Source organism: Rhinolophus sinicus, linkage group LG11, assembly GCF_036562045.2.
Source record: "Rhinolophus sinicus isolate RSC01 linkage group LG11, ASM3656204v1, whole genome shotgun sequence".
NCBI classification, from domain to species: Eukaryota; Metazoa; Chordata; class Mammalia; order Chiroptera; family Rhinolophidae; genus Rhinolophus; species Rhinolophus sinicus.
In genome coordinates, this window is record NC_133760.1 from 49,832,556 (window position 1) to 49,954,351 (window position 121,796).

The window sequence follows — 121,796 nt, forward strand, 5'->3', positions numbered from 1 at the left end:
TCACGACAGCGCCACTGGCCCCCCACTGTGAGCGGCATTTCACAGAAAGGGTTGGGCCAGGACACAGCTGGGAGGTCAGGGAGGGGTCCTGAGCTGGGCCTTGCAGCCTGGTTCCGAGGACTCAACACCCAGAGCTAGCAGGCCTTTGCCATATGAGTGTGTGTGTGCACGTGTGTGTGTGTGCGTATGTGTGTGCACATATGTGTGTGTGCATGTATGTATGTGCACGTGGGGTATCCTTGTTGTCAGCTGCTTTTCTGAGGCCTCTTTCCAACCCCCAGCCACTCTGGGGCCGGCCACACTCAGCTCCCTTTAGGTGGCTGTCTCTGGACGCTGGGAGTCAGCCAGACCAGGTATGTGGGCCACGGTGGGTCATGGGAGACCTCGTGTCCTGCCCAGGATGGACGTTTCCTGGGGCCCTCAGTGCTGCCCAACACATCCCTGAGAAGATGCGATGTGCACATATCAGACCAGCAAGACCTTCCCCGCCTGGGAGGCCATGAGCAAATGTAGCCCCTCCTGCCAGGGCAGGGAGTGCCCGGGATCAGGTCCCTGGCCTGTGGTGACACGAGACCCATCCTGGGCCCCCGGCTGAGGCTGGGGCGGGCGAGAGGCAGTCGGCCTCTGCAGAGCCTCCCCCGTGGCCCAAGTGCTGACTGTGTGGCTGTCCCTCAGGCCAGATGGCGCAGTGGCCTGTCTGGCTCCGACCACTGGATATGCTATGCTGAGGAGCGATACATGGAGACCCAAGGTGTCTGCGAGGAGAACATGGTTCTCTTTGTCCCCGTCCGGCCCAGCTCACCGCGTCTGGCTCCTCAGCAGATGGGCAAGAAGCGGTGGGCACAGCATCTGAACAGCCGGACAGAGGGAGGCACGGCGAGGCAGGAGGCCGGCAGTGGGGACAGCGCCATCATGTGACCTCGCCGACATCAGATGCGGCGCCAGTCCGTGGCCTAGCATGTCCTGTGTCTCCTCCTGGGAGCGGAAAGTGCGGCCACCCTGCTTTGTTTGAACAGGAGGAAGTGCGTAGGGCGGGACCCTCTGCCCAGCTACCCAGCCAGGGGTCCCAGGTGTGAGCGGAGCCCCTGCCTGGCCTCAGCTCACCCTCAGGAGCCGGTGTGGTGCGCTCACCTTCAGAAAAGGAGAAGTGCTGGCATGTTGTCCAAAGCCGCCCCTTCTCACCACAGCCCAGGCCTCGCCGGAGGGCAGCCAGAGGACCTAGGACACGAGCAGGTGCTCAGCGCCCTTCCTCACACAGGGCATCCTTATCGGCGTGGCCGGGGGCAGCCAGGGCCTCCATGGCTGCTGGGCGAGTGCTGCCGCCGCTGTGGACAGCTGCCTGCAGACCCCGTCCAGCCACAGAGGACAAGGGCTGCATTGCACCCACCTGAGGGACTGGCTCAGTGTGGGATGGGCTGAGTGGCCCACAGCCACGTCCTGTCGGAGGGCCGGCCAGTCCTTTATGTGGTCAAACATAGACCCACATAAGCCTGGGGCAGAGGCCGACAGAAGTACCAGGCCCAACCCCATACAAACAGTGACAGAGACACACAGACACACAAGGCTGGGAGCCCCATCAGCACAGGGCCCTGGGAGACAGGCAGGATGCTGAGAGGAAAAGAGGGCTTCCGGGGCAAGACAGCCCACCCGCCCCTTCCTTCCTCAGCCCCTTCCCCTCTACCCACTCCTTTTCATCTGCAGCCCCTCTTTCCCCACAGTTGGAGAACACAGGGCTTCTGCAAGCTGAAACGGGGCGGGGCGTTTTCACCTCCCGGGGACAGGCAGGTGGCTGGGGTGGGGCCGGTGCAGCTGTGAGGTTGATGAAGAGCCCGCCCAGGCCAGGCGTGCCTGGCTGGGGACAAGCCTGCATCGCGAGGCCACGGTGAGTGGGTTGGGGGTCAGTGGGCCAGGGCTCGGGGTGCTGCCGCCCAGGGAGGTGCTGTCCTGAGGGGAGATGACCTGAGAATCCAGGCCTCGCCCAGAGACGAGGACCAGGAAACATGGGATCCGGGTGGTGAGGGGCTGTGGCCCACCCCCGCACAGGTGGGGAGCAATGCGCCCTGGCTCAGTGCCCCTCCTGGCACTGTCTTTGAATCAAGAGCCCCTGTGTCAGGCCGCGGGCCGGTCCTGCGAGGCCCCTGCGAAGGCCCTCCCACAGCTCCGCGACCCTCCGCCTGGATGCAGCTCCTGTGCTAACTTGCGTCGGAGGAGGACTTGGGGGTCCCATCACTTATGCAGCCGTTTCTTGGGGGAAGTGTTGTTGGCCTGTGTCCAGCAGCAGGAAGGAGGCAGTTTGGGGTCCAAATGGGAGGGGTGCCAGGTTTCCCCTACATGTCCGCTCCGGGCCTGGCTCCTGTCCATAAAAGGACAGATTTACTGGTGAGTCCTGGTGTATCTACCACCACTTGGGACTGAGGGGGCAGGTGCGGGGCCAGGAGGGTCCCTTCTGTCCAGGTCGTGACACCGGAGTGGGGTCAGCAGAGGCAGGTCGGAGAGGGCTCCTAGGGTGGAACCAAGGGCACCCAGGCTCCTCGAGGGACAAGGCAGGGAGGCCTCAGGCCCCCTTCTCCCACTGTCCTGGGTGTTTCAACAACATACACACAGTAGCAGTGGTCGCCATACAACTGGAACTTCTGGAAGCCTGTAGCCGGGCGCGCACTCTGTGCCTCAGTGTCTCAGCACCTGGGCAGCTCTCGGGACCCTCAGAGTCTGCAGAGTGCTGGCCCCACAGGGAAGTAAGTGACCTCCGTGGTCACCCCCCCAGGAACCTCGCCAGCCACCAGAGGGCAGCCGTGGGGACATCCATGGGGGGAAAAGAGCCACAGGGTCACTGGAGACCACCTGGGGATGGGATGCAGGTCTGAGGAGGACAGGCAGCCCTGAAGGGGACCGACCCTGAGCTCCTGGCCTCAGCCCTTGAGTGTCCACCAGCCTCAAGCCGAGTCTCAAGCTCTTGGCCCATTTCACAGACAGGACACTGAGGCTTCCACACGGCCCTTAAGAGTCCCGGAGCATTTTCACACGTGTGTGTCTTTCAAATCCAGAGTGTCCCCACTCTACACTCCAGAGGACAGGGCTGGCTGCAGTGGTAGGCCCCTGCCCGGCCCAGCGACTTTGGTGTCCCGTGTGGGAAGCTGGCCAGGCTTCTGAGGTCATGACCAAATCCCTGTCTCTGAGCTAAATAAGGGGCTGTACATGCAGGGCAGCACCCCAGGACAGCAGGTGGCTCTCAGCAGAGAAATCTGCTGATGGAGCCACGACACGCCAGATCTCAGAGCCCCTGGGCCAGGGCGGCCCCCAGATAGGACATGGAGGGCACTGTCAGAATTTACCCAGAGGTGTATGGCACACTCAGATGCATCCAAGTCCAACGACCAAAGTTCATGTGGGGACACCCAGAACCCCCGGGGGTGGCTGGGCAGGGTGTGGGGTCTGCTCCCCACCCTGACGGGCTGTCCGTCCACACGCTGCGGGTCAGGTCTGGTCTGGACGCTGAGGACAGCAGGATTTGGACAAGGGGGGCTCCTGCAAGGCAGTAGACCAGACAGTGAGGAACCCAGGGAAGGAGGTGGGAGGCACGGGGTGTCTGCTGCCCCGCCAGACGTCCCTACAAAACACGCCAAAGGTAAAGGCCAGAATTCCAAGCCTGCACAGCAGAGCCTTATGCCACAGGGAGACTTCCCGGGGCCTCGCCCAGGAAGCCGGCCCTGCCAACTGACCTGAGCAACGCCAGCCCCATCCTGGTGGCCCGCATCAGGCCTGGCTGCCACATTGGGGCCGTTTCCTTCCTGCCTTTCCCTGCAAGCACAGAACTCACATGTGACAGTCTGGGGAACCCAGGGCCCCTCGTCCACAGAAAGAATGCAGATGCCACCTCCTGGCAACTGTGAGCTCCTCTGGAAGCCTCGCCGAGGGGGCCCGACACCTGGGGCTGGTGGACACTGCCCACCGTGGAGATGTCCTCATTAAGCTGGCCATCGGGTCCCTCCCTTAACCTCACTCAGTGTTTTCTCTCGGGGACTTTTTTTCCCCTACGGCCACACAGATGAGGCAGGTGCCCCTGCAACCTGCCTGGCCCCTTGTCCTGGATCCCATCAGGAGTCCTGGCCCCCAGGTGGGCGTGGGGCATGAGCACTTGAAGCAGACCAGCCCTAAACGAGGGCTCAGGGTGGGATGCCCAGGGGACACGCAGCCCCTCCTCTGGCCTGTGGGATCATGGCCCTGACTCAGCTGCTTCCTGGGTCTTGGCTCCACGCTCTGTTCCCAGCTCTGTTCCCAGCCGGCCCTGCCCAGGCAGAGGGTCAGGGAGCTGATTTGTTCCGGTCGCAGTGGGCGGCCCCCACAGCTCTGCCTGGATCTCCTCCTCCATTGCAGGCCGTCTCTCACTCCAGACCCCCCCGAGCTCTGAGGTGAGGACCATCACTGTGTCCCCACCCCCCCACGTCAGGCATCTGACCCCTCATGGCAGCATTCTGACTGGGACCTGCCCCCTGCTGAGAGACTGACTGGGCAGAGGCTGGGCCCCTGGCGGGCTCTGCGTCCCCGCAGTGACCCCACCCCAGCTGCTGGGACCCTGGGTGGGAACGGGACAGCCTGCTGCCCACCAGAGCCCACCAAGGTGTGCCCCTCACCCCAACTTCTGGAAGCACTTGGTGAGGCCAGCCCCCAGCTGGGCCAAGTCCCCACGCAGACCTTCCCTTGATTTCGAAAGTCCCTGTGGCTCTGCCAGCGGACATTCCGATCCATGACCGCTCATAGCTGGGAATGTGGGGAGAACAGCCCCCACCTCCATTGCATGCATGGACACCAGAGCCCCCAGCCCCTGGGCCAGGCTGGAAGCAACCTGTTCCTAGATTGGGAATGAGGGTGGTGGGCAGGGGGCAGGGCACTAGAAAAAAATACCTGGTTGGAACCCCTGCTGTCACGGGTGCGGTGGGGGCCCCAGCACATAGCCCCCTCCTCCCATCTCCTAACTCAGCTCTCGCACCTGATGCCAGCAGCTGGCCTCAGACAACCCCCATGTCGCTGCCTGGGGGACCCTGATTCCTTGTCCCCAGCACAGCTTGTCCAGTCCCGTGTGGCCCGGGCCCAGGAGGGCCGAGCAGACGCATGCCCACTGAGGCCTCATTTGCGTCTGCAAGAACTTGAGCCAGCTGACATGTGTGGGGCATTAGCCCCTATCCTGCCTCTGCTCTCTGACGGGGCACTGCGAGGGCCCCGGGGGACATTTTTTTAAGAGGTGGTTTTCTTTTGTGCAAGGGAAGCTGGAAAATTCAGGGGAGGGATAGAATTTGAGAAAAACAGGAACAAACCCTCAAGCATCGTGACATGAGAGCAGAGCAGCCCTGAGGCAGGTTTCGTGGCACTCAGCACCCCTTCCTGCTCGTGGTAAGTCTTGGGGGTCTGGACGGGCTGAGGGCCTGGCACTGTGACCATCCCAGCACTGGGGGGCCACTCAGCTAGTGGGCACCTGCTGTGAGCCTAAGGAGACCTCTGAGTTTGGACGGGGGCAGAGGGCCAGAGAGGGGAGGGCCCAGCAGGCTGGAGTCCTGGCACTCGGGTGATGGAGGGAGGGAGACGGAGCGAGGAGCACTGTTTCAGGCAGAGGGTACGCCGTTGGCTTCTGGGGTGGGGGAGGCAGTGACATAAGGCAGAGCCACCTACTCTCTGGCAGTCCCTGAGGGAGGGAACCCCGCTGTGCAAATGGGGCCACAAGGCAGGCAGCCGTTCTGGGGGGACTGGGGGATGGGGTACGACACCAGGAGGGACATGGAAAAGCCACCAGCCTGTGAGCTGCAAGTTCATCAGGGTCTGGGGCTCAGCTGGAAGAGCAGAAGATGGGGCTGGGTCACCTGAAGGCCCCCGTCTGCTGGGGCCTAGCAGGGCTGTTGGCAAGAACAGCGTTGCCAGGTTCCCAGGGGACGTTCCAGAAGCCAGAGCCAGGTGGCTGCACAGAGGTCACACCTGCCACCGCCTGTGGATAGAGAGCTCAGCGTCATATTGCCAGGAGCACAGGTGGAGTGAAAGGGGCTCGTGCGGCCACCTGCAGGAAATGCAGCTTACCACAGCCGAACCCAGGGCTGCCAGACTCCAAGGTACTTGCCCCTCCCGACTGCTCCCCTGAGAGTGACAGGTGGGTGCCCCACACAGTGACGTGACAGATGAGGAAACGGGCATTAGAAACAGCACCAAGATCGGATGTCGGGCTCATGTTGTCCTCTGACATCAGGCACCATCTGTCTGTCCAAGTTCGGCCCTTTGCTCATTCTCCACAGAGGCTGATGTGGGGGCTGCCACACACAGCAAGCCAGCCATGCCATCACTGCCAGACCCCAAACACTGAACCCAGGCAATAGAGGTCTCCAGGTGGTTGAGGACCAAAGGCCAAAGGTCCAGATAAATGAACAATGAAAGGTGAGTCAGGGGCCTGGCCAGGTGGCTCAGGTGGTTGGAGCACCGAGCTCCTAACACCGAGGTCACCGGTTCAGTTCCCACATGGGCCAGTGAGCTGTGCCCTCTACAGCTAAAATTGTGAATAACAGCTGGAGCTGGGCTGCAGTGAGCAGCCGGAGCTCCGTGTGAGCTGTGGTGGGCTACCGTGTGCTGCCATAAGCGGCCGGTGGCCAGCATGAGTGGCTGGCAGCCGGCGAGAGCTGCCGTGAGCCGCTGTGAGCGGCCAACCGACGAATGGCAACTTGACTGCCTCAGCTGGGGGAAGCACAAGGCTCATAACACCAGCACGGGCCAGGGAGCTGTGTCCTATACATCTAGACTGAGAAACAACGGTTTGAACGGGATGCGGGGCGAGTGAGGCGGAAGAAAGGGGAGAAAAAAAAGTGAGTTGGGGAGACGGGCTGTCCCATCACCAGAAGACAAAAAACGCCTAACTGACATCGTTTCTGTAAAAGAACTGGTGCCAAGGGCAGGGCAACACCAGAAACCACTCCTGAGACATGAAATACAGAATTCCCAAAAGGAAGCGTGAGGAGCAAGCACCAGAAGACAGGCTGAGGCCACCTCCTAACACATAGAACAAAAGCGGAAGGAAACGTTAGCAGGAGAGAGAAACACCGGCTGAACCTGGGCATCCAGCCTGAGGGGCAGCAGTGCCGGGCAGGACCCGGGAGGAGCTCAGGAACGCGGCCCTGGACAGAGAGAGGCACAGGGACCCTTGGCTGAGCCGGACGCCTGACAAACGCAGCCTGAAGCTGAGGCTCGTCCCTGAGAAGGTGCAGAACCCGTGGCTGATGTGGTGACACCTGTGTCACCAACAGAGAAGTGGGACTCAGAGCAAGTCTGGACTTGGCACCCACCACACAGATTCCAGACCACTGGGCCCTCCAGCGCCGAGGAGACCGGCCTGCAGCCCAGGCGTGAGCGTCTGGCCCTACTGCTGGTCAGCCAGAAGGGTCGAGCGAGGACATGCAGACACTCGCAGACTCAGAGGTTTAGTCCCCATGTGCCACTGCTGGGGACATGTGACGGCCAGAAGCCGAAGAGGAGGGAGACTTGGAGCTGGAAGTGACTGGGACCCACAGAGCAGAACACAGACTGGGAGACTGTGGATGGAAAGAAAAGGCAACAGAAAGGCAGGGTGAACAAACCCCTGGGGCCGGACGCTTCCCTGTGGTCTGCGAGGGACCCATTGTGAAGCAGGACCCCAGTGACTTCCGTTCCACAGACTGAGGCCGAGAGATGGGACCAGCCCACTGGGCACTCACCTGGCCACCCCACAGGGTACAAATCCGAGAGAAATAACGTGAGGCGAGCACACAGGGCTCCCAGCTGCACCTGGGCCCTGCTCCGACTGTGTCAGCCCACGGTCCCCAGCTGGATTCCTGTCACGTCTGAACAGGGTGCTCTGGGCCCCCACATGGTGTGGCTGAGTGGCCTTGAGCCCTCTCCAAGTAGCACCTAAGGACGCATGGTCATGACCCCAGCTTAGCTCCCAGAAATGCTGTCCTGTGAGCAACTTGTGAGAACCATCCAGCCACTGTGAATGTGCCGGTGAGACCATAGCCATGGGGTGCTGTGTTAGAGCTGGGTGCAAAAAGGCTCTCAGAGTACTAGCCCTTTATTTAAAAAGTTGTGTAATTTGTTCATCTGTGCAGTTTTACTTTTTTCAATTATTGCATTCAAGTACTACCTGCCGCGATGACTAAGGTTCCGGCAGCCCCACTTTGAAACTGGTACCTGAGGGCGGGGCTTTGCTCTCCCCACGCTTGTCCAGCCAGTGCTAGCTGACATTGCACAGGTGGAAAGACTGTGCCCGTATGCAGGCTGGGGGCTGAGTGGATGCAGCCCAAGCCTGTTAGGGCTAAGGGTGGTGGGCAGGGAAGCCGGGCATCTGGAACCCGGTGTCAGGCTCTCAGACCCCAGAGCCTGCCTGGCGTGTGGGGCCCAGCAGATAAGGACCCCGGCTCCATGGGAACGCTGGCACTCCAGGTTTCTGACCCAAGCCCCAAAGTCCAGCCTGCTCGGTCAGAAGCCTGTAGTGGGAACGTGGGTCCCAGTGAAGCCAGGAACCTGGCAGCAGACCCCCAGCATTGGGGAGGTGTGTGGAGCAGCTTCTGAACGACTTTCAGTTTTTGTTTGCAGACCTCAGGCAGATTCCATCCTGAGGGAGGCCACGCTGGCCACCTCTGAGCCTCATCCTTCCTCTGGACCCTGGCCCCTCCCCGTAGTTCACCGCCTCTTACTAGCCCTGCACCTGGCCCCTCCCCGGGGTCGACCGCCTCTTACTAGCCCTCCGCCTGGCCCAGACAGCAACGCCCAGCCCTGGACCTCGGACTTCCTCCTACCCACCCTCGCGGGGAATGTGCTGACGGCTGATAAATGGGCAGCTTCTGGCAGCAGTCTTCTGAGCAAAGGCCTCTGCGTTCCCTCTCCAGCCCAGCTCATCCTCTGGTGCACAGGTCAGCCAGGCCGGGAGCAGCGGCAGAAGCAGGCTCCTGGGGACTGTGTCATGTGGACCAGCTGGTGGCTCTTGCCCCTGGTGGCCGTCTGCACTGCAGACCGGTTCCGGGAAGAGGCCGAGAGAATTATGCGGAGCACACCTGTCATTGATGGGTAAGCGGCCACTCGAGGGGCAGGGCCTGGGGCAGGGCCTGGGCCGGGGCCGGGGCAGGGGGGATGTAGGAGCAAACGCACCTAATCTGAGGCAGGCGCTGGCCTGTCTCTGCCTGGACTCAATTTCTCCAACTGTAACACGGGCCGCGGTTCTTTGTAGGGTCTGTAGGGAATGCAGCAGGGAGGAGGCACATGCCAGGGCCCCCAGGGTGCTCCACAACCTGGCCCCACCCATACCCAGGGGCCAGACCCCAGCTCAGAGTGGTAGCTGGGGCTGAGGGAGGTTGGGGGCCTGGCCAGGGTCACACCTTCCAGCAGCCACAGCATTTGCACAGTGGAAGCTGCAGATGAGATGGCATCTGGCACAGGCCCCTGAGGCCCCTCTCGGCCCTCCTCCTAGAGACACTTTCCCATGTCCACCCCCCTGCATGCACCTGGGTGTGACCCATCAGGGGCATGGGCAGCTGGACCTCACTGCAATGCTTGGGGGTATCTCACACTTCAAGGCCCCAAACCATGCTCCTGCAGCTCCACTTCCAGCCAAGACCCAGGTGACACCTTGTCGCTCCTTCTCTGAGGTCTCAACCAACCTGGCAGTGCCTGTCCCCTTCATGTCCCAAAGCATCTGCACTGAATGCTGTTCCACCCTATACTGGGCACCTTGTGAACTGCTGACTCTCCCCTACTTCTGGCCAAGGTCTGGTCCCAGCCCTGACAGAGTGGATCTTGGAGACATAAACCCCACTCTTTCCTTCAGCTCAGGGGCCCCTGCCCGTGGCTCCCAGGCAGCTCACAGGGCCCTCCCTGCCGCCCACAGTCCTCGGTGCTGCAGGCAGGCCTCACCTCATACTGTCCACTCTTGGGCCTTCCAGGACCCCTGTGTGGAGCCTGTGTGCACCTCCCCAGGAATGGTGCTGGCACACGGTGCTCTCGGGGTTGGAGTACTAAGGAGAACTCTGCGCGTGCTGGTGCTCAGTCATCTCTATTGTATGCAGTCATCACTATTTTTGTTGGACAGAAAGCTCTTCGAGGAAAGCAGAAAAAACAGGGAGCTGCAGGGGCTGGGGGAGGACGAGGGCGGGGCAGGGCGCACCTGGACCCTCTGTCCCCTGTCGTCCTCTCTGCTTCTAAGGGCCCTTCATGGCCTCCGTACACATGCTTAGGGGGCTGGTAGTGGGAGGCAGGGCAGCTGCTCCTCATTCTGGGGGCTCAGGCATCTGGGCACCAAGGAGGGGTGAGTTCAGGTGTTGGGGCTGTCCAGAGGAGCACGTGAGCAGCAAGATGGCTCAAAGAGCCCAGGCAGTCAGAAATCCTCAGGGAGCTGGGATTGTCCAAACAGCGAGGAAGCTAAGACTAGGCTGACGGAATCCACACCAACAACGGATCAGTTAATATTGGTTACCATTTTAGGTAAGAGACCCAACTAAGTGGCTTCAGCAACAAAGACATCCAGAGCGCATCCTGGCACAGTGTTCATAGTGCCAGGAACTCTGTGGTCCCCGTTCCCACAGCCACCTCATGGTTTAAAGTGGCTGCACCAGCTCCAGCCATCACATTGGCATGCCACCTAGCAGGAATGAGGAAGGATATAGAAAGGGCAAAGGATGAGCAACAGCTATCTGTCAAAGACAGCCTTTGGAAGCTGCCACAGAGTGGACTTAGTTACATGGCCACACTCAGCTATAAAGGGGCAGGAAGTGTCTTTATTTCAAATGGCTACAAAAGGAGGGGGTGTTACCAAGGAGAAGGGGGAGAATGGGGAACAGCCAAGCAGCAGTGGCTCCCACAACAGCTGCTGTGTTTGTGCTCAGCACTTGCCAGCCCTCGGACACTCGCCTCTCCCCTTGAGTAGGCTGTCACCACCACTGAGGACATTCAGATAAGGAAGACCCGGCAGACTGCAGGACAGCAGCGTTGACCCCAGGGCTGAGGGGGCCTCTGTCCGCCACTTTTGGTTCCAGGAACGGAGGAAGGAAGAGCAAAGTACCCCTCCCTCCTGGAGGGGCCCTGGGTGGCAGCTGGAGGGTGGGGCTGGATTTTCTAGACAGGCTGGGGGTCCTCGGGCAAAGGCATCAAGTCCCTTCCAGGGGCCCTGCCCAGCCCTGCCCCAGGGACAGCGCCCACCCCTGTAGTGACACGGTGACCTTGTCTCCCTGGAGCTTACCCACTGGCTACCACTCAGGCAGCAAAGGTGTCCTAACCCCCAGACCAATCCCTGTCACGTCAATCACATCTCCCAATTCACACAACACCTTCTCCCTTCCCAGAAAGCAGGGATGGCTTCTGGGGTCTGAGATGCAGGTCAGAAAGACGGGGGTGGCATGGGGGGGTGTTGGCACCGGTAGTCCCCAGGCATTCCCAGGACAAACCCCCTCCAGGCCCAGGCCATCCACAGCCCCTTTATCATCAGATTAGGGACTGACCCAGAGTGCCTGCTGAGATGTCCCATCTGTGTGCATGTGCCTGTGTGTGTGCATGTGTGCGCATTGACTGGTTAAAGCTCAGATTCCAACTGGTGGGTCTACCTGGGCCTGAGACCATGCATTTCTCATCAACCTGGGCCTGTGCTGCTTCTACACACGCACAGGAAGTGGACAGAGGACAGAGGCCAGGGAGGGAGTCTGTGGGCCCAGGTCCACGTGGCCATCCTGACCTGCTCTGACCCTCCTCCTGGCTCCACCAGGCACAACGACCTGCCCTGGCAGCTGCTGACCAAGTTCAACAATCGGCTTCTGGATCAGAGGGCCAACCTGACCAGTCTGGCCCACACGGAAACCAGCATCCCCAAGCTGAAGGCTGGGTTTGTGGGGGGCCAGGTACAGTCTGCCAGCCCTGCACTCTCCTATGTCAGGGTCCATCCTTCTCCCCTGGCTCCTGGCTCAGGTGCAGCCCCTCCCTGGTCGCGGTGTACCCCATCCCCTCGGGGCCACAGGTCCTTGGAGACGACTCCAATAGCCCCAGGCTGTGGGGACGGCTTCCAAGATGGGAAGGCATGCAGGGGGCAGGGCAGGAGGCAGGGCCTGGGGCCCCAGGTCCTAGCTCCTATCCCCACGGCCCCAGTTCTGGTCTGCGTACACACCCTGCAACACCCAGAACAAAGATGCCGTGAGGAGGACGCTGGAGCAGATAGACGTCATCCATCGCATGTGCCAGATGTACCCTGAGACCTTCATGTGTGTCACTGACAGCCAAGGTGGGCCCCGCACCCCCCTGGCCCTGCCCCAGCAGATGAGCTAAGCGCCCCCTGGGCCCAGGTGCTCACTGCCCGGCTGGGCTCTGCTCACAGGCATCCGACAGGCCTTCCAGGAGGGGAAGGTGGCCAGTCTGGTGGGTGTGGAGGGCGGCCACTCCATCGACAGCAGCTTGGGCGTCCTGCGGGCGCTCTACCACCTGGGCATGCGGTACCTGACCCTCACACACAGCTGCAACACGCCCTGGTGAGTGACCTCAGGGAGGCCCAGGCCTGGCCAAGGCCCTGGTGGTGGTGGTGGGGGAGGTGAGGGGCTCAGGCAGCGCCCTGAGGGTCTGGCACCCTACTCTCCTGGTGAGTCCCCAGTGGGGGGATGACCACTCTCCCCCCCCACCCCCCGCCTGCTCTCCTCTCCCAGGGCCGACAACTGGCTGGTGGACACAGGGGATGATGTGGCCCAGAGCCAAGGCCTGTCGCCCTTTGGGCAGGTGAGTGGGGGGCGGGGCCAGGACCATGGTCACCCTCAGAGGACACAGTGTCTTAACTCCCAGGACCTGTTTCCTCACCTGCAAAATGGAGCTGGCAGGGGTGGCCCCACGGTGGGACCCACTGGCCATTAGCATGGCCCCAACTTTCTAGCCACTGCCCAGCAAGAGGCCCCCGCCCAAGTGCCCTGCCCCCATGCCTAGACCTCTGGGCGGGGGCTGCAGTGAACCCCGGAAGGCCTCGGGACACAAATGTGCACAAGGTAGCCCGCAGGGCCCAGGGTGCCAGCCGTCACGCTCCATGCCCCCGGGCTGGGCTCTCCTGGTCCCCTGAGCCCCGTGTCCCCTCAGAGTGTGGTGAGGGAGATGAACCGGCTGGGTGTCATCGTCGACTTGGCCCACGTGTCCCTGGCCACCATGAAGGCCGTTCTGCGGCTGTCCAAGGCCCCCGTCATCTTCAGCCACTCCTCGGCCTACGCGCTGTGCGCGCACCGGCGCAACGTGCCAGACGACGTGCTGCGGCTGGTGGTGAGTGGCCCGCTCCGCCCCGGGGCGGTCCTGACGCGCTCAGGTGCCCCGCCTCCCCGCCGTCCTAGGGCACCTGGCTCCTCCGGGGCCCACAGCTCCACCCTCCTCCCCGAGCAGAACCAGACAGGCAGCCTGGTGATGGTGAACTTCTACAATGACTATGTTTCCTGCGCACCAGAGGCCACCCTGTCCCAAGTAGCGGGTAGGTGGCCGTGAGCAGCCCAGCGGCTGAGGGTGGCAGGGACTCTCGCAGGACCCATACCTGTTGCCTCCCCCGCCAGACCACCTGGACCACATCAAGGCGGTGGCGGGAGCCGGAGCGGTGGGCTTTGGTGGGGACTTCGATGGTGTTTCAAGGTGAGGGCCCACGGAGACGGTGTTGCGGACGAGCTGGGAGAGCCAGGACCCCCGTGATGTATTATGAGGGCTGGAGGAGGGAAGTGCGTCCTGAGGACCTCCCCAGAATGTGTCGCTCAGAAGGCCACTCCACCGGGCCCCCAGTGCCTCAGGATGGGGGGGCGTGGGCAGATCAGTGGCCTTTGGGGAGGTGGGTAGCCCATGGGCCTCCAACCCGTGGGCTGCTGAGCCCCGTTCTCTGTGCCTATCTCAGGCTCCCCTCGGGGCTCGAGGACGTGTCCAAGTACCCAGACCTGGTCGCTGAGCTGCTCAGGAGGCAGTGGACAGAGGCGGAGGTCAGGGGCGCCCTGGCTGACAACCTGCTGAGGGTCTTTGAGGCCGTGGAGCAGGTGAGGGGGCTGCTGCGCTCACCTCCCCGTCCCCCCTCGCCCCCCTCGCAGGCAGGCAGCCCAACCTGTGTCTATCCCCAGGCGAGCAATCACGCACAAAGTCCTGAGGAGGAGCCCATCCCTCTGGACAAGCTGGAGGCTTCCTGCAGGACAAAGTACGGCTACTCAGAGGCCCCCCGCCTCCACCAGCAGCCGGGGGCCCTGCTGGCCTCCCTCGCTCCCCTCCTCCTCAGCCTGTGTCTTCTGTGACACGCTGGGGACCAAAACCCCTCGGGCTCCAGGAGCCTGGGGGAGACTGTGGCCATCAGAACAGCCAAGACTCCAGGAACACTGCCCCACCCTGCACAAGCGCTGGCCGATCCTGAGCAGGCACCTGGGCTCACCTGGACAGCATGCTGTGGGAGGTCAGCCACAGGCCCAGTGACCCTCAATAAAGACAGTGACCCCTTTGAGTCCTGAGGGTGTGTCATCAGCACCCTGGCCCTCGAGGGGGCTCCTGTGCATCCCAGCACAAATTGTGAGAACTGGCCCCCTGGCTGGACATCTGGACACAGGAATCCTGGGTCTGAGCAGGGCGGCGCTAGAAAGGGCTCCGGGTCTGAAACAGGGTTTGACATGGACATTGCGGGAGGGCCTTCAAAATCACGTGATCCAGGCTCCAGCACCATCCCATACGTGTACACGTGTGTACACAGACATGTACACCTACACACCCCATCCCGTGATACCTGTACACACCTGCGCACTCACACCTACACACATCCTCAGTGATGCACGCACATACCTGCACATGCCCACACACACAACTACACACCTACATCTTGTGATGCACACACACCCAGGTTTGGAGCAGGGAGGGCTCTGTGGGGCCCACTCCTGCAGTCTCCTCCCACATGAGCTCGCAGACCGGCAGGGCACGAGGGCTTCATGGAGCAGGCAGGCACAGCACCCCCTCTGGACATTCGGTGATGTGTCTTGAGACAAAAGGGCTAGTGGGTGAGACCCAGGGTGGGACTCAGCACATCACTGCACCCCCTTTCCACTTCCCCCAAGAATTCTGCCCCTGGACAGCGCAGGCTGCAGGCTTGGGCACTGGGGGTGGGTCGGCCTGACAGGGCAGGAAGTCCTCTGCCCAACTTCTCCATGCGGTATGAATCCCCATGGGGCACCTGTCTCATGGGAGGCAGGGGCCCACCTACAGGTGCCTGCGGGTCCCCCAGGCCCTGGGAGCCAGCAGGGGCCTGAGTAGGCTGGGAACCCTGCCTAGGCTGGGGCCGTCTCTGGTCCTGCGCCCCGTCCCCAGCAGGCACCCGTCCAGGTGGATCGAAAGTGACCAGAAGGGGCATATGGGGGCATCTGCTGATCACTTGGGCTTCAATACTAGTCCTGAGATAGTCTTAACCACATTAAAAGCACACCAGAGTGTGCCCAAGAATACACTTGGCTCCCAGAGTTCTGCTGTCCCACGTCAACTCTTCACATTCACTAGTTCTCTCATTCCCTCATGCCCTCCTCGAGGCAAAAACACACAGGCTTTTCCCGAAGATGGTCTGGGGGTCCTGGTAACCCAGGCCCAAAGCTGGAGCCCCACCGTGGCATGGAGCCCCATCTTGGGGTACACGCACATTCCCTAGGCAGACAGACTGCCCTCCCAGCCCATTTCCCCTGGAAGGACGCATATCAGCACCTTCCAAGACCAGTGTCCAAGCAGCCTGAGGGCCCTGGTGTGAGGGGCAGCAGAGGGCACACCGGAGCTGGAGCTGGTGGCTGGCCAGGTACGAGTGACGGGGGGCCAGGCTGAAACCTGCCATTGGCGCTCACTGGTGTTTCTCAGGGTGCACAGAGCATGTGCAGACCTGGATTCCGGTGCACACAAGAATAACTCACACCCACAAGTCCATGTCGATGTATATAATGGAATAATAAGTAGGGAGCAGAACTACAGACACAAAACCACCACCAATGTTACCAGAAGACTCGATGGCACGGAAGTCAAGGGCGTCACATGACATTTACATGTTTGTAATCTTCAAATTTCTCCCCTCAAAACACTCAATAGAGAGGAAATACAAGTTTTGGGGGAGCAGTCTGGACACCTGTCCCAGGTGAGCGACAAGATTGTGCCATGTGCTGAGACACTGAGCACACTATGCCACTTCTGTGGGATTCCCGTCAACAGCTGGGACCTCAATGTCACGTGAAAATGTTACACCAACCCTAATGGAGGGGCAGTCTGCAAAGGAACTGGCCAGCATACCCTGAGACCACCCACGTCATGGAGACAAACAGGAGGCACGTCCCAGATGGGGGAACGTGGGTGTGACAAGTTCGTAATGTTGGGTGGTTTCCTGCTTATACAGGGATGTATGGTCAAGCAGGAAGTAGATATAGAGGACGCTGGTCCACGTGAGTACAGAAACTATGTACTTAACTTTTATGAAATTTAAAATTATTCCAAGGTAAAAACTTAGAAAATTCAAATTCCGGGTCTGACTCCATCTGTCTGGGTGTGGCCTTACAGCAGCCCGCCTGCCCTCTTCAAGGGACCCCCAGCCTCCTGTGTGGGGAGCTGGATGGCCAGAGAGTCCCACGTGTGGCTTCCCCCACCCCAAAGCCACCAAAGCAAACCTGGAGAAATTTCTCAGGGATCAATCTGTTTACTTACGACAGCATTTTAGGAAAAGGGAAACACGCCTGGTGCCCTTTGATGAGCAGCAGCCTGCCCCCCCCCCCACCAGGGACCAGGACACCAACCCCCAGTATGTGGACGTCCCGCGGGTCCCAGCCAGGGAGTAAGGCCACACAGCGCCCCAACCCCACTCCCGCCAAGGCTGCCACCCCCCACAGCTCATCACACAGGACACCCCGGGCTCCCAAGTCCAGGAAGAACCAAACGCAGAAGTCCAGGGAAGGTGTCCAACGCTCTGTTCACAAGAACCGTCGCTGTGAGGACAGATGGGACAGCAGGAACCTGGGAAGGGCTGGTCGGGGTGGGCAGCAGTGCACGGAGTGGGCCTGGTCAGTACCTCCACACAGCTCCCACCAGCTCATGCCCAGGATGGGTCTTAGACCCAACACTCCCCACCTGCCGTCTGCTCCTATTTTGGCAAAAAAAACCACACAAAAAAACCCAACCCCAAACCCTCAAAACAAAAACCAAAACAGCTTCATGAAAACAAAGTAAACATCAGAAATTAGAAATAGAAACTGCAGCCTGTCCCTCAGCCGTCCCAGGTTGTCAGGATGCACCTGCTGCTCTCTCCCGGACGCACGGCCACTGCTGGCCCAGTCGAGGGCAGCTCTCCTGAGCTTCCGGCAGCCAACTTGGCTTCCAAGGCCAACGGTGTGAGCACACAAGGCAGGCAAGGCCAGTCCGGGGACGCCCCCCATAATTACAGTGCCAGGAGACAGTGACACAGGGAACCCAAGGACCGTGAGGCTGCCTGCTCTGTGGCTGGATGGGGCTTGGCAAAGACTGGGTTCCGAGAGGTCACACAGCACACACCCAGACACCCTCCGGAGGTGGCAGTGGAGCGAGGACATGGCCCCCCAGAGTGGGCACCCCCGTGGGGCTCAGCAAGCTGGCAGGAGTGCAGGTCCAGGTTGGAGGGACCAAGACTCTACCCCAGGACGTTCCGCAATGGCCACAGGGGGAGTATTTGCTGGGTGGCCCTGGAGGACGTCCTCTACACGTCCTGGGGCTGCATCTGTTCATGGGGTATGGAGACCCCTGCCCGCTGCTGTCTGGCACCAGGGGCCCCAAATCCCCCCTCACCCGGCTGACTGCCATCACATGGCGTCTAATGGCCAGTCTCGGGCAACTCCTGAGGGGACAGGGGAACAGAAGGGAGCTGCAGGTCCTCCAGCTGGTTGGCCCAGAGTTACAGAAATTACTCACAAAAGTCAGAAGTTTCTGCAAACTCACCCACCAAGACAGAGATGCACCACCCAGCCGAAGAGAACAGGACGGTTCCCAGGCTGGCAGGTGAGGGGTGAGCAGTGAGGGTGACGGCTGCTGCTGCAGAGTCAGCAGAAAGGCAAGACGCAGTGTGTATGTGGGGGGTCGGGCCTGCCCTCGCGGTGCTCCCCGCACTCCAGAGAGAGGTGGCATGCTGCGGTGGCCACTAGTTCCTCAGGGCAGCCAACCTGCAAACCACCACGAGCTCTGTGAGGCAGGGCGAGGGCTAGGCCAGGGTGCCCCTCTGACCCCTGCCAGCCACTCCTGTCTGCTCGCTCTCAGCTTCCAAGGTGATTCTGAGATGACACCCTAGCTGGCTGTGAACTGTCCATTCTTATTCCTCACATTAGGAAAAGCATGCTTCCCTTTCTAAAGTGAGCTGCAGGTGGATGGGGGGAGGGGAACCAGTGGTGCCAGAGTGACAGAGCCGCCCTCCGTAGGCCTCTGGAGTACGAGCTGTGGGTGGGCTGGGGGTTCTGAGTTGGGCGTGTCCTCGGAAGGATGGAGCCCCTGGATGTAAGCACCATGTCACACGCGCCCCTGGCCGCCCCCAGCGTCAGGGCATGGGGTGCCCACCTGCGGGACAGCTGGTCTTCCTGGCTGTGCACGGAGCTCTCGCCCAGCGCGGAGGCGCCCTCGGGCAGCTGGCTGAGCTGGTCCAGGACCTCTAGGCCATTCTCCTCGGCGATCTGTACGATGAGACTGTCCACCTGCTCCTGCGGCGTGCTCAGCGTGGTGGCCGAGCTCATGGAGTCCTCCATCACCTGGGGGCAGTTCTGGGCAGTCAGGCCCAGCCTCAAAGGGCCAGCAGCCCCTGCTGCGGCCACCCATCTGGACTCCCTTTCACGTGTGCTCCCTCTGCACACACCAGCTGCCCTCATGCCACTCGCCAAGCCTCGGGGTGCCAAGCGTTCCCGGCCCCCACACCTAGTGGTACTGCCATCCCAGCCCCACGCCCTCATCTGCTACAGCTGCATCCGGCCTGGACCACAAGAAGGACTCAGGGGCCCAGCTCAGAGGACACCTGGTGACGCTGGGGGGGACACGTGTGGGCCCACACGCCAGGCCCATGGCCACCTACCGACGTGTGCACATCCAGGCTCTGCGTCTGCTGCTCAAACCTGTCCACCACCGCGGACACCTTCTGCAGGTCCATGCTGCCCAGCGCCCTGTCCAGTGCCTTGGTCACCTGCGCCATGTTCTTGGTCACCTGATATAGGAGGAAGCAGGGAGGCAAGAGAACTGAGCAAGGAATGGCCCCCACCGGGGACAGGCCCGAGCTCTTAGAGGGCAGGGCTGGGACCGTCCCACCCTAGGCACGGAGCGCACAGCCAACAAGACCCCGGACCTGGCCGGGTGAGCAGCACTTAGGCCCCCTCTTGGCATGCCCCTGGGTAATGCCGTCAACTACAGGATGGGTAGAAGCTGCCGTGGGTCTTGGGCCCCACACCTGCTGTATGGAGCAAATCCCACCAGATCTGAGGGGTCTGGCATGACTGCCCCGCCCTGGCTCCACCTCTGCTGCAGCAGCCTGGCTGAGACTCACCCCCTTCATGGTCATGGCCGTCTGCACCTTGGAGGCCACCGCGTCCACCCGGGACGCCATGCGCAGCCAGCTCACGCCTTCATTCTTCTTGCGGATGGCATTCTCAGCGTACACGCGGGCACACTCCACATTCTTCTGCTGAAGGGCCTGGAATTTGGGGAGAGGCCAGCTGGGAGAGTGCTGCCCTGCTCAGAGGCCAGGGCGGCCCTTTCTGGGTGTCCGCCTGCGTGCCCCCTTCACAGCCCTCTGCAGGTATTGTCACTGGAAGCGACCGGGAGCTTCATGAAAACGCAGAAGGGCCCAGGGTGTGCAGGGCAGGGCCCGCAGGCCAGCCCACAGAGGGGCTTAGGCAGAGCCCTGGGAAACACGGCCACCATCCTGGCCTCACACAACCACCCACACCCTGGAGGTGACAACGCCGACTGCAAAGGGACCACAGCTACGGCTGAAGACGGGACTCAGACCCATGCTGGGCTGTCCAGCTGCCCTTCTGCCCCGGGTGCCATAGTTCGTGAGAGGTCACCAAATCCAACACCTGCCACTGAGAGCAGCAGACCCCTCCCTGGAGAGGCCCCGCCCGGGCACGGGGACCCGAGGAGCCTCCAGCTTCACAGGGAACACAGAGCTGAGGGTGACAGGGTCAGGGAGCTGCATCAGGAACGCTGCTTCCTACACAATCACAATTTGTGAAAAGGGCGGGGTCAGAACACAGGGAAGGAACTGAGCGTGGCCAATCAGAGGCGAGCACAGGCGGGGCAGGGTCCTGCTCCGGAAGCCTGGGGGCGGAGCCTGCGGGCCTTGGCGGCCCTGCAGATGGATCCCGCTGATGTACTCACCTTCTTCACCTTGGCCTGCTCCGCTTTCGAGTCCTTCTCCGCCTTCTTGGCCAGTTTCTCCAGCTGCTTCGCCGTGAACTGAACAGAGGCGGGAGCCCGAGTCAGACACGCACGAAGCCAAAACGCACATCCCACTACGTCCCTCCGACACACAGAGCCCCGGGCAGCTCCCACTGTCTATCCACAGTCCACTCCTGGGCCAGGTGCCCTGGGGCCCTCCAGCCAGCGGAAGCAGTGGCAGCAACCCTCTGGCATGACCTCGCATACCCCAGCCGCGTCCTGCCTCCACACTATCCACTAGCCCCTCCCTCCCGGAGAGCCCCACCCCAGCCCTGGTCACAGTGGCCCCTGCAGCCCCCCAGAATAGGCCTCACTTGACCAGGAAGCCAGCAGGAGAGAATGCTCAGGTGACCTGTCAATAAGCAAGCTCCCCAAGACCCAGTCTTCTGACTCCCGCCCTGCTGGGGGTATGGCCTCAGCCTGCAACACCCACCTGCCTGGGAGGATGGCCACCCCCCCCCCCACAACCCCCCCATGCCCACACACTGAGCACTGGCACTTTCTGTGATAGAGAAAGGCCTCGTTGTCTGTCTACCTCACATTCCTTCGTTCCTTAAGGGAAAAAGCAACATTTTTGTGCCCTGGGAATCCCGTCCTAACGACCTAACAGCGGAGTCCACAGCACAGGCTTGTGAACACAGTGCCGCAGTCTCAGACGCTCCCTGCCCTTCTCCTCCGGGTAAAGCCAGGCTGATGAGCATGTCAGCAGCTTGTGCCTGGCACTCCTGCCCAGTCCCTCAGAACCAAGCACAGATGGTTAACCATGAGGGCACGCGCTGGGTTAATTAGGAAGCACAGAACCACCCCAGACAGGAGGGACTCTCAAATGCCACAACACCCTCCTCCAGCAATTTCAAAGGACTCAAAGTCAGTTGTAAATGCCAATGGGACATCAGGAGGGCACCAAACACCTCAGTTGTGTTCCTTAAAGAGAACACAGCCGCTCTGTCATGGATGAACCCAAACGACCTGGTTCTGCTCAGCCCAAGACAAGGAAAGAATTACCATCTAGCCAACTGAGTAATTCCATCTGTCATCATTCTGCCTGAGCACTGTGCAGAGATCACCCAATTAATAATCTGTCCCTCTGAGTGCGACTTACACCATTGTAGCCATTTGCTGCGCAGGAGGACAGGGTTGGGGTGAAGGGTCATTCAGTACATACCTTCAACTGGAACAGGGTATCTGCAAAGACAGAAGATGGTTTGAGGACTTCAGGAATCACAAGCAGCACTTGTAACAAGCAGATGGGGTCACGATGACCTTTCTAGAAATGCACAGCGGCTCCAGAATACAGGCAGATGGCACTGACTGGGGCCTTAAAGAAGACGGACAGGCACACCGGGCCTGGGCAACTGCAGGGCCACCTGAACCTGCGATTCCTCATAGGTGACACCAGGGTGGCACTAGGTGACCAGGAAAATGAGGTCATGGATGCAGCATGTGGCCCACGATTAAAAGTCAAGATGGTGGTTTGTAATTAATGCAACTTTACAAAGGACCCTTGGAGTTCTCTCCCAACCTAACATAACAGGGCTCAGTACTTGACAGTCTATTGTTTTTATACTTTTCCTCAAAAGTAAATGGATAAACACAGCAGGGTGATGACTCTCATGTCTTCAGGGGCCACCATTACGAATGGCAGCTGCCATTCCTGAGCCATCGATCAGGCTGAGGTGCCTCGGGGGCTCGGGGGCACATGGAGGAGCGGAGACCTGAGTGTCTGGCTCCCCTGACATCTGCACTGGCTACTCACTCACCAAAGCTCAAGAGCCATCTTAAAACTATGTCAATGTACCCAATTTCTAAATCTGGAGGACTCATGGAAGGGTTTACCACAGGGGCTCAGAGGAGGCAATGAATCCAGGACAGGGGTGCTGTGTGTTCACAGGTGCAGACCACGGCTCCCCGCTGGCCCACTGGACTCAGACACGCTCTGTGTGTCTCCGTGGGTCAGTGCAGGCCTGCTCAAGGCCAGAGCCGCCTGGCTCAGGAAAACAGCTAGCGACACAGGTGGCAGGCAGATGCCGACAGCAGAGGGCACAGGGTGGCCTGGCTGGGGCCCAGCTAGCTCTGCAACCTGCTGTGACCTAAAGCACCTTTTCCCAGCCTCAGCTTTGTCATCTAGACCTGAGCGGTAGGAACAGGCTCTGAAGAGCAAAGATTTGTTGAGACAAAATCTAACCCCGGAGGAAAGCGACACCGGCAGAAGAAACTTCCCTTGAGAGTTGAGTAAGCTGTGGCGCAAAAACCAACATTTTGCGGGGAGGGAGGGTGCCGCTCATCTTCTCTCGGAGGCAATTTGTACAGAATTTCCTTCATGACGAAGACATGCTTGCGTGGCTTTTTATATTTCACGAAGTGATTTTCAAAACCTCTCCATCACATCAGCCCTTAAACACCCCAGCAAATGTGGGCAGCTTCCCTTCATCACTGACTCGTTTCTTTGGTGCCCTGAGCACGGAGCGGGCCAGCGGGCAGGGCTGGGGCGACAGGTGAGGGCAGGTGGCGAGCCTGCACCGGCTCCGCTCCACCGGTCCCCACCCGCACGGTGAGGGCGTCGCCGCCCGCCTGAGACCTGCTGTGCGGTCGGCCGGGCGCGGACCCACCGCCCTGGCTGGGGTTCTGGGGCAGTGGTGCAACTGCTTCCTTTTCCGGTGCGCTGTGACCTGACATCCCAGAGCCCCAAATGCCCACGTCTCTCGCAAGCACCGGAGATTGCTGGGGGGCGGGTCTGACGCTGAGCAGGGCCGGGGAGCCGGGGATCGGGGGCCGGGGTCGAGGCCTCGGGCGCCCGCCTGAGCCCCGCCCGCGCCCCGAAGGGTGGCAGCCTCTTACCGTCCATGGCCAGTCCCGAAGCGGCAGCCCTCGCAAAGGCGGACGGACGGGATCTTCGGGCGGCGTCGATCGCACCGACCAGCTCTGCGGGGCGGCAACTTCCGGGTCGCCCCCCCACTTCCGGCGGCCGCCCTTCTCGCGAGAGGACGGCGACCGGGCCCGCGAGCCGAGGCGTTGCCATGGCGACAGCGCGGGCGCCGCGAGGTGGCGGCCTCTGTGAGTCACTCGGGCTGCGCGCCCGCCGAGGGCCGGGTTCCGGGGTGTGCCGGCGGGGCGGCGGGCTCACCTATGGGCCTTAGCGGGAGCAAACACAAACCCCACAAAGGGAAAGGTAAAGGGCCGCCCGGGGCGCCCCGCGGGGTGCGCACCCGCGAGGGGCTCGGGGTGCTGGGCGTCCCGCCCCTGCAAATCCGTACGACGCGCGAGTCCTCTGTGATGACCGTGCCTCAGGAATCTTTCATCCATGGAAATATCCATGTTTAGGGAAATGGAGTGAATCCAGTCTTTCAAGCTCTCTTATTTCATTCTGGGCCAAAGCAGAAAACTACAGGACGCCCTAGATGTGGTCAATTATAGTTCTAATTAATTATTCGTATATTCCAGGTGAGGAGCAAAAGAAGGGGTGCACCTATTCAGTACCACAGCCTAAGGGAAGGTCGATGGACAGGCACTCCCGAGAGGCTGCGAGGCCTGCAGACGGCTCCTCTCCTAAGAAAGGGAAGGCCAAGCAGCAGTGGCTTCCAAGTGAAGCGCAAGGTAGGACACGCCCAGAAGGGGGCAACCCCAGCTTTCAGTTTCAGGGAGTTTGGGGCTGGGTAAGCCGGAGTTGAAGTGATGGGACACTTAGAGCAGGGGCATCCCTGACGGCTGAAGGGTGTTAGGACTTGTATATCGGAGGTAAAGACCCAGAATCCTAGGTGGAAAAGGTGAGTTCCCTAAGGGTTTAGGTGAGGTGCGTAATGACAGCTGCATAACGAATACGCTGTAGTCGAGAGGGCCCTAGCGGCGGGCAGACACAGGCACACCGCTGCTGTCCCGGACGGTGGACATCTTTTGACACCACTGTCGTCCCTTCCACATCCTGAGACGAGAACAGAAGCTTGGAAGAAAGGCTGCTCCAGTCTGGAGAACAGCCATGGGTGAGAAGGGGCAGGGGAGCTCTCTGCTGGGGCACAGGGATCAAGGAGGGAACGTAGGTGGAACAAAGGGGTGAAACAGTTGGCAAGTATATTCGCTTGCTAACAGCCGGGTGTGGCCAGAACTTTCCCTGGGGCCATAGAATATGAAGTCTTTTATCAGTTCTAGCATGTGGATTGTGGAAATGAGACTGTTAATGAAAACAAGGGAGGTGTGATGGGGTTTGTGCCTTGGAAAAACCTTTCTGTCTCCACAATAGAGGCTATTCGGGTTAGCCAGGAGACCTGTCTTAGGCCTGTTGCTATTAAGTAGGAACTAATGAGGCAGTGGCCTAGGAATTACAAAGGATCCAGGAGGTGGAAGCAGTGGGACCTGCCGATGAGATGAGATGTGATGTGGGGAAATGGGGGAGCCAGGAAGGTGCGTTTCGGTGCCCATGAGATTGTGTAGCTGGTGGGTCAGACAGGGAAAAGGCAGGAGAAATATTGGCCTGGTGGGGAGAGAGGAACTGGGCAAGGGCAGGTGTTGGGCTTGGGAGCAAGACCTGGACTTCAGATCCCAAGATATTTATTTTTAAATAAACTTTATTTATTTTTTTATTGCGGAATATTGGGGAACAGTGTGTTTCTCCAGGGCCCATCAGCTCCAAGTCATTGTCCTTCAATCTAGTGGTGGACGGTGCAGCTCAGCTCCAAGGCCAATCGCCGTTTTCAATCTTAGTTGCTGGGAGCGCAGCCCACCATCCCATGTGGGAATCGAACCTGCAACCTTGTTGTTGAGAGCCCGCATTCTAACCAACTAAGCCATCCGGCCACCCCTTCAGATCCCAATTTAGAACCCTCACTTGAGGAAGGAAGACTGCAGGAAGGGCCAGAGTCCTAGAGAGGAGGTTTGGAGAGTGCTACCTGTCTGTCAGGAGGCTTTTGGGTGCAAGTCACAGAAAAGCCAGCCAGACGTGGCTTTGCTGCCGAAGGGTTTGATGTCTCCCAAATAAAGGGGTATGTGCGCCCACACTTCACCACCCTCAGTATCCATGGTCCCCAGATTGCTGGACAGCTCCAGGGGTCACAGCAGCCAGGACGGTGCCAGGTCCCTGAGAGGTGTTTCTCCTTGCTCTGTATCAGCAAGGAGAGCCTTTCCCTGGCAGGCTCGCCTGCCCGCCCTCTCCAGGATGCATCAACCATGAATTCCTGGGCTGGGCCTCTGCCAGCAAGGGGAGGTGTGGGCAGGGGATGGCCTGCTGCAAAGGAGCCAACAGTGTCTGTCGCACCCTCATTTCAGAGGGGTGGAGAAAGGACGGGTATAGAGGGCAGAGAGCAAGAGCGAGGATGGAGTTTCAAGAAAGAAGGTGAAGAGTGCTTTCTCCATATAATGGAGCATCTCAGCAATAACAGGGACAAGCTACTGACACATGCAGCACCTTTGGAGGTGAAGGAACCTCCAAAGCTTGATACTGAGTGAAAGAAGTCACGTGTAAAGACCACATGTATTATATTCCATTTATATAAAATTTCCAGAAAAGGGAAATTTATATAGCGGGAAGCCTAGGCAAAGCGTGGGAACAGGGTCTGGCCACAGGGGGCATAGGAGGCCTTTGAGAGTGATGGAAATGTTAGAACTGGGTCAACGGTTTCCCACCTCTGAAAGTTCACTAAAAATCATTGAACTGGATGCTTTAAACAGGTGAATTTCATGGTGTGTAAATTATACCGCAATAAAGCCATTAAAAAAGAATGAAGGGGGACTCCTGGAGAGTGTTAAATGCTGCACAGAGGGGGTGACCCGGACAAGGTCACCTGTGAGCTCCATGGGATCCTGTGAGGAGCTGTCCTCCGGGGCCTCGGAGAGAACAGCGTCCGGAATCACAAGTGCAGACAGTCTGCCAGGAGGACATCTAAACCAGGACGCAGCACCTTGTCTTCTCTTACGTCTGTTTTCTGCGTCTAAGGAATTTCCCTGTCAGATTTGGAAAAGCTGGGTCTTTTGGAAGTCAGTTTCTTTACTTGACCTAATACCATAAAAGCTTTAGGGATATGGAGAGTTCCAACAAGTCAAGAATTCTGTGTGTAACTGGGGACAGAGCCAGGAGTGCAGTTTCCAGGCTCTCGCCCTCACGTGGAAAGGTGCTCATTCGGGTAGTAAATGGCCATCAACTGTGATTGGATGGCCATCGGCTGTGGCTAGTTGGCCGTTAGCTGTAACCAGTGAGCCACTGGCCACTAATATGTGGGGGCTAGCAAGAAGATGGTGGCTGGCAAGCGCGGATTGCAGTTAGCACGGCAGATTGCAGTTAGCAAGCGGTTGGTTGGCTGGCAGAGAAGCAGATGGCAGGTTGCAGGTCGTGTGGCTCCTGCTTCCTGTGTCTCTAACCCAGACGCTAGCGAGACTATAGTGGTATGACTCTCCTATCTATGGCTCCGTGGGTGTTCCTTTTTGGCCTCACCATATCCTAAGTTCTTATGCGGGGAGAGCTGAGACGTCGCCTGACACCACCCTGCATGACAGTGACACACGAATTAAAAGTAAGCTTTACTACCATGGGATAGGATTCAGAAAGTGACTGCTGGACTGGGCTGTGGGGAAGGCTGGCTCACTGGAAAGGGGCCTGTGGGAACTTTGTGGGGTGCTGGAAAGTTCTGCGCTGTGTCTGGGTGGTTACACAGGTGTATACAACTGTGGAAACTCGTCCAGCTGAGCACTGAAGACTGCATTTTATCTTGTGTGAATTATTGCTCAAAAAGAAAGCATATCCATGGGTCCTTGTCTCTCAGAGCTGCCCCCAGATTCTTTCAGTGTAAATGGGTGGGATAGATGGAGACGGTGCTTGAGGTTTGCTGCAAAGTCAAGGAGTCTGCGTGTGGCAGTCGGTGTTTCCCAAAGACAGCACAACACCTCCCTTTCCTCGTGTTGTCTGGTGTGTCCCTGACGCTCCTCCCACCTGGGGGGTTATCTGTGTTCCCTCCTTAAAATCTCTGCAGGCTTGACATCCTCTTGTAACCCATAGAATGTGGCGGAAGTGACTACTGATTCTGGGCCACAACAGGCCACGCAGTCCTGCCTTTCTCACTGGAGCTCTCATCTGTCCCCTGTGGAGGTCTCCTGGTCTCCTTCCAGCCTAAGGGCCAGCCTTCAGATGGTCCAGCCCCGGCTGGGCCACCACCCACCACGCAGACGCGGCGCCAGTCAGCAGCCCTGTGCGTGGCCAACATGCGTGCCTGTACATCAGCTCAGCTGAGCCTTCAGATGATGAGTTGCAGACGCCAGACTGTGTCACCTGGGAATCCACAGGTGACAACTGCCCAGTCGAACCTGTCCTGACTCCTGACCCATAAAGGTCTGAGGAAATAAAATGGTGGCTGCAGGCTGCTGAGGTTTGGGGCAGGATCAAGTAGTGAGCAGGGCAAGGCTCAGCTGGAGCAGAGATGAAGTCTGAATGTGAGTTTATAACTGGCAGCCGTGGGATGGCACATATTGCACTTTTCTGGCTCCTTCTGTATATGCTTAAATTTTCATATTACAAAATCCACAAACGGGCGGGCCCGGTGGCTCAGGCAGTTAAAGCTCCGTGCTCCTAACTCCAAAGTCTGCTGGTTCGATTCCCACATGGGCCAGTGGGCTCTCAACCACAAGGTTGTCAGTTCAACTCCTCAAGTCCCTGCAAGGGATGGTGGGCTCCGCCCCCTGCAACTAAGATTGAACATGGCACCTTGAGCTGAGCTGCCTCCTGGATGGCTCAGTTGGTTGGAGCGCGGGCTCTCAATCACAAGGTTGCCAGTTCGATTCCTCGACTCCCGCAAGGGATGGTGGCTGTGCCCCCTGCAACTAGCAACGGCAACGGGACCTGGAGCTGAGCTGCGCCCTCCACAACTAAGACTGAAAGGACAACAACTTGACTTGGAAGAACTTCCTGGAAGTACATACTGTTCCCCAATAAAGTCCTGTTCCCCTTCCCCAATAAAATCTTTAAAAAAAAATCCACAAACATACACACATTATAGAGATTAACATACCACAAATTTGCAATCAGCCAAATCCAAAATGCTGGATATCTACTGAAAAAAGGACCCCAATTTTTCTACAAATAAATAACATGGGGAAAAAAGAGGGTGTGTTATTGGGTTCCAGCTGCTATAACGAAGTACTGTAGGCTGGGGGCTTAACAAACATTTCTCATAATTCTGGAGGCTGGGCAGTCCCATGATGTGGGTGTCGCTGAGTCGCTTCCTATGAGGACCCCTCCCTGGCTTGCAGACAGCTAATTGCTGTGTCCTCACATGGCCAGAGAAAGAGGGCTCTGCCTCCCCTTTTATGAGGTACTAATCCATCGTGGGGGCTCTGCTGTCATGACTTCATTTAAACTTAACCTCCCAAAGGCCCCACCTCCAAGTCCAATCACATTGGGGTTAGGCCCTCAACATAGGAATTTGGGGGACACAGACATCCAGACCATGACGGAGGACTGTTATAAGGAGACTTGAGAGGCCTGTGAGCCAAGTGCAGTGTGTGGACCTGGACGAAGTCATTGGTGAGATAATCAAATTGGGTCTTTGATGGTGATAAAGAATGAATGATAATTTTCTTTGATGTGACAATGGCATTGTGCTTACACTTTAAAAGTCTTTCTCTGATTGTGATACAGACTCCATTATTTATGGGCAAAAATTGTATGTCTGGAATTTGCTTGAAAATACGCAGGAAAAACAACAGGAAGAACAACAAAACGACAAGATGTTGATTGAAGCTGCAGGATGCATATATGGGTGCTCACACAATTGTTTTTATGTGTGTCTGAATATTTCCCTAAGTTAGCTTTATGAAGGTAGGGAATGCTTAATTGCAAGACATTTTTGAAAACGAAGAGGAACTTGAGCATTTATTTATCAGCTATTAGAAATATGCTGAGTGAAGAAAGCCTCAGTTTCTTCCCTGTAAAACACCTTAAAAGGGGCCCTATTTGAGAAGCTTGCCGTGGGTTGTGGGTCATTACTGTCATTACTCTAGGGCTCAGAACACTGTCCCGTGTGGCTGGGTCCACGAGGTGTTCAGCAGGGCGCTGAACAGAGCTCGCTGCAAAGCAGCAGGAGCAGTGTGAGCCGTCTGGTAACAAGCATGTGACAGTGTGAGTATTCTGAGCACATGTGCGCCGATACCTCTAGTGCTTTAACAGAGGCCTGAGGGACATGCCTCAAACTTGTCACCTCCAGCGGGCAGGCCGTGAAGGAACTTGTGCTTTTGTAGTTTGGAACATTTGACAAACTCAGCATCTCACCCCGTGTGCATTCCTTTAATTAAGAAAATGCGGCCCACAGAGCAGTGTCGTCCCTACAGCAGCACTCCGGCCCCTGAGGGCACACAGCTCTGGCTCCCCGGCAGTTGTGTGGTGGAGCCTTTGGCTAGGCAGACCTGCCTTTGCGCTCCTCCCTGCCTGCTGCCTGAGCCTTCAGGCAGCTGTCGCCCCACGTGGCTGGCACAAGTGGCTCCTATCTTCTTCCCAGAAAGAGGCGTTTACTGTAAGTTTCGGACTGCTCGTGTATGGTTTGGACTGCTTTCAACCTCACCCATTTCTCTTTCCGGAACCACGAATCTAATCCTGCGCTGTGACCCAACACAGACGTCTGCTTTACAGCAGAGCTCCCACAGACTCACTCAATGCCTGAGTGTTTTCTTCCTTCTAGAGAAACCTGATGCAAAGGTAAAGGCAAGCAAGGAGAAGGTTGTTCCACAGATCGTCATCACCAGAGCCTCAAATGAGACTCTCAGTTCCATCAGAAGTGAGGAGCAGAGAACCATTCAGGAGTGGACTACATGGGGCCCCTACTCCCGACACAGGAACCCCAGTACGGTAGATGCCTATCATTTCCAGAACAATGAATAAACAGCCGCCCTGTCTTTGTTCACTGTGCTCTGAGCCTCAGTCATGAGGGCAGACGGGCACCCTGCCCTGTGGGAAGCTGCAGGTGCCCCTTCAGGAAATGAGGTTCCCCCCATGACCACCTTTGTCTCACCCCACCCCCGAGCTGCTGGCAGCTTGGCCGAGGGCAACAGTGACTCTTAGATGAATTTGAATAAATAAATTAGGATACCCCTGTTGGAAGTGGCTGGCTGTGCAGGGGAATGACAGACGGCAGGCAGCATCTTGCTGACTCTTGGGGGCCAGTTGCCTCTGGAGCATGCAGTGAGTCCTGAGCAGTTGTAGTGAATGAGATGTCCCCCACTCTTGGAACAAAAGTGGGGCTCTGAGGACTGTTTCAGGTGTCACGTTCCAGAACAGGGAAGTACACAGTCACTGCAGAGGCCCACAGGCTCCTCCTGGCCTGACCGTAATGTGATCCAAGGTATCAGAGTCCAAAAGGAGAATGGAGAGGGAGGACAGCTATGGCACTTACAACTGCAAGTGGCCTTGTCAGAGCTGTCCTGGGAAGAGGGGCGTTCCCATGTTTCTGGCTGTGAATGAATGCTCCCTATGGTGAGGTGCCATCCAGGGGAGCCCCCCAACTGTCCCACCCTCACCAGCAGCGCTCAGGTCAGGCTGCAGAGTGCCCTACCCTGTCTGGTCCCACACGGTTAGTCCGGAGACAGTGTGTTAGCTCCTTTAGTCCCAGCATGCTCAGCAGGCTTTACACACGGTCAATATCAGTGAGCAATATATTCTTTTAGTATTAAACAGTACAATTAGTTTCAGTATAACCCAGAAAGAACCATAAATCTCATATTTACATTGTTTACTAACGCTTTAGAAGCATCATTATGTGTATACATTTATTTATGCATTCTGACTGCCACAACTAAATATTAAAAAGAAAAATCAAGCCCATCCAAATGTGCATTTGATCCCATACGGTCAGCACACCCACCCTTCTCCACAAAATTTGTAGTAGCCATTACATTTCTATTATTTGACCTAGAAATTGGCCCCCTCCTACCCTTTTCCTGAACATCTCAATCTAAAAACCGTATTTACCATAGCACATAAGTTTAGCAATCAGCTTAGCTTATGAATGAATTGAAAAAGGCCAGAATGAACTGATGGTCGTCAGATGGGAGGGGTGTTGGAGGCAGGGTGAAAAAGGGGAAGGGATTAAGCACAAATTGTCAATTACAAAGTAGTCACAGGGATGTGAAGTACAGCACAGGGAATATAGTCAACAATATTGTTAAAACTGTGTATGGTGCCAGGTGGCTGCTAGGCTTAACTGGGGGATCACTTTGTAAGATGTATAAATGTCTAACTACCATGCTGTACACGTGACACTGACTCGCGTATAATACTGAACGGCAACTGGAATTGAAAAATAAAAAAAATTTAAAGGCTAGAATGAACTGAATATGATGAAATGAAAACAAGGTGTTTTGAGTCGTTAAATTATGATTAAGTTCATAATTATCAAATGTCCTTAACTCATGTTATCATTTCAGCATTTGTGGTCCCGTGCCTGCGCAGGAGGTCTGTCCTGGCACTCTCCTTAAAGCTGCGCCCTCCGAGAGGTCGCGCTCACTGCCCGAAGTTTTCTGCTCAGCACGCATAACTCACGCCCTTTTACTGACCTGTTTGCCTGCCTCCAGCGAGAAGGCAGAAGCCACGAGGGCAGAGCCTGAGGGGGCCGAGGGGGTGCTCAACGCGCATGTGTCAGGTGACCTCTCGTCCCACAGCACGTCCATCGCCACGGCGGGTCAGTTCTGTCTATCCACACACCTCTTGGCGGCCCTGTGCTCTCCATCCCCGTAGGCCCCGCCCAAGCCCCCTCTCTCGGTGGCTTCGGGTCGCCCTCCGGGGCTCCGAGAGAGCTTTAAAGCACAGCTCCCGCGGCCCCTCCTCCGGCTGCCGTTCCTCAGCGTCCATGCTGGTGAGATGCCGTGTTTCGGATAAAATACGGCTAGAACCTCGGTAGTCGCAGCGCATCGTACCAACTGAGGTCCTCGGCCGCTTCGGTTCCCTCGGTAACCGTTGCCGGAAAGAGAACGCCCCGGAAGTAGACAACGCGCCTGCGCCGAGAAATCCCGCCTGCGCCTGCGCCTGCGCCTGCGCACACTGGAAGCGGGCGCCGCGCTCGGCATGGGGGAACCGGAACCCGCTTCGGAGCAGATCCGTCTGAAGTGTATCCGTAAGGAAGGCTTCTTCACGGTGCCTCCGGAACACAGGGTGCGACGGGGGTCGCGTGGGTAGTTCCGCACCACACTGGGGTCCTCATTGTCGCGCGGAAGCGCCGAGGTTTCCTGCACGGGCGGGAACGACTGTCCTGGAGTTCCTAGCGCCTGGAGCGGTCGCCGGGGCGAGGGCGGTGTGTGGACCTCGGGGCATGTCGCGCTCGCCTGAAGGGACGGGCCGGCTTTCACGCTGCCGGCCCCCTTGGGAAGAGCAGGTTCCGGCCCCAACCCGGGCGTTTCCTAGTTTTGCGCACGGGACGGGCTTTGCAGGCTGACCCCGGAGCACCGTGTGTCGGAGGAGCATTTACGCGTGGGAAGCCTTGGAGGCGTGGTCTCCCGCTGGGCTCCGAACGGGTCGGGCGAGCCCCACCTGCGACCCGGCAGCTTCCGTTTATGCCTTGCTCTGTCCGGGCCTCTGCCTGTGTTGCTGGCTGGCATTGGGTCCTCTCAGAGACCCGCTGCCGCAGGCACCATTACTGCGCCCTTTGCAGAGATGAGGAAGGTGAAACTTACGGCCGTGGAGTGGTTTTACCAAAGTAGACAGCTCGTGGAGGCGCAGGTTTGAACCCTGGAGGCTTGATTGTGTTTTAACTACTTGATGGTGCTCTGAAAAGCCCGGTGACGTCTCCAGGAGGGATCACTGGCCGACTGGCTGAGTGAGTGCCAGGAGCCACACTGGCCATGGCACATCACTCAGAGTCGCAGCCGGTGACTCGCACCCGGTGCTTGCTGCGTTGGAGCCCGGCGCTCAAAGGGGAGTTAAGACACTCCCACATGAGGACAGAGCAAACTGCACAATAGTAGGTCCTTAAAGACAAAAGCTGTCAGCATTTCAGAGAAAGAATTGTTTTCATCTGGGGGCCAGGAAGAACTTGTGGCATTTCTGCTGGACCAGGAAATGGGACTAGGAATTGGACATGCAGAAAGTAGAGGCGTGGCAGGCCAGATTTAGGGAGCAGCAGGACCAACGTCATGGAGAAGACACTGTGAGAGGGGGAAGTAGGTGAGAAAGGGAGGTTAAGATGAGATCATGGAAGGGCTTCAGTCCAGGCCCGATGATTCTGTCTTGGTTTCCCAGGTGTTGGGAAGAAATGAGATGGAAGGCAAGGGTTGGTAATAAAACAGAGGCAGAGAGGCCAGAGGGACTGTTAGAATTCAAACGTTGCTGCATGTGCTTCTTAGACCCAAGGAGAACTGCTCATTCAGTCTTCAAATGCACCACATTATGAAGGTATATTGGGGTACAAGCTCTGCTAGGATGGAGACCCGAAATACAGTGCCAGAAGTACAGGACTATTTCTGTCTCCCCTGATATCCCAGAGAGAGGCAGCTATTTTCCATAAGGTACGCCAGGTTCTCAGATTATGTCTTGTTGCTCCACCTGTACCTTATCCAAATCTCAGCCTGCTTCAGGTGGGCAGCAACCAGCTCCCTTTGATCAAGAAGTCACACCGGTGCCTTCCACTCACGTCCCATTGGCCAGAATTTAGTCACATAATCATACCTAGAGGCGAGAGGGAGGCTAGAAAGTATGGCCACCAGCTGTGTGGCTGCCTGCCACTAGGCAGTGTTTCATAATGCAAAGTAACGTCTGGATGTTGGGGACAGTTAGTCTCTGCCAAAGAAACATTTCCACTGTGTTTGGTAGATACTTTATGAAGATCTTCAAGCCTTTTCCACCTCCGGAGCATAAGAGACCAGTGCTGCTTAGTTGACTTTCTGTCATGGTGGAAATGTTCTGTTTTCTGAGTCATCCATATGGTCACCATGAGCCACATGGGGCCTTGCGTTTTTAGATAGCACACATCTGGACCATGAGATTGAAAGGGTGTGGCGAGGCCATCTTTTGATACCACATTCAAAGTGTCCAGCCGAGTGTCATCATCCCCTTTACTCATCTGAAAAGCCCAAGTGTACGGTTACCTTTGGTGAGCAAGGCATGAGTGGGCTCCTGGTTCAAAAGAAGTGAAATATCCCCCTGCAGTCCATCAGCTGCCAAATGTCCACACTGCCAGAACCTTTCTCTTTCAGCTGGGACGGTGCCGGAGCGTGAAGGAGTTTGAGAAGCTGAACCGCATCGGGGAGGGCACCTATGGCATCGTGTGTGAGTGGCCGAACAGGGAGGCCTGGTTCCTTGGAATGTCCCGTAGCAGCTCTGTCAGGGCTGGAAGGAGGCCACTTGCCCTGCTCCCACCAGGGCAAAAGCTTGTACGAGTGAATGCTTGCTCGGGTAACTGAGCATCAGGTGGCTGACAAGTACCGTGACCCAAAAGCAGCCAGAGCTGCAGCTGCAGCAGGGGTGGTGTCAGCCTGCCCCTCCTGCCGAGTATGTGGGAGCTGCAGAAATCAGCATGAAGCATTGGGGAGCCATCTTTGCATAAAATCAGGGTCTGTTTTACTAGATAAAGTGCCTTATAAAAGGTCCCTGTCAGGACACACAGCAGTGGTCGGCATATTGTACTGTAAGATGGAAACTTACGGGTGCTGTTACCACTGGTCCCCCTCTCCCTGGCTCAGATGGCAGCTCCCCTGGAGCACTTGTCTCGTGGGCCAGGGTGTTGGCTTGCAGAGAGTGAGGAACAAGGGGCATGTGGTTGTCAGAGAAGAAAGGGAACCTCCAGATTTCAGGAAGAGGCCCCGTGTGGCACACGGATGTGCAAGTGGGGAGTGGGTTGCCATCCATCACAGGTGAGTCTCCATTCCAGACCGAGCCCGGGACACCCAGACAGATGAGATTGTTGCCCTGAAGAAAGTGCGGATGGACAAGGAGAAGGATGGTGAGCAGGGCCGGCGCAGCTGAGCTCGGAGTGGGGGTTGCCTGAGGAGCCGCCTCAGAACCGCGTGCGCACCACCCTGCCCTCGACAGCATCCGCGTGGTGGTTACAGGGCTGGTCTCCTCGGCTCCCCACCTCACTCCAGGCCGCAGCTCCCCTGAGCTTGGGACGTTCTCCATCTGCCTCCCTCCCGGGTGCTGACAGCCCTGTCTTCTCTCAGGGCCTTCCCCACCAAGGCCTGGCCGGCAGCCCCCATGTGCTCCACACATCCCCTGTGCACCGTCCTGCAGCACCTCCCTGGCTGCCTCTGCGGTCAGAGCTCTGCCATGCTCACTGGGGGCCTGTCGTACACAGTGTCAGTACAGAGAGCTGCCTTGCATTGGATGCAGGAAAGGCTAAAGGGGCTTGTTGGGATGGCCTCGATATTCCCTGAGGTAGCAGGCAGAGCCCTGACAGTGGCAGGGGTGGGGGACACAGAGCTGACATGGGCCTGGGTGGGGGGGTCTCACTGAGGTGGGGGGCTGCATGGGTCCCTGTGTTCAGGGGTGGGGGCTCCCTGAGACTGTCAGGGGTCCCATCAGCAGGGGTGGGCTTGCTGAGGCCACGTCCGGTTGCAGGGGTCCCTGTCAGCAGCCTTCGTGAGATCACGCTGCTCCTGCGCCTTCGCCATCCAAATATCGTGGAGCTGAAGGAGGTGGTCGTGGGGAACCACCTGGAGAGGTAAGCCATGTGCCCTGGGGCCTGCTGAGCCCACGCTGCCCAACCCCGACCTGGGAGGAGCTGAGAGATGATGTGTGTCTTCTTCCCGTTTTTTCTTCTAGCATCTTCCTGGTGATGGGTTACTGTGAGCAAGACCTGGCCAGCCTTCTGGAGAATATGCCAGCACCCTTCTCTGAGGCTCAGGTGTGAGGCTGGGGCCTGGGGGCCTTCACGGGTCCTTGTGCAGCACACTTGCGCTGGACAGCTGGCCCTGACTGTCCGGCCTCTGCACAGGTCAAGTGCATTGTGCTCCAGGTGCTCCGCGGCCTCCAGTACCTACACCAGAACTTCATCATCCACAGGTGGGTGGGGTCTCGAGGCATTTGTGTCGGTTCATGACATGGGGGCAGGGTGACCGCCAGTACTGACCTCTGGTTCCCCGTATCCAGGGGAGGAGCAGAAGCAGACAGCCTCAGTGCAAGTGGAGGTCCTCTGACTGCTCCTTGGGGAAGGTCCAGGACCAAATAATAGGTGCTCTCCCCTCTGGGGAGCTGGTGATGTGAGTGTAGTCAAGGCTCCGAGAAGTCCTGCAGTGGAGAGCCTGCCTGGAGTCTTGTGACACGTGCCAGGCAAGGCTGGGACTTGGGGGGTGGAGTGGGGGGCCAGAGTAGGACTCTGCAGGCAGCGGCCCCCTGTGCCCAGTGGCAGCTTGCACGAAGCCAGGCAAGGCTAGAAGTTAGAGCCGGGCTTGGGGCCTGGCTCTGCTGCTTCTTCAGTCCCTGAGAGCTCTGGGGTCTCAGCTGCTTAGTGCCTTACACGACCTGCCCTCCTCGTCTGTAAGAAGTTCAAATAGATGTGTGGGAAAGCGTTCTGAGTGTCACTGGTGGTGCTAACCTGGCTGCCCCTGGGGCTCACTTCCTGGGGCCACTCATGTTCTTTCCATCCCAGGGACCTAAAGGTGTCCAACCTGCTCATGACTGATAAGGGCTGCGTGAAGACAGGTGGGTGTGGGAGCTGGCTCAGGTGGGGGTCTCCGTGCGCAGCACCTTGCAGGGGTGGGGGTACAGAGCTGTCCTTATAAGCCCCTGGAGGCTAAGAGCTGTTCCCACACGGTGGCTCGTTAGCCCTCACAGGGTGACACGCTCTCCCTCTCTTTCTCTGCCTTTGTCACAGCGGATTTCGGCCTGGCCCGAGCCTATGGCATCCCGGTGAAGCCAATGACCCCCAAGGTGGTCACACTGTGGTGAGTCCCTCAGGACCAGGTGTACCTGGTGGAGGGTGTTTGGGGTGTCACACTGAAGCCGCAAAAAGGTTTTGGGGGTCTTGAAGGGCTCTGCACACTAGTAGAGGCTGGTATAGGACGGCTTCCCAACAGCAGGGCTGTCATGGGAAAGGACCACAGCAAGGATGGTGGCACGGGACCTGCCTCGAGCAGATGGCTGCCCACCCTGCCCTATCCTTAGCCTGGCTCTGAGCTGGCTCTGGGAGGGGAGGTCACTGCACTGACAAGGGCAGGGGCGGTGGTTCTCAGAGCTTTCTGTGTAATTCCTCACTGCGTTTTTCAAACACAGAGCTCAGTTGAAATTAGGGTAGGACGTTCAAGGCATGCTTTCCGCCATGTCACTCAGCCCCATCTATAAAATGGGCTGACAGGAGACCCGTGCCGAGGACACTGTTGTCTGCCAAGCATGGGACACCGCCACACCCAGGAGCTAGCCATGCAGCGAAGGCAGCTGTCACTGGCTATGCTGCCTGTGTTGGTCTGAGCTGTCGTCCAGGCCATCTCGGACTCCCAGGAAGGCTGGTGGCCGGTGGGTAGGCTGGCGCACATCTGCTGTGCCCTGTGGAGGCCCAGGCTGGAGGAGAGGAAGTGCCTGACATGAGGTAGGGGGCTTCTCTTGACAGGTACCGAGCTCCCGAACTGCTGCTGGGGACCACCACGCAGACCACCAGCATTGACATGTGGTGAGGGAAGCTCCGGGGCTTCGGGAAGGGCAGATCACATGGGAGCTGGCAGGGGCAGGAGTGGGGCTGGGATGAGCTCCCAGGTGGGCCTAAGCCTGGGACCCCAAAGGAGTGTGAGAACGTAGCTACAGCCCTCACAGGCCCCTAGCACTGAGGGCCCTGGGAGGCAGGCCTGCCCCCCTGGTCACCCGGTCATGTGGCCAGTCCATTGTGGCCTCTGACCCCAGCACATGGGAGAACGGGGCTGTACACGCCCTCAAGTAGTATCGCAGAAGTGGTGCTCACCAGGTGTGTGGTGACAGGGCAGGTACAGAGGTGAGCGCCTGCCGTCCTCTGCAGGGCTGCGGGCTGCGTCCTGGCTGAGCTTCTGGCCCACAAGCCCCTCCTGCCTGGCACTTCTGAGATTCACCAGGTGGACCTGATAGTGCAGCTGCTGGGGACGCCCAGTGAGAACATCTGGCCGGTGCGTGCCCAGCACAGCCCCCCCCCCCGCCCCCCTGTCCCCGCCCCCGCCCCCCCCTCCGTTCCGTGGCAGGCCCTGGCTTCAGCTCCCCTCCCCTCCCTCGGCTCCTGCAGGGCTTCTCCAAGCTGCCGCTGGTCAGCCAGTACAGCCTGCGGAGACAGCCATACAACAACCTGAAGCACAGGTTCCCGTGGCTGTCGGAGGCCGGCCTGCGCCTGCTCAACCTCCTCTTCATGTACGACCCGAAGAAAAGGTGCCTGCCTGCGTGCGCAGGCCCCCAACCCGCCCTCAGAGGGCCGTGCTCCCCCAGGACGGGCCTCCCCAGACACATGCGTGTCCTCTGCCCACTCGGTCACGGAGCCCATGCTGAGGTTCCCATCAGTTTCCAGGCCCCAGAACCCTACTTTGCACCCCCCGTGTGTCATTGGGAAATCGGAACCGGGCTGCTGCGTGGGACCCTGGACCATGCTAACTGTGGGCCTCCTCTCTAGGGCGACAGCCGGGGACTGTCTGGAGAGCTCCTACTTCAAAGAGAAGCCCCTGCGTGAGTCCCCCAGGCCCCTTGGGCCCCGCTCTGCACAGCTCTTGGCGAGTGGCCTTTTGGTCCAGGGTGGGGATATAAGGACAAGCCCCCTTCACTCCTGAGGTGACGTGAACTCAGCGTAGGCCCGTCCAGGCTGGCTGTGGGCCCTGGACAGGCAGGAGCTGGCACTCCAGCCACACCCTATCCACGGTCATGGGAGGGGAGCAGAGGGAGGCGCAGGGGTGGCCCCAGGGGCTCCGCCCACTGCTGACAGCCCCTCCCCGCAGCCTGCGAGCCGGAGCTCATGCCCACCTTCCCCCACCACCGCAACAAGCGGGCCGCCCCGGCCACGGCCGAAAGCCAGAGCAAGCGCTGCAGGCCCTGACGGCTGCGTGGACTGACCGCTCTGCTCTCTGCCACGGTGGCCCACCGCTGCGCTGGAATAGCAGGTGTGCACCCTGAAGGCCTGGAGGCTGGACACCTGGGCTGTGGTGGCGCCATCTGGTGGCCGTGCTGCGTAGACGCTCGGGAGGCACTACTGGGCCCGAGTCGGTGTTGCTGGCTTGGGAGGTGCAGGGCTCTAGTGGCTGCGTGTGTCTTCTTAGTCACCAAGGCCTTTCTGGGGCAGGGAGAGGGCAAGGCTGGCAGGACTCAGTGGGAAGGAGGGCTGGAGTGGCGGGTACAGGCAGCCCGATCGGGCTGCGGGCTGAGCCCTGTCCTCACCCCACACTGAGGCCCCAAGCTGGGTGGGCGCATGGCTGGGGCCAACAGGACCTCAGAGATAAAAGGCTTTCCTGACAGATGCGGCGAGTTCCGAGTTCTTTAATGTGCTTTGAGGTCTGTCTTGTGACACATGTGCTGGGAAGGATGGAGGTGGGATGGACAGACTGGGGCAGGGCGCCCGGTGAGAACAGCACAGGAGAGGGCACCTGCCTCAAGGGCCCAAGCAGACACGTCCACCTGTCCAGTATGAGCCAGTGGTCCCTGGGACCCGACCCCCCAGGGAGGAGGGGCTGCACCTGCCTGCCGTGGTCTTGGGGGTGGTGGTTTGGGAGTTCGGCCAGTTTTTCCCATTGGACCTGGCGTGGGCAGGCTGTGATGGGCAGCCTTCGAGAACAGCCCCCTGCCCTCTAAAGCTGGCACATCGGGAAGGGCAGGGAGGTTGCGGGGGTGGGGGCCCAGAGTGCAGTGACACTCGGCTGCCCAGGCGCCCTCTCCTGCTGGTTTGCCTTCAGATCATCCCTCTGTCCAGGGGGCCAGTCTCAGCCATACGCCTTCATGGCTGGCCTGTGACAGCTCAGCCATGCACCTGGCAGAGCCCAGGGGCTCAGTGTCACCTCCAGGTCCCCCTGGACATGGGGGCAGACAGTGTGTCCCCAAGCACAACCTGCAGGGAGCAGCTCAGGAGCTACAGGCAGACGCTGGGTGCCACAAGGGGTGGGGAAAGGGCAGGAGGCTGAGGGTCCTTCATGGGGACAGGCTCAGGTGCCTTGACACGGACACAGGCTGGACCCCTCCACCCAGCACATTCTGGCGTGGTTCTGGGTGCCAAGGGTGGGGCTTTGCACAGAAGGCGAGACCTTGTGTGGGGCCTGGCCGCCGCCTCTGTGGCCATTGCCCCAGGAGGGACGAGGCCCAGAGAAGCACCACGGAAATGGACAAATCCCTAGCTGGGGGCCTGGCTTGGCCTAGGGTCGGGCCCCTGGGCCGTCATAGAGCAGGGTGTCCACCTGTGCCCGCCGCAGCCATAGGCGCTGCTGGGTGTCTCCAAGGAGTGCACGCAGCACGTGGCCCAGACGGCAGGTACGCAAGGTGGTACAGTGGGTGGCATGCAGCTGGCGGCAAGTGTCACAGCTGAGGGTGGGCAGGGCCCCAGGGACCAGGCAGCTGTGCGCCTGGTAACCAAGGGGTTCAGGGGGTGGGCCGTGCGCGTGCTGGGGGCTGGCCCGCCCAGGGCTCCCGGGGGTCTTGGGAGCAGCCAGGTCCCCAGGCTGACTCAGCAGCTCTCGGTGCAGCGAGAGGAAGGAGAAGGCCTCAGGCTCCAGCTCCTCCTCCAGGGCCGTGTAGGGCGGGCTGCTGGCCTGTGACACCGCAGCATCCCCCAGGGGCTCCCAGGCCTCGGCCCCCGCACCCCACAGTTTCGCGCTCTGCTCCCACGGCAGAGGCCGGCAGGCCAGCTCCGAGGGGGGTGAGCCTGGGCCTGGACACGGCTCTCCGTACGAGCTGGACTCCTCTGGGCCCTCGTCCTCCTGCAGGCCCCGGTACAGGTCCAGCTGGGCCCGGAACAGAGCCGGGGGGCCCCGGGGCGGCAGGGCCAGCCGCTGCTGCAGCCAAGCCACACAGGAGGCCACGTCCACGCTGCCTCGCCTGGCCTGCAGCAGCTCCTCAGCCGGAAGCACACTGGTGCCCAGCTGGGCTAGCACCTCACCCAGGATGTCACACTCCAGCCGCAGGGCGAAGCAGCCCAGGGCCACCTGCAGTAGCTGGCCGGCGGGGGGCGGGGCAGTCATCATGAGGCGGTGGTTGTCCCTGGGCACGTAGCCCATCTTCTGGAAGCTCTGGATGAGGAGGTCCTCTGACAGCGCACCTTTCAGCACGTGCACGTAGCCCCCGGAGAAGGTCTGCAAGGGAGGGGCCCGCTCAGAGGCTGCCGGCTTCCGAGGCCTGAGCGGGCCAAGCTCCACTCCAGCCCGGGCCACCCCCTCACTGTAGATGGCAGTGTGGTGCCAACTAAGCAGACTGTCCCAGGCTGTGCTGACGCTGCCTCCAGAGGAGCTTCTGAAAAACACAGATGCTCAGGGCCAGCCCCAGAGAGTCATCGACTGAGACTGCCCATCATCACCGTTTAAAAACGACATTCATGTGGCTGAAACAAGAGCCCTACACTGAGGGAGGTCACTGCCTCTGGGCCCCTCCATCTGCGCGCAGCCCTGGGGTTTGCGACTGTGATTCACTTCTCAGGTACCGGCTGACTGTTTTGTTACGCATGCGCACACAGGTGCGTATCTGCTCTGACCAGGTAGCCTCCTAAACGTGCTGAGCTGAGCTCTGCGTTCTCAGTTAACTCTGGAGGGCTTTCCCTGCCAGCAGGGGCTCAGCCATTCACTCTTTCCAGGTGGGTAGCATTCCACCATGTGGACAAAACAGCTGCATTCTGGAGGCTCTCCTGTGCACCTGGGCTGAGAGCCCTGGAATAACAGATGGGTAAGTGCTTTCTAGACTGCGAAGTTATGTGAGGAACTAGAAGAGTGATCAGAATGATGATGGTGTGTCTCTCCCAGCTCTGAAATTCAATTAGCCTGGGAACCTGTGAGCGTTCCTCTGCTTAGGATAGCCCCCAAACCCGCAGCACTGCTGTGTGCCAGCATTGTACTCTGGGCTTTGCCTCCCCCCACAACAGACCTTAAACTGGACTGTTGTTGTGTCCATTTGGCAAAGGAGGAAATGGGTTCAGAAAGCCACACAGCCAGGTGGTAGAACCAGACCCCATGCAGGTCAGCCCAGCACCACGCCTAGGAGCGCCCAAGGGCAGTCCTGTGTTCTGCTTCCAGCCCCACAGCCCTTGCCCTCTTGTCTCTCTGGATGAGTGAAAGCCCTAGATGCTCGGACCCGCAGGTGTCCTCCAGGAGCAGTGGGCTCCAGAGCTCCCCTCCCCAGAGGCTACTGCTGTCATGGCAACTGGTGGAGGCAGCTCGCCCACGTGCTCAGTGACATCATCTTCCCCCTCTTCCAAATTAGCTCAGAGGCTAGGCGGCCTGCCCCTTCTGCTGCCCCCCTCACTTACCGAGAGGAGTCGGGCAGCCCTGGGCACAACCTCTGTACCTGGGCCGAGAGGTGGACTAGGTTCGTGCCCACCCTGGCCCCCAACCTCTGTCTGCTTCATAGGGGTACACCCACCTGGCATCCTCTGTAAGTGGGATGGGAACTTCAAGTCCCTCCCGAGCGCCTGTCCTGTGATTTTTACAGCCACTGGGGCCTCAAGGCCATTTCGGGGAGCACAGTGATGAAAGCTTTAAGGGGCAGGAGGCAGGCACCGGGGAGGGACTGGCCTCCACCCAACCCATGTTCTCCGCCCCAAACTGCCCCAACACAGCCCTGAGACCCACCAGGCTAAGGACACCTGATCCCCCATTCCCCGACGCCTGGGCAGGGGGACCCCGCGGCCCGCGCCTTACCTTGATGGTGGTGAACTCCTTCCTCCAGGGCAACAGGTACAGGTGCACGGCGGCCAGCTCCAGCAGCTCGAAGGCTCGGGCTAAGCCGCGCAGCGCGGGGGCCAGGTCGGCACGGCCCCACAGGCCGTCGGTGAGCAGCGCCAGCGCGTCGTCCTGCAGCGCCCCGTGCAGGGCGAAGTCTTCCACCAGGATCTGCCAGAGCACCGCGCGCAGCGATGGGTCCCCGCACACGCCCGCGCGACCGCGCCGCAACTCGCGCTCCAGGCACTGGCGGTAGTCCTCCGACAGAGAGCTGCTGCCCATCCTGGCGGGGGTGGGGGTAGGACTTTAGGAACCAGGACCCCTCCCCGCTAGCTGTGCGCCCCCGGGTCCCCCACTCAGCATCCACAGGTCCAGCCTGGCAACCCTGTCCTTGCCAGCTGAGCGCCCCCACCCCGTATCTACAGCAACCCTCTTTCCTAGAGACCCGCCCCTCCAGCTGAGGACCCCATCCCGAACAGAGACCCCTTCGCCTTCCAAATCGTTCTGTGAGCCCCACGGGCGACCCCACTACCTGTCTGTCCCCAGCGGTCCCTACGCGCCCAACTCTACTCCAGCCTCTTCCCCAGCAGGGCGCTTCCGCCGTGTGCGGGCTGCGCCCGTCGGCCTCGGCAGTGACGCTCGGGGCGGGTCTTGCATCAGGCACCGCCCTCTCGGCTAACGCGAGCCAGCCCGAAGGCGTGGCGGCGCAAGTCCCCGCGGGGCGGGGCCTGGTGACGGCCAGGGAGGATGCCAGCGGTCCCGCCTCGCCGAGCACCTGCGTGATGCACCTGTGAGGTCACCTGTCCCAGCGTCGCCCGTCTCCTCTCGGCGCCGGTGCAGTTCACGGCCAATACCCCGGCCAAGTGTGCGGATACATAGCGGGCGCTCGGTGAATGGTTGTGTCCCAGCAGCCCCTCCCACCGAGGCGGGCACCTGGTGGGTCCGCCGGGCTGGGAGCCGGGACGCGGGGCGGGGACACCTCCTGGTGGGGCGGGGCCCTTCACGTTACCTAACGGGGCTCGCCCGATTCAGGGTGGGGCGGGGCCATCTCCAGGTAGGGCGGGGCCAGCACTCAAGGTGGGCACAAGGATTGCGTGTGGTCGTGGATTAAAATGAACACCTCAGTGTTGGCCGGCCGACCTCGAGGTCTGTTCCTTCGGGCTCCGCTTCCCGGACTCCTGCCGCTCTCCGTCGCCGGTCCCCGAGCGTCATCAGGGCGGGTCTTTGAGGTGGGATGAGGCACCTTCCTGCCGACTGCACAGGATTGTGCGTTGACATGCACCCTCTGTACGCGTTCTTGTTGCGTGTGCAGGATCGTGAGTGTGCGTTTTCCACTCTGTGGATGGTGTTGTGCTCCGTACCTCAGATCTTCTTCACTCCTGCACTCAGTAGTGTGACATCCATTCCGTGTCTCTGTGTGACCCGCTCCTGTTGTGTGCTGCCCCAGTGGTCATGGCCCTTCCTCAGTGTGACGCTTGAACCTGGGCAGATCTTTACACCTGTCTCCACCCATAGGATGGAAGTGACATTGAGTAGCTTCTCAGGGTAAGGGAAAAACTCCTTGTTATCTCGAGATGATGCTGTCTTGGAAACCAGCCAACATACTGTCAGGAAGGCAGCAACTACGTGGGGAGGCCTTGCACTCAGCTGAGCAAACGTCCCCAGAATTCACGTCCACCTGGAACCTGGGAATGTTAACTTATTTGGAAATAGGGTCTCTGCAGATGTGATCAAGTGAGCATGAAGTCATACTGGATTAGGGTGGCCCCAAATCCAATGTGACCGGTGTCCTTACAAGAGGGGAGTTCAGACACAGATGCACAGGGGAGAAGGCATATGATGACTGACACAGCTACGAGCCAGGATTGCAGGAGCCGTGAGAAGCTGGACCAGGCACAGGATTCTGTTCCAGCATTTCCAGGGGCACGACTCTATCAGCACCTTGGTCTCTGACTTCTGGCCTCTAAAGACATTTCTGCTGTTTTAAGCCTCCTGGTTGGTGGTACTTTGTGACAACTGCCACAGGAAGCTGAGGCAGGCCTCACATAATCCACCCGATAGCCCTGAGGTCCTGGCTGACAAGCACCCACTGCAAACATGTGGACAAATGTCCAGATGATCCCAAGCCCTGGACATAGGGTCACCCCACTCTGGAAGCTGATGTGGGGTGGGGGGGTGCAGAGACAAGCTGTCCCCACTGGGCCCTGCCCAAACCGAAGATTCACGGGCAAAGTGAGTAACTGTTGTGTGCTCAAGCCAGTGAGTTTGGGTGGCTTGTCACTCAGTTGTGGACAGCGGGGATGGTCTCATTTGCCACCTCCTCTCCACTCTCCTCCACTCCATCTGTATACATGTCCTCCTATGACCTGGGGCTACAGCCAGGAGCAGAGCTGGGTCAGAGGGTCAGTCGGTACTTAGCTTGGCCCAGGTCTGCAGTCCACCGTGTATGAAGTTCTAGCTTGTTATTGAGTTTCTTGGTTTTTTATGACCTCTTACGCTGATTTGTTTTTTTTATTTCGTCCTTTGTTGATAGCCTGTTCATAGCCTTTCCTATTTTTCTAATTGGGCCTCCTGATTTTTTTCTTGTTGACTTGCAGGCTTTCCAATGTGAAGAATCAATTATTCATCCTTGTTTCATGCAGGAGCCACAGGCTCAGCCCCAGGTCGCACTCAAGCAGCGGCCTGAGCACAAGCGCATCTGATGACAATGCATTGGGCAGGGTGCCAAGGAGATGGCCCCACAGGTGTGGCCCCTGGCACAAAGCCAACAGGCGGGCCCATTACCAGGCTTGGCTCCAGGCACACCTTCATCCTCCACCCATCCTTGCACCATCAATGTCAAGGCCTAGAGAAGGGGCATTGCCCCCACCCCGCCCACAGCTCCATGGCTGCCTGTGATTCAGGTCCAGTTTGGGGGACTCAGAATTCCACATTCACAAGAGTACAAGCAGAATACCAGTAGACTGAGGGCAGGGCCGTGGGCCTTCCTCTGGAGGGGGGGGGGGGAGACGGGTGCTCAACTCTGACCCTGCAGAGCGCCCTGTCCCAGGGGGTGCAGCCCCAGGGCTACCACACTCCTGAGCAGAGGATCTGGGGGGCAGGCCTGGTGTGGTGGACCTCAGTGATCTCTGGGAGTCTGGCTCTTCCTGGTCAGTAGACATGGTGGCTGTGCTGCTTAGGCCTCCGCCCCGCCAGGGAGAGGGGAGCCAGCAGCTATGTGGAAGGAGACATCAGTGATCTCTTTATTCTCAGCCAGGTCAGTGGCTGCCGGGGGCATGGAGAGTCAGAGCAGACAATGGGCTGCTGGCACACACTGACCCTCAGGTTCACAGCAACCCAGAAGGGGCTGTCCAATGCCCTCTGCCAAGGGTGGGAGTAAGGCTCAGAGCCCCCAGACATGGCAGATGCCCAGGTACACCTGGGCCTCCAGGGGAGAGTGGCCTGGTCAGTGCTCGATAAACAAGAAGCACAGCCTCAAACCACCTGGGCTGACAGAAACTGGCTCAGGGACTTCTGCCTGTCACAGGGGAACAAGGGAGCGGCACCAGCCCTGCCCTCAGCCAGGCCCATGGCCCCTCTCTGCCCTGGGGACAGGAAAGGGCAGGGCCTGGTGTTAGGGACTGATCCAGCTTAGGCCCATCCAGTCAACAACAGAGTGGCCTCTTCCAGCCCCTGGGAGCAGACGCTGGGGCGGGAGCTGCCGCGCCCCCAGTGCGACTCCTGGTACAGTCCACAGGGTACAGTCCACAGGGTCCCGTCCTCCACTACTTGCCCAGGGCCCCCCGGGGCAGCAGTTCCACGTAGCTCAAGGCGCTCTGCAGTGATGTCAGGCAGTAGCCCTCCTCTCCAATCAGATACCTGTGGGGGGCAGTGCCTGTCACCTGGCGGGGATGTGAGTAGGCCCCTGGCATTCTGGAAGGGGCATCCACCCTCAGTGGGCAGGACCCAGATGCTGAGGTCCCAAGGGGGCTGTCAGGGAGGCTGGGTGGGGGACAGCCTACTCTCCAGGCAGACGCTGCTCAGGGCTTGGTCCTCCAGCTCAGGCAGAGTGCTGACAAGGGGGCTGCAAGGGGCTGGGAGAGGGGGCCGTGGGCCACATGCACACCGGTCCCCCGGGGCCCTACCCCTCGTGGATGAATTCCTCCAGGGCAGCGCACTCTGACACCAGCTGGGGAAGCCTGCTTCTCAGCACCACGAAAGACAGGATGGGTAGCAGGTCATCAGCGCCGCTGGTGGACAGAGGCACACTGGCTGGTCAGCTCCAGGGGCCAGCGGGGCTGCTCAAGCCCCAAACCGCGGAGCCCCCAGCTCAGCCCCTGGAGTGGTCTGGGGCTTGCTGGCTGCTCTCCCTGAACAGACCACCTAGGAGCAGCCAGGCCATCCCTGAATGGGGCCTCTGTGCTACTGGACCCAGGAAGGCCCCATGGTGGAGGGGCGGGGGCAGCTGCAACCTCACAAACCTGCCCCATCCTGGGGGACAGACTGATGGAGGGGATGACCCATGACCGGGGCAGCCTGCTCACTCCTGAGATCGGCTGTCACTCAGCTCAGCACAGCAGGCACCCCAGACCCTCTGCAAGAGGCATCTAAGTGAGCTCATGGGAGTGAGTGAGTGAACTCCAACCCAAAGGCCCCATGGCCGTGGTCTCCGGGAAGAGCAAGGAGGCAAAGATTACAGCTTGAGTCTAACCGGGGGGGCCTCACACAGCATGAGCTCCTGCTCATGGCCTGGTCCCCATGTGCCCGCCAGGTACCGCACACCTGCAGGCACACAGACCCAAAGGAAGGAGCTAGTGAATGGCTGCGACTGGACTGGGAAACACCTTCAGTTCCAGAGCGCTTGCTGGGAAGCTAAATGATAAACTGGTGAAGGGGCTGCTGGGAGCCAGGCTGGACCGCACTCTGCCCAAGCCTGCAGCTGAGGCCCAGCACCCTGGCCCTGGGGAGTGGCATCTCTCACCTTCTTGGGTGGAGCTCCTCCCTGCCGACCTCACACTCAGCTCTGAGTCCTACCTGCAGACCCCTGGGCGTGGGTGTGAGCCACAGCCCACCCACCAGGCTGCAATGACAGGTGCCTTCAAGATGACCTTTGGTCCTTGGGATAAGGTGGCAGGAGGCAGAGCCCCTGCAGGTACTGAGGGAAGCCAGCCCCTGGTGGGCACCTGTACCCTCAACACAGGGAGATCCAGGTGAAACTGAGGCAGAACTGAGGATCAAGCATCAGAGCCCCCGGCTGCAGCATCCTGGTGGAAAAGAGCCCCGCCCCACCTCGGGAGGGTGGAGCAAGGACAATGCAGGAACCCCAGGGCTGGGGGCTCAGTGCAGGGAATAGGCTTGTCACTGGGCTGGGGTGGCTTCCCAGGTGTACAACTGAGGGACCAAGCATGGAATTCTGGGGTGAGCAAGCCTCAATTTCATCAGATTAGCCAGGGGGTCCCTGACCCCTGAGACCCAGAGAAGTGGAAACGGGCTGTACTCTCCTGGATGATGAACTGCTGGGGGCTAAGAAAACCGGTCCCAGCGTCCGGGGCAGGCAGGACGGTTCTCTCTCCCCCCAGGCCTGTGAGCAGCCCTCACGCACCCAGCGCCCACCCTAGGCTATGCCCTCTCAGTACTCACATGGCAGCAGCGCCTGGCTGTGGTCCAGCCTCAAGCGCAGGCTCCTGGGCCCGGTAGTAACCCTCAGCACAGGCACAGATGACCCGCAGGGCACGCACTGTAGCACAGAGCAAGGAGTGGGGTGGGGGCGGGACGTTGGTCCCAGGCCTCCCGGCTACAGCCCCACCCCCGTCAGTGGACCATCCCTTCCAAGGCCATCGCTCTCCCCTGCATCACTTATGTCCTATGGGACACCCCCCCCCCATTTGACAGGAGGAGAACCTGCAGCTGAGAGACAAGGAATGTAGTCCCAGGCCACCCTCTGAGACAGGATCCTGTCCTGACATCCCCTTTCTCTCCTTGCAAACTCCGCCCCTCACCGATGCACTCCAGCTTCTTCTGGGGGCAGCTCTCCAGCACCAGCAGCCCCAGCTCCTGGGCTGCGGCACAGTAGGGGTAGGTGCTGGTCCCCGCGGCCTCAGGGTCCTGGGGCAGCAGCTTGGTGGGGATGCCGATGGCGGCCGGGGGTGCGTTCCTGTAGAGCTCCATGCTCCTGCTCAGGGCAGCCTCGCGGGACCGGTGCACACTCCTGGGCAGAGAGGCCAGGCTCAGGGGACCCAGGCAGGACTGCCCCGAATCATGGGAGGGCGGGTGTGGCAAATGGCTTCAGAGTAGAGCACCCGCTGGCTGGGAGCAGTCACAGGTATACCCCGGGGATGGACCCTGGCCAGGGATGCGAGTGGGGAACGCCCTGAGGGGACTGGAGCACCTGTAGAGGGTCAGCAGCAGGGGCCACAGTGGGGAGAAGAAGGGCTCCTCGATGCAGGCCAGGCAGCGGTCCTTGGAGACGGCCGTGTTCAGGCCTTCGAAGGCCAGGAGCGTCACCGAGAGCAGCCTGTCTGCCGGGGGCAGAGCCGGCACAATGGCACTGTGGGGCCGCTGGCAGCCCCTGGAGCTCACCCCCAGCCAGCCTGCGGTGCCCAGACAGGCCTCACCCAGGGCCACAGCTAGCGCCCTGGGCAGTGCGGAGGGGTTCTGCCTGGCCCTCCTTCCACTCCCCTTTTCACCCCGTGCCCCCTGTCCGTGTGGCCTAGGGTCCCAGCAAGGAGTCTGGACCCTTACTCCTGGGCGCTCACAGGGTCACACACAGCTCCTGAGGGGCCAAGGAGACAGGCCTGAGAAGGAGAGCACAGAATGGGCTCTTTCTGAAAAGGGTTTGTACCCCAAACTGTGGGAACCCCGAGAAACTTTGGACAAGAAATCTCAGGCTCAGAGAGATGGGGGCCCAACCTGAGGAGGAGACGGACCTGCCACAGGGCTCTGGGGCCCAAGGTGAGAATGAAGGTCCTGGACTACTGTCAAGCCTCCCTCGCTGGTTCTTAGAAAATCCTTGGAAGGGATCTGGAAGTCACCTGCCATCCTGGGCTCCAACCCTTAGGGAACCCACACACTGTTCTCAAAATGGAAAAAGCTGGAGGATGAGCCAGCGTCACCACCAGGCTGCACACATCTGACAGTCCTTAGAAGGATGGTGAGTCCGACCAATGACACAGCCAGGACCACGTGGCCCCCAGAGGCTCTGAACAGAAGACTGCACAGACCAGACTGCGTGTCTGGTGCAGCCCAGTGAGGAGGCAGCGAGGGATGGAGGGAGACCCACCGCAGCTGCTCCCGCAGGCCGGAGGCCGAAGCGGGGAGTCTGGGTGCGAGCCTGTCTGCTATGCAGGGGGTTTGGCCATTGGATGTGGACGCGGAGGGGAGGGCTCTGCGGGTCAGGGCTGGCTGGCTGCCATGCAGAGAGCCTCCTCCCTGGGCCCACCCGCCCACCTGTACTGCGGGAGCGCGGCCTGCCCTCACCGATGGCGTTGTGTATGTCCTCCACGGTGCTCCTCAGCTGCTCCAGCAACGGCTCGTCCTTCAGCCCTGGGGTCTGAGGCTCAGGCCGCCCCCCAGGGCCGAGGCCCCACCTCTCAGAAGTAGCCAAGAACTGCTCCAAGTCTTCAAAGGAGCTATCCTTGCCCGCCAGGGGTGAGGGAGGCCCCTTAGGGCTGCCGTCCGCCCCTCTGTCTGGGGCGCCTGGGTGGAGCTGGGGTGTGGGGGGACTGGCAGGGGGCCCGTCCGCGGGCCCCTGGGCCGGGCTGGGCTCCGGGGGGCACAGCATGCAGTAGAGGCTCTGCGACGGCCGCAGCCGCCGGCTTCCAGGTGCCAGCAGCCCGTCAGCGTCCGGGGGCAGGGAGCAGCAGCCGGGGGCCGAGGCGGCCGCAGCGCCCCTGCTCACGACGGGGTATAGGGCCCGGTACACCGCACACTGGAGCTTCTTTAGGAGCTGCGAGATGGGGTGGTCCGGCACACTGCGAGCAGAAGAGAGGCACGTGCGTGGGGCCGCCCGGCGGGCTGCAGGGGCTGCAGCTGGCCCGGGGTCTGAGGAAGAAGACCCCCACCTCACATCCACCCGTCCAGAGAAGCGTCTCATGTATTCTTTCCTCGCGAGCGAACGTTGCAAAGAGAGTCTGACCCACCCCTCCCAGAAGGCAGAGGAAGGCCAGTGAAAGACCCTCAGTGTGAAGGGGGCGGGGCCCTGGGGCAGCCAGGCCTCCTCATTCACCTCTTCCCATTCTAGTCCTTTCAGCCAGCAACGGGGGGGGGGGGGGGGGCGGGGGTTGCTGAGGACCCTGGTACCTGAGCAGGTGGGACACCAGGCTGGTCACCAGCGACAGGTCCCCAGGGCTCCTCTTGAGCTTGGCCTTCCAGTGCTTCGGCCAGTCCTGCAGGACAGGAGACCTTGGAGGAGAGCGAGGCAGGACCTCCACGGTGGGATGCCCCATCCCCGCCCTGCCCCTCGCACACCGCCGCCAAGGCTGCACCCCAGCAAACCCCGCCTGTTAATAGACTCCCTGGGATGTAGGGAAGACCCAATGCCCGCAGGCCTGCAGGCCCCCGCCCCTCCCGCTGGGAACCACACGTGACCCTAGCCCCGCCCCTGGGAGCTGCAGCACGTAGCCCCGGCCCCTGCACCCGCGCCCGCGGGACTCACGTGGTCTTGCTCGTACTCCAGGATGGCAGCGTAGAGCGCTCGCTGCTCCCGCTCCTCCGGGGTCAGGGCGACCTGACTGCAGAACCTCCTGGGGAGGAAGGACGGGACTGGGGGACTCAGACTATGCCGGCGGGAGCGGGTGCCCCACCCATCCTCAACTGCCCTGAGACCGAGACCGACGGGAGGAGACGCACCTGTTGGCGGCTTCCTGGAGCCGCAGCCGGCGCTCCTCCATCTTCCTGTGCAGCTGGGGCGGTAGAGTTAAGGCCGTGTCTGGTTGGGCCCCCTTCCCCATCCCCGGCCGTCCCAGCGCGCCATGCCAGACACAGGGGGTTTGGCCATTGGATGTAGACGCGGCAGGGGCGCTGCCTCGGCCCCCCAGGAGGTACTGTCCAGACGGGAGGGTTGGAGGAGGCAGGAAGGCCGGAGGACAGGCACCCACTCAGTGAGGGAAGGCAAGTCCTAGGTCCGTGCAAAGGGTGGCCTTGAGGAGCCGGCCTGTGCAAAGGCCCGGAGCGCGAGAAGAAGACAGCTGTGCAGGAACCATCCCCTGTGGACATGCCTTACCCGAAGTGGAAGAATTCTGTCCCCACTCCCCGACCCCGTCACCTTTACTCCCTCCCTTCTCTCTCAGCTCAAGGTCACATTCTGAACTTCCCCTCAGGACAAGAATGGATGGGCAGAAAGGATACTGTCTCCTCCCGAGCTTTAGCGATCACCAGGTTCTCCATCATCTGCCGCTGAAGGGACAGAGTCTAGGAAGGGGAGGAGGGAATAAGGCCTGCTTCCTTCCCCCACCAACACAGAGCCTCCCGGGGGCCGCTCACCAGCGATGTCTTCTGCGTGGCCTGGCTGGGGTCCAGGCGGGCCATCCGGGCCTCATACGTGGCTTTCAGCTTCTGATTCTGTAGGGAGGCCTCCTCCAAGGGTGTCAGCTCCCTGGAAATGGTTACAAGCTGCTGTCCAGGCCCCAGGAACCCATGCTCTGGTGACCTGGGGACCCTTCCTGACCTGGCCCTGAGAACAGAGGTGAGGAGGCTGGGATGGGGTCAGGCAGGAACTGTAAAGGAGGGAGGAGGTCTGGGCTGGACTGGAGGCCACTGCCCTGCTGAAAGGTGAGTTTACTGTTGCCAGGACTCCTGACTTCAAGGGAAGCTGGACATCAGACCTTTACGCAAATCACTCGTGTTTGCCAACAACTTGAAACTTTATAAAGACACCATCTGAGCCAGACAGATTAGTTTGCAACCCACAAAAGGGAGAACCATGTCCACTGGATAACAGCTACCCACACCCGCCCACCACCAAAGTTCTGGGTCCCACCTATCCTCCTGCTCTCATGGAAGGGAGAAGGAAGGTTTGTCCTGGGGTGGAAGTCGTGTGCGCGGCCCGGCCCTGAAGCTGCACATGCAGAAAGGAGATGCCTGGAACCTCCTGAGTAGCAGTGGTCCATGAGGCCAGGCAGCAGCGTGGACAGGAGCTGGGCCTCCTAGTTTATCCCACTTGGGATGCTTGCGTCTGTGTCTTCATGTCTTTCATCAGTTCTAGAAAATTACTATTATGACTTCAAAAAATGTGCCTGCCTTGTTTTCTTTCTTTTTCTAGAACTCCAATAACCTTATGTCAGACATTCCATCTCCCTTTCAAATTTTCTGTCTTTTTTTCTTCCTGTGAGTCATTTTGGATATCTTTTGAATTCTTATCCAATTCACTAATTCTCTCTTCAGCTATATCTTCTCTGCTGTTATAAACTTGTCAACTCATTTTGTGCACTTGTATGGATTTTTACTGGAGCATATACAGTTGACTGTTGAACAACACGGGTTTGAATTGCACAGGTCCACTCATACATGGGTTTTACTTAAAATTAAAAATTTACTTAAGAGCTCATATAAATGGACTCATACAGTTCAAATCTGTGTTGCTTAAGGGTCAACTGTATTTTCGATCTGCAGAGGACCAACTTAAGTTATACTTGGATTTTTGACTGCATGGGTGGTCGGCACTCCTAACCAACCCCTCTGTTGTTCAAGGGCCAATTGTAATTTGTTGTTATTGTCTCCAGTTAGTTTTTAAAAATAATTTTGGTATTTTTAATTTTATTTCTACTTGGTTCTTTATTTGCTAGGTCAGATTTTTCAGTTTCTAGTTTCCTGCAGGTATTTTCAAACTTCTTTTTTTATTTCTCTAAATATGGAGAGCATGGTTATTTCATAATGTGTGGCTGTTAACTGTTTTTGAAGACTCTGTAGGTATTTTTCTGCTGGCATTCCTTCATTGTTTATTTTTGTGCTTGGTTATCTTTGTGTGCCACTTATTTTATGAAAGTTGAAAGTGCTTTTCTCCAAAGCCAATTTGCATTTGTTTCTGCCAGGCACATGGGTATTTCCACTCTTGGACCCATTTTAACTAAATTCACTGTTGCCTGGCCTCCAAACCCAGACTCTTTCCACCTTCCATTTTGCCCCGTCTTACTTCTTAGAGCTTTGCGACTCGACCACCTGAAGCCTCTGGAAGATCTCAGGTGGCAGAAACGGGAGGAGCTTCCCCCCTTCATCTGAGTACACCCGACGGTGTCGACTGGTAGGCAAGGACACAGGAGCAGCCACAGGTATGGCTGGCTTCAGGCATGCTTTCCCTGCAAGACAGAGCGCCAGGAGTCAGCACAGGGACCCACATTCCACAGAGGAGGCACAGACTTGGGGATATGCCCCAGGAAAACCTGCTGGAGACCCACCAAGCTTGGCAGCTGTCGACTGGGCCCTCTCCAGACACTGCTCTGCCAGCTTCAGCATCTTCAAGGTGTCTGGGGGCATGGTCTCCCCATCTTCTGGGGAGTAAGGAATAGAAGGCTGGTCACCATCACCTCAATCACTAATCAGATTCTTGCTGAGATAAAAACAGGGGCAAATTTGCCCCTCCTAATCTCTGACCCCCGGGCAAGCCCACCTTCTCCTCATCTCTGACCACCTGCCCTGGGTTAGCTTGTCTCCCTGCTCATCTCTGACCTTGGGTGACCCCACCCCTTCTCATCTCTGACCCCCAGGGAACCCATCCCCTCTCTGACCCCTAAGCAAGCCCACCCCCTCTTCATTTCTGACTGCCTGCCCTGGGTTTGCCTCCTGACGCTGTGTGCGCTCTGAGAGCTTGGCCAGCCCAGCATCTGACTGACTGTCCCGTTGTCTTGGCTGGACCATCAGAGCCCTCTCTCTACCCAACTGGGTCTTTTCTCCTCCCTGAGGGCTTCACTTGCCCCTATTGCCTCTCCTCCAGGTGGGCCTTGCAATCAACATGGGCCACCTCACAGAGACAGCTTCGTCCCGCATCTCCCTGCCTCTGGCTGTGCTCAGCCCCGCCTCCTGGCGTTCTGTATCCGTCCTCATGAGATTGCTCCTATCAGCAGACACGTGCTGTAGGAGCTGCCACCTGAGGCCCTCCTGCCCCTTACCCTCTCCAGCCTGCCTGCCCTTTCTCACATGTTGTACCCACTCTCACCTCAGAGCTTCTGTACGTCCCTGTGTGGGGAATGCTCAGCTAACTCCTACCTGGGCTGGGATCCGACTTCTGGTCTCTGGTCATGCCCCACCCTATCTCCTTCCCTTTACAGCACCTGCTCCTTTCTGCTCCCACATCACAGCACAATAGGTCATGTTAACTGAGTGCCCACCCATACGATACAGGACACCCCCAGACCTGGGACCCACCAAGGGCTCAGGTGTCCAAAATTTGCCCAGTACAGGAGTAGCGGTGAGGCTGAGAGCTGTACCTTTGGTGATTTCCACTTCTTCCAGCAACACCTGAGAGATGTAGTGGATACTCCTCAGGTATTCTGTATATGCCTCCTGTGCCCAGGGAAGAGAAATGGCAGGGCTCAGGCCAGGAGAGGCAAAGGATTCACTCACGCCTGCCTGGTGCCCTCCAGGCAGACACAGGAGCAGTGGTGTCTGCTTATCTCTGAGACACTTGACAGTTAGCTTGAGGTGGACACAGATTAGTGAGTCTAATCAGTGAGATTTTGCCTGGGGCACAGTGTCCCTCTTCTCCAGACTTGAAGGCGAAGCTGCCCAGCTGGTACCCATCCCACCATCCACTGCCCTTTTTCCCAGCACAGGAAGGAACTGATTGTCATTCCGGGGCCAGGGAAGCAACTTAGACAGTTGTTGTTATTTTTCATTATGTAACAAGTTTCCTTCCTGTGCAACTCAGAGGCCATTCAGTCATTGGCTTTGAAAACTTTCCTGGGGGTGGGGGAGTTGATGAAAGAGCGATGTTGCATATCTTAGAACCACTTTCCTGCTGAGCCCCTGGAAATCCCTTCCCTGAACCGCAGAATAAGCACTGCTTGGACACGCAGCGGTCCAGGGCACCAGAATATTGCATTCCCAGGCTGTGAGCGTTCTGTCCAGGGCACCCTGACAACTCAAGGCGTTGGGGACCACAGCATGGTGTTTTGTTTTTTCTTTTGTTGCATCCTCGTTCTCAAATTACTCATCGTTAAGTCTACACCTCAGAGATAAGGTTAAAACGGATCCGGGAATAATATCTGGCTCGTGGGGGCACTTGCCTCCCTAGAAAACCGACTTGAGAAAAGCAGGGGATTCAGGACCGGGATGCTTTTCCTAGGCTCACGCGGCCTCCTCCTCTCCTTGGGCAGCCCTGGGTGGCTCAGCCGGCTTTTCCACCTGGTTGCCACCCTTTTCCTCAACACCCATTCGGGGCAACAAGGTACACCCTCCCCCGCCTGCATTTCCTTCCCAACAAGCTCCAAGGCGACTGGGAAGGCACAGCACGAACAAGCCGCGCTTAACCTTTTCTGGAATCCCTCCCCTGTGCGAATCTGATTAAATCTAGTGTCTGCCCAGAAAAACGCACATACACATCGAATGGTCTGCCAGATATAATTTGCAATCTGCTTCACAGTCCTATTGTATCGCCTTTACAAATAAGACCTCGGCTCCAGTTCCCGATTCGCTGAACAGACGGGCAGACTGAGAGAGGGCTGGGAGCTGTCCAAGGTCACAAGCCGACTCCCGAGCCCAGCGCCCCGGAGCCGCCGGAGGGGTCCTGGCCGGCGCCCACCCCGCGGCCCCGCCCTCGCCCACGCCCACCAGGCTGGCCTAGGTCGGGGGCCATCCCCGCCTCGCCTCGCCTCACCCGGGGCTGGTTGCCGGTGTCCAGCTCGATGGCCCCGTTGGCTAGCTTCATGGCGCACTGCAGCGGCTTCACCGCGCCGTCCCCGGCCGCAGCGGCCATGGCGTCCGGCGGGGGGGCGGTGGTGGCGGCTAAGGGGCAGGGCGGGCGGCCTGAAGACCGGAACAAAGACTGCGCGGGAGCAGGCGCCGGCGGAGCAGCGGACCGCAGGAACAGACGGAACAGGCACGCGTACACTTCCGGCTGCCCCGCCCACGCCGCGCGTTCTGCTCCAGAGGCTGAAGGGGCGGAGGTGTCAAATAACCTCTTCACGCAGTTGCTACGAAACGACGCCCTCACTCCACGTCTGCGACACACCAGCTGTGCGGATCTCGCCGCGCCCCTCCTCGCTCAGCCTCTCGTTCTCGTCACTCCGCCCCCGCCACCCCGCTTTACGCCCTTATCGCCACGCCCCTCCTTCCTTTCCCCGCTCCTGTCCCTCTTCACTAAGTCCCGCCCCTTCTCGTCACTCCTCACCCTTCCGTCGCCCCGCCCCTTCACTCCGCCCCTCGCCTTTCTTACCCGGCCCCTCCCCTTCTTGCTCTGCTCCGCTCCGCTTCCCGGGAGCCGAGCGGAGCCGAACGGCGGAGTCGGGCGGAAACGAGCGAGCACAGTGCAGCCGAGCAGACGACAGCTCCGGACAGGGCAGGACCGAGCTGGGCCAAGCAGCCGGGCCCAACGAGCCGAGCGCAGCCGAGCGAGACCGAGCAAGGCCGATCAGAGCCGAACGAGCGGGGCCGAGCCGAGCCGGGTGGGAGCAAGGCCGAGCGGGGCGGAGCGCTGGGGCCGCCGCCATGAAACGCGACCGGCTCGGGCGCTTCCTGTCGCCTGTGGCGGCGGGGCAGCGCGGGGGCTCGGGCGCCGGCGGCTTTGGCGGCGGCCGGGCCCGGGGCCGCCCCGTCCGCAGTGGGCCCAGCATGGATGAGGCGGCGGCCTTGGTGGCGGCGCGGCTGGGTTGGGGAGCGGCGCGGGCCTGCGGGGACGCGGGCGAGGACGGCGCCAACGAGGCAGGTGGGTCCGGCCGGCCCCCAGTGACCACGTCCCCCTAAGTGACCACGTCCCCAGGGCCTCTCTCCCTCGGCGACCTTGGGCCACTAGGAAGGCAAGCGAGGCCTCCCTAGTGTCCGTCACCCGCGCGGGGTGATGTTTCGCAAGACAGCTGACCCTGCGCCTCTGAGCACGTTAAGTAATTAGTGCTCAAGTTTTGCAGTCGGACAGCCTGAATGTTAACCCAGGTTTTGCACTGTGCTCTGCAGCCTTGAGATAATTGCTTAACCTCCCTGAGCCTCAGCCGCCCGTTGGTTAAAACAGGAGGGTTAAGAATGAGAGTGCCTGGTCCCCGCCTGGCAGCGGGTATGAGCCGGATCCTGCACTCCGCCTCCCCGAGTGCTTTGGCCCCTCAGCTCCACCCAGCTCTCCTGTAATCCTCCTGAGGGCGCAGAGGGGCGCTGTCATCAGTACGTCTGGCAGCCGAGAGACCCAGAGAGGTGGAGAGCGTGGACACTGCCCCTTCACTTCTGGTCTCAGGAGCTCCGTGCAAGGGAATGAAGTTTCCACTGTGCTTCCAAACTTACATCGTTGTGGAGGCATTTATTCAAACAATTTTTAGAGTTTTTTTGAAAAAGCTTTACTGAGCTATAATTGATATGTTTGTTTCAGGCATACAACATAATGATTCAATCAATATTCACCACAGTAAGCCTAGTTAACCACACATATTAATAGTCACCACACACATTAATAGTTACAGAATGTTTTGCCTGTAATGAAAACTTTAAAGATTTACTCTCAGAAACTTTTAAAAATTATTATTAGTGTCAGGTGTACAAAACAACATAATGATTATACATTTACACTCCTCACAAAGTGATAACCCCAAGAAGTCTGCTACCCCTCTGACATGGTACACAGCTATCACAATACCATGGACTGTATTCCCTGTGCTGTACTTTACATTCTGTGACTGTATTTTTTATAGTTGACAGTCAATATTTTATATTAATTTCAGGTGTACAGCACAGTGGTTAGGCATTTATATAATGTAAGTGATCCAGTAAGTCCAGTACCCACCTGACACCATGCATCCTTTTTACATTGTTCACTATAGTCCCCAAACTGTGTTTCACATCCCTGTGACTGTTCCGTAACTACCAATGTGTACTTCTTAATTCCTTCACCTTTCTCACCCAGCTCCCTAATCCCCCTCCCATCTGGCAACTATCAGTTTGTTCTCTGTGTCTATGAGTCTATTTCTGTTTTGTTTGTTTATTGGGTTCTTTAGATTCCACATACAAGTGAGATCTTATGGTATTTATCTATCTCAAATTGACTTATTTCATTTAGCATAATATCCTCTAGGTACATCCACCTTGTTGCAAATGGTAAGATTTCATTCTTCTTTTATGGCACAGTAATATTCCATTGTATAAATGTACCACACTTTCTTTATCCATTGTCTATTGAGGGGCATTTTAGTTGTTTCCGTATCTTGGCTATTATGAATAGTGCTGCAGTAAACAGGGGTACATATATTTTTTTAAATTGGTGTTTTGGGTTTCTTTGGGTAGATACCCAGGAGGGAATTGCTGGATGATAATAAGGTAGTTCTAGTTTTAATTTTTTGAGGAACCTCCATACTGTTTTCCATAGGGGCTGCACCAATTTGCAATCCCACCAACAGTGCACGAGGGTTTCCTTTTCTCCACACCCTCGCCAACACTTGTGGTTTGTTGATTTATTAATGATGGCCATTCTGACAGGAATGAGGTGGTATCCCATTGTGGTTTTTATTTGCTTTTCTCTGGTGTTTAGTGACATTGAGCATCTTTTCATATATCTATTGGCCATCTGTATATCACCTTTGGAGAAATGTCTGTTCAGATCCTTTGTCCATTTTTTAAGTGTGAATTGTTTGTTTTTTTGGTGTTGAGTTGTATGAGTTTTTTTGGGATAGTAACCCCTTACCAGATGTATCATTGGTAAATATCTTCTCCCATTCAGTAGGATGTCTTTTTGTTTTGTTGATAGTTTCCTTTGCTGTGAAAAAACTTTTTAGTTGGATGTATTCCCATTTGTTTCTTTTTTCTTTTGTTTCCCTTGCCTGAGTGGATATATCAGTAAATGTAATGTCTGCAAATTTACTTCCTATATTTTCTTCTATGGGTTTTATGATTTCAGGTCTTACATTTAAGTCTTTAATCCATTTTGTTTATTCGTATATATGGCATAAAAAGGTGGTCCAGTTTCATTTTTCTTTGTATGTATCTGTCCAGTTTTCTGAACACCATTTATTGAATAGACTGTCTTTACCCCAGTGTAAATTTTTGCTTCCTTTGTCATAGATTAAATGACCACATAGGCATGGATTTATTTTGGGGCTCTCTATTCTATTCCATTGATGTATGTATCTGTTTTTATGCCAATACGATGCTATTTTGATTACTATGGCCTTATAATGTAATTTGATATCTAGTAGTGTGATACCTCCCACTTTGTTTTTCTTTCTCAGGATTGCCGTGGCTATTTGGAGTCTTTTATGGTTCCACATAAATTTTAGGGTTATTTGTTCTAATTCTGGGAAAAATGCCACTGGCATTTTGATAGGGATTGCATTGAATCCATAGATTACTTAGGGCAGTATGGACATTTTAACTATATTAACTCTTCCTTTTCATGAACATAGTATATGTTTCCATTTATTTGTATCTTCTTCAATTTCTCTTTTCAATGTCTTATAATTTTATGAGTACATGTCTTTTACTTACTTGATTAAATTTATTTCTAAATATATTTTGATACAATTATAAATAAGATTGTTTTTTTAATTTCTCTTTCTGACCGTTTGTTATTGGTGTATAAAAATGCAACCAATTTCTGAATATTAATTTTGTATCTTGCTACTTTACTAAATTCATTTTTCAGCTATAACAGATTTTTGTGTGGAATCTTTGAGGTTCTGTATATAGATTATCATGTCATCTGCAAATAATGACAATTTTACTTTTTTCTTTCCCATTTGGATACCTTTTATTTCTTTTCTTGTCTGATTGCTGTGGCGAGGACTTCCAGTACTATGTTGAATAGAAGTGGTGAAAGTGGATCTCCTCCTCTTGTTTCTGATCTGAGAGGAAAGTTTTTATCTTTTCACCACTGAGTATGATGTTAGCTGAGGGTTTGTCATATATGGCCTTTATTATGTTGAGGTATGTTCCCTCTGTTCCCACTTTGTTGAGAGTTTTTATCATGAATGGATGTTGAACTTTGTCAAATACATTTTCTGTATCTAGTGAGATGATGGAATGATTTTTACCCATTTTGTTAATGTGGGAAATCACACTCATTGATTTGCATATGTTTAGCCATCGTTGCATCCCTAGAATAACTCCTACTGGAGCTCAGTAGTATGCGTTGTTGAATTTGGTTTGCTAATGTTTTATTGAGGATTTTTGCATTTACGTTCATCAGGATATGGCCTGTAATTCTCTTTTCTTATAGTGTCCTTGTCTGGTTTTGGTCTCAGGATAACGATGGCCTTGTTGTGGAGGCGTTTAGAAGTCTTTAAACACCACCTCACACCCCCCGCCCCCACTGGCCACCTCTTCCAAAGGCTGTGTGTCCAGCAGGGAGACCAGAGCCAGAACCCCGCCTTTGGCTGGGACCCAGGCTTGTGTTGGGGGCATGTGGGGAGGCTGGTGGAGCGTGGGCCTTACTTCCCCTGGGCCACCACCCGCCTCCTGGAAGCCTGTGCAGCAATCAGCATCGCAGGCTGACCTCATATCTCCTGTGCTGCCCAGGAGCAGGCCGGGCTCTTGCCATGGGGCATTGTCGCCTGTGCCACGGGAAGTTCTCCTCACGGAGTCTGCGTAGCATCTCTGGCAGGGCACCTGGGGGGCGCTCAGACAGACCGCCGCCAGGGGCGCCAGGGGAGCGTGTCTTCGCCCGCGACTTCCAGCGCCTGTTGGGGGTGGTCATCCACCAGGACCCAGCTCTGTCTCAATTTGTGTGTAAGAACTGCCACGCTCAGTTCTACCAGTGCCACGGCCTCCTCAGGTCCTTCTTGCAGAGAGTCAACGTCTCCCCGTCGGGCCAGCAGAAGCCTGGCACAAGGTGGGCTCTCCCTCCTTCATTCATTTGGGAGGTATTCAGGGGCCGTTCTAGGCACAGAGATGAGGGCCGGCAATGGCTGAGTGTACAGAGCCGGCCACTGGGAGAAAGGGGTCACCCACATGTGTGGACAGCCAGCCTTGCTTGCTGCCTGGCCCAGCTCATGGCCACGCTGACCCTTTGCAGGGTTGGTGCCCAGCCCTCAACAGGGGCCGAGGACCGAACGTGTCTGGGTGAGTTTGCCCCCGCCGGGTGTTATATGTGGTGCGTGGGCGGGCTTGCTGGGGGCTGACCCGCCACGGGATTGACGTCTGCCTTTCCTCAGTGGACCTGATCCCTTCCAGCCCTCAAGGCCTGCGTGGCCTGGTGGGGTGGGTGCACGGACATGCAGCCAGCTGCGGGGCCCTACCCAGCCTGCAGAGGACGCTGTCCTCCGAGTACTGCGGTGTCATCCAGGCCGTGTGGGGCTGTGACCAAGGCCACAACTACACCGTGGACACTGACTCCAGCTGTGGAGCTCTGTTGCTGGACAGCGCATTGGCGGCCAAGTGGACGTGGGACAAGGAGATGGTCCCACGGCTGACCCAGCACCGGGACTGCGACCCCACTGGGGCTGCCCCGCAGAACTCCCAGGGCAGAGCAGCCACCGCCCGGGCTGAGACCCAGACGCTGCCCAGCACAGACGCGGCCCAGCCTCCTGCGGATGGCAGCCCTGTGGGGCCTGTGCCGGGCCCCCTGCCTCAGCCAAGCCTCCCCCCGAGTGGGGCCCCAGGTAGGAGCTCCCCTGGACCGGAGGACCGGGCTCCTTGGCCCGAGCCAGGTGGCAGGAAGTGGATGTCTGCACTGTTGGGGCGGTAGCGGCGGTGTCGTGTGCAGAGGCTGGGGGCGATGACGGGGGCGGCTCGGTGCCGCCTCCCGGGCAGGCTGAGAACCCTGCGCCACAGTTTCGGTAACGGCACGCCCCTCTGCTGTCGGGCCCAGGGGACCGAGGGAGAGAAGAATGGGGCCCTTGTTGTGGGGCGTGGGGGGTGAGGACAGCTGGTGCCTCTGAGGCTGTTTCGGGTCATTCCCTGGGACACCCCAGTAGGACCAGTGTGGCCGAGGGGGAACAGAGGGCCCTTGTTTGGGGCCGGGTCCCACAGCGCTGTGGGTGGGGTGCAGCTGTTCACCACGTCGGGTTCGGAGGACCCGGCACCCGCCTGCTCTGCCAGCCCCCCATGCACCTGCCTGGGCGCTGGGCGGCTCGGGGGCGCTTTCAGAACACGCAGCTCCCAGGACGGCCCGGGAGGTAGCGGCACCCCTAACGCCAGGAGGGCGGGGCCTGTTGGAGGGCTCTGAGCTGCGCCCGGCTTTTTAAACTGCATGCAGTGCTTTGAGGACGCTGCCTTTCTTAGATGTCCAGAAACAATCCTGAGGGCTGAGCCGTCCCACCCTGAAACGGCTGGACAGAGCCTCTGGGGAAGGGCCTGGCTGGCTTTTGTCGACTGCCAGCTGGGGCTTCCAGTGCCCAGCGATGCGGGTGCCTGCGCTGGACTTTGGGGCGGCCCAGTGGGCGGGGCTGCGCTGGGCGGGGTCCTTGCAGGGGGGGTGTGAAGTTTGAGGCTGGGGACCCCAGCCGCCCCCATAAGGAAGGCTGTGTGGTCACAGGCCATGCCTCCTTGCCGGGGCCCCTGCCTGCACGCTGTTCTGGTGACAGCCACCTTCTTTGTTTCTTAGGGCAGTTGGGGGAGAAGCAGGTGCCATCTTCAACCTCGGATGATCGGGTAAAAGACGAGTTCAGTGACCTTTCTGAGGGGTGAGAGAAGAGTGGGTTTAAACAGCCTAAAATTTCTCCTTGGAATACCAAATGCTGCCATCCCAGGGGCTCGCCGCCTGTGTCCTGGCCTGGGGTGCCTCCAGGCTTCTCGGTCCCAACTGGGCCCCCTGGGTCCCAGAGGGTGCCCCGCCCTGGCGCAGCTACAGGGGAGCTCCTGGGACGGTCTCCTCCTTCAAGGCTTCAGTTGTGTGCTGACCCCACGTGTGCCTAGAGTATAGGAAGGCTGCCTCTGGCCCTTTTTCCTGACATGAGTGGGACTTGAGGCTGTCTGCTGCTGGGCCACCTGCTGCGTCTGACCCAGGAACCACTCACACCCTTCTAGCCGACCCCCATAAGCTATGGCTGGAATGCAGTTGCGTCTCCCCTCCCCCCACCCCAATCCATGCAAGGACATGGTTTTTAGTGCAGCTCTCATGGGGTGCCAATTACTGTGTGCATGTGCAGACACACCCCTGGGACCAGGAGTGGTCATGGGCTGCCCTGCAGGCCACCAGCCAGCTTCGAGCCTTTCTCTGGATGGGTGGTGGCCTGCAGGAGAAGGCCATGGCGTGCCAGCCTGGCTGCTGCCCAGCCTGGTGAACAGCAGTTCATACTTCAGTGTGAAGGGTACAGAGCTCTTTCTGGCCTTTATGACCTTTGAAATGGCTGACAGCTCAACAGGCACCCAGTTACGGGGTGGGATGACATCTGAACCTCTGCTTACTCTGCCCACCTCCTGGGAGGGTCTTCACACTCAGCCTGGGGCCCCCACACAGGCTCCTTCAGAGTTTGGGGTCCCGGTGTGAGGAGTGTGTGGTTTACGGGGGATGTCAGCTTGTTGGACTTCAGTGACCCTGGCTTGTCCTTTCTGCTAGGAGACGGGATCAGACATTTGGGGGTTTCAGGTTTCTTAACGACCTTTTCAGGAGAACTAAAAGGTGGACTCTGGGGATCGTATGGTGTCTTCAGACAGGAAGTCGCATTGGATCTGCCACTCACCCCAGGACTCGGCTAAAGTGTTCTCTTCTTCCCTAGAGACCTCGTGAGTGAAGACGACAGTGACAAGAAGCAGAATACCCAGTCCTCAGACGAGTCCTTTGAGCCTTACCCGGAAAAGAAGTAAGGGGGACAGTCTTGCTGCACATGCACAGGGTTGGGGGAGGTGTCCCTCGGGGAACCTGGCCTGCACTGGACCCCACTCAGCACATGCTTTTTGCGTCATCCTGCCAAGCCTGGTGCCGAGCGGCTTCTGAGTGCGCGGAAGCCTTTCTCACATCAGCTCTGGGACCTGGCCTCAGTGTCACTCCGTGAGGTTGGCAGACAGCCCTGTGAGGATGGCAGGAGCCCTGTGGGCACGACCCAGCCTCACTCTGGGAGCTCCTTGCCTTCCTCGTGCCCATCCTGTACCCCAGCCCGGTGTCTACCGTGTCAGCCTGACATCCTGTAGGAACCCCCACCCTGCCTTCTGCCTGCTCTGTGTGCCGAGGTCTTTGGGGATTTGGAGACCCAGCCCTGCAGTTGCTCTTAGCTCTCTGTCTCTGCCACCGGTTTCTATGCCACTTCCTTGTTGAGTCACTTCTATGGCCGTGTCTGAACCTTCCCTTTTCAGGGATTTGTTTTGTCTCCAGTTAGAACACAGGGTCCTGGCAAGTGGATTCTGACTTGTGTCACTTTCCTCCCAAGCCTGTGCCCAGGTACCCAAAGCCTTGCAATAATCAGTCCAGACCTAACCTGGGCACCATCCTGGAGCACCATGCCATCAGGCAAGAGAATATAAAGCAAAGCCTGAGTAGCAGACATGACTCGCTTTTTCCTTTAAGTTCTGACACGGGTCACGGAGAGATGGGAGATCAGACTCAGGATGCTGGCACGGCCCTCCCATGTCTGCAGGGACCCCAGCCCCACACCCTCCAAGGACTCACCTGAGAAACCCAGGGCTCCCTCAAGCGTGTGGCCTCGTGTGGGAAGCAGACAGCAAATCATTGGTCCCAGTGCAGCTGACGGGGTGCCTGTGCCACACAGGAGAGGGCACAGACCAGCGAGGAGGGGACCTGTGGCCAGGTCTCAAAGAACGGTGGTAAAGAGACAGGAGAGGAGAGGCCTGTACACTCATCAAAAAGGTTCTTTAGATACACTCTTCAAGGAGGAAGACAATTGTTGATAATCCCTTTCTTAAACTGGGTTAGGTACAGATAACAGAGTCCACCACGTTTAAGTGCACAGCTCAGAGACATCAGGCACATTCACACTTGTGCACCCCCCACCACTTTCCAAACCTCCTCAGCCCAGACGCAAACTACTGTTAAGCGGTGACGTCCCCGTCCCCTGCCCCCATGCCCTGACAACCTCCAGTCTGAGGACCCACTTTCGGGACCTCATAGAAGTGGACTTGTGCAGTATCTGTCCTTTGGTGCTGGCTTCTTTTACTCAGCCTGGTTTCCCATCATCCGTGCTGTAATGTGTCAGAACTTGACACTTCCTGTGGCGAAGAATATTCTGTCGTGTGGACAGAGCACGTGTTGTGGATCCATTCATGTCGTTCTGGGTTGTGTCCACCTTTTGGTTTTTGTGCCTAATGCTCCGAATGCTGCTGCACGAGTATCTGTTTGAGTCCCTGCTTTCAACTCTTTGGGTCTGTACCGAGCAGTAGGGCAACTGGGTCACACGGTAAGTCTGTGTTGGACTGAGGAACTGCGCACTTGCCCACAGCAGCCGCACTGTCCTGTTCCCACCAGCAGTGCACAGGCTTCCGGTTTCTCCATGTCCTCCCCACACTGTCACTGTCTGTGTTTTCTGTCACCCAGTGGGGTGAGGCGGTCTCATCGAGGTTGATTTGCATTTCTCTAAGGACTGGTGATGCTGAGCACCTTCTCACGTGCTCACATCTTCTTTGGAGAAATGTCTTCTAGTCCTTTGCCTGTTTTTTAATTCGGTTGTTTGTCTTTTCACTATTGGTCATAGGATACATTTTCTCCTATTCAGTGGGTTATCACTCTCTTCACAGTGGCTTTTGGTGCACAGAATTTTTAATTTTGAAGTCCAATTTACTTATATTTTACTTTTTTTTCCATAATTAAGAAACCATTGTCAGATCCAAGATCATAAAGATTTACCCCTGTGTTTTCTTCTAAGAGTTTTGCAGTTTTAGCTCCTACATTTAGGCCTTTGATCTATTTGCATTAACTTTTGTATGTGGTGTATGTTCGGGGTCCAATGTCACTCTTCTGTCCCAGCACCTTTTGTTGGACTGTGCTTTGTCCACTGAATGGTCTTCACCCGTGTCAAAAGTCACTTGATTGTACTCGGGAGGGTTTATTTATTTCTGTTCTCTCAGTTCTGTTCAGCTGGTCTGCACGCTTGTCTATGCTAGCGTCACACCGTTTTGATGACTGTAGCTTTGTAGTCAATTTTGGAAGCAGGACGTGTGAGGCCTCCAGCATTGCTTTTCGAAATTGATCAGCATCCCTTGAAATTCCACTTGAAATTCAGGATTTTTTTTTCTATTTCTGCAAAAAACACCATTGGGATTTCGATAGGGAATGACTGTCGATTGCTTTGGGGAAAGCATTGCCAAATTAACAACATGAAGTCTTCCAATCCATGAACGCGGTGTGTCTTTCTGTTTATTTAAGTCTTTAATTTCTTTCATCAGTGTTTTGCAGTTTTCAGTGTACAAGTCTTTCATCTCTTTGGTTAAGTTTATTCCTAAGTATTTTATTCTATTTGATGCTATTGCCAATGAATTGTTTTCTTAATTTCCTTTTTGGATTGTTCATTGTTAGCATATAGAAATAGAACTGGTTTGTGTGTGTTGATTTTGTACCCTGTAACTTTGCTGAATTTGTTTATTTTGTGTATGGATTCTTTAGGGTTTTCTACATATAAGATCATGTCATCTGTGAAGAGAGGTAATTTTCCTTCCTTTCTAATTGAGATGGCTTTTTTTCCTTGACTAGTTTTTCTGGCTGGGATACCTAGTACTATTTTGAATAGCAGTGATGCAAATGGGCATCTTTGTCTTGTTCCTGATCTCAAAGGGAAGCTTTCAGTCTCTAACCGTTGAAGATGAGGTCAGCTGTGGGCTTGTCCTAGGTGGCCCTAGATGCTCCCTTCTGTTCCTGAGATTTCCTTAAATGTCTGGGTCCAAAAAGGAAAAAAAATGTGTGCATGTCTCTTTAAATCCCCACTAGACACTACAGGGGGAAGTTGCTTCATCTGGGCTGGTCCCTACAATGCACAGCCCCACACTGCTGGAGGGCACGGTCTCCACTGCCCGCCCTGGCCCCCACAGCAGGGCTGAGGCAGGGGGTTGGCGGCGCTCCGAGACAGCACCTCTCCCCTCAGGGCTTCACTGGGAGCTGAGTCTCCCACTGGGGTCCGAGCTCCCCTACTGCTGAGTCTGATCTTTTCTAGCTCAGTGGTGGTTTTGGGGGGAGGGACTGACCCCTCAAGCTTCCCTCCTCTCCCGTTTCTTAGGTAGCTCCAAACAGTGTTAGGTTATGATGTCTGGAACGGGGAGTGAGATTTCCAGCCTGAACCCCTCCTCACGCAGTTGCTGTGGTCCTCGTCCCTGCACTGGGCCCACCCGAGAGTCGTCCTGGCTGAGGTCCATATCAGGCCCCGTTAGCATGGAGGCAGAAGGGGAGCCGCGGAAGCTTGGGAAAAACCCTGCCTCATACTCGAGGGGAGAGCGAGAAGAAAATGAGTACAGTGGATGGAGGTCAGAAAGGTGCCTGCATCTGATTTCCTTTTTTTTTTCTTTCAGGGTCTCTGGTAAGAAGAGTGAAGGCAAAGAGGCCAAGAAGTCTGAAGAACCAAAACTGCGGAAGAAGCCAGGACCGAAGCCCGGCTGGAAGGCCAAGCTGCGCTGCGAGAGGTGAGGCGGGGGGCGGGGCTCACTGCTGAGGCGGCGGCTCCACGCATGTGCTCTGTTGCAGGGAGGAGCTGCCCACCATCTACAAGTGTCCCCACCAGGGCTGCACGGCGGTGTACCGAGGGGCCGATGGCATGAAGGTGAGGCCGCTGAGCAGCTTGGCGGTCTTCGTGGGGAGGACGTTCCTTCTAGGGTGCTGAGCAGGGCCCAGGGGCAGCCGCAGGTGCCATCAGGCTGAGCTGGGCGAACAGGGTCACTGTCCTCCACAGAAGCACATAAAGGAGCACCACGAGGAGGTCCGCGAGAGGCCCTGTCCCCACCCGGGCTGCAACAAGGTGTTCATGGTCGACCGCTACCTGCAGCGCCATGTGAAGCTCATCCACACAGGTGTGTGCCGCCCCGACCGGGCAGGCCTCCGGGCTGCATCCTGGTGCCTCCTGCATCCCCGCTGTAGTGTGGCCCGTCAGCTCAACTGGTCAGAGTGTGGAGTGGCCTCAGATATATCCCATTGCTTTTCTGGGAGTTTATCGTGCTGGGATTTCATCATTGCTTTATGTAAATGACATGCCTTTTGGCTTAGAGAAGTAACATGTGCATTGTTGGAATGGTGACAGTAAGAAAGCACGAAAGTACACTGCCACCATCAGCACTTGAGGGGGACTTCTCTGCACACACGTTTCAAGCCCGGGCTCAGAGATTCATCACAAGTTCATGATTTCCCTCGTTTTAATGGCATGATCCACACGTGTCAGGAAACAGCACCACACACACGCCTGCCGTGCAGCCGCCCTCCCTAATCAACTCCCTCTTCAAAAGGCACATGTGGGGCGGCCGGATGGCTCAGTTGGTTGGAGCACAAGCTCCTAACAGGGTAGCCAGTTTGATTCCCACATGGGCCAGTGAGCTGTGCCCTCCACAACTAGACTGAAGACAATGAGCTGCCGCTGAGCTGCCGGAGGAGCGGCGGGATGGCTCAGTTGGTTAGAGCAGGAGCTCTCAACCAGGTTGCAGGTTCAATTCCCGCACGGGGTGGTGGGCTGCGCCCCCTGCAACTAAGATTGAAATTGGAAACTGGACTGGGAGCTGAGCTGCACCCTCCACAACTAGATTGAAGGACAACGACTTGGAGCTGATGGGCCCTGGAGAAACACACTGTTCCCCACTTAAAAAAAACACAACAAAAAATGGCACATCTGTTAATACTATATTTATTCTCTAACAACAGTTTTGCTCATTTTTGATCTGTGTAAAAGCAATTACTTTTTTCATTCAGATTTGTCCACTTTATTGCTGGGTCACATTTACTTGTTGGTTTCACAGTGAAACCATCTTCCTGTGCCTTGCTCTGAGCATTCTTGTCTGTGTTGTGTCTCCTGACACAGTAATTCTCTTTGGTGGGGCCTTCAGACTGGGTCTCAGTGCAGAGACCAGTGCTCACAAACACTAGATGTTTCCAAAACACAACAGCTGCCAGGCAGCAAGCTCTCGGCGGGGCTGCATCTGCTCAAGGGGCAGCCGATCAGGGGTGGTTCCGTGTTCACAGGGGGGGACGTGCGGGAAGCTGCCCATGGGCACGGAATCGCTGGTTGAGTTTGACCAGTGAATTTTTGTAAGAAACTGGTTTGCAAAGGAGATCCCACATGGTGGGTCCTACATGCGGGTGACTTCTCCAGTGGCAGTAGTTGTGGTCACTGGTCTGAGAGAACTTACTGAATGGGCGTCCTGGGACAGAGATGGTCTTCTGGCTTCTGTGTGAAGGCCCAGCCAGGCAGCACCGTCAGTCCAGGCGGCGGGCTCGGACTTGTCCTTCACTGAATACCGTTAAGTAGTGAGGTCCCTGCTTGGGCAGGGAGCAGGCCGCCGCGCTGCTGGGAGGGTGGGTGTTTTCGGGGTGCTCATCCCGTGTCCTCTTCCCTCAGAGGTGCGGAACTACATCTGTGATGAGTGTGGACAGACCTTCAAGCAGCGGAAGCACCTTCTTGTACACCAGATGCGCCACTCAGGGGCGAAGCCGCTGCAGTAAGTGCACCCGGGGCTCCTGGCGTCATGCTAGGGCCGTGCCCTCACTCACCTGCCCATGTCCCCCAGGTGTGAGGTCTGTGGGTTCCAGTGCCGGCAGCGGGCGTCCCTCAAGTACCATATGACCAAACACAAGGCCGAGACCGAGCTGGACTTCGCATGTGACCAGTGTGGCCGGCGGTTCGAGAAGGCTCACAACCGCAATGTGCACATGTCCATGGTCCACCCGCTGACGCAGGCGCAGGACAAGATGCTGCCGCCGCTGCCCAGGCCCGCAGATGGGCGGGTGGTGAAGCCGGAGCCCACCTGACCCCGCTGGGTGCCCACATGGGGAGGGCTCGCCCTTCCGCCTCCATCTGGGACCAGAGTTTATTTTCCAAAAAACTGCGTGGCTTGGGCCCAGGCGCCATTTTAAATGACTGATCCTCTTTCCCACTAAAGCAGTCAGGATTTGTAGCCCATCTTCGTGCAGCAAGGGCGGCAGGAGTGCGCCTAATAAATTATTCAGAGGAGCGGGCTGTGCACTGCGCAGGCGCCGAGTCACAGGAGGCTGGTCTCCTGGGAGAGGCCAGTCAGGCATAGCCTGCTGCCCGCAGGAGTGCGGCTCTCAATTCTGGGTCACGGTCCCCATGAGTGGCCAGCAGCTGCAAGGGAACATGGTGCTCAGCACCGACCCTGCCACCATCGGCGAGGGCAAGGCAAGGCGGCCCTGGCAGCTGCAATGCCCAGTGCTAGACGCAGGCATCCTCATTTTACCTAAGACGTGGGACCTCTGCATTTAAAGAGCGATTCGGGTTTAAAAGGGAGAGGTGAGCGTCTGGGACTTACCTCTGCCATGTTGGAGAAGCTCTTTCTCGGGCACCGAGGTATCGACTGCAGCAGAAAAAGACGGGCTTTTGTTACCAGGCCCACAGGGTCATCCTAGAGGGGACAAGCAGAGCACGGTCGGGGGGGGGGGCGCATGTGTGTGGAGGGGGGCTATCACTGGCCTCAGGCCCCAGACAGCTTGCCGACTGGCTGAAGGAGGCCCACCCCTGGCACCTGCCTGGCCCTGGAGCTCCTGGCTCCTGTCGGCCAGCATTGATAGCGCACTCGTGTCCCCAGCCACGAAGAGGCGCAGCAGCTGCAGGTACAGGTCCACAGCGACATGCAGGAAGGCGTCCTCCCGGATGAGGGCATCTCCATCGAAGTAGGGGAGGAGTCTGCAGGCAGAGCCCTCCCACAGGTAAGTGCAGGCAGCACAGGCAGGTATAGGCCACCTGCCCCCCTGGAGACCAATGCAGCCTGGGGCCCTTACCTGTAGAAGGCCACCGGCAGCAGGCTGATGTGCTGGTCGGGGACCAGGCGGAGGAGGACGCATCCTAGGCCAGCATCTGTAACCCAAGGAGCTCAGTGTCTTCAGGGGACCTTGTGTGCCTCAGTGCCAGGAGGGAGACCCACCAGTGACGGTGCTACAGCACCGGAGGTCCACCATGTTCTTTTGTTGTTTAAACAAGCTCACACTGCATTTGTCCTGACCAAAATGGGGTTCATATGCTTTGCCAGGAGATAACCCTTGGAAAGTTGCTTCTGAAGCAGATGGCTGGTAACCAGGATAGACTCGGGCCACCCATGTGCTGTCAAGTCTCCATGGACTTACCCGTCTCTGTTAACTGGAAGAGCTGCAGCCAGGATGCTGTCCTCTTCTGCAGGCAGCCCAGGACCTTGGCACAAAGGTCTAAGGCCTGCGTGGCATCCACAGCCTGTGGCTCACACGAGGGGGGAGAATGACTCAGACAGCAGGTGTCTGGGTTCAGAGCTGGGCACATGTCGGGCAGAGGGACGCCCCCCCCCCCCTTAACAGAATCATCACGGACAGTAGCCTTTCCTAAGTCTCAGTGGTGACGACTTATAGAAAGCGTCACCCTGGGGCCTCTAGATGGAGGGAGCTCAGGCAGGAGGTGGTGGCCAAGGACCCTTGGCGCCCAAGTTCAAAACAAAGGCCCATGGCCGAGGAGTTCCCACTTCGGTGAGCACAGGACTCCCCTGAGAAACCTTCAAAACAAAGGTTCCAGACACCCCTTGCCCTGCCCCAATCCTGACTGAAGTGGGGTGGCTGGGACCTGCAGTCCCAGACTGACTTACGTGTGGGGTCAGATGTGAAGACACGAGGCCCATCAAGGAAAAGAAAAACAGGAAAACCAATACCTGCAAATACCAACAGGGATCCTTACAACATGACATCACCTGTGCTCTGCAGTGGTCCCCGCCAAGCAGTTCTAAGTAAGGAATGCATACACTTGCCTATCAATGTTTATAGGTCTGGGGCAAAGTCTTTAAGCGGATCTCCTCAGAAAGACAAATTTCCCACCACTTTTAAACAGAATTTAATTAAGAATAAATTAGTACTAACTGGGTCATTTTATGCTTATATTTCAATAACATGGAAAAGTGACAGAAGTAAGGAACTGAGGTCTCCCTGGCGTGTGAGTGCCCCAGCCGCAGGGACAGCCACCTGTGCAATGATGTCTCAGCCCAGCCTCGCTCCCCGGCCTCCCTCCCAGAAGTGTTTGTAAAACCTTGGAGATAAGCCCACAGGCAGTACTGACTCGGGGCAGGGACACACCTCTCCAGGGCAGGGTGGGGAATCCGGAGGACCCTGTCTCCTCACCACACCCAGGCCTGGAGGCTTTGGAGCCACTCACATCCCTTCCAACAAAAACAACCTGAAAACAAACTTGGAAAGATTTGTAGGCTTCTTACTTTAAATTATAGTTACTAATTCCTTGGCCGGACAATTGATTTAGTTGTCAGGCAGACGCTTATCTGCTGAGCAGACAGGTGGACCCTCGTGTTTACAGAACCAGCAGCTTAGCTGGGGGAGAGGCTGGTGGGAGCACCGTGGGGCTGATTCTCCACCAACTTAGACAGACAACCCTCCTCTCTCGGAGAGGGGCTCTGTGCACCAAGCCTTGGGGGGCAGAGTCAAGCCTGGTCCCATGGCTCCCAGAAGGGACGGTTCAAGGTGTCCACCTGGAACTTTGAGCAGCCTTCTCTCCACCCGCTTCCCTCACACCTGCCCTGTCGCTCACACACACCTAACTGGGGGAGCATGTGAATCGAGGCTATGGGAACGGGGACACAGGTTCTGCTGGATAGCTGGCAGCCCTGCCCTGGGTTGTGGCGAGCGTAAAAATAGGCTAAATTAAAACATTTCAAACATGAAACATAAGGTATTCTTTTTTCCAGTAAACGTGAGAGTCAAAATCTTAGTAAACCTGTAAGCCCAGTTAAGTTTTACTTCCAGATAATCACACAACTGCCGACTTTCTGTCTGTCCTTGGCAAAGCTCAGCCTTTAGGTGAACCCTGAGGAATACCACTGCCCAGAACACTTGACAGTGAGCTTGCTAGAAAAGAGGAAAGCAGGAGACCCGCTCCTTGCCTCCTCCCTCAGGCTGCCCAGCTCCTCCAGGCCTCTGCTTTCAGTCCCGGCTCGTTGAATGGTGAAGTACAGCGCAGCAGCAGACACCCAGGCCAGGCCCGGTGCAGGGGACGTGACGTCAGGGGAAATGAAGCTGCGAGGCAGAGACACATCGTCACAGGAGCCTCAAAACCATGTCTCACCATGGAAAACCTAAGGTCCTTGTTCCCAGAACTGTCACAACATGGGCCCCGCCCACCTTCGGGCTGAGCGGCAGAAACAAGTCTGCAGAACCCAAGCCTGTGTCATGGGCTCGCCCTTGGCTTAGGGTCCAGCTTCCTGTCTCATTAGGCACTCTGTGCCATGGACACGAGGAAGCAGGGGGGCCTGACGGTGTCGTGAACACTGCGGCTGTCACCGAGTGCACGGCTTGGCCCCTCACGTACCTGTGGTCGCCCTCCTGTTAACTCAGCCCCTGCTGACTGCACTGTGATGCTCACAAAGGTTCTCTGGCTGGTTAAGAGTGACTGGAGATTACTAATGGAATGTATACAGTGAGACTTAAACATCCGCTGTCTTCGTAGAGCCAGGGGTGCTGTGTGGGACTTGCTGTTTTCTGCGATTTTGAGCACCCTGACCCTGCAGGGAGACACCAGTGAGCAGCAGGGGTGCAAACTCGAGTCACAAAGATGGAAGGAGGCTCCATGGGGACTAGAGGTCCCTTCCGATGACCTCGGAGCACAGCAGTCCCTTGGGGGGGGGTGACCCAGATTGCGGGCCCAGGCCCACACCCAGGGCCTGCTCTGCAAGTGAGAGGAGATGGGCAGGCAGGCAGGACATCTAGGCAGGGCTGAACTCGGTAACAGGGCCAGAATCAGTCTTTCCAGAACCTCCAGCAAGTTTTCACTCAGACAGGAGCCCTGAGAGCTCAGCTCTGTTTCCTGCCCTTCACATGGGTCTTGCAGTCCTGCACACAAAGCCCGTCTCGTGCACCCCAAGATGTCCGTGGAGATGACCCAGGGCATGTCCTCCCTCCGTGAGTCTGGCTGCCGACACTTACCTCCTGGCAAACTGCTGGGCCTCTCGCAGCATCTGCAGCCCTCGGGGAGACGGGCCCGGGAAGCTCCTCCAGCGACAGTGGAGCTCAGGCTCCAGGCGTGGCCACCACAACTCCCCGAGAGAAAGGTCATAAACAGGTCAGGGGCCAATGAAGATGGGCGCCCTTCGGGCCAGTGCCCAACCCCCCACAGCCAGCCCACACTCATCTAACGCTTCAGGACACCAAGGGCAGGCTCTCATGTACCTCGTTTAAGACTCAGAGCCGTTGCATGAGGCACTCCTGTCCCCATGTACAAAGGACATGCACTGCAGAGGGGGTCTTGCCTAAGGAGCCACCCTGTCTGGAGTCGGCCACTGCCCAGAGCTGGGCCAGGTTCCCCGACATCCTGCCGAGAGCTGGTGTTTTAAACACAGGGTAGCTCACTTGCTTCCAGTGAATTCCACCCAACTGAGCTACAGGTTCGGGGAGGCCCGAGTGTGCTGTGAGAAGGCGCCATACGGCCAACGCTCCAATATCCGGTCACACAAGGGCTGGCTGGCTAGGGCGCAGGGGCCGCCTCCCTGTTCTCAAGTCCTGAGACTGTAGTCAGGACCGCGGACAAGCGAGCACAAGTATACCCTTGGGAGAGCACAGGGACTGTGTCCACTTCTGCCGCTGCAGAGCCAGAGCGAGTGGCTGCCCAAACATCAACACACCGATGCAGCCTGCTCGTTTCCACGCTTACACGTCTCTGTGCTGCTGAGACGGGCATGGGGACGGAGGCAGGGGGCCTGTCACCCCACCTGCGTTCAGGCATGTCCTCTTTACCCCCACTGCTCCAGAAGCACAGCAACTAAAAGGAGGTTTTAGTGAGGGACAGAGGAGCCCGGCGGCCGCGCGGGCGGCTGGACCTACCAGAGCGGAGGTCAGAAGCAAGGGGCAGCGGGTCTGGCACGCGCTCAGGGCCAGGTCGGCCGCCAGGGAGGGGTCTGTGCTTCGCGAACAGGCACTGAAGAGCCCCTGCAGGAGGGATGAGCCGAGTTCAGCTGTTTGCATGTGGGCGGTGAAAACACCACTGGACACGCGGACCCAGCCCAGCTGGTGTGAGCTGCGATGTGTGAGGTGCAGAGGAAAAGAATTACCCGGAAGAAGTGGACGGTGATGTCGTGGGTCAGGGCGCCTCCGTGGAAGCACGAGTTTCTCTGCAAGACAGTTCAGGTCAGTGAGAAAGGGACCGACAAGGTGGGAGGGCAGGAACCATGTCTGCTCAGAGGGCTGAGCTGTGGGAGGAGACTCGCTGTGATGGCAGTCGCACTGCTCACCCACGGAGGTGGCCTTGGGCCCTCCCACCATGCCAGACCTTCCGCGCTCACCACCTCTGCACACTCCTGAGCACGGCCAGACCCTCGCCCACCTGCTGTGGCACTGGCACAGGGCTGCAGGGAGGCAGGGGCAGCCTGGTGGCGCTTCCCTGCTAGCCTTAGACTTCCTCAGCTGAACACTTCCACAGCACACCTGGGACCACCAAGGAAATAGCCTTTGGTATACATGTCAACAAAATCAGCTGCCATTTCCTCTGCTTTCCAAGTCCCCTTTCCAGGCTCTGCCTGACTGCTGCTCTGGAGGGGAAGCTGTCCCGTGTGTGAGCGTGTGCTTGTTCAGGTGCGTCGCCAACCCCGCCTGGTACAATCAGAGCCCCTGACGCTGAGTCCTTGCACAAGGACAGCACACAGGGTTGCCTGGGGGCACGGTGGTCATCACCACTGCACGGAGAGGGAGGGAGGGAAGTGCGTGGTATGCGAACAGTCGGCAACATTCATGGGTCCAAACTACGAAAATCCAGGGAAGTTCCTGGAGGAGCTGGGCTGGGGAGCAAGAAGCTGCCACTGGTCTCTGCACCCTCCTCGCCGGCCCGCACGGCCGTGGCTGAGGGAGGCTGTGCACGCTGCTTCTCTCACACTCGCGGACCACCCCCCACGCTTCCCATATGCCCACATAGCCAGGACCCGCACCAAGGCACTGAGTTCAATGTGACCAGACACGCTCAGGAATTTTCAAGGCCCAACCCTCAGTGACCAGATGGCTCCGCCCATGTACCGAGGCCCCACATCCCGCACCTACCAGCTCAGAATTGACCAAATGGAAAAACTCATTGCAGTCGGGGGCGATCGGCTGTTCCACCCGGGGGCTGCCGATGAGAACAGACGGAGGCAGGACGAGCAGGATCCTTGGAGAGAAGGCAGTGCATCCATGGTCTCAAGGACGAGACTCCGTCTGCAGCCCCCAGTGTCCCCACCTGGGGCTGTGTGCTGAGCACCTGGGCCCCACCACACACTCTGAATGTGTTACCCAAAACATGAGTTTAAGTTGCCTGAGGACCAATGGAAAGGGTGCCCCACAGTCTAATAGAGCAGTTCCCGGCACCCTGGGAAACATCGTGTCACACTATTATTTGTACGCACGGCTGCATGCTATCTTTGAACACATGGTTCTTATTTTGACATGAGTTCTTTTAAGCTACCTCTTTCAGCAGGCGGATCCCCAAGCCTGAGCAGGAAGGCTTTCTCCAACATGCTTTTCACACCCAGGCCCTGCTCTCTGTGCCAGCACAGGATGGGGAGCAGAGGGGCAGGTGGTGCTGTTACCGTTTGTACGTGAGTAGCTCCCGTTGTCTCTGGAGACGGGAGGCCAAGTCCCACCCGCTTGCCAGAGCCTTGAGCCGTCTGCAGAAGACCCCAAAAAGGAGGTGTCCTCCAGAGGGAGGGCGGCCGTGGGGCGCCGTTGGGCCCTGCTCCAGGTCGACTGCCATCTCCTGGAAAAAGGCAAGGACCAGCCGCTCACACACTTCTATCTCTGTCCCCAAATGTGAAGGCAGAGAGCCCTTGGGGCTTACTGTCAGCCCCAGCATGGACCCTGAGGTGGGCTTGGAAGAGAGTTCTCTGCCAGGGCTGGAAAGAGCAAGTGGGACAAGCCCCTGGATATCGCAAAAATACGAACAGTACAAAGAACACCTTTACCCAGGTTACCCTCCAGCTAGCATTTCAGCCCGCTTATCAGCTGCTCTTTCCGATATGTATGGTGTGTGCACGCATGTGCGGGTGAGTTACCTACAAGGCACGCACACAGCTGGAATCGATAAATGCCTGACACGTGTGCACAGTTCTCCTGGTCACCCTGCCTTCCACATCATGATAGGTGTGGAGGACAAGAGGTCAAGACGAAGGGCAGGGGACGCAGGTCTCTTTTTTGTGGCTTTAACACCTTTGCATGTTTCCCCAATGCCCTAAACCACACTCTCCATGGCTTCCCTTCCAGTCCCCACATTTGCCAAAGACAGGCAGCAGAAGTGCCACCAGGAAGCCTGCACTTCCGAAGGTGGGCCCCAGAGCTGACTCTCAGAGCCTAATCTTCTGCCCTCGAAAGGCTTGAGGAAAGCAGGCATGCTTCCCGGCCCAGTGACAACGTGGCAGCCTGTGCAGGTGCCAAACGACCTTGTGAAAAAGGGTCTCCTGGCCTCCAAACATGGCAGATTCTTGACCCGCTGCCAGGTGGAGGGTCATTTACATTACTTTTCAGAGCCCGACATCCAAATGGAACGGATAGTGGAGTGACCACCATCTTATTCCCAAAGTGGGTATTTTCTAATTCCCCTATTTTCAGATTTAAATGTCTCCAAGCCTAGAGATGATTCCAGCATTCCAGCTACTGACTTCTTATTTTTAGGTGCACTGGGCACATTCACTGAGCACACTGTCACACTGCATCTGGGCCACTGTGTGTGTGATGCGTGTTTTCATGCTGTTTAGTTGCCTTAGGAACCCATTACAGATACTCACAATAAATATTTAATAGAAGATGGCTTAATGCAGTGAACATAGTGAGTTTTGCATCTTCTAACTCACCTGCAATCTGGAAAAAATATCCCCATTTCCTATGCAGCCACCGAGAACCAAATCAGAATTCTCTGAGTGCTTGTAACTCCTTGAACTGAAATGAAAACACAGTGAAGGCCGCCTAAGCATGTCTTGACAGCACTGAGGTTCCCGTTTTTCCTCCTGCCTCCAGAGTGGTATGTGGTCTCAGAGCCAGGAGGGCCCTGGGGACTGTGTGAAACACACAGTAATCAACACACAAAACCTGTAACAAAATACTAGCATCCCAAATCCAGCAGCATATAAAAACAATTATGTACCATAACCTAGTGGGACTTACCCTGAGAATGCAAGGTTGGTTCAACATCCAAAAATCAATTAATGTGATATACACATCGATAGGATAAAAAACAAAAACCACGTAATATATCTCAACAGATGCCCATAAAGCATTAGACAAAATTCAATGCCCTTTCATGATTAAAAACACTCAACAAACTAGGAGTAGAAGGGAACTTCCTCAACCCGATAAAGGGCATCTGTGAAAAACCCACAGCTGACATCACACTTAATGATGAAACTCCTCCTAAGATCAGGAACAGACAAAGATGTCCCCTCTCGCCACTTCCATTCAACACTGCAGCAAAAGTGCCAGCCAGGACAACTCAGCCAGAAAAAAGAAAGAAAAGGCACCCAATGGACAGGAAACTTAAACCATCTCTATCCACAGATGACATGATCTTATAGGTAGAAAACCCTAAAGAATGCACAATAAAACACCACTAGAGCAAATAAATGAGTTCAGCGAAGTTGCAGGATAGGAAATCAAAACACAAAAGTGAGGTGTATTTCTATACCCTAGCAATGAATAATCCAAAAATGAAACCAGGACAATTAATTCCATTTAGAATGGTATAAAAAAGAATACTTAAGACAAAATTTAACCAAGGAGGTGCGAGACTTGTACTACAATACAATGCTGAAAAATATTAAAGACCTAAATAAAGGTAAAGACATCCCATGTTCATGGAGAGGAAGACTCAGTATTGTTAAGATGGCAACCCCACCCAAGATGATCTACAGAGACAGTGTAATCCCTTTCAGAGTCCTAGGTGATCTGCACACATTGACAAGCTGATCCTTAACTTCAGATGGAATTGCAAAGGACCCAGAATAGTCAAAACCACTTTGAAAAAGAACAAAGTTGGAAGACTCACATTTTCCAATTTGAAACTGAACTACAAAACTACAGCAATCAAAACAGTGTGGGACAGACAGGTAGGCCACCACAATAGAGTCTAGAAACATACCCTCGCACATATGATTCATTGATTTTCAACAAGGCTGAAGACGATTCAATGGGGAAAGAAGTCTCTCCAACAAAAGGTACCAGGACAGCTGGATATCCACACACAGAAGAGTGAGATGTTTAACCCCAAACGTACACCACACACAAAAGGTAACTCAAATGGATCAAAGGCCTAAATATAAGGTCTAAAAATAGATGAACTGGGATTCATGAAAATTTAAAACTTTTGGGCATCGAAGTGCTCCACTGAGGGAGTGAAAAGATGACTCAGAATGGGAGAAAATGTGTGCAACTCAAGTATGTGACAAGGATCTGGAATCTAGAATATATACAGAACTCCTACCACTCAAAAGAACCAATAACTCAATTTTAAAATGGGCAAAGGATCTGAATAGACATTTCTCCAAAGAAGACACATGAATGGTCAACAAGCAAATGACAAGATGCTTAATGTCATTAGCCATCAAGGCAAAGCACATCAAAATCACGATGAAATATACCACTGCACACCCACTAGGATACATACAACAAAGATCAGATAAGAGCAACAGTGTTAGTGATCACATGGAGAGACTGGAACATTCCCAGCCTGCTGGTGGGAGTGGAAAGGGTGTGGTTTCAGAAAACAACCTGGTAGCTCCTCAGAAAGTGAAATACTGCGTACATAGGACCCAGCAGTTCCATTCCTAGGCATACATCCAAGAAAAAGGAAAGTGCAGGACCACAGAAGGGCCTGCACACAAATGTGCACAGCAGAATTATTCACAAGAACCAAAAAGTGGAAACCCACATTCCATCAACCGATGAACGGATAAACAAACTGTGGTCTGTCCTTTCATGGGATACTGTTCAGTCATAAAAAGGAACCAAGTTCTGACACACACTACTACACGACGAACCTTGAAAACATTGAGTGAGCCAGATACCAAGGACATACTCTGTGATTCCAAATGCCTAATCCATAGACAGAAAATACTCGTCCCCAAGTGAACACTGGGTGACAACACACTGGCCAACGTCAGCGCTGTCCCAGCCACTAAGCGCCAGGAGGAACACCTTAGTGCCGCTGGTTGTTCTTAAATATAGTGGGAGCGAGCGCTGTGCCAACAGGATGCTTTGTTTCGAGCCTCGTGGAGGAGAGGGGCATGGGAAAAAAGAATGGCGTCTGTCCTGTGTGTGTCTTCAGTAACCATTTGCCTAGACAGTGTAACAGGACGTTTTCCCTATGACTGAAGTAATAGGACGTATCACCTTGACACAGCAATTGTGGGGATGAAGAGTCTAAAGCAGACTCCCCCGGCCGGAGCACATGCGCAGCACAGCCTCGCCGAGACAGAGCCCCTTGCCTGTGGTGGCCGGCAGTCCATGTCGGTGCTGCACGCCCCGGGGGTGACACTGCAATGCTCACCACTGGCGCTCACTGTTTGTTCCACTCTTCACACTTGTTGACCCTGAACTCCAGGTGACAAAGCAGAAAGACAAAACTCTCCACCCACAGAGAACACTGATTCAGGGATTCAGGGCGCTGGCCTTTACTCCCAATAGACTATACTTGCCAGCAAAGTGTGTGCAGCTGTGCTCTGTACGGCACCAATCGCACTGAGAAAGCTACGCATGTCCCTAGAGCCGCCAGCACTGATGGGGAGGTGCCCAGGTGCCAGAACTCCTCACCTGTGGCAGAAGTCCAGCAGTGCGTCAACAAGGCCAGTGAACGCCACTCCCAAGTCTCCGTCACAGCCACCGGTGGTGCGCGGCTTGGGGAGGAAATGCTCGTAGATGGCCCACTGTTGGAAGTCCCGCCTGCACAGCGAACACCAGGGTCTGTGCTGAGAGGGGCTGCCAGCCAGTGCTTGGCGGAGCGGGGCAGAGAAGGCAGCCCACAGCGAGGGCGCAGCATGGCAGGGGGACGGGTGGTCGTCAGGGGGCCTGGGGCTGCGGGAAGGCGCTCTACGACCGATCAAGAGGATCAAAGTCCCTTCAGGAGCCACCCAGCTGGGTGACAGCCACCAGTGCTCGCCTGCTGAGCTGGGGAACAGAAGCTGAGTGGTCCTCTCAGCTGCGTGTGAACTGCCCAGGTCCACCAGCAAAGGCGTCCCGATCAGGACAAACTAACTGAAACCACCGTCAATACTGCAGTCTATGAGGAAGTGAGCCATCTCCATACACGCACGAGTGGGTGAGGGGGCAGAGGTGTAAGGGGCTCATGCTTTCCGCCTGGAACCCATACAAAACGCATCTCGGTTACTCATCATTAAGGAAAGGAAGGAGATCCCAGAATAGGTCTAAACAAAACTTCCTGTGGGGACAGAGCCCCAGAAAGCAGTTTCCAGGCTCTTGGCCTCACATAGAAAGGTGTTGGCTCAGGTAGTAAGTGGCCATCAACTGTGATTGCATGGCCATCAGCTGTGGCTAGTTGGCCGTCAGCTGTAACCAGTGAGCCATTGGCCACTAATATAACTGCCGTGGCTATGCTAGAAAAAATGGGGGCTAGCGAGAAGATGGCGGCTGAGCTAGCAAGCGGCGCAGTGAGGGTTGTGGATCGTGTGGCTCCTGTTTCCTGTGTCTGCAACCCAGCCACCAGCGAGAATATAGTAATATGATTCCTCAACTTATGGCTCTGTGGGTGTTCCTTTTTGGCCTCACCATGTCCTGTGTTCTTATGTGGGGAGCGGGAGCTGAGACCCTGCCAGACGCCCCGCACGACAAATGGCGCAGCGAGCAGGGTCTCCCGCATAACACTTCCCCAGACAGGGAGCTCAGGGTGAGTTCAATGGTCATGGGCCCTCACACCAGAAAACTGTTCCTTCTATTCCCGCCGGAAAGAGAGAAGGTCGAGAAGGGAAAAAAAACCCCAGGACATGTGAGTGTGTGCACAAAGCACCCCAAAGCGGGTGTGGTGCAAACCGGAAAAGGAAACAAAACCCCATTTCCTTGGAGAAAGCAGTTGCTCTTTTCATCAACACAGCTTTTCCCTTTTTTCATTATTTATATTTGTTACGTCCAGAATCTAACACCAGACAAGAGTGTGGAGACAGACAGCATCCCACATGCGCAGGAGGGCCAGGGCTCAAGGTCGGCCAGTGTTCACCCTTGGGCTCTGAGCCCCATCAGCTCTCGATACCACATTTCCCTCCCTGACCTCCATCCTGACCTCCACCCTGACGCCCGTGCCCCAAACCCAGGGCCCCATGAGCACCCCACTTGCATGACGGTCTCAGTAATCGGCCCTGGGACCCGCAGGGGGCTCAGACCTTGGTTTACCCACTGCTGGTGCCACCTCAAGGCCAGCGCTCCACGTGGCACATGCCCAGTCCTGAGCCTCTCGGCGGGGGGGGTGCGCTCTTCCCACGTGGAGGGCGGGCAGGGCCGTCCGACACCAGTAGAGGCCACTCACAGGCCCCCCAGTAAGACTCCGCAAGGCAGACATTTCTGTTCCCACCATGGGGACGTGCACTTGCTGCTCCGCTGCCCCTCCCTGAGGAACTTGCTCTCAGAGCACATGTCCCATCCTAACTCTAATCCACTTTCTATCCCTGCTTGTCCCCAGCCCACACCGGGGTTCTGTTCTGTGCCATCCCTGGAGAAGAGGGCCTGGTCAGGAGTATTGGGGACGGAAGTGCCAGTGGGGAGCCCTGTGTGTCTCGTAGGCGCCTATCTGCACAAAGGTGCCACACAGGTAGGCTGATGTCATTTATGCTGCACCCCAGCTTCTAGAACATTCTAGAAGTTTCTAGCAAACAGGAGCTCAATAAATGTTTCTTGAGTGAAGGAATGAATGAAATTGTGCTCATAGGAATACCTTAAACTAAACATTAAATTCAAGATATAATGACAAAGCTCAAGACTTTAAGGCCATGTAGAAGACTGTAATATTTTAAAGGGCAGAACCCTTTAAACACTTACCTTTCTGTGTCTGAAAGAGAATCCACCTCAGGTTGAATTTCTAGCTCCAGCTGTAACCAGTCTCTGTAAGTTAACTGAGAGAAAAGGACCAGCTGATACCACACCAAGGACAGCACACAGAACCTGCAGGCGGAGTGTGCAAGTCTGTCGTTTCGTGTCACTGTTATGTGACAGCCCAGCTGAAAGCAAGTCCCACGGGACGACAGCAAGTAGCCTCGCTCGCTCGTGTGTCAGAATCTCCATTCTCACGCCATGTCCCCTGCTGGCCTGAGGTGTTGGCACCCGGCCCTGCTCCATTCAACCCTGAGTGTGACGCTAACTAAAATGGGTCACTTTGGCACCTTGAAACAGTTCTGTAGCATCCTGCTGGATTGAGCGGTTGCCCTACGGGCATACACCTCTCAAGTAACTGCTCACTTCCTAGTTTCCTGGGGCTGGGTGAATAACTGAATAAACTTGACATACAAACATGCTTCAAATATTCACGGTGGCATAATTCTTGTTTTAAAATTATTTGAACAATTCCACGCATCGATACAAACTAACCTCAGAACCTCATGCATATGAAAAAAGCACGTCACAGCAACATGCAGGCAGCAGGTTTCAGCTGCGGAAGGGCCAAAGCTAGGCGGCATGAAACAGCACATTGCTCTGGGAAACATCCACTCAGCCAAACCAGAGGCAAGGCTGCATGACGCAGAGCCAAGGCCCAGGTGAGGCACCTGCTGGACTCCAAGTGAGCACGGCCACGCCCTGCGTCATTGCTCCTCCCCCCAAGCAGACCGCCAGACCTACTCATGTGTAACTGATGGTTAACAGTAAAAGAATTGAAAAAAATAAAACAATTGAGAAAATTTTCTCCAAATACCAACACAAGCAGGCCAACATCCAAGATATGAGTGAACAGCTGTGAAAAGGTGCAGCAGAGACAAGCAGTGTGGGCACACTGACCGGACTGGCCCAAGGCTCCCTCCCAGTGGCCCTGCCCCAAACCAGAGCCTGGCAGACATGCTTAAAGCATGTTTTTACCCATCCCTAAAATTCTCTGCAAAATGGTACTGTCGGGGGAACGGGCAAAGTAGAAAGCACCTTTCCGTCTGGTTTCTCACGCCTGCGTGGGAATCAACACCAATCCCAGTAAGTTTCCAGCACAGCCACATCTGTGCTGCTCGAGCGTCACTGGGCCAGGCCCGCCCGCCACGTCCCCAGGAGGCCCCAGGTCTGCACCTGCAAGCCCGTGAGGCAGAACGAGGCCAGAAGCAAGGGAGGGGACAGTGGGACTTACATGAAATTCCTCGTCCTTCGACAGTTCCTGGAAGGTTGTGTGTCTCCACAGACAAAGGGCGGCTCGCTGCCAGTCTGTGGGGGACAGGTACAGGGGCCTCCAGGGAAGGCTGGCTGCGTCCTCCCGAGACAAGGGGTCTCGGGCTTCTGAGAACAACCTGAGCACAACGAACTGGAACTGGAGAGAGAGGAACGCATTTGCTGTGACAAGCTCACAAAATATCCGCGTGACATGGCTGGGTGCAGCAGGGCAGCACGGAGACCCTGTGCCACCTGCGGGGGCCTCACCAAGCCCTCGCAGGACACCCAGAGTCCACTTACAAGCGGTGCTACAGTAAGCAGCCCTATAGGGAAATCTCGGCCCACACTGGATGGCGTCCTTGGGCTGGACGCTGGGTCTGAATGGCCTCCACAGCGTAGCACCACCCACCCAGACTACTGCTGGCACTGGAGCTTTCACTAGAATGTGTGTCCACTGGATGGCAAAACACGTCAGTGGTGTGTTCACTGTATATCCACATTTATCAAGGGGCAGCGGGGAGACCGCGGGGTCACACCAGGTAGTCACACCTGCACAGGGGATGGCGATGTGCCTTCTGGGCCCCCATTCTCCATTCATGCTTTAACACTTGGGCACCTAGGACTAAGCTCCTTGACACCAATGCCAACTTAACTGCCAGACCCAGGAGTCTGTGCCTTAAAAGTTTCTCAGGTGACTCTACTGTGGAGCCTGGAACTGAGAACCAGGTTGAAACCTCACGTTCCCTAAAACTCTGCACAAAGAGCACACCATCACTTGCAACATGTCAGGTTTCTAACACGCACCTTGAAATGCCTTGTCTTCTAACAAATGGAACGAGCACTCAGGAGACAAAGGGACTATAGCGGAAACGTGGAATCCCTTCGTTAAAAGGGAGATACTTTTTATGAATTATCTTTTAATTTACGTGTCTTATACGTACCAGTATGTGTTTCTTTAAAAAAAGGGAGGGACATCTGTAGTTGACATCTTACACCCCCTCAGGTTAACACAGCGAACAGAAGGAAAAGGCAGTGTTCACCCAAGCAGACAATTGCGGCTGCTCCCAAGAGACAGCCTGATAAACAATGAAGCCAAGGCCTCGGACACACAGGAGAACGTAAAACAGGACGCTAACAGACCTACCTTTTTCATAAGGCCTGGAGATAAACAGCTGTAGGTAGCATCGCGTGACTGACAAGAAAACTTACACAGAGAGTAAGAAATTGCTGCTGTACAAAATCTGTAAATAGAAAACAAATTATAACACAGAAATGTGACCCTGGCAAAATAAGGGATGAAAGAAAAGAAAGTTTGGATCTCCCAAAGTGAACTGAGGGCATTTAAAACCAGGGGAGTGAGGGCCAGTCCTCTGCCTCAGCTCCTTGCAACACTGGGGAAGCGGTCCCATGTCACAGCCAAGTGGCCTGGCTCTGTCCACGCGGAAGGCAGAGACTCAGGAAACGCATGGACACGCGGACTCTGTGCAGACACGGGGCCATGATGACAAGAGTGATGTCAGGAGGAGCGGGAAGGGAAAGGGCTTTCACGCCCCGGAGTGTTAGCAAACCCTCCCTGCTCCTTCCTAAAAGGGGTCTGTGGGCCCAGAGCGCGCTCCGTTTCATATGCAGCCTTAGGGGCAGCCTCTGCCTGCCCGTGTAGGTTGTCAGGTGTAAGGAAGACGAGGCCGAGCAGGACAGACTGACCCGGGGGCCCTGAGAAAGTCAGGAAGGTGGCAGAGAAGAACGTGGGGGGACCGGGGACTGACTCCCAATAGGGACTGTTCGGTGTTGCCAAAAGCCCACAGGAGGGGAGGGGGGGGGCCATCGGCCTCCCAGTGTGGACAGTGGCTGGACCGGCTTTCCTGTGCCGCCTCTCCCACTCCTGCATGCCTTTTGTCACTTCTGCCCGTGAACTGTGACCCCAGCCCCAGCCAGCAATTCCCAGTCTACACCCCGCTGCACAGGACCTTGGGCTGTACCCTGCCCAGGAAGCACTCTCCCCCAGGGGTCCCGCACACAAGAGCCCAGCCAGGAAGGGACTGGTGGGGTGTAAATGGCAGGCTGACAGGACGATGGGCCTCTGAACCCTTCAAGGTGAGTTCACCTCTGCACAGGGGAGTTCCATGCGTTGGAATCTGCCCTAGAGAAACAGCTGCAGCACAAGGCCCCAGCACAGGACCCCGAGACAGAGCAGACCAACCCCCCAACTCTGAAGAGTACGGGGCAGGACACAGAGTCTGCAGTCTGTGGTCAACGACTTCAATGGCAGTTTAGCAAAGTGGTACAATCTCATTTTTTCAAACCAAAACAAGTCCACATGTAAATAAACGCCAAAAAGGTTCTGGGAGGCTGCACACCGAAACGTGAGTGATTATCTGGGCATATCTGTTCCTTCTGCCAGAGGGGACAAGTGACCATGGGACAAGGAAGAGCAGCCCACCTGAGGCAGAAGAGCAGGGACTCCCGGGTCCCACACGGCAGGAGGCTGCTGAAGAACTTGGGGATGGACAGGCCCCCGGCTGGGAAAGGGGGGCCCACGAGCACCTCCGGGAGCACGGGCCGGGCCTCGCCGAGGTGGACAGCCAGGGCAGCCAACCCCAGCACGTGCGCCGCACTAAGGCTGGGGCCCTAAACAGGAAAGGAAAGTGGTCCTGCTGGTGGGGTGCAGAGCCCACCTCCCAGCTGCAGGGGGCAGGGCCCTACCTGGTAGCGCAGCAGTTGGCACAGCCTGGTGAGTACAGCGGGAAGGAGCGTGTGAGCACACGTGGCCGTCACAAAGCGGGTAGCCCAGGAGCCCTGCCTACAGAAACAGTGGCCAGTCCCGGTGTGGTCCCTCCCACTGAGTCTGGGGGACTCAGTGCAGGCCTCAGAGAAAACCAGGCTGTTCCCCCAACAGCAGGATCTCCTGTAGCAACGCTCAACAGTTGCCACGTCCCTGCTGCGTAAACGTCCGCACCGCCCCTCTAACAGCACAGCAGGAACCAGGGGACTAGGGCTGACACCACTGTCCTCGTGGAGAGCAGGGAAGCTCCACTCCATGAGGGAGGCTGCCCCAGGACAGCACCAAACCACCCAGCGAAGCGTCCCAGCTCTACCTGTCTGGTGGGGCAAAGCTGGAGGCTACCATTAGGTTCTGACAGAAAGACGTCAGCAGGAGATCCACAACCTGAGAGGAGATGTCACAAAGGGCAGCGTGAGCCTGACCTTGTGTTGCTGACACGAATTACACGGGCAGGGCCACAGCTGAGCTAATGAGACTGCAAACGAGGCTTCCATTTGGAGAGGAAACACCAATGCCAACTGGTCCAAGATTCCCCATTCCCAAATCCTGGGACCATGACAAGCCAACTATCATCCCACCATGTCCAGTCCTGAAATTTTACAGCAGAGAGCAGAGCTGAAGAGTAAATGTTTTAGGCCCTGGGGACAGACGGCCTCTGCGCGTATTATCGGCCGGGCCACCGACTGTGACCGTCTTGTGTCCACAGACACACTTGACGTAGCAAAACAAGTGCCAAGAAGGGCCTGGGACCCAGCTCTTCCCACGCAAGCCAGCAGATGCGACACTGAGCATCCAGATGCCCCCACACACCTTCTGTTCCCGCTGCTCCAGTTCTGGAGCACAGACACTGAGCTGGATCTTCGAAGCCTCACAGATGTTGTCGTCCTCGCTGAGGCCCAAGGCGGAGCTGAGCCTTTCGGAAACCACAGCAACCTGAGCAGATACGTCTGTGGACAGGAGCCCAGTGAGCGGCAAGGGGACAGCACTGAGCGGAGACTGTACCCCAGGACTGGCTCACCGCAGCCACCTCTTGGGTACGACTGCCCACTGACCCTGAGCTGCTGTGTCCCCACTGCAGGTGGCCGAGGACACTGCTGAGTGTGTGACATGGGCAGACTGGGACCTTTTCCTGTGTTGTGGGGAGCTGGCACGTTCCTTTGCCATCATGAACCGCACTTTTTATCTATAACCCTCTAACTCTCACACACATTGTAACACGCGTCAGAGGCTTGCGTCCCAGCCATCACAGCGTTGGCCCATGCGAAGAGCCATGGCTTCTGTGTGCCAGAGGTCTGACGTCAAGTGGGCTGACCTCACCTCGTGGAGGCGGAGCTGTGCGGCTTTACACACAAGCATGGCCTGACAGGTCAGCCGTCCTGCAGCAGCGCTAGGAACTGCCAGGCCCCGGGACCCCAGATGCCATGCGTGCAGGAGCCCAGTTCTGAGGCCACACTGGGCTCCAGGGGCAGCAGAACTCAGGCGGTTTTGTTGGCATGTCCTCCGTGAGGCTCTCACGGGGTATTCTGGGGTGAGATGAGTTCATGTGCATCAATCTATCGCAGCGGCTAGGTAAACACAAGGCCTGTGGGCTGTGGACTCTGCTGGTCATGACAAGAACCTGAGAGCACTGCTACTGAGTCTCTCACTCTGTGGGCCGCTGCACAGCACGTGCTACTACTCCATACAAGCACTCAGTCACACAGACGCAGAGGGTGACAGCTACTCGGGCAGGTCGGACAGGAAGGAGACCCACACCTAGTAACATCAGCCAGCCTCCTCTCCATCACCTGGCGTATGGGGAAGCCAAAGAGCAGAATACTTATCTTCTGCCAGGGGTCTGTGACAGCTTGAGGGATCAGTCTACCATCCTGTCGGAAAGGGTGCCATGCGCTCGACACCAGCCAGTGCGTGGCCTGGTAACTACCAAATGCCAAATCGCAGGAAATGGACCAGCCACTGGAACCCAACTCACACCCACCGCCCGTGCTCACCGTCATACTGGGCAGGGTCTGTCAAGGTGGCCCTGAGCTCTCGTAGTGCGGCTGTGAGCAGTCCCAGCGTTCCTTCAGCACAGCCGGGGTCCACCTTCATTACCTGGGCTGCATCTGAGAGGTGGGGGGCAGGTAATTTGAACAATTAGGGCAGACAGGTCCATATTCACACACAGCTGAATACGGACTTCCATCCTGAGGCTGGATGCTGTCATTAAAAGTCAAAACTTTTGTAAATAAGTTCAAGAAAAAGCATGGTTCTAGGCACCCCACACCACAAGTGTGAAAAGCATGTGCCTCATGAAAAAAGACAAGCACAGCGAGGGAGACGAGTTAGGGATGGATGATGCCTGAGTCCCTATTTCTCAGACTTTTAAGAAACGTTGCTGTTCACCATAGGATGTAAAAAAAATAAAACAAAGACTGAAAATTAGTGTTTGAAAGCAGAACAAGTTCAAGTTCTGGTGACACCGGGCATGTGCAGTACATCACACAGGTTTCACAGCGACACCAGGGACACAGAACCTAAGAATTGTGTCTGTGTGAGACATCACATGACGTCCTAGAGTAGGAAACACTCTAAGAACCCCCAAAAAGGCGGTTCTGTGGGGTTGGGGGAAGAGGAGCGAGGCTGTTTCAACACAGGCACACGTTAGATCGGGGCCTGCATGCGATGCCCACTCAGGTCTCTGGGTCTCCACGGCCACGAGAGGAGGGTTCTGGCAACACAACTAGAGAACAGAACTGCCTCCTTGCGCCTGTCTGGCCCTGCGACGTCACAGGTTGGAAGCAGCACACACCAGCTGCTTACCAAGTGACATCGCTGAGAAGCAGGCCTGCTGGCGCCTACCACTGTCTCCTTGTCAGTGGCCAGAATGGGGGGCAGGGGGAGGGGCAGGAGCAGCTGCTGAGCCTGTGCAAATGCTCCAGGCACAGCCATGTCACTCCTGCGGCCTTTCCGATTCGACTTCGGTCCACATCGCTGTCCCCTAGAAGCAGAATGAGCCCCAAGCCACCACAGAGGAAAACAGCCATCCAAACAGTCAGAACGCTGTCACAGGCCCCCATCACCACACGTTTCACAAACAGCCTGGCTGCGGAGTCTGACAGGCCGTTGAATTTAAAGCTTGAATTCATTCAGGACAGGCAAAGAGAAGCCATGTCACACCCTCAGGGGGCGCAGAGCAGTGACAAACAGTAGTGTTAACACTGAAGGGCAACACGTCGGGGCCTCCAGGCTGAACGCCTGGGAGCTGGTGGCGTCTGTTTGGCTCTGCCATCTGGGCAGCCTCTGGCCGGACCAGCACTGAGGGGACAGGACACAGCTCGTGGTCAGGGAGACGGGAGGTGCTCGTCTCGGCGACCTTACTTGTTGGCTTCTTTTCTTCAGCCATTGAACAGGCGTGGCGGTAGGTGGAGTACAGCGACGGAGGGATTTTATCCGCTCTGGGTCAGAAGAAAACATTAACATCATGTCAACTGCGCCTCGAGTTAATTCTCACGCCTACAATTTCAAAACCATCATAAAACAAAAATGTGTGACACAGTCTAAATTGTACAACACTGTGCACAGCATAACTCTGCTTTAAAGAAAAAAAAAAATCACACATATGGATTTAAATGGTCCTTACTGTCCATCAATGACATGTCATATAAACATCTGCCAGTACCGGTTTTCATTGGGTAGAGAGGTTATAAATGATTTTTACTTCTCTCATTCAAGTTTTGGTAATTTCCAAATTTTAACAGTGGACCTGTATTACTTTTAATGAATACTAACAAAAACACCCAATTAACATCATTAAAAATACAAAGAATTATAGATCAAGTCCTGTGATAAGGACATGGGACTTTGTCAGGGCACAGTGACAAGTCCACGAGTGGCAGCTCAGGTACAGGACACATGGGCAGTGGCCCGGCCTGCAGGACACGAAGCCTGCACGAGTGGTGAAGCAGGTGGGCACCCCACCCAGGTGCTGCACACTGTGACGACAACACCAACAGAAGGAAGACAGCTGTGCTCCAGAGTGAAACACAGTCATGGGAACCCGAAGTGAGGCAGGGGACAAAGCCTGGAGAGTAGGAACCAAAGAGGATCACCTACTGCCCCGGGTACTGGAGGCCATCAGCTTAAAAAATAGAAACCAATGTGAGTGAAAAGAAAGAGCAAATTCAAGGAAATGGAGAAATTCACAGGGGGGTGGCCAGTTGGTTACAGCACAGCGCTCATAACATCGAGATCGCAGGTTCGATTCTCACATGGGCCAGTGAGCTGCGCCCTCCACAACTAGATTGAAAACAACGACTTGACTTGGAGCTGATGGGTCCTGGAAAAACACACTGTTCCCCAATATTCCCCAATAAAAATTGAAAAGAAAAAAAAAGAAAAGAAATTCACAGAGAAGAAAACTTCAGACATCAGTACCGTTAACGTTCCCAGAGATGAAAGATGAAACACTGAAGCTATGAAACGAGGATAGATTACCATAAAAGAGAGCATCTGGTACCAGAAACGAAATACTCACTGAAAGGATAGGGAGGTAAACTTGAAGAGGGGGAAAAAAACAAATAACCAGATACGTAAAATAAGACAGAAGGGAAAAGAACATCAGAAGACAATCCAGGAGTACAGCGGGCATTGCATACCAGTGCCTGGTTCTCAGCAACAACCAATGAAAAATTCAACAGGAAATAATACACTGTTCATAATAGCAAAACAATCTAGACAAAGAAATGTGTAAGCTCTTTATAAAGAAAAATCCAAAACACTACAAATGGACGTGAATAAATAAAGATGTACTCGTGTGTTCATGGGAGGGAAACTCAGTATCGTAATGAAGTCAACTGTCTTCAAATCAATCTATAAAATCAATGAAATTCCACTCAAAAGTCTAGGACTTTTCCTGGAGATACACTCAAGGCCGCTCACTGAAGCACTGTTAGAAGAGCATAAAACTGGAGGTCACCTAAGACTCCTATTGTCAACCCCGCCAGCAGTTACAGCCCTACTGCGTTTACTCCGTGGTGTGTGACCTGCACCCCAGGTAGGGCCGGCGGCAGTTACAGCCAAACAACCGAGTTCTGCACAGCAGTCAAATAAATGAACCAGAGCACGTGACCAACAGGGTGGGTGAAAGTGCACACCACAGAATGACACACACTATCAATCCCACTTTAAACACACACAAAACCACACTGTGTGATGTGTATGTACACAATTTATAGCTACAAACATTTGCAATAAAATAAGAAATAGAAAAATTATACACCAACTTCAGGATAATGGTTTCTTTGGAGAGAAAAGGGAGGACGAGATAGCTGGACTAAGAGACTTCAATGGTGTCTGTACTGGCTTCCTTTGAAAAAGACAAGGAGGGCCAGCCCAGTGGTGCAGGTGGTTGGAGCGCCCTGCTCCTAACTCCAAGGTGGCAGGTTCGATTCCCACATGGGCCAGTGAGCTGCGCCCTCTACAGCTAAGATTGTGAACAACAGCTCTCCCTGGAGCTGGGCGGAGCTGGGCTGAGCTGAGGTGTGCTGCCAGGAGCAGCCGGTGGCCAGTGTGAGTGGTTGGCAGCCAGCAAGAGCTGCCGTGAGCTGCCGTGAGCTGCCGTGAGCGGCTGACCGACTGCCTCAGCTGTGAGGAGCGCAAGGCTCCTAACACCAGCAGGGGCCAGGGAGCTGTGTCCTACACAACTAGACTGAGAAACAACGGCTTGAGCCGGCGGAGGAAGGGCATGGGGAGGCAGAAGGGGAAAAAAGAAAAGGAAAGACAGTAAAGTATTGTGTGTGGGGCATATGGATGTTTTGTTTATCGGCCTCAGTACTTCTGGAATATTGTGTATCAAAAATGAATAAAAATAAGGGTCCCAGAGAATGGTCTTATTCTGAGGTGAAACACTGATTTTCTCTTTCTATGCTCTTTCTCTTTCTTCTTATAGGTTCCATCACTTTATAAGAGTTCCACTAGAAAACAGGATTTATAGTTTTCTATTTCTCCCAAGGACGACCTTTCGGAAACCAACCAACTCTGTGCCACTGAAGGCCTCCATGGAGCTGGGCAGGTCCGAGCCCACCCACACCCCCGCAGCCGAGGCTTCCACGTCTCCCTTTTCTTTTCCGTCTTTGCTTGAAGTCTCCTCCTTTCACAATGATTATATACCAGTAACACTTGCTTTAATTCCCAGCCGATTTTCTACACGTTCATTGAAAAAAGATGCTAAGTGGTGATACTCAAAATCAAAGAAATTTTAAAATCAAACCAACTAACTTTGAGTCAATATTTTATAAATAAAACATCCATGTGCTAGAACACGTTTCTAAAGAAGAACCGGAACTCTGCATTGTCCCAAACCCTACTACAAACAGGTGTCTGTGCATACCTCTTCAGGGACTCTATAAACGCCGCTCGGCTATCAGGGTGTCTCGGGAGCTGTGAGAGGAAAGACGAGGCCCAGTGACACACTGCACAGGGACACGTTGCTAATTGCCGCCTCGGTCCCAAGTTCGTGAAGGCGCGTACTGACCACTCGCGGTGTGAGCAGGGCGGGGAGGAAGTGAGCCACGTAGTAGGACCTCCTGAATATGCTGCAACACAGAAGAACAGGCTCAGACAAGAGGACATCAGGACGCTTCAGCGAGGACAACAAACGCCAACTCGCACTCACTCACTGCAGGGAAGGGGTGGCACCAGGTGGGTCGTCTCATTTAATGGTTATCCTTTGGATCACATTTCTAAGTCCCTTTTCACTGTGCTCGGGACATTTCGTGCAAAGGGTGGTCTGTGCTGGTGACAATGCCGTGTCCCAGGGAACGAGACAATGCTTTGCCACGGGCATGGCCGTGAAACCTGGGTTAATCAAGGCCACAAAGACCACTCCCAGTCAAATGTGAACCTTCTCCCAGGAGCTGACCTAGAAATCCACGGAGCTGGGGGTCACATTTCTCAGAAGCAATACCTTCAGAAAGCTACCCCATGACGGCAACAACCAGAATTCGTAAGTTTGGGTGCACACCAAATTCAACAAGCTTCTGCTATTTAATTCTCTCCCCATCCTGGCTTTACACTGTTACCAATGACCACTAACAGAAACCATGCTTACGAAACCTAACCAAAGGCCTGCCTATTCCCATCCCTCTGAACAGAGCAGGCTGCACACGGCTCCACTTGCCAGCTGTTTGGGGTGCCACGTGCGTTCCTAAAGAAAACGCACGCCTGGCATGGGGTTAGCGCCAGCCAGCTGCAGGACCCTCGCTGGGATGTCACTTGGCCGTGTCGGTCTCCCCACCGCACGTAGCTGAGAGCGGCATGGCCTACCTGGCCTCCATGACGGCGACAGGAATCCTTCCTGTGTGTTCAAACACCGTGACAGCCTTCTCAACATCCTGGGACGCCTGGCTGTGGGGCTGGATGCACAGGGACACTGAGACAAACTCCCTCGTGCTGGCAGAACCGCGGGAAGGGGCTGACAGCTCCCTGCCCCAGCAAGTCAGACCAATGCGCAGCCTGGGACAGCTCAGCAGCTCTGGGAAGCCACCGCCACCCCTCCTACCCCTCGGGGACCACAAAGGGTTCCAGCTAAAGAGTTCCGGGGGGTGAAGAGGGGGCAGCAGACTAAACTCTTGATATTTAAAAAACTATGAAATGGCTACTCATGCACAGCAATAAATCTTAAATGGAAAACTGCACTAACTATTTTAGAATATTCCCTTTAACAGCATCTAGAAGAGCTCTCCAGCAATTCGCAGCTGTTAAGCATGAGGGTCTTAAAAACACACTCAGGCCACATGGCCATATGACAGTGGTTTACACAAATGGCACCTTTTCCTGTAACTCCAGTAAAACATGAGCCTCTCCACGGCCCCACACCCACCTCTCCCATCAAGCCCATGAGGACAGAGGTCTCCTACAAGCAGATGTCCCTGCTGTGAGCAGCATGGGCCAGGTATCAGAGAAGCAACACTGCTGCATAACCGTCACACTCCCACTGCACCAGACATGCCAGATCGTGGACAGAAAAGGCTCACACGCTCAGCCCAGCGCCACAGAGACATGACTGCGCTTGCTGAGCACTGCAGGGATACCTCCGTGACGTTCCCGGCTGCAGACAAGTCCTCATAGAGCCCCAGGTTTTCTACAGGAAACTGCGGAGGAGATATGACGAGAGGGTGAGGGCCCAGACAGGTGCTGGCAGCTGCAGGAGGTCGGAGGGGAGGGTGGCCTGGACTCACCTTCAGGTCGGCCAGCCGTGTCCTGGCCAGCGAGACGTAGTCCGTGAGGAGGGAGCGGTACTTGCTGGGGATGAGTGGCGGGTGGAGAATGTGCACCTGCAGGTGGATGACGGAGCAGGACATCAGTCTGCCAAATGCTGGTGACTTTTGGGGAGGCACTTATATTGAGGCCAGGAAAGTCAAAGAATTAGCCAAAGAGCACGAGGACAAAAGCTGGAGGTGGGACAAATGGAATCCTGAGTGGGTGGGCTGGGGGATGGCACTGTCCCCTCAGCCACCAAACCCCAGGGCCTCCTCTGCACGCCTTTCCTCATTCCTCCAATGGGAGGCACCCATCACTGCAGGTGGCGTTCATGCCTCCAATCATGAGGCACCTTTCCATTTTAAAGGCTGCCAGTTGCAGCCACAAACAGTGGTGCCCGGGAGGAGGTACCTAGGAAGACGGTGCCTGAGAGGGGGTGCCCAGGTAGGAGGTGCCCGGGGAGGAGGTTCCTGGGGAGACGGTGGCCGGGTAGGTGAGGCTCAAGCATTCAGGGTAGGTGTAGAGGGAAGGCCCGGAGGCTTGAGGGCAGCGCTCTGTGCTTCTCCTGTGCTGGGCATGACTCATTCTACCTTCCATCCTAGTACTACATATGTCATCTTTGGGATGTAACAGAAACTTCTTAATCAAAAAAAGGTGAGAATCAGTTTCCAGGTACCCTGCCCCCTAAAACAAATGCTGGGTATAGTTGTCCGATTGAAAAAAAAAAGCTAAAAAAAAAAGCTTTCAGAAAGGTGTACTTTCATCATGAGATTAATACAGGCTTGTTATAAAAATGTAAAGTTTTCCACACCCAGAAGTAACAGTCACTGGCAGTTTGGGGTGTATTCTACCAGATTATTCTCCTTCAATGTAAAAACAGCATTCGTAAAAAGCGACAATGGGACCGCATACACTTAAGTCTACACCTTGCTCTTCCTGCACGTGCACTCGGGGTTGCTTCACGGAAGGGCTGACACGGCCCTGCAGGCCACCTCCCAGGGATGATCGAGTGCTGACTGCTGGCACTTTACTATCACGAACACTGTCACTGAACACATACGGACATCTTGGTTGTACTGTCACCTGCTCAGGGAAGACCAGGGGATGCCCTGGGTACCTTCCTTGGACTGAGGAGGAAGTGAGCGGAAGGTGCCAGCAGTCAGCTTCTCACCTGCAGGTAGCGGGGGGCCTCAAAGGGCACGAGGTCTGACAGGAACTTGAAGAAGAAGACCAGCGACTTTTTGCTGCAGCTGTGGGGGCCCCTTGCGCTCCCAAAAGAGGCCTGAAGGGTAGAGGGGCGAGAGGCATGGGTGGCGGGCACTCCGCTGTGTGTGTGCCTCAAAAACAGAGAAAACACAGAGCCATTTTGGTTCAGATCATTCCAATGTCATGGTCACACTTCGACTAAAGAAATAGGCTGAAACGGTAGCTGCAGTGCCTTTTGTGCTCTAACAAAGACCCCTTCCGAGCGATGAAGCCACTCCAAACAGTGAACACACAACTTCCAGACTCGCCCCAGGGCATGATATCACTGTAGGAGAGGCAGCCAAAGAGGGTAGGCCCTCAGGTCACTAAAAGAAGCAGCAGACCTTCCAGGAAACGAGGGCACCTGAGGGGAGACTGGGGAGACGGAGATTCTTACAGGCCTTGGCCCCAAATACACAGTCAAAGAGGCCCAAACAGAACCAGGCTCCACACCCCCACAACCTGGAGTCCTGGCGCCGGGCCGTGTCACACACCCACATAACGCTGTGGGTCGCTGTTTAATCACCGGGAGGCCCCGGCTGCAGCTCTTCTCTCAGAGAAAACACAATTCTTCTGAACACTACGATGGTGTGGGCAGACGCAAACACCAGCTGATAAAAAGGGAGCCCCCCCCACATCGCCAGTCAGCTCCCAGTTTACACCCTCCCACCCCAGTACAAGGAGGTCATTTCCCTCCATTTAATCCATCTACACAGAGGCTTCCTGAGTCTTACCAACATCTACTCAACCGAGAGAGAGCCTCGGTGTTATACTGAAACCACAGAGAGCAGAAATGAACCCCACAGAACATCCACAGTTCACTCGTTGTATGTAAAGTGTCTAAAGTAACACACATCCCAGAGTGGGGTTACAAAGTATTTACTGTTACTACACGGAAAAAGGCCATTCTTTCCATAATTAGAAAAATTACATCCAAGTATATACTATGATGAACTATGAACTATATATGAACTATATTCCCAAGTCCAGGGGCTCCAATTTGCAAACACCAAACTGTTCTATTTAGTTCTAACAGTCCTGAAAATAAAGATTACAACAGATCTGCAAACACTGAACATATGCCTAACGCCTGTCAAAACTCATGTAACCATTCACTGAAATTGAGTACATTTTATTTTGTTTAAATTATACCTTGATAAAAGTGATCACAAAAGGCAAAACAAGAAAAAAGAAAAAAAACACCCCCAACACCACACAAAAACAGCATTCCTCTCCCACGTGTGTTGCCTTGACAACTGAAAAACTTAAGGCCTGGGGACATTGGTCGTGATGGAGTCACCTGGGCTAAGCGGTCAGCAGATGCAGACGTGCAAACATGGAAACGAGGCCAACTGAGTCTGACCCGCCGCCCCGAGTGCGGGGTGGGTTCTGGGGCTAGTCCCTCAGCACCCTGAGGGCACAGCCATCGACCCTGCACATGTCCAGTGGGAGCCCCTGGGCCAACTGCCCAGGGCTGGGGCAGCACAAGTTGATGGGAAGGAACTTGGGCAAATAAAAGAATAAAGAAGGAATCCCGTGACCACCATCCTCTACCAATGCAGCCGGCAGACAGCGGCTGGCCTCCCGTGGAACCGGGAAGGTGAGCTCTCCACAAAGAGGCACAGCTACCACCCAAAGCTTCTGTGAATGACAGACTTGCATGCGCCAGACCTCAGGGCTGGCATCCAGAAGGCACCCCCCACGCATGGCCTGGGTTCTCATGGAGCCTCAAAAGCCTAGACTGAGCAGCCGGGGACAGCTGCAGAGACGTAGTGGGGACAGAAAGGAAGACACCAGAGAACCTCCAAACACCTTCTCCAAGACTGACCAGAAAACAGCTGATGTCACCACACTGCAATAACAGCACCTTCAGCTCTCACTCCTGACTGCCTGACAGTGTTTTCCCGGAAGGGAGGGAAGAGGCCGGCCAGGCAGGAGAGGAGGCACCCTGGGAAGGGGCAGGCCCCCAGGGGGAGGCCAAGAGGTACGTGTGGGTTTGTGAGGTCACCCCTGCAGAGCTGATGCACGGAACGCATTCCTTCCTACCACGGTGAGTCGGGGGGAGATGCTGACAACCTGCTGGGAGCACCTGCCCGCCAGCAAAGGTAACCCACCTGGAACCAGTCTGCGTAGGACAGGAACACGGAGGGGCCCTCCAGCGCAGCCTGACGCACAACCAGGAACACGGTGACCATGCTGTCCAGGTCGAAGCTCTCAAAGGCTCGGGCCAGCAGACGGGCTGCCCAGTCTAGGCGAGAGTGGCCAGTCACAGCGGGTAGACGGGCCGTCCAAGAGAAACAGCCACTTTCTGGTTAGGGCTGGCAAGCCCAGCACCAATTTCAGGGGACAGGGCAACGATCAGAGGAAGCCAAATATCAACTACGCGAGGCAGAGGGCGGAGCCAGGGACAGCACGGCAGAGCGCAGCCCCCAGGACACAGGGCACCTTCTGGGCAGCTGAGGACTTTCATCCTCGCTGAGACGGACACTGCGACGGGCTCGCCCGCAAATACTAGGGTCTTGCCGACAATACGAGTCACGTACACATACCACAGGACCCCACCAGAGCGCACCGATTACCAGCTGCTGTGCTTCCTGGAAGCAGGTCACCAGTGCAGACACGCAGGACAGCACATGCTGCCAGTTCACCTCGTGTGTTTCCAGAACATCTTGTAAATGGCCAACCAGCTCCTCTGGACTCAGAATCACGAAGAGCTGAAACCAAAGGTCCCTCCCCTCAGCTGTGCAAGCAAACCGCTGGCTGGGCAGGAGCCGGACGCTCCCCTCCATCCCACTTCCTGCCCGACACAACATGCAGTGGCAACAGTGGACACCATGCCTGTCTCTGCAGCAGTCAGTTCTGGTGGCCCAGATGTGGATGGTTGTACCTGTGAGTGCCTCGGCCCCACAGAGCTTTCCGGAAGCAGATCTCAGGTGGCCCCGGTGCATGCCACCCTGACACTCACCCTGCGGTACAGGCTGGTCAGCAGGGGGTGGGTCCTGGCAAAGCTCCACTCTCTTTGCCTTTGAACAGCATCAGAAACTTCATCCAGGAGGAAAACAGACAAAAAAGTCAAGTCAGCAATCACCAGAGTGCTGTTTGAGAGCTTGCATGTCTAAAAACTGCTTTGTGTTCATTTGTATTTTTTCAGTTAGTGAGGTCCCCATTTCCATTTAGTAGCCATGTTCTATATTATGAAAAGCCTACGTCTTGGTCCAGTTACCTGCTGGTAGTCCTCTATCATATTTGCTGTAAATGTTTTCTTATCCTTCGAGTACATTTTAGTTTTGCTGCTTTTAAACTCTAACCGTCAATAAGAAATCAGTGAGGATACTGTTGAAAAGCCCTCAAGAAGTGCAGCACAGCCTGTCGGGGGCGTCCATGGCGCACTCAAGGACCCACCAGAGATGTGCCACTGCACAGGGACAGCTCGGAGGGCAAGGTGCTCAGCCTTATTAGTAACAGAAACTTGCAGACAGTCTGTCACTGATGGGTTGGCGACATTAGCCAAAGGACGCTCATTGGTAGACGACATGCGTAGGAAATACTTTTAAGAACGCCAGGCAACTACATTAAGAAAATGCTTATGACATATGACACATGGAAACAGAACACTGGAATTTAAAGTATAACTATGTTTTCAGAAATCTATTTAGAAAACAACAGAAGACTTCGTGTAAAAGATTTTTCTACTTTGGTGATGGGAGGAGGGACAATTCTTTCCACACTTCTTTAATTCTAAATTTTCTTTATGAGAACGCATTCCTTTCAAGTGAAAGGACAGTTAATGATAGTGTCCTTCACAGCCACAAAGTGTTTTACACAGGGCCCAAACTCCCGTCAAGGGAGGCCACGGTCCCCAAGCAAACTGAGCCCTGGACCCACCTTTCAGCACAGGCTTGTGGGTGAGTATCTGAGTCAGACTGTGCCTGACAAACCTCTTTGGACAATCTGTCGGGATCATACTGTGGTACGTGCGTCCACTGAACATGCTGAACCTGCAAACGCAGCAGAAAGAGGGTCTCAGGAAAGGAGGTGCCGCCGGACTCCAAGACGTCACCACCTCAGCTGACGGCATCAGACACACTTCTGTCCAGCAAAGCAGCCATGGACCTGAAGGTCCCGGCCCCCAGATCACAGCCTTGCCCTTTCCATAACCCTGAAACGCTGTCTCTACCAACTTGAAATATAATTGAGGGAAGTGTAGTTTCAACCAGGAAGAAAACCACAAGCAAGCAACAGAGATGCCCGTCGAGCCAAGGAGATGGAAGTCAGATGGGTCAGGAAGGGGCCGGGCCTGTGCAGAACCAGACCCAAGGGGGCCCAGGTCCTAGTAAACTGCAAAGCCTCCGTCTCCTCATCTGTGAAATGGGAACCAGAGACAGTGGGGTTATGCCAAGCCTTGCGCAGAGCCCCTGGTACAGTGCCTGGCACACACAGCAACTGTTCCTGGATCCAATGATGTCCCATGACAGGAGTGGGAGGGGCGAGGGAGGGCTGTCCGTCGGAGGGAGCAGGGCATCACTGACAGGTCAGTAGGGACAAAGGGTGACCAGGACTGATAATGGGGCATGCACCAGAGTCGGCCCTACCCCAGTTCCTCAGGGGAGAAAGTCAAGTGTCCCAGCAGAGATGTGAACTGCCCCAAGGTCACACAAAAACGAGGACACGGAACTCATAGGCCCTGCTCCTTCGGGCGGGGGCAGGGTCCCAGCTTGCCACCCAGACTATTACGGGATGTCTGATTTTATTTAAGTACTGGCAACTAATTAAAAAGTTCAAAAAGAAACAAGCAGATCCATGATCATTATCTGACTCTCCGGATGTAAGTTTGAACAATGCTGTCAGCACATCATAAAAATGCATAAAATTCAGAGAACAAAACAGTGTTGTCACTATTTAAATAAAGTACTGAATTACGGAGCATAGTTGAAGACTATAACGTATTGTGGAGTACAGAAACGAAACTACAGAGATTCACTAAGTCAGGAAATGCAGGGAAATTCTCCTGCTTTCCCGGAACAGAGCCATCCTCCAGGACGGCCTCACCCATGTTACTCTGAAGCGAACCCCGATACCGCCATGTCCGCCCCACAGTGTGTCCATGTGCACCTCCAGAGCCGTGGAGAAACAGCAAGCGCAGTAAAACCAGGGCCACGGCGGGTCTGGGCAGGAGCCCTGGAGCCGGTGGGCTCAGCAGGAAAGTGACTGCAGCTGTGCTGTAGGAAGCCCTGCAGACAGCCGAGAGGGCAGAGCCAAGACAGTGAGGAGGTTGCCCTGGGTGGGGAGAGGGATGTGTCTGACCCGCAGGAGCTGGGCTTGGAGGGATGGGGGGTTGGGGGAGTCTACAGAAAGGGTACCCGGCCTCCTGCCTCATCTCCAAGGCGTCTGCAGTACTTCTCAGCTGTTATTGTTCCCGCCGCTGACACAATGGCAGAGGAAGTGTGCTCAGGAGTCACTTGTTGGTATTTCCAGAGTATCTAAAATACACAGGACCTCTAACCTAGCAGGAACCACCCCCAAGACACCCCAGAAACATACCAACACTTCACTGCCTTGTGTACTGAGGACTCTTCCTGCACGCCAGCAGCCAAGGCTTCCAGGGCGACTGATGCAGAACGTGGGAACAGAAACACACGTTGTCAGCATACCATCACAGTGCAACAAAAACAATGCAAATATTTTTTAACAAGTCAGGTTGTGGGTCTTTGATAAGAGTCCCTCATTTCCACGTTACAGACCTCCCAGGCTGCCTAAACCCCCAGATGACACAAGTCCTTCATGCTTCCAAGCGTCTCAGTGAAGCCTTTAAAAAGTCAAAATATGTAGACAGTAAAATGTCCCCTAATGAACTGTCAAATGTGGTTGCACACAGCTCTGGAGATTAACTGTGAAGCCAGCAGGTACTGGGCCAGCAGAGGAAGTAGACAGTTGGTTTATACTAAATTACAGCCAAAAAAGGGGTTTTCTAGTACTGGGACTATAGGGAGAAATGTACAAACAGGTAAAACACTTGAAATAGAAAGGCAGAAAACTGAGACTATTCATGAGCAAACTCAGTCATTTACAGTGTGCGGCACCCAGCAGTTGACTCACAAGCCAGCATTCTCTGAAGCACGGCCACGGCGATCTGAAACGACAATGGGGCCACCATCACCACGGAAACCATATGCACCGCTCCAAAAAACTGTGGTTCCTCTACCGTGAAGGACGAAACTGACTTTTCAAAGAAGTGCACTTTTAAGATTTCCTCTTAGGTCTACGTATCATCCCAATACTGATACTGAGACCAGACAGTGAAAAGGCAGGCTTTCTGGAAGTGTCTGTCGTGACACCCCAAGACTGCCCAGGGCCCTGGCAGCATCCTGTCGGCCTGCCAGCCCCACTTCCTGTGGCATCTGGCTCACATGGGCTCAGTCAACATCAGTGCAGAGTTCTCAAACCCCGTGAAGTGCTCTCTCATCTAAAGGCACAGGCTGTATTGTGGGCCATAAAGAAGACCTTCAGCCCCAAGAGCCTCGGAAACCAGAAGACATGGGGGCAGATATCACTGCTGTCTCCACCCCCCACATCTGTTGGACTAGGGAGCAACACCACCCGGGGAGCATCTCATGATCAGAGCATAAAAAGGCCAGCTACTGGTCCAGGAGCTTCCAAAAGGTACGACACGGGAGGGGCCACCCTTCATGCCGCACAATTTCCCAATGAGGCCAGTTCTGTGCATTCTGCACTTGGCTTCTCCTCCTACCTGGGGCATCCGTTCAGGCTCCACATTGCTTCTCAGACCTGCGTTCTCCTGAAAGCCCCTCAAAACAAACATTTGCACAAAATCTGAAAACCACAAAACCAAAGTATTTACATACACTGTGGTCTCTGGGCAGCCATGAGTCCCACAGACCATGCACTTCAGAGGGGCCTGGCGGGGAGGGCCCACATGCAGTGTCGGGACACCTGCCCCTGGCCCTGGGGAGCCCTGCAGGTCCCTGCCTGATAGATGCCGTGCACAAGTGTTCACCAAACCCAACCGAGCAAAGCTGACTAAACCGGACCCTTCTCCTTGCCGTGCTATTTGAAAGGGAAACACAGCTGACCCTTGAGCAACACAGGTCTGAACTGCTGGTGCATGTACACGTGGGTTTTTCTCAATAAGTAAATAGTCAGCCCTCCCAGGAGTCACATCTGCAGTCAACCAAATTGGGGTCAAAACCAGTATTTTCAATCCAAGGTTGGGCATCCATGTATGTAGAGGGCCAACTTAAGGTTTCGCAGATTTTCGACTGTGTGAGCGGTCAATGCCCCTAACCCCCACGTTATTCAAGGGTGAACTGTACTTGCAATCAAGTTTTTAAGTAAGATTTTTCTCTTAAACAAAAAGGTAGCTTCTAAGGATTTCTTGTGGACTATCTCTCCAGCCAATCTCCTACACCAATGATGCAAGAGCCTTTACAGAAGGACCTGAAAGCATTACAATCTGGGGAATGAGGCAGGAAACGGACATACCTTCTGGAAAGAGTACAATCAAGAGGGATAACATTAAAAAGAATTTCTGTCTACTCTCCAATTTGAACTTAAATTATCTGGGGCCCGTTACAGGAATCAGGAGTCGTGAGTAGCTCACTCCACCAAGACAGTCTTTGGGAAAAAGGAATACATCACTTGCAAAGGAAAAAAATCCACGTGGAACACTCCACTTCTCATCCCATTTTTCATTTCCTTGTAGATTTCCCTCTTCGGGGATCACTGGTGACAGATGGGGCTGCTGGCTCAGAGCCGCAGGGGCCTGGGCCCACTCAAAGGGAAAGGTGCCTATGGCGGACCTACGACTGGGCTCAGATCAGGACCAAGCTTGCAAGTCCCACCCAAAGTCCCCACTCTGCTTTTCCTTGGGCACATTTTAAAATAACCTGCGAAAAGCCAGCGACCTCCGTTCCCAACCACACAGCATGGCGGGGAAGCCTGTCCTGCTTCCCACTGATGATCACAGCAAAAGCTGATCTCAACGGACTCTACCCAGAACCCCCATCAAGAACTCACCAGACAGCATAGCCCTGGCGGTGTTGGCATGCTCACTGGATGCTTCTGTCTGCTCACTCTGCGCACACAGACACTGGAGGCTCCTGGACAGCCATGCCACCATGGCCTGCACATCGGCGTGGCTGGGGACACAACACACAGCACACTGATCCCATCACTCCGTCGCCATCAGACCCCTTTCTTTCCCACTCACTTCAGGAGGAAGCTTGGCCACTGACAATGACCTAGCAACCATCTGAGCCATTCTACACCTAGAAGTCACAGCTGGCATACAAGGGTTGTCAGGGACGGCTGCTAGGGACATTAAAAATCATCACTGAAGATAGTTTATTTATTTGGACTAGCTTACTATTGTTGGGGGGAAAAAACCATTCCGTAATAATAATACAGACAGTTCTGTAATCAGACAGCAGCAGTGATCGGCTATCAGTTGTCACCACAGGCGCAAGCCACGAGAACAACCCGTGTGATCGGCAAAGCCCTGATGTGGGAGAACCCTCACCTGTCTCGCCTGTCAGGTTTACGTTTCCCTCATGACTAGTGACACTGAGCATCTTCTCATGTGTTTACTGGCCACTGGGATGTCTTCTTTGGAGAAATGTCTACTGAAATCCTTTGTCGATTTTTAAATTGGATTATCTGGGCCTTCCCACTTCAAGATTATAAAAACATTCTTCCATTTCTTCTAGCACTTTTATAATTTCTTTTCTTTTTTCCTTCTTTGAATCATCAAGAATGTTTTTGGTATGAAGAGCCAACTGTTCAAATCCAGACGTGACGCCCTTGGAACACCACCAGTGGGTTCAACAGGGAATTTTCAAGTCTGCTCGACAACCCTCCAGACTGGATGCCCTCTGCTTTTCCCAACCCGGGAATAAATAACACGAGCCTCCAGTCTTCTGTTCGGCTAGGGAGGGGCACCTGCCTGGCTGCCTAGAGCAAGGCAAGCGATCCAAGGTTCCAAATGCTTCTGAAATATGCTTTCAATCAGTTCTGCTTTGGTCACTGTCTCCTTCACCCTGACATCAAAAGGCACCTGGTGCCGTCAACACTTGCGTCTTTAATAGGAAGAACAAACACACTGGACTGGCTCCCTTGTCTCCACGGTGCTTGCTCAGGACAGGTCTGGCCTCAGGGTGCTGAGTCCTCTACCACTGGTCCAGCCGCCTCCTGCTCCCAAACGCTGTTGCGGCCGTCTCCTCTCACACACCCCATCTTTGTGGGTAACACCTTTTTATAAAATCCCCTTTCTGATTCTTGGTGAGATTTCAGGAGGGAATAAAAGTATGTGCACACAGACTATCAACCACATTTACCCGAAAGCTTCTTTCTTACTTCTCAAAAGTATTGTATCACATGACATATCATATACAAAGAAAACATTACTAAGTCTGTGCCTGATACGACTTCAATTACAAAATAACGTTCTCTTTAAATAATAAAGTACAGCTGACCCTTGAAAAACAAGGGGTTGAAAATGCGTGTCAAGCTTCTGAGTGCCTTTAACTGCAGTCATCCGAGGCATGTGCAAGGCCCTGGCCCCACGGGCACCAAACTCTGCAGACGCTCAAGTCCCTCATGTAAAATGCCACAGATCGATGCACACTGTTGGGCCCCCACATTCGCAGACCCCCAAATGCAAATCCAAAATACTGTGTTTGATCCTCAGTTGGCTGAGTCCACAGACGTGAAACCCATGGATACAGAGGGCCAACCCTACTTACTGAAAACATCCATGTGAAGTGGACTCACACAGTTCGCCCGTGTTGTTCAGGGGTGACCGTAATAGTTTCTCCAGGTGACTTTTGGCTTTGATGTATAAACAAGTCACACTAGACTAAGTCACAAAAAATAAATTATGGAACATTAAGGCCATGTTAAATTATCACACCTTTCCAGCAGCTCTTGGAGGCTCACAATGTTTTGTGTAAGAAGATGCCACACAGCTTCAAGCAGCAAGGAATCCTGAAGAAAATGACAGTACCGTGAGTCCCTCAGGACACATTCGCTTATAGAATGTTCAGCCTGTGTTCTGAACCACCATGCTCTACGGCAAACTAGAGTGGAGTAACAAGCACAGCCTAAAATCAATGTTTTACCCACCGTGATTATAAAACTCACCAAACTTTCAGACACGCCCCATCCCCACTTTTCATCCCTCCCCTCCTTCCCCGCACCCACATGTCCTGCAGGCTCAGACATGAGCCCTGCCCAGTTCTCCAGCTTAACCCACTTCTAGAACTTGCTCTCCTATGGCCAACACAAGATTCCCAAACATAAACCGGACACATCCACCTCTTCTTTAGAACCCTTCAGTGGTCCCCAGAGCCTCAGAACAAGGTTCGGACTCTTGGATGTGGCGCAGGCCCTTTGCGATCAGGCCTCCATCTCTGATCCCAGCCTCTCCCGGTGAGGCCTCCCTCCTGCCGCACAGACACCCCAGCCCCCAGTCGTCCTGCTCATCTATCCCCATGGCCTTTTTCAGCCAGGAACCCACACTCTCACTTCACTCCACACCCCTTCTAGCTCTCGTAGGAAGCCCTTCCCAACTGTCCAATCAGACCATCGCCCACTCTCCTCTGCATCCCTGGGAGCGCCTGTATTTCAGCTGTCTTCCCCCACCACGGTAGGTGCCCGTAGGTGCAGGGACCGTACCCACACCTGACAGATCAACTGCACTCTGGCATGTATGCTAAACAAAACAGCGGGGAAAAACCAGGAAGGTAGCATCACCTGAGGGTTTTCTTTCCTCTCTTTTCAACTTACTGATTTCATTAAATAACCAAGCAGTTTGAGTTCTTTCAACTGTTCAAAAAGCTATAAGCCTAATGAATTCAAAATGTTTCAAAAAAGGACAGGTAAGAATAATTTTTAGAATTCTATCTTTCTAGTTGACTACACTGCCCTGGAAAATTGTTCACAATTATTTAAGAAGGCAGAACTTGTTTCTGTGCTATATCCTATTCGAAACAGTATTACTAATGCTGGGTGAATATTAACAAATACGGTAACTGAGGGTACTTCTTTCCCATCCAGGGGCAGGCATTTGCTCAATGCTTTCTCCCACTCTCCATAATTAAGGAGATGCGTGGTGAGATTCCTAAGGAAACGCAAGGATTCTGATGGCTTCACAATACTTGCGAACCCATAGCCAAGTCAGAGTTACAATCTCAAATTTACCTGTACTTTCCATAATTCTTGACAGAAGGACAGACGGGAGAACATACTGTGTGTTAATAAATATCGAGTGATCTCTAGCAAGGAAGATAGTTTATTCTGAAAAGAGAGGTTAAATCTTTTTTTAAAAAAAAAAAAGCAAATACCTGAAACAATATTACAGAAATACCCTATTTTCCCAAGCAGCTTAAAAGTAACTAGCAGTACAGTTTCCCCACCCGTGCCGCATCTTACTCTTTGCTCTGAGTCCAACAGCACCCCCTGGGAGGCCTCTGCACCTGCCTCACAGATCTGCACAAGACTAGAGGCGACCATCTGGCTGGACAGCACTGCCACTGGAACTTCCAGCCGCGAGGCTTGATCCCGCAAAGCAGAGCCTTAAAGACAACAAAGAACACAGGAGATATACTACAACAAAATCTACAACAGAAGACTTGTGGTTTAAAACGCCTTCTTTACATTGCAGCACCACAGAAAATGGCCTTTTCAAGGATAGATCTACAGGGAAAGACAAAGGTATAAAATTAAGACAAGTCCATGACTGAAGCAGCTCGTGAGACCATCAGAGGCAGCATCTGAAGCCCACAGTTCACACACATATTTGTGTATCCCATGGGACACAAATGAGGGAGGTTGGCAGATATATTCTGATTAACAATTTTATCAACTTTTTCCTAAGGAGCACAACACACTGGGAACGACAGCAGGCTCATAATGAATTCCTGTTTTTCTAATTACTTCAGTGTCAAAGACTGGCTCCCACCATCTTTACAATGATGTCTGAGTGGAAACTGGGTCTGCTTTCCCAATGCTGTGCCACGCACCTGGGGGGCAGTGCAGGCACAAGTGGGCTGCCAGAGGGAACCTAGGTGCTGGGCCCACAGGTAGCCACCAGCCTCCACACAGATCAGCCTCTGGTCTGCACTCAATAAAGTGAGAGATGCTAGGCAGCCTGGAAAATGATAGTGCCTATAAGTATATTGTTTTCTAATTTATTTGACTTCCAAACCTAATTTTTTTTTCTTTTTTGCTGTTCTGTTATCCAAACCTAATTTTTTTTAAAAATAGGAAAATGTAGCACATGCCAATTTATCTTTGAGGCTCTGAAAACACATATCAATATGTAAGTGAAAATACTTACAGTAGTTATAAAGGTTCCGAATGACAGTATTAGAAATTATCAACTGCTATGGTCAAGAAATAATTTATGGTAGAAAGATAAAAATTGGTAATTTCTAGCCATTTATTTCCAGTGTGTATCCATGGGAAAATAATTTCTGTTTTTATTTACAAGGCTTTTGTCTTTTCCATATAAGTACAAATAAAAAGGATAGCCACTACCTCAGCAGGAAAAACTGAAAAATTAATGAAGTAAGGGTCTATTTATATCTCTGTGGTCAAGGTTAAAAGCTTCTTCTGTAAGTTCTTATGCCTTCATCCAAAATTCCATACAACAAAGTGGCTGAGCTTGGCTCCCTGGGATGACGATGCATAATTTGTGTAATTCAAATACAATAATGGCAGAGAAAATCAATATATTTTACCAAGCTAATCATTTAAGGTCATTTCAATAGAAATTTAAAACAAATTAATGAATTAGTAAATATCTCTTTCTGAAATGATAGTCACTACGTCATAAAAATGTGAATGACCAGAAAATAACTTATTTTTTGTTCTTCCCACAGAACTTTCCCGATCTCATATTCTCAAATTGAAAGGTGGGCACCTAGAAACATATTTCTGGTTTCCTTCGTGCTCCCCCACATAGTACAACCTGTTTTCACCACTTCCGTGAATGTGCACATTACTGTCCCACATTTTTCCAAGGGACACTTTGGGTCCTACTGCTTCTAAGCCCCATGTTGAGCAAACAGTTTTTTAAATAACAGCCTCAAAACAAACCCTAACGAAGTCACAAAACCAAGACTTGTTCGTGACTACACATATAAGCAGAAAACCATTATCTGGGGGAATTTCAATTTCTGCTTATTATAAGTAAGTCAATGCTTATAAAGCTCCTCCATGACTCAATATAGTAAGAAAATGAAGCTCTAACTCACCTATGAATGAACTAGAAAGATCAGCGCAGGCCTCACGATCAATCAATTCGCTGAGACACAATTTTTTACATGGTGGACCTTCTACCTAGGAACCAAACAAAAACTCCTTTTTTAAAATTCAAGCCGTGTGTGCACAAAAACCTGTGTGTGTATAATGCTTGCCTACTGCCTTACTCTCAAATATTTTGAGGTAAAATATTTTTAAAACGTGAAACTTACTAAAGCCTTTTTGAGAATTACTAAATTCACTTTTGAACTTCTTTTATCTCCAAAAAGATAAATGCTCCCACATTTTTTCTCAACTAGTCAACATTTAATGGCTGCTTCTACCCAATACTCATGAGGCTTTTCAGTGTCTTTTCATAAAGATTATGCCTTGGCTGGGTTCAAAAACCCCAAACCTAAGTCTGCTGCAAAGGCCAAGCCCATCGCCCCTTACCTCAAACAAAAGGTGATTCAAGTTCAGATGGCTGCTCAGGAGGCTCAGGGCTGATTCCTGTAACTTCTGTTCCCTCCCAGGATCCAACTTCTGCCTCCTGACCCTTCCCGCTAAGGGGGAAAATCAATTAAAAAAACACACCACAGCACTATTCAAAAACTCAGGTACCAACACCTCCTGATTCGGGTACCCCCTCACATGAGGCACGCTATTTCCCTGGGATTCCTGCCCAAAACGCATAACCTCAACTCAATCATGAGAAAATGTCAGACACATCCAACTGAAGGAGTTCCAAAAATTGACAGACCAGTCTCCTCCAAATGTCTAGATCAGAAAAGACAAGGAAACACGAGGAACAGTCACCCATGGAGGTCGATTAAGATGAGCGACTGAATGTGATGTGGGATCCTGGGACAGAAATGGACCTTTATGGGGAAAAGTGGTGAAATCCGAGGAAAGCCTGGTTTAGTTAGCAGTACTGCACGAGCTTTCGTTTCTTGGGACTGATTCTTGCTCAGTGAGGTTATGTGGTCCTGGAGCTAAGCTCACTGAGCGTTAGTCGCGCAGCGCTCCTGGACCCACGCGTGGGGTAAACCTCATGTCCCCACTTCGCAGAACAGTCTTTCTCAACCTCACGTTTGACAAAGAGCGACGCTGGGAGGGGGCGAGGAGGGGATAGGGACGAGGATCGGGAGGACAGGAGGGCCTGGGGACAGGAGGTGGAGGGGACGTGAAGGGGCCGGGGACCGGAGTTGGGAGGGTCAGGGGTCGGGGCCCAGCGGGCTGAAGGCAGCCTGCACGCGGAGGACCCGGGCCTCCCCGGGTCAGGCCGGCCGAGGCTGGACCGGGAAGTGGTCTCGGAGCCCAGAGCCGCCCACTCCCGCGGCCCCCGCGCCCCCCTACCCAGCAGTTCAGCCCAGGCTCGTCTGCGGCCCCGGGGCCCCGGGTCTGAGGGGCCGTCCGACGCGCGGGAGTCCGACATAGCAGGAATGCAGCACTTCAGCAGCGGTTCCCGGCGTCCAGCCCGCGCTGCCTTCCCATTGGCTGTGGACGGCGCTGCCTCCCATTGGCTGCGGCCGGACGCGCACGCCCATTGGCTGCCGGATGCCCGGCCACACCCCTCTGAGGCGGGCGCCTCGCGCCGCGGCCATCTTGGTGGAGGCGTGTGGCCTCCCATTTGTAGGCGGTGAGAGCGAGGGAAGCGCCTGACACGTGGGCAAGGCGGAGCTTGGTTTGGAGTTGACGATTAGCGGAGCGGATTGCAAACGGCATCACGTTTGCGAAAACTGTGGCATCGCTAAGGCATTATTCCTGCCAACAGTGACGCATAGCTGGTCATGAAGAAACAGCCTGACAAACCCAAATGCAGAGAGACGCTGAAAACCGCGGGCAGCGTCATTCAGAACCGTCCGGTGTAAAGCTGAAGACAGGAGTGAGCGTGTCGTCACTGCCCTGTAAGACCTGCAATGACAGAAATCGTCTGTGTCCATTGTGTCCAATACGGTAGCCCGTGTAGCCCGTGAAGCGGCCAGGGCCACCGAGGAGCTAAACGCGTCCTTTCACTCGACTGGATCGGGGCCGCCGTGCTGGACCGCGCAGCGCGGCGCTGTCATCTGGCCCTGCACACACACCAGGTGTCCAAACCAAAGTGAGGAGGTCTCCGGTGGGGATCCCACTGTATCCTTCCGTGGGCGCGCCTTTCCGTCAACAGTGTGTCCGTAACATTCGTCCGCGTTGCGCGGAGCCCTAGCGCGTTCGTTTTCCTGGCTGCACAGTATCCCACTACATGAGTACAGATTTTTGTGTTTAATATTTTTGTACAGTATATATTTTATTTTCTGTATACGTACTGTATTGTGATGTTTTGACATCTTAAAAAGACTTTCTGGCTGGGAAGAGACTGGGCCAGCCATTTCTTAGACACAGCAGAGGGCCCAGGGGAGCAGGCCTGTGATCCGCAAACGAGCCAGTCCAGAGCCAGTCGCCTCGGTGCGGCCCCAAACCCAGCGTTCCTCTGCCTTACTGATCCCACAGCCTGGTGCCTGGCATCGTGGGACCACTGCGATAGCCCAGAGCCTCTGGAATGATTCACACTAGCCAGTCCCAGCTTTTCACCCTGCCCAGCCCTGCCTCTCGGTGGAAGCCCCAGTAAAGGCAATGACCTCAACCTGCCCACCTCTTCTGTCTTCTGCCTCCGAGTCACCTGGTGCTTCCCCGTGTGGCCCTAAGACTTGTGAGTGTAATAAACTCCCCCCCCCCCCGCATCTTCTGTGTCTCCTTTTGTGACCATGTCATAGAAGTACACAAAACATTTTCTTTTTAAAGTGAGAACAGATCAGGGTAAGAAGGGCTGAGGCCTCCAAGCTGGTTTACGCACCACCAGGGGCTGGGGAGGGCGGTGGAGCAAGGACCGCAGACCGCTGCTGTCTCACTCAGTTGAGAATAAATTGCAGAAGGCCGATCAAATAACAACACAGGCTTTCTTATCACCTCAAAAGAGCTCTTTTAGATTTGTTTCGACAGGTGTTACCATGTGTCACTTTTACGCACACATGTAACGACAAACAGGTGACAACTATATGGAAGGTGAACTGAGTCCTCTGCTCTTCTGAAGAGGTGAGTTAGAAAAACCACCCGGTTTTCCTTCCTGTGTGAGTCTCCCGCCTGTGACTCTTCTTCACTTGCACACAGAACACTTCACTTCTGACACTTCTGGGCACCAAATGTGTGGAGGTTTTTCCCCATAACAAGCAATTTCCTGTGACATAAGCTGGGTGTTCTACCATTTAACTCAATTCTGACGCTGGCAACCTGAGATAGCGTCAGATCCCACAGGTTGAGGGCTCAGTCGCACAGGACTGGCCCCCAATTCAGATGCCAAGTCTAAGTCAGGAGTCCCCAAATTACCCACGACCTCTGCCTGATTTGGCAACAAATTGGGGATCTCCACGACCCCTCCTCGGTTTCAATTAATTTGATAGAGTGGCTCACAGGACTCAAGGAAACACATTTACCAGGGTTTTTTTTGTTGTTGTTTTTTTTCGTTTTTTGTTTTTTGAGGATATGATACAGGATACAGATGACCAGCCAGATTAAGAGAGAGGTGAGGTTTGGGAGGGTCCTGAATGCAGGAGCTTCTGTCCCCATGGAACTGGGGTGTGTCACCCTCCCAGTGTGGACATGTTCCCTGACGTGGAAGCTCTCCCAACACTGTACCTCCAGGATTTTTATGGAGGCTTCCTTGCATAGGCATGGTTGGTAGTTAACTCCATTTCCAGCCTGTCTCCATCCTGACGATGGGCGTGGGGCTGAGAATTCTAATCATGGCTCGGTCTTTGTGGTGACAGCCCCCATCCAGAAGCCATTCGGAGCCACCCAGAGTCTCCCCCACTAGAATAAGAGATGCTCACTTAGGAAATGACAAGGGTTTCAGGAGCCCTGTGGCAGGAACTGGGGGGACACCAATATGTATTTCCATTATCTCACACAGGGTTGAAAGAGTCAGATCACCTTTAACTCAGTCTCAATGTCCAGGTCTTCACACAACATCACCCTGTTGGCCATGAAGACCTTTGTGATGCAGGATGATCAAAGAGCTCTCTCTCCACTGTTGACTCCTGAATTGCCTTCCCGGTCGCTGGAAATGGCAACTTTTCAAGTTTGTGCACAAGCCACAGTCACCCTATACCACTGCTGCTGGCCCTGGCCCAGAGCTGGAGCTGCTAAGCCTGGGTGGGTGCAGCTGGGTGGGAAGTGACTGTACGTATTGCATACCATTCAGCCTGTGTGGACTGCAAGCATGGACACTCCATCAAGAGCTGGTCCTGTTTCTCCATCCTTCCACTTTGGGCTTGCCGATGAAATGCACATATCCTGATGCAAGCAGAAGCTTGAAAAGACCTTGTATTTCAGAGCTTGGAACTCTGAACCCCCGAAGAACATACCTGAGCCGGCTTGCCTGAAGACCCGGCCACACGGAGGAGAGGCAGGGTGCCCAGGCAAATGTCCCAGGCCCTGGCCGGCATCCTGCCCCCACCAGAACCTGGGAATGAAGCCATCATAGGCCATCAAGCTGCCAGCAACCCAGCAGTGATGCAAACGGGGGAGTGAGGCTGGCCAAGCCCAGAGTAACTGCCACAGACCCACAGAATCATGTGCTAAGCAAACGGCTGTCGCTTTAACCCACTAAGTCTTGGGATGGTCGGTCACAGAGCGACAGAAAACTGATGTAGCCCTTTACACATGGTTCATTATAGGAGTGGGGCCATTAGTATCAGTCCACGTTACAGATGAGGAAATGTACTCACCGGTTAAGGAATTCGCTCAAGGACACACGGCTAATAAACAGCAAATACAGGGAAAGAACCCAAGCCTGTCTGACCCCCAAACCCAAGCTCTTAAACATTACGCCCCTTTGGAACCACAGACCCGGGCACGTGGGGCTGAAGCCCCTGGACACAGATGGACAAGAGAGAGAGAGCCTCCTGGATTTCCAATCTAGAGAAATTTCCTCCACGCCCTCTGCCCTCCCCAAACATCAGGAGAAACAGATAAGCCTGGGGTAGGGTGACCCAGCAGGCCGGCTCCCCTTCGTTTTGCCTCTGCCTCAGCTGCTTCACACCTGGATCTCTCCCCTCCTTCTGACTCTGCTGCCCAGCACATGGGGACGCCAGCTTTATTCATGACAATCTCTATATGGAAGTGGCCAAGAACAAGGACAGAATGTGAAGATGAATTTCTCCTTGACGTTGCTCGAGGTGCCAGGAAATACTGAGGACAAGAGTGAGTCCCTTGCAGACTCTGACCCCCGTGCCCATCCCGGGTGGAAAATGAGTGAAAGCCTTTTGTATCTCGAACGTTCATGAGAGCAAGTGCCTCATGGATGCCCTTTAAAGCCCTGACAGCATGAGTGGCTGCTGGGCGCTCCACTGCCACCCGGCCGGCAGCGGCTCAGAGCACTAAGGGGTCTGCCCTCAGGGATTGCTGCCCCATCTCAGGACAGTGCTCCTTCTCTGCCTCAAAGCGGAGCCCTGTCCTGGGGCCATGCTGACTACTCGGGTCCCATCTAGCACGACGCTCTTCTTTGTGACTGAGACACAGTACGGGCGGGACCTGTGTGCCAGGTCTGGGAGGGAACAGGAATTCAGAACCCATGAGGTCCCCACAAGGATCTCAGAGCCTCTGCACTCTGCTGGCTGAGTGTGACGGTGTGAGTCACTGTGCATAGGAAACTGCAGGAAACAGGCCATAAAAAGGCTGCAGCTGTCAAGGCAAACCCTCTGGGCAGCCCAGCGGTGACAGTGGGGTCCTGTTAGGAGTCTGGTTCCAGCAGCTCTGCCTGTTCCCACCTCCCACTCAAGCCATGCATCTGACAGAGACCCCAGACCACACCAACAGCTGCCTGTGTCAAGCACTTTTTAAGTTATTTGAGGGGGAGTTTATTAAGCTTTGGGGAACACTGTTTCCACTTGGCCATGGGTCTCTCTCAGAAAAGGTTTTCTCTCTTAATATCCCCAAGCTGCTGACTGGGATGGAGCCCTAATTATTGTAATTATTTTAATTAGCAGTAAATTCACACTTACATTGTCCTGATGCTTGCCAAATTCCAGAGCATAGACACAATAGGTCCATATTCTTAGAAACCACTAAACAAATTTCTCTAACCAGGTGAAGTTATAAAAGTCGCCAGCACACGGAAGCAGCTTGCAGGGGGCTGTGCTCAGACACACCAGACGGTGCCAGACCCTGAGGAGCCAGGCCTGCCACCGCTATGCTCCGCCTGGCTTGGGCTCATGCCATGGGTGACACCAACTGCGGCTGTGCAGGGCGGGCACGTGTGGCGTCAATGCCTGCCTCCGTTTCCTGTGCCAACACCAGTATTCCCCACTTCCACCCTCAGAGGTTCTTGTGTTCCAGGAAGAGGTAGGTGGCCCAAGGTGCTTTGTGCCATGATGTGACCTCCTCATCAGGAAATGAAGGCTTTAGAGTTGGAGGAGTAGAGTTCACGAGACCCTCCTGTAAGCACCCAGACTGCTCAGGAAGGAAAAGAAGCCCAAGAAAACCTTGGAGCCTCAGTTTCTCCATCCGTAAAGCCTGACAGAGGCCGGTGAGCTTCCCTGGGAAGGGCGTGGGCTCTGCTGCTGTCTGCACTCTGGAGTGAAAGGCCAGTACTATGTCCAGGGGCAAGAGTGACCTTCAGTGTTTCATCTGGGCTGAGGGCCAGCGAGACCCACTGAGGCGACACGGAAGTGATGACAGCCCCCCACACCTGAAACGCCCCTTCCACAAAGCCAGCATCTCGACAGCCCACCATTTGGCAGCAGCCAACATCTGTGCCTCCACGCACACTTCCTAGAAGGATTGATGTCTGAGGATGATGTGGGTGGATCCCACACACTCACAGCCATGTTGGAAGACGCACTGGCCCGGTTCCTGGAGTGCAGTTTATGAAAAGGGGGATGGAAATGGGCAGGGGAGAAAATGCAAGGAGGGGTGCGAGCAGGAATGTGAATCCACTGACATCCACTTATAGTGGCTGCCACACATCTCAACTTGAGAAAGCCAAACCAAAGCTTAGCGTGTGTGGGCACAAACACTCTCACATGCACATACACACATGCTCTCACATACACTCATACATGCACCCATATACACACGCTCACATACACACCTGTACCCATGTACACACACATACTGTGTTTCCCCGAAAATAAGATATAGCCGGACAATCATCTCCAATGGGTCTTTTGGAGTAAAAATTAATATAAGACCCAGTCTTATTTTACTATAAGACCGGTCTTAATATAATATAATATAATATAATATAATATAATATAATATAATATAATATAATATAATATAATACCAGGTCTTATATTAATTTTTGCTCCAAAAGATGCATTAGAGCTGATTGTCCGGCTAGGTCTCATTTTCGGGGAAACATAATATACACACATGCACACTCTCACACACGCAGACTCACACATGTATTCTCACCTGCACACATGTACACATTCAAGTACTCTCACACAAAACACACACACACATACTCGCACACTCACATGCACACATAGCACACACACTCATACGTGTACTCTCACCAGCACAAGGACATGTACACTGTCGCACACATACATGTGCATGCACACACATACACCTGCACACACTCACACTGCTGCTCAGTCAGCACACAGTGAATGACACCCCCATCCCTCTGCCCTGCGCTCTTCCCGGCCCTGACAATGCACCAGTGAGAAAAGCACGCGGTTGTAGAGAACATGGAAGCTCTTCCACGCTGACACCAACCATTCCCCAGCCTGATGAGAGACAAAGCAGAGCACAGGCCAGGGCGCAGACATGCTGCCCTCCGTGTAAAAAGGGACATGAGCTTGTAGGAGGTCGATGCCATTTCGGGGATGATACACAGAAGAGCAGTGGCCGCAGGTGCCTGACTGTGACGGAAGACTTCTCAGTTTATACTTTTCGACGTCAGCATGTCAGATGAGCCGACATCCACATCGATATGTAGGATTACCTCTGTAATCCTGCAAAGATGTCAGCTGTGACAGAAACGTGCTTCCCTCCAGGCTGTGAGGAAGACCTGGTACACGGATGAGGCCCTCCAGCAGCTGCAAGTAGTGCACTGGGAAAGCGCTCGCCTGAGTTTTAACCACCCTGCCTTACCTGTTCAAAACATACGAGAAAATGAGTTCAAACTTTGGAAGTGACCTCCGATGTCTTCAGAACGAAGCAAACCGTGTCCTCCAGGATTTTCTCGCCTCCTGTTCAGAACTCCAGGGTGAGTACCCCCTTCAGCACCCCTCTTCTGGTCCTGCCCTCACAGCACAGCCCTCTCCTTCTCTTGGCTTAGCTCTGGGACCTCCATGTCCCCCCCTGTGCTCTGGGTCTCCTGCCTCCTCGTCTTGTCCACCACCAGCCTCCAAACCTGTAGCAATGCCCAGTCCAGGGCCCTTGCCTGGGAGCCATTCTGGGCTCCCGTTCAGAGATCAAGCACAGTCTGGCTCTATCTGGCTCCCCTTGGGATTCATGGCCTTTACCATTATCCCAAAATAAACCGAAAGCACAAAACCAGGCCTTCTCGAGTTTCAGCCTTTCCTCCCAGACCCCTGAGCCCTGCCTGGCTGCGAGGAGCAGGACAAAGAGGGCATTCAGGGGCCTCTGAGTCATGGCAACAGGGGCCTGGCGGCTCACTGCACTTGGTGTGCTTGGGTCCCTTGGGGGAAGCCGACCTGTTTTTCGATCTGAAGTGGAACTGGTAGGAGAGAGCCTCTGCACTCCACTCACCACAGCCGAAGCCTCTGCCTGTGTCTAGGGGAGTCGACAGGCCTTTGATCTCAAGTTGTCATTGATCTTAAACCCAACTGCCCACATGCCTGACTCACTCTGACTGTTGTTTCTATGCACTCAGAGTGTTCTCACTCTGCCATGCTGGACCCTGGAGTCCTGGGCTCCTCTCCTGGAATCACGTAACTGTAGGCCACAGCGCACCTGGGGATCCAACCCCAAGTTATCTTTTGGCCTCTAGGAGCCTAAAATTAAGATCCTCTAGATTCTGTGTCGTCCAGAGGTATAGTTCCTAAAGCTTTTTAATAGATGGCCAACCGCAGGCATGAGCCACCGGCGCCCGATCGTATTGCCCCTGTGTGGACAAGATCACATCTCCCTCGAAGCACCAAACACTGGGAGAAACAACCAACCAGTGGTTGTTTTTACATATCACGCTCCTGTAGCCCTCAGCCAGCTGAAGAGAAGGTGCTCCCCTGTGCTGTTTCTCCAAGGTGGCACCTGGGTGGCCTTTCACTGAAGACATCAATGCCCAGCACTCAGCACGTGTGTGAGTGCACAGCGCACACCATGAGATGAACCCTGGGGAGTGTCTTTGCTCACGTGAGAACTGGACACAGGGAGTCTGCAGGTCCACACACTGGCACATTGTCATGGCACTAAATGTCTCTATCCTGTCCCCAAGCACAGCCCACAGTGACAGATCACATCCCACCCCTGGGACTCCCTAATCTATTGGAAATGAAGTATAAAGAACGTTTTTAGGAGTCAGCCACAGGTGATCCCACAACCGTGGAAATGACCTTGCCCCAGAGCTTTCCAAGTTAATGATTGACCTCTATCGATTCTACCATGCGTTTTTAACAGCCGGAAATACACTGTTTCTAAAATCCAAGTGGCAAGTTCAAGTTATGGAAGAACTAACATTTCTCTGAGTCTGATGTTGTGTTGCCCGTCTGTGGACAAATAGCTAAATATTTTAGCCCAAGTGCCATTTTCCACGGAGGTGTACCCCATCTCCCATCCCGACCAGGCGCCATATGCAGTGCTCACATAGGAGCAGCTGGGATGTGCTCTTGCCTTGGTATGCGTCCCAGACAACTGTCATTTTACCCACATGAATCCCTTGTGGTAGAGCCCTCAGTCTGATTCAAAGTATTAAGAACACTTTTTAATTAGCAGCCATGCTTTGGGACGTCACCCCAGCTGCCTGCTGGGTGCAGCTTAGCCCTGTGCAGCGCTCCCACCAACCAGTCAGAACCCAGCTGCATCTAGTTGCGAGAGCCATGGGCCACTTTGACCAGTTTTCTCTTCCAGTGCAGTCCTGATTCCTTTCTGATGACTGGCTTAAAAGCCACTCTGGGGCTCCCAGTCTACAAGGTTGAAACCCCTCTCCCTACCACCGCCAGCCTTGGGCCATATTGGGCTTACTTCCCACCTAGGTCCATTTCTAGGTGTCATGTCGTTTCTTTGGGAGGGGATGTAGAAGTAAATGACCTGAGAGGGGAAAAAAGTGATGGTTTCTAGGAGCATCTATAGAGCTGACCGACGCTTCTGCTTGCTCATTTTGGTCATGGCGAGGGGGACAAATCTGTGTGAGGGTACAATACCCAAGATTACAGGGCTGTGATCTTGTCCACATCAGGGCAATGCAATAGGGGATACGAAGAGATAAGTAAAACCTCATTTTTTAAAACTTTTAGTAAAACCCCAGTGTTCTAAATCTTGCTGGCTGGTGTCTTGGAAAGTGCCCAGGGATCCCTAAAAAAAAGATCAATGCCATATCAGAGAGGGTATTGTACCCTTCCACAGGCCAAGGACCACTGGGCCAGCCAGGTGTGAATTGTCACTAGGTCCTTACCAAGGCCCCCTGGTCTTCAAATGAGATCCTGAAACCACGTGCTGAGGTGGGGA

The 121,796-nt window shown here is 55.4% G+C and overlaps 8 protein-coding genes and 2 long non-coding RNA genes across 33 annotated transcripts; 6 read left to right on the plus strand and 4 right to left on the minus strand.

Moving 5' to 3' along the window:
• Positions 1-5,126: 5,126 nt before the first annotated feature.
• Positions 5,127-14,470, plus strand: DPEP1 (dipeptidase 1). 3 transcript variants are annotated; one of them, XM_074315000.1, is made up of 12 exons: positions 5,128-5,388; positions 6,276-6,414; positions 8,892-9,069; positions 11,753-11,885; positions 12,130-12,262; positions 12,356-12,506; positions 12,678-12,747; positions 13,096-13,272; positions 13,390-13,474; positions 13,554-13,629; positions 13,883-14,018; positions 14,100-14,470. In XM_074315000.1, the coding sequence occupies exons 2-12, from the start codon at positions 6,408-6,410 to the stop codon at positions 14,265-14,267; spliced, it is 1,314 nt and encodes a 437-aa protein (XP_074171101.1). In that variant the 5' UTR covers positions 5,128-5,388; positions 6,276-6,407; the 3' UTR covers positions 14,268-14,470. The 3 variants fall into 3 exon arrangements, with proteins under 3 accessions (XP_019596083.2, XP_074171101.1, XP_019596082.2); XM_019740524.2 differs by lacking the exon at positions 6,276-6,414 and having other exon boundaries at positions 5,127-5,388; positions 8,916-9,069; XM_019740523.2 differs by lacking the exon at positions 6,276-6,414.
• A 1,444-nt stretch (positions 14,471-15,914) lies between these two features.
• On the minus strand, positions 15,915-23,471 carry CHMP1A (charged multivesicular body protein 1A). The gene is made up of 7 exons (XM_019740525.2): positions 23,257-23,471; positions 21,584-21,603; positions 20,359-20,436; positions 19,523-19,669; positions 19,058-19,186; positions 18,553-18,740; positions 15,915-18,164 (listed from the first exon to the last, which is right to left on the minus strand). Exons 1-7 carry the CDS (start codon positions 23,435-23,437, stop codon positions 18,143-18,145), a joined length of 765 nt encoding a protein of 254 aa, XP_019596084.1. The 5' UTR covers positions 23,438-23,471; the 3' UTR covers positions 15,915-18,142.
• Positions 23,461-31,709, plus strand: SPATA33 (spermatogenesis associated 33). Of its 2 annotated transcripts, XM_019740526.2 has the most exons (3): positions 23,461-23,587; positions 23,860-24,012; positions 30,069-31,709. In XM_019740526.2, exons 1-3 carry the CDS (start codon positions 23,545-23,547, stop codon positions 30,266-30,268), a joined length of 396 nt encoding a protein of 131 aa, XP_019596085.2. In that variant the 5' UTR covers positions 23,461-23,544; the 3' UTR covers positions 30,269-31,709. The 2 variants fall into 2 exon arrangements, with proteins under 2 accessions (XP_019596085.2, XP_074171104.1); XM_074315003.1 differs by lacking the exons at positions 23,461-23,587; positions 23,860-24,012 and adding an exon at positions 27,399-28,023 and having other exon boundaries at positions 28,161-31,709.
• Positions 31,710-32,200: 491 nt separating this feature from the next.
• Positions 32,201-39,762, plus strand: CDK10 (cyclin dependent kinase 10). Of its 5 annotated transcripts, XR_012490253.1 has the most exons (14): positions 32,201-32,533; positions 34,570-34,642; positions 35,244-35,315; positions 35,930-36,032; positions 36,134-36,215; positions 36,306-36,373; positions 36,960-37,012; positions 37,185-37,254; positions 37,665-37,822; positions 37,917-37,976; positions 38,316-38,439; positions 38,553-38,692; positions 38,931-38,983; positions 39,250-39,762. XR_012490253.1 is itself a non-coding variant. In XM_019740509.2 (13 exons), the coding sequence occupies exons 1-13, from the start codon at positions 32,447-32,449 to the stop codon at positions 39,345-39,347; spliced, it is 1,065 nt and encodes a 354-aa protein (XP_019596068.1). In that variant the 5' UTR covers positions 32,378-32,446; the 3' UTR covers positions 39,348-39,762. The 5 variants fall into 5 exon arrangements, 4 of the variants coding, with proteins under 4 accessions (XP_019596068.1, XP_019596066.1, XP_019596071.1 ...); XM_019740509.2 differs by lacking the exon at positions 37,665-37,822 and having other exon boundaries at positions 32,378-32,533; positions 38,553-38,674; XM_019740507.2 differs by lacking the exon at positions 37,665-37,822 and having other exon boundaries at positions 32,379-32,533.
• A 6-nt stretch (positions 39,763-39,768) lies between these two features.
• On the minus strand, positions 39,769-46,244 carry SPATA2L (spermatogenesis associated 2 like). Of its 4 annotated transcripts, none has more exons than XM_019740505.2 (3): positions 44,299-46,244; positions 43,138-43,441; positions 39,769-41,583 (listed from the first exon to the last, which is right to left on the minus strand). In XM_019740505.2, exons 2-3 carry the CDS (start codon positions 43,438-43,440, stop codon positions 40,651-40,653), a joined length of 1,236 nt encoding a protein of 411 aa, XP_019596064.1. In that variant the 5' UTR covers position 43,441; positions 44,299-46,244; the 3' UTR covers positions 39,769-40,650. The 4 variants fall into 4 exon arrangements, with proteins under 4 accessions (XP_019596064.1, XP_019596065.1, XP_019596063.1 ...); XM_019740506.2 differs by lacking the exon at positions 44,299-46,244 and adding an exon at positions 44,168-44,274; XM_019740504.2 differs by lacking the exon at positions 44,299-46,244 and adding an exon at positions 43,947-44,153.
• Positions 46,245-46,376: 132 nt separating this feature from the next.
• Positions 46,377-57,337, minus strand: VPS9D1 (VPS9 domain containing 1). 10 transcript variants are annotated; one of them, XM_074314994.1, is made up of 16 exons: positions 56,945-57,337; positions 55,557-55,632; positions 54,528-54,620; positions 54,266-54,428; positions 52,618-52,729; positions 52,483-52,530; positions 51,985-52,037; positions 51,791-51,878; positions 51,436-51,521; positions 50,614-51,107; positions 50,064-50,189; positions 49,526-49,655; positions 49,137-49,345; positions 48,778-48,874; positions 47,283-47,387; positions 46,377-47,016 (listed from the first exon to the last, which is right to left on the minus strand). In XM_074314994.1, exons 1-16 carry the CDS (start codon positions 57,041-57,043, stop codon positions 46,923-46,925), a joined length of 2,073 nt encoding a protein of 690 aa, XP_074171095.1. In that variant the 5' UTR covers positions 57,044-57,337; the 3' UTR covers positions 46,377-46,922. The 10 variants fall into 10 exon arrangements, 9 of the variants coding, with proteins under 9 accessions (XP_074171095.1, XP_074171094.1, XP_019596052.2 ...); XM_074314993.1 differs by having other exon boundaries at positions 52,483-52,545; positions 54,528-54,617; positions 56,945-57,335; XM_019740493.2 differs by having other exon boundaries at positions 49,526-49,651; positions 50,064-50,145; positions 52,483-52,545; positions 56,945-57,331.
• On the plus strand, positions 52,634-53,021 carry LOC141567539 (uncharacterized). Its single transcript, XR_012490262.1, has 2 exons — positions 52,634-52,819; positions 52,925-53,021. It is a non-coding gene; the product is annotated as an uncharacterized LOC141567539 (long non-coding RNA).
• A 424-nt stretch (positions 57,338-57,761) lies between the features above and the next one.
• Positions 57,762-71,282, plus strand: ZNF276 (zinc finger protein 276). The gene is made up of 11 exons (XM_019740500.2): positions 57,762-57,991; positions 61,774-62,086; positions 62,270-62,316; positions 62,409-62,855; positions 63,800-63,878; positions 64,914-64,997; positions 68,644-68,754; positions 68,816-68,891; positions 69,021-69,138; positions 70,671-70,770; positions 70,840-71,282. Exons 1-11 carry the CDS (start codon positions 57,775-57,777, stop codon positions 71,078-71,080), a joined length of 1,833 nt encoding a protein of 610 aa, XP_019596059.2. The 5' UTR covers positions 57,762-57,774; the 3' UTR covers positions 71,081-71,282.
• Positions 69,944-113,028, minus strand: FANCA (FA complementation group A). 5 transcript variants are annotated; one of them, XM_019740490.2, is made up of 43 exons: positions 112,482-113,019; positions 111,579-111,688; positions 111,140-111,224; positions 109,314-109,456; positions 109,083-109,178; positions 107,794-107,867; positions 105,903-106,024; positions 104,617-104,699; positions 103,965-103,998; positions 103,410-103,476; positions 101,754-101,866; positions 100,834-100,910; positions 100,441-100,582; positions 99,983-100,116; positions 97,795-97,905; positions 96,602-96,697; positions 96,455-96,514; positions 95,688-95,776; positions 94,897-94,957; positions 94,753-94,802; positions 91,743-91,819; positions 90,374-90,487; positions 89,193-89,329; positions 88,696-88,766; positions 88,304-88,400; positions 88,041-88,228; positions 86,745-86,841; positions 85,581-85,757; positions 84,296-84,369; positions 82,064-82,192; positions 79,114-79,198; positions 77,857-78,023; positions 77,333-77,438; positions 76,354-76,413; positions 76,127-76,231; positions 75,233-75,342; positions 74,194-74,326; positions 72,895-72,957; positions 72,410-72,512; positions 72,068-72,143; positions 71,816-71,972; positions 71,599-71,691; positions 69,944-71,414 (listed from the first exon to the last, which is right to left on the minus strand). In XM_019740490.2, the coding sequence occupies exons 1-43, from the start codon at positions 112,753-112,755 to the stop codon at positions 71,343-71,345; spliced, it is 4,512 nt and encodes a 1,503-aa protein (XP_019596049.2). In that variant the 5' UTR covers positions 112,756-113,019; the 3' UTR covers positions 69,944-71,342. The 5 variants fall into 5 exon arrangements, 4 of the variants coding, with proteins under 4 accessions (XP_019596049.2, XP_074171083.1, XP_074171084.1 ...); XM_074314982.1 differs by lacking the exon at positions 82,064-82,192; XM_074314983.1 differs by lacking the exons at positions 107,794-107,867; positions 109,083-109,178; positions 109,314-109,456; ... (1 more) ...; positions 111,579-111,688; positions 112,482-113,019 and adding an exon at positions 106,405-107,707.
• On the plus strand, positions 76,227-83,000 carry LOC141567538 (uncharacterized). The gene is made up of 2 exons (XR_012490261.1): positions 76,227-76,873; positions 77,211-83,000. It is a non-coding gene; the product is annotated as an uncharacterized LOC141567538 (long non-coding RNA).
• Positions 113,029-121,796: the final 8,768 nt, after the last annotated feature.

Coding starts and splice junctions, on each gene's coding strand:
- FANCA (XM_019740490.2), bottom strand. CDS start 112,755: ATGGGAGGCCACACGCCTCCACCAAGATGGCCGCGGCGCGAGGCGCCC. Junction 82,193..84,295: donor TCTCTTTCAGACACAGAAAG/GTAAGTGTTTAA, acceptor TTCGCTGTGCAG/GCGGGACTTCCAACAGTGGG. Junction 72,958..74,193: donor TGGGCAGCCTGAGGGAGGAG/GCAAGGAGCGGG, acceptor TGGTATTTGCAG/GTATTGGTTTTCCTGTTTTT.
- CDK10 (XM_019740507.2), top strand. CDS start 32,447: ATGGGGGAACCGGAACCCGCTTCGGAGCAGATCCGTCTGAAGTGTATC. Junction 34,643..35,243: donor GGGCACCTATGGCATCGTGT/GTGAGTGGCCGA, acceptor TCTCCATTCCAG/ACCGAGCCCGGGACACCCAG. Junction 37,977..38,315: donor ACCACCAGCATTGACATGTG/GTGAGGGAAGCT, acceptor CGTCCTCTGCAG/GGCTGCGGGCTGCGTCCTGG.
- ZNF276 (XM_019740500.2), top strand. CDS start 57,775: ATGAAACGCGACCGGCTCGGGCGCTTCCTGTCGCCTGTGGCGGCGGGG. Junction 62,856..63,799: donor CCCCCCGAGTGGGGCCCCAG/GTAGGAGCTCCC, acceptor TTTGTTTCTTAG/GGCAGTTGGGGGAGAAGCAG. Junction 70,771..70,839: donor TCAGGGGCGAAGCCGCTGCA/GTAAGTGCACCC, acceptor CATGTCCCCCAG/GTGTGAGGTCTGTGGGTTCC.
- DPEP1 (XM_074315000.1), top strand. Junction 9,070..11,752: donor AGCACACCTGTCATTGATGG/GTAAGCGGCCAC, acceptor TGGCTCCACCAG/GCACAACGACCTGCCCTGGC. Junction 12,507..12,677: donor CACAGCTGCAACACGCCCTG/GTGAGTGACCTC, acceptor CTCCTCTCCCAG/GGCCGACAACTGGCTGGTGG.
- VPS9D1 (XM_074314992.1), bottom strand. CDS start 57,043: ATGGCCGCTGCGGCCGGGGACGGCGCGGTGAAGCCGCTGCAGTGCGCC. Junction 52,546..52,617: donor CCACGCAGAAGACATCGCTG/GTGAGCGGCCCC, acceptor TCCCCTTCCTAG/ACTCTGTCCCTTCAGCGGCA. Junction 47,388..48,777: donor CAGCCAGGCGCTGCTGCCAT/GTGAGTACTGAG, acceptor TCTGTCCACCAG/CGGCGCTGATGACCTGCTAC.
- SPATA33 (XM_074315003.1), top strand. CDS start 29,690: ATGCGGCCCACAGAGCAGTGTCGTCCCTACAGCAGCACTCCGGCCCCT.
- SPATA2L (XM_019740505.2), bottom strand. CDS start 43,440: ATGGGCAGCAGCTCTCTGTCGGAGGACTACCGCCAGTGCCTGGAGCGC. Junction 41,584..43,137: donor AGGAGTTCACCACCATCAAG/GTAAGGCGCGGG, acceptor CCTCCCTTGCAG/ACCTTCTCCGGGGGCTACGT.
- CHMP1A (XM_019740525.2), bottom strand. CDS start 23,437: ATGGCAACGCCTCGGCTCGCGGGCCCGGTCGCCGTCCTCTCGCGAGAA. Junction 20,437..21,583: donor ATACCCTGTTCCAGTTGAAG/GTATGTACTGAA, acceptor GCCTCTGTTCAG/TTCACGGCGAAGCAGCTGGA. Junction 19,670..20,358: donor AGCAGGCCAAGGTGAAGAAG/GTGAGTACATCA, acceptor CCCAAATTCCAG/GCCCTTCAGCAGAAGAATGT.